Source organism: Schistocerca gregaria, chromosome 4 (assembly GCF_023897955.1).
Source record: "Schistocerca gregaria isolate iqSchGreg1 chromosome 4, iqSchGreg1.2, whole genome shotgun sequence".
Taxonomy (NCBI): domain Eukaryota; kingdom Metazoa; phylum Arthropoda; class Insecta; order Orthoptera; family Acrididae; genus Schistocerca; species Schistocerca gregaria.
The window spans coordinates 461,634,014-461,778,192 of NC_064923.1; the positions used below are offsets into that span (position 1 = coordinate 461,634,014).

General features: G+C 42.4%; 1 protein-coding gene across 1 annotated transcript; it reads right to left on the reverse strand.

The window, feature by feature from the left end:
• Window positions 1–65,346: 65,346 nt before the first annotated feature.
• Window positions 65,347–108,572, reverse strand: LOC126267156 (facilitated trehalose transporter Tret1-like). Its single transcript, XM_049972099.1, has 5 exons — window positions 108,482–108,572; window positions 93,561–93,877; window positions 89,390–89,791; window positions 79,670–79,996; window positions 65,347–66,646 (listed from the first exon to the last, which is right to left on the reverse strand). The coding sequence occupies exons 1-5, from the start codon at window positions 108,525–108,527 to the stop codon at window positions 66,323–66,325; spliced, it is 1,416 nt and encodes a 471-aa protein (XP_049828056.1). The 5' UTR covers window positions 108,528–108,572; the 3' UTR covers window positions 65,347–66,322.
• Between the last annotated feature and the right edge of the window lie 35,607 nt (window positions 108,573–144,179).

A 144,179-nucleotide genomic window follows, 5' to 3' on the forward strand; every position in this document is an offset into this window, starting at 1 on the left:
GTCTCCCAGTGGAGTTTTACAGGGCGTTCACCACGTTGATGCTTCCTCGCTGGACGAAAATGATTCAGGAACTCTTTACTCCATCCTTCCCAATTCCACCTGAATTTGTCACTGGCATTCTTCTACCTGTGCCTAAACCGAAGGGAGGGCCTCATGTCTCTGCATATCGCCCCCTTACACTACTGAATGCAGACTATAAGATCTATGCACGCCTCCTAGCAGCGCGCATGCGCACCGTCTTACCTACGGTCCTTTCACCTGAGCACACTGCACGTGATTGTGGGGCCACCTTACAAACAGCCCTAGGAGAATGCCGTGACCTCATTGCACTGGCGTCGGTTTGTCGCCTTCGTGCAGCACTGGTATCCGTCGATTTCACGAGTGCCTTTGATCGCGTTCAACACCCATTCCTCCTCATGGTGGCGACACGTATGGGGTTCCCATTACTTTTTGTCGATGCCATTCGCCGGTTACTACTTCCCGCCGTCGCAATGGTACAAGTCAATGGGAGGCTTGTAGGACCGATCCCTATACGCCGCTCTGTGCTTCAAGGATGCCCTATGTCTTCTTTACTATATGCCATTGCACTTGAGCCCCTCATCACTGGACTTACCTCTAGACTGCAGGGCCTCACTTTGCGTGACTACACCTTTCACTCTAGGGCTTATGCGGACGATCTCCCCTTTCTCACCTGCTCCTCCACGGAATTCAATGACGCCATCCAATGGCTCCACCAGTATGGAAGTCTTTCTGGTAGCTTTCTTAATGTCCGTAAATCGACTATGATGCACATTGGGCGCGGCCTCCCGGTTATGGTGCCGAACCCACTCCCAGTCAGTACCACCCTTCGTTACTTGGGTATCGAATTTACGAGCTCCACACACCGCACAGTGGCCCTGGCATACCGGCGGCTTTTGCAGTCGATTCGGCACCATGTCCGCGGTCAAGTGCACCGTAACTTAAACCAACTCCAACGTGTGTCCTATGTCAACATGTATGTAGCCCCTAAACTGGTACACGTCGCCCAGATCCTTCCAATGCCGTTACTCCTTGGTCGCCACATCCAATCAGCCTTTGGATATTTCGTGTCAGCAGGGCCACTTTTCAAAGTCCGCTACAGCACTTTAACATTGCCTCCTTCAAAAGGTGGCCTCGGACTCGTCAACGTGCGGGCACGATCTTCTGCATTCTTTGTCCACACTCTGTTGCGGCACTGGCAGAGGACGGTTCCGTCCTTAACACGTAGTCTCTTAGATATCCTCCGACCAGCTTCTCTCGATCCACCGATCAATGTGGCACCTATTTCTCCATTATTGTACCACGTCGCCAATTGTTTCATAGAACTCAGCTACCTTCGGGCCGATCTTCCAGTCGCCCGTCCTCCCCGTACAAAAGATTATTATCGTTTGTTTATGCTGTCCAACCCTTGGTGCTACGGCATCCTGAGATTAACTGGCGCACGGTTTGTGGGTGTGTGCATGCACCCTTTTTACTGTCGTCTGTGTCTGCACTCTGGTATGTTTTAGTTTATGGAAAGTTCCCGACTAACAGTCGACTTTATCGCATAGGACTGGCCACCTCTCCACTCTGCCCTGACTGTCAGCTCGAAGACACCGACGAGCACCGTCTTACGTGGCCCCTGAAACAAAACGTATGGCTCCTCATCCAACGAATCGTGGGCTTTTACCTCCGTGCCCCGCCAACGACGGTAACCCTGGATTTCCTGTTGTTGCACCAGACATTTCACTATCCTCTTGCTAAGCACTATACTCTCATCTGGTTTCGAGGACTGGCTTTAGAATACCTCTTTCAAAATGGTCCGCATACAGTCCTTGACTTCTGGTACAAAGTTGTGACCTCGCATAGCACCCTCACCCGAAAACCATCTTACTGACAAACTTTTGCCTGTTATCTCCGCAGCGTCTTCCTTGACCCCCCCCCCCCCCCTCAAAGCTGGGGTGTACCATGCATACCTGTCACATGATGCTACACCCTTATCCACGTTCCCATGCATCGAAAAAAAAATTTAAAAAAAGCAAGAAGACAGAATATGTTATACTTTGTTGTATTTAATGTTTTTTTCTTTTTAATGTATTTATTTATTTATTTGCTTAACTAACAGTCATTTGTATATGTTTAAATGTAATGGTACCTTGAAGGACTCTTGCATAGTGAATATATATGTACTTTTAGTTTCTTCAATACAAATTATTACAAAAAAAAAGAAACAAAAAAAGGATGTTATATTTTGTTGTATTTAATGTAATTCTAATAATTTGTTTACCTGACACTCATTTGTATATGTTTAACTGGTACCTTGAAGAACTGTTGCTTTGTGTATATGTACATATGTACTATCCATGTGTTCAATAAAAAAAAAGTTGGTAGAGCACTTCCCCGCGAAAGGCAAAGGTCCCGAGTTCGAGTCTCGGTCCGGCAAACAGTTAAAAAAAAAAGTTGTCAGCGCGACAGACTGTCAATTCTAAGGGCCCAGGTTCGATTCCCGGCTGGGTCAGAGATTTTCTCCGCTCAGGGACTGGGTGTTGTGTTGTCCTAATCATCATCAATTCATCCCTATCGACGCGCCAGTCGCCGAAGTGGCGTCAAATCGAAAGACTTGCACCAGGCGAGCGGTCTACCCGACGGGAGGCCCTCGTCACACGACATTATTATTAGTAGACATCGTGAGAGAGCAGAATGGGGCGCTCTGCGGAACTCACGGACTTCGAACGTGTTCAAGTGATTGGGTGTCACTTGTATCATAGTCTGAAAGTGAGATTTTCACACTCCTAAATATCCCTACGTCCACTGATAGTGAAGTGGAAACGTGAAGAGACACGTACAGCACAAAAGCGTACAGGCCGACCTCGTATGTTGACTGACAGAGACGGCTGACAGTTGAAAAGAAAATGGTTCAAATGACTCTAAGCACTATGGGACTTAAAATCTGAGGTCATTAGTCTACTTAAACCTATGTACCCTAAGGAAATAACACATATTCAAGCCCGAGGCAGGATTTGAACCTGCTACCATAGCAACAGCATAGTTCCGGACTGAAGCGCCTAGAACAGCACGCCCACAGTAGCCGGCGCCAACAGTTGAAGAGGGTCGTAATGTGTAGTAGGCAGACATTTATCCAGACCATCACACAGGAATTCCAAATTGCTTTAGAATCCACTGCAAGTACTATGACAGTTAGGCGGGAGGTGAGAAACTTGGATTTCATGCTCAAGCGGTTGCTCATAAGCCACACATCACGCCGGTAAATGCCAAACGACGCCGCGCTTTGAGTAAGAACCCTAAATATGTGGCTATTAAACAGTAGACAAACATTGTGTGGAGTGACGAATAACGGTACACATTGTGGTGATCCGATGAAAGGGTGTGGGTACGGCGAATGCCCGGTGAACGTCATCTGCCAGCGTGTGTAGTGCCAAAAGTAAAATTCTGAGGCGGTAGTGCTATGGTGTGATCGTGTTTTTCATGGAGGGGGCTGTTTTGCTTGGCACTATCACAGCACAGGCCTACATCGATGTTTTACGGGGGATGGCGATTACATCTTTCAACATGATCAAGCACCTGTTCATGATGGACGGCATGTGGCGGAGTGGTTACACGACAGTAACATCCTTGTATTGGACTGGCCTGCACAGAGTCCTGACCTGAATCCAATGGATGTTTTGTAACGCCGACTTCGTGCCAGGCTTCACCGACCGACATCGATATCACTCCTCAGTGCAGCACTCCGTGAAGAATGGGCTGCCATTCTCGAAGAAGTCTTGCAGCACCTGACTGAACGAATACCTACGAGAGTGGAAGCGGTCGTCAAGGCTAAGTGTGGGCCAACATCGTATTGAATTCCAGCATTACCGAATGAGGGCGCGACAAACTTGTAAGTCATTTTCAGCCAGGTATCCGGATACTTTTTATCACACAGTGCAGTTTTCAAAATTTCATCTGGATATTGTCTACAAAATCTGGCGAATATGGTAGAGCCATTTCTTCAGAAAAGACACCAATTTCAGGAAAACAAGTAGGCATATTTATTTCACATTTCGGCGCTAGTTATGATATATTATCTCATTTTCTTTTCTGCGGGGTCTTTGTCAGTTTTCCGCCCAAATTAGCAGCAGTTCTCTGGAAAGCGTTCTTTTTTTTTTTTTTTTTATCTACTCTTATACTGCTTGCTCCGAATGGTCGATAATCAGCCGTAGCGTTGTACAACATTAGGAACTTGGTGTCTTGGTACCTCGTCCACTCCATTTTTGTTTTTCAGGAATAATTGATACAACAAAGGAAAACAAAGCGACAGACGACACAATGCATCATATAAACATACACTAGTGTCTCACAGAGGAGATATGTGACAGCTGGCCTGAAACATTGATGCTTTGTTTCTGTACTGATAATGCTAGAGACAGCTGTTTCTGTGTTTCGAAGCATGTTTCCAAATGGTGTCCACATCAAGTAGCCAGAAACATGTTTTAAAAGAAAGCTTCAAGCTCAGTGTGTACCTAGCTTCATAGCTCAGAATAACGAAGTCCCTCTCTCAGCTGAAGCGTTGTCTCGTGATTCTCGGATGGAAGTAAGTTCCATAGACAGCTACTAGCAAGCAGCGGGATTTTTACCCCTGTCTGATTTTAAGCACCAATAATAATCATTCTTCCTCGAGCCGACCAGTTCAGCCCGTTCTAATAATGCAACAATGTCCTTTCAATATTCAATGACGACAGGCAAAATTTAGCAGAGATTCGTGTGTCAGTGAAAATATCTATGGTCGAAGCAGAAACTGCTACAACTGTTACACCGTTGTAAAAGATCTGGCCGACAACCCGAGAAAATTCTGGTCCTATGTCAAATTACTGAACGAGTCTAAGGATTGCATACATTCACTCGCTGACCAGTCTGGTGGTGCGGCTAAGGACAGCAAAACGAAAGCCGCAGTTTTAAATTCCGAGTTCAAGAAATCGTTCACACTGGTGAATCGTACAAACATACCGTCGTTTGACCACCGAACAGACTCCCTTACGGGCGAATAGTAATAAGCATCGCTGGCGTAGAGAAACAACTGAGAGAGTGAATAATAAAAAATCGGCACATCCGGATGTAATTCCAATTCGGTCTTACAAAGAGTGCTCTGCGGCATTGACCCCTTACTTACCTTGCATATATCGCCAATCTCTCATCCACAGCAAAGTCCCGAGTGACTGGAAAAAAAAGTGCAGGCTTCTCTCGTGTATAAGCAGAGCAAACGAACGGTCCAGTAGAACAGTACCCTTAACATGTTTTGCTGCAGAATTCTAGTACGTAGTTAGTGTTATAATATAATAAATTTCCGGTAAACTGAAAAGCTTATGTCCAGAAATCAGCAAGATTTTAGAAAGCATCCCACGTGTGGAACTCAGCATTCTCGTTCCTCACATGATACGTGCAAACTCTGGATGGTGAGCAGCAGGGAGGCCCCATATTACTAATATTCCGAAAAGCTTTTCACACAACACCCCACTATTGATTGTTAAGTTCGGTAAGAGCGCACGGGATTAGCTCCCAAATATGAGTGACTAGAAGACTGTTTAATCAATGGGAACCCAATATGTTGCCCTCAATGGCGAGTGTTCATCAGAGACTAGGATATCGTGATGCGTGCCCCACGGAACTGTGGTGGAACCGCTATTATTTACTGTAATCGTAAGTGATCTGGCATGCATGGTGGTCATCAATCTGTGATTGTGTGCTGATTATGCTGTGGTGTAAGGAAAGATGTCGAAGATGAATGAGTGTAGAACAATACAGGAGGACTTAGACAAAATTTCTGCTTGGCGTGAGGAATGAAAGGTGGCTCTAAATGTAGAAAAATATAAGTTAATGCGGATGAATAGGAAAAAGAAACCCATAATGTTAGGGAACACCATCACAAGTGTTCTGCTTGACACAGCCACATCGTTTGAATCTCCGAGCTTAACATTGCAAAGCAATATGAAATGGAACAAGAATGTGAGGATTGATGTAGGAAAAGCGAATGGTCGACTTCTGTTTATTGGAAGAAATTTAAGGAAAGTATGGTTCATCGGTATAAGAGATCACATTTAGGACGCTAGTGCGACCTATTCGTGAGTACTGCTCCATTGTTTGCAATCCTCACCAGGTCAGGTTATAGCAAGACATCGAAACGGTTCAGAGGTGGACTCCTATATCTGTTACCAATATGTTCGCAAAATACGCAAGTGTTATGGCGATGCTTCGGGAACTGAAACTGGAATCCCTAGAGGGAAGGCGACTTTCCTCTCGAGGAACAATGTTGAGAAAATATAGAGAACCGGCATCTGAAGTTGACTGCAGAACGATCCTACTGCCGCCGACATATGAAGGGCTTATTTCAATAGTGGTAGAAGTCCATTATCTCCATTTCCCTGTCTATAATGCTTCTTAAATGAATAACCCAAACAAACGGAAACAAAGGTTCATCTCTAGCAAGAAGCCATTTCCTTGAATATTTCTGGTATCTCTACTGCAGATTTTTCAGCGCTCATTTGACTTTAGGACTCTTATCTCAAGATGAACAAAAATGGTCTTTTACCACTAATTAAATAAGCTCTTCATATGTTTCGCGTGATTACCAAGGGAAACTAGGGCTCATACGAAAGCACACAATCAGTCGGTTTACCCTCGCTCTGAGTGAAATGCAAATTACATGGTTAGTAGCGGTACTGAGGGCATTCCGCCACGCATCGTATTGTGTCTTGCGCAGTGTGTTTCTACATGTAGGTGTAAACATATTTAACCAATAACATGACCTCTTGCGTTGGAATTCCGAAAGTAGTACCTCCTGGATACCACTTGTTTTTGTGTTTTGACATGCAGGTCTTGAGGATGTACATACAGAGATTTCTTTTGTCCCACTCTTCATTCTATCCCTAATATCCAATGATAACAGCAGTCTCAAAACTAAAGCTTTGCCAATCACCACAAAGATGAAGATATACAACACTATCACTTGCCCCATGGTACTGTACGGTTCAGAAACCTGGACGCTTACAAAGAATGAAAGAGAAAAACTGAATGTTTTCGAAAGAAAAGTAATGAGACAAATCTGGGGCCTGTGTTGGAGAATGGTGTATCGAGAATTCGAAAGAACAATGAAATTTATCAGTTAATGAAGCAACCCACTATCATCCAGAAATTAAAAAGTAGGAGACTGCAATGGGCTGGACGTGTGGCTAGAATGGAAAACAACAGAATCGCCAAGAAAGCATTTGAAGGAACTCTCCAGGCAAGGTGGAAAGATGACACAGATAGAGAAGGGCAAGGGCACCGCAGCATTAGGAATTTCCACAGGGTGGAGAGAGGCTGCGAGAGATAAAGGCAGTGGAAGCAGATCGTTGATGCAGCACCTGGTCTACAGGGCCTGTGGTCGCTGCGAATAGATAGAGAGAGAGCAGCCTTTACTATTTCTTATTGAACCACAAGGTAGTTAACTTGACGCTAGCCTGATGGCTGCGAGTCCCGCGTTCTTAAACACAAAAGCGCCGGATGGCCTACTATTTCACTCCACTTCAGAGATTACTATGTACCCCTTCGGGTCTAGGTTTCCAGCATGCTGACTTCCTGTTGATGATAGGACGCCACAGAACTGCAGTGAGTACCTCCGCCATCAGTATACTGTTCATGCTAAAAACACGACATAATGGCTTCCCGTCGTTTAGGTGTCAACGTAGTATATGTCTTTGCCAGAGTTTGGCACGCATGTAGTATACTGATCCCACTCTACACCTGTACATTTCATCACCCTAATTGGATTTGTCCTTTGAAAACACCTGCAGCCCTCCTAATAGCCAGCCATACGTTATTTTCCTCAGTTTGAATGGCCTCTGACTAACGTGTTGTTCATAAGTCTCCCATATAAAATTTAAACAGACCTCCAGAAGAAGAATTTAATATCGAAGTATAGTAATTGGGTGTGTCATTCATTGAAATTAACTTTAATCGTAGTTGTACTCCTGGTTCTAGCTTGAGGCTAATTTGCATTGATCGGTCGTATTAATTCATTAGAATCTGATAATGGTACGGGACAGTTTTGCTAAAAATGGTTGTGTAACACTCGTGAATTCGTGTGTATGAGCCAACTAACATTTCGAGGCTACCACAAAATTATGTATCACATGATACTTTTTTATTTGAGATGTTAAATATATTAGAGCTGAATTTCAAGACGATACATTTTTTTGTTTTTATCAAGATGCTAAACTGCTCAGGATCTCCACAAAAGCCGCGTGCCTAAGGATCAACTCTAGCTCTGACATAAAAAATCTCGCCATTCCACAATAGCATGCGCATAGGAAAGCGCCAGAGAAAAATAATTTTAATTTTAGCGACTCTTTGTACCTCGCCAACAATAACGACACGTGTCGGCCTCGTTTTCTGTTCAGACACAGAACTTTTCATCACATCATTTCAGATTCAGTCATACCATTTCCAGATACAGTTAATGAAGAATTCGATAGTTTACTTTTCCTCCTGTGCAGCTAGCATCAACGATATGTGTAGTGTTCAATTACCAGTCAGTGCAGAACTTTTCGTCACATTGCGTCTAGTTCACACATGCGTACATCTCGCTAGTGGTGAAATAAATCGATATTTAACGTTTAGCCGTAGATGCCAGTTCGAATCTTGATAAGGAAACCTTTTTTTATCGCCATTTCAGTTTCATGCAGCTCGCTGTTGGTGGAAAAAATTGGATATCTACCATTTTATAGCGCTTAGTTAGCTACTCAGTTCTAATCGTCGTCCATTAAAAAAATTTAATTCACATTATTTCAAGTGTAAACATGCACATACTTTATTATTTTTAATAAACTCGTTTATAAGCTTTTTGTCATTTAATTAAAGGGGACAACTACCGTTTGACTGGTGTTCAAGGTCCTAGTCTAGTGCAAATTACTTCGCCATGTACTTCCTACTTAAAAATGGCTTTTTGGAAAACAGTTACTGCGATAAATTTGAGTTTACAAGCATTAAAGGCTCTCTCATCTTTAATAACGTATTTCCTAATATTTGCATTATAGTGGGATTAATTTGCATCTGCACTGATTCCTATACGCAGCACTGAGCGAGGTGGCGCAGTAGCTAGCACACTGGACTCGCATTCCGGAGGACGATGGTTCAATCCCTCGTCCGGCCATCCTGATTTAGGTTTTCCGTGATTTACCTAAATCGCTTCAGGCAAATTCCGGGATGGTTCGTTTGAAAGTACACGGCGAACTTCCTTCCTCTTCCTTCCCTAATCCGATGAGACAGATGACCTCGCTGTCTGGTCTCCTCCCCCAAAAATAACAAAAACAACTTATGCAGCAGTGCCATCTAGCGACATTTCGTGGAACTAGACAGTATTGTCAGGCGACGTACTAAAAAGAGTTTAGAGGATCAACAGGAAAGGCACATTATGTGGGCTGCATACAGATCAAGCTGGACACTTTAGAGCATGATAGTATAGTTATTATTTCAGTTTAGGCTGTGTTTCTGAGGCGATTATTTTATTTTGGGGCTTCCGATCATTCGATCATTCTGAATAAATCGACTGGGGTGCGAGGAAGTCACAGACGTGAAGATGAATACTCCAACTGAAAAGACAAAGCGCTACCAAAGAAAAGAAAAACAGTATTGGTGAACTCTCACACGCTAATGACAATGTTGTGATGGCCATCTCAGAAATCTACAAAAGGTTTGACCGAGAGATTTTATCCACAAACACCGATGCGCAGTATCGAGTTATTTGTATTGTCCAAGCAAAACCAACCTCAACCAAATCAATGGCAAGTTTCTACAGAGCGTGAAATACTTTCATTACCTCGACAGCCACCTATCGGCATGTGAAAACGTTGATGGTGAAATTCAGCATCACCTCTACTGTGCGAGTACCTTTAAAATTTCGAGAGTAGCGTAGATAAAATACAGGGAGCGAAAGGTTATTGTGTGTGAGACAGGGTTGTAGCCGATCCCCGAAATTATTCTATCTCTGAATTGAGAAAGCTGTGTAGAAAAACAAGGAGAAATTTGAAAATGGTATTAATGTTTAGGGCCAAAGGCCTTGCCGCAGTGGTAACACCTGATCCCGTGAGATCACCGAATTTAAGTCCTGTCGGGCGCGGCCAGCACTTTGATAGGTGGCCATCCAACCTGCCGAGCGCTGTTGGCAGGTGGGACGCACTCAACGCTTGTGAGGGAAACTGAGCAGCTATTTGAGTGCGAAGTAGCGGCTGCGGTCTCGTAAACTGACATACGGCCAGGAGGGCGGTGTGCTGAACAAATGCCCAGCCATATGCGGGTCAAGTGATGCCTGTGGGACGAAGATGTCATAGCGACAGGTCTGTGCCGTTGGGCCTCCATGGCTTGTTTGGGCGGAGCTTAGTTTTTTATTAATGTTCAGGGAGAAAAAAATTATTGCTATGTCGATGCCATTCAAACTGTGGTAGAAACACCAAGGGATCTGGCTAGTGTCTTGAAAAATTGTTAAAAGGTGAATATTATCTAAATTAAAACAAGGATAATAGAATATGCCAAATTCTATAATTCGAAGCTAATAAAATTAAATTAGGAAATGAGTATTGCTATTTGTACAGTCAAATAAATGACGAAGATTGAGGCAGCCATAAACGGTTCAAACATGAATAGAAGCTTAGTACTGGAAAGGAATCGATATCGTATGAGATACTCTACAGAGGTTATGATAAAGAACTTGCCCCCCTAATAACGTCATTTAATGGAAGGTCACTGCAGTAATGACGAGTGCCTTCCGACTGGAAGAAACTGTAACTCATTTCCGTTTCCAACAACAGTAAAACACTTATATCGCACTTATGTTTAAATCATTGACATCAAATACTGCGCTGTTATTGCAAAAATTAAATATGTTTCCTGGCTTACTTCCTCTCTGTATGGGCTGCTTCCAAAAACGTGAATAGATGAAGGAGTTAAGAAATGAAATTGGATAGTAAAATAGTTAGTGTTATTTTGGTGAGCTAATTATTTTCGTTGGCTTAGATGCTCTCTGATCGGACCATTTCCCAGAAAGGGGCGTTGTGTTGAAGGGGAAGGGGAAAAAAGGGAAGGGAGATGGCTCAAGAATGAGGGAGAGGGGAGGTGTGTGTAGGGTAGGGAAGGGGAGGGGAGTATGGAGGGAAAGGGGAACAGGAGGGAGGCAAATGGCTTAGAAATGAATGAGAGTGGAGGTGTGGGTAGGTGCGGGAAGGGGAGGGAAACTTGGAGGGAAAGGGAAGTAGACGGAAGGGAGATGGCTAAGAAATGAGGAAGAGGTGAGGTGTGGGTAGGATAAAGAAGGGGATTAAGAAGGGGACAGGGAAGGGGTACAGGATGCGGAGTGTGAGTGAAGGAGAATAGAGTTCGTCATATTTTATCCAAAGAGTATTTTGCTCTCCTGGTATTGTAGCTAAAATTGCAGTTGGCACTATATCCTCGAGAATGGACTGTGATCAATTGACATGTTTTACCTGGACGTATAAATCACATTCCTGGTTACACCAAGCCAATGATAGTGTTTGAATACACTGTTATTCAAGGGAATGGGTGATCAAAACGTGAACTGTACCATGCATGCAGGAAGTTACGGTCAGATTACGCTTTGGAAGACATTCGCTTGAGCTCTCAAGGGGTCTGTGGTAGTAATGAAGACATCCTGACAGCTGCGGACTCTGTGTAAATTAAATCAGACCACTTGTCTCCCGTCATGCTCGATGTTTTCCCTGATTCGATGGCAACTTCTACTCGAAGGATAGTTCTCTTTGTCACAAGTCCAGAAACGTGCTTCAGTAACGTCGTCTTCATGAGACACGAAAATTTATTCCCGGCACACAGAAACAGTTGAAAGTATATTATGTCGTACTGGTACACTGCCAAGTAACAAGTGCAGTTTTCTTTATTTGGTGCAATAATGTATAATAGTGGACTCGCGTTGACGTCTTGGCCATCAGAAGTCGCCTAATCGGAATCTGATGGAATGTATCTGGGACGTTATGGTCACAAGCACCGCTCGCACAAACTTCACACGCGTGACTTAGGGAACTTCGTAACCTGTGCTCAGACATCTGGTGTCACATATTCCCACAAACCTACCAAGAACCTTTCGATTCCATGCTATGAAGAGTGGTTGTAGTAATGCATTCCAAAAGGGTGACGAATATGATGTTAAGCAGGCCGTAATGACTCGTCTCATCAGTGAACATGCGTTGTGATATCTCGAACTTACAAACATACTACAGCTGTACAGGTTACATGGTCCTGGTCATACCCATTTCATAAGATTTTGTTTGGATCTTCCGTTCTGCATTCTGTTAAAGGACTCTCAGATGTACGTATTTTCGTGATGTCTATGTGCTATCTCTTCCAATGGCGACACTTAACGAGATTAAAATTTAGGTCTTGGTTGGTTATTCGGAGTTCTCGGTCTCTCTAAGAAACTTAGTTCGTGAATCATAACCAGTCGAATGCATTATAGTCACTGTTGTTGAGAGGTGGAGGACTTCATTGATTTAAATTCCTGCGGTATGATGATCCACAACACAGAGCGTTCGTTGTACGATATTGGCCAAGGTTCCAAACAAATCATAGACCGTCCGCCAGGTCCTAAATCAAATTACAGATAACGAGGAAGACGAATAAAACAACGAAGCCGGAATGAAGTCTTTATAAGACATGAAACCGTTTTGAAAATGTGTTATGCCATACTGGAACGCTGACAAATAGTAAGTGGAGTTTTCTTACATTTGTGAAAAAATCTTATAGTCAACCGAATAAATTGTGACAGTATATTGGTTCTTGCAGTTTCAAGGAGCCTAAGTTATTCGTGCAACTACATATTCTAAATTGAATACAGGTCTTTGTGTGATGGGGTTTCTTATACGATCTTTTTATAATTATTCAAATCTTCTACGATGTACAGCAAAACGTGTAGCCAATGTTAACAGCATGTTATAAAATGTGAGAAACAAGTCAAGGCATTGTAAGTATCTGAAACAGCCGGCAACTTTGCTTCACTGCCTACAACATAACTGTATTCTCTCTCTCTCTTTTCTTTTTCTTTTTTTCTGGATCAAATCGCGGTAAACATTCCATCAATGATCCACTTAGTAAAGGAAAATATGTTCAATTGCGGCGGCTGAGTTGACAGTAAATGTTACCCTGCTTGTGTGTCCCCATCAGTGTGTGCTGACCGCAACGAGGGACACTGAGCAACCGCTACTCGGAGTTCACGCAGTGATAACATTATAGGTGGCGTTGTGCGGTTATCAACAGTGGCGAGCGTTTACACAGCACACAGTAGACGCGCACAGCCGATAGCCCGCCTGTTTGGACAGCACTCGCTGGCTGCCGAGTTTACTGGGGTCGTTGACAGGCGCTTGCCACAAGCCGTCCAAATCCAGCTCTTGTTGTACTTATAGGATGGGGCAGTCTGGGTGAAAATAAAAAGAATCTGTATTGGGGAATTACGAAACACGTTTCACTGGCGCAGTAGGGTGTGGAGTGATAATATCTAAACCAAATTACTCTGCCCTCTGGATCTCCTATAATACTGTCGCCCACGTACGTCCCTCGCAACTGCCAAAGTCCGATAGCTGTCGTGTGGTGTTAAGGGGTTTATGAGAAGTTCACCTAAGGCGCTGAAACGTCCCTCACTGCCAATACAGCTACCATTCTCTATTTATTACTGAGAAGAATTATTTTTTAATTGTAATCTATCAGTACTAGGACAATTAAATGGCCGGCAGAGCAGTTCTAGGCGCTACAGTCTGGAACCGCGCGACCTCTACGGTCGCAGGTTCGAATCCTGCCTCGGGCATGGGTGTGTGTGATATCCTTAGGTTAGATAGGTTTAAGTAGTTCTACGTTCTAGGGGACTGATGACCTCAGAAGTTAAGTCCCATAGTGCTCAAAGCCATCTGAACCATTTTGAACAATTAAATGTCAATGATACGACAAATTAACCACACAAGTTATTAAATGTTTCACAAATATTATTCAATCAAACTGTAGAGTCAAGACGACTTATTCCAAGCTTCTAACAAGACACAAAATAGAATTTGAATGACTTAATACACCATTATGAAATACATTTTCTGTGGTTTCAGTGTTCTCAACGTCAAGTTTATGAGAGTTTTGAAAACGGTTTTAGTTTTATCTCTTTAGTTGTTTGTGTCTGAGATAACTCTCGTGCAATTTCTGTCACATTTTTGAAAATCGTAGTGCAATAAATGTCAACTTTGTTGTGCCCACCATAAAAGTGAACTGTACAGTCTCGTAGCAATATATTCCGCGGAAATTTCGAGCAGCCATCTACCACTGAAGATAGCTCCGTTAGGAGCCATCCTCAGTTTGAGCGACAGGAGAGCAGTTGGTTGTGTATTATGCAGGATGAAGAAATATCCTGCACTTAGTCATCGGCACGCGATTCCCCATCCCAGTTCAAGACAAAACGACATTAAGCAAAACCTTGTCCTGGCAATAGGTTTAATGGAAATGCGCCTAAAATACGTGGCTCTGGCAAAGCTATAATGCATCCAGCACAGCCACGAACAGGTAGCGTGAAATTTTCATCGTCGCATTAGCTCAGTGAGACGAGGCAAAGTTGTGACAAAGAGATATGCACTTTTCCGTTCTCCCCAAACATTTTATTTTCTCAGTTAAAGCATCGAATGGTATCCAATTTACAGTTTCACAATTGGGTGTTTTATGTACTTCTTTCTCCCACGATTGTCTTTATTTCTGCTCTAAGGCATAAAATGAACTATTTAGAACGTGAACGTTCATTTTGTTTCATCCAAGATACAAGTAAAGCCACTAGAAATAGTAGTGGATACAGTAACATCATCTTTATTCAATGACGCACAGAAAACGCAATAGGTAGCTACACTAGGTTGCACTTTGTGCTACGCACAATGATTTTACTATGTACGTTTGACTTTCAGGCTTATCTTCACAGAGCCGGTAGATACAGGTTCGAACGACATTCAGTTTAGAGAAGATGTTCAAGACGAACACCTTGCAATTGCATACACTACGCCACGCGCTGGATCATAAATTGATGGACCATAAGCAAAACACATGTGTCTACCATTGTCGAAACGGCATGTGCGCAAGTTATTAGGTTGTGTGCATTCGTGGGTGGACTACTATAAACTTGTTCCTTTCAGACTCTCCACAAATAAAATTATAATGCATTAAGGCCCCCAACACGGACAACGGTGTGGCCAACGGCCTTTATTTAACAACCGACAGCAGCGGCGTTTGCGTACAGTTGTGAGTACTAACAGACAAGCAACATTGGGCGAAATAGCCGCAGAAATCTATGTGGGACGTACAACGGATGTATCCATGAGGATAATGATGCTAAATTTGGCGTTAATAGGCTATTTCAGCTGACAACCGATGCGAGTGCCTTTGCTTATAGCACGATATCGTCTGTAGCGTCTTTCCTGGGCTCGTTGGAAAATCGTAGGCTGGTCAGATGAGTCCCAACTGTAGTTGGTAAGAGCTTACGGTAGGGATCGAGTGTGGCACAGACCCCACGAAGCCAAAGACCCACGTTGTCAACAAGGCACTGTGCAATTTGGTGGTGCCACCATAATAGCATGGGCTGTGTTTTCAAGGAATGAACTGGGTACTCTCATCCAACTGAACCGATCAGTGATTGGAAACGGCTATGTTCGGCTGGTTCGAGACCATTTGCAGCCATTCATGGACTTCATGTATCAAAACAACGATAGAATTTTTATAGAGAAGAATGTGCCATGTCACCTGACCACAATTGTTCACAATTAGTCTGAAGAACATTTTGGACAATTCGAGCGAATGATTTGGCCACCCTGATCGCCCGACATGAATCCCGTCGAACATTTGTGGGACATGATCGAGAGGTCATTTCGTGCACAAAATCCTGCAGTGGCAACGCTTTCTCCATTATGAACGGTTATAGAGGCAGCATGGTTCAATAATTCTACAGGGGACTTTCAACGAGTTGTTGAGTCCATGCCACTTTGAGTTGCTGCGCTACGCCGGGCAAAAGGAGAACCGACACGATATTAGGGGACATCCACGACTTTAGTCACCCCAGTGTAGCCCCCACCTGTTAGTTTGTTCGCATTTTCAAGGGTCGGAATAAAGGAGCTGATTTTAACCGTAGGGTGGCGTGGTTCCAGGATCCTCTCAGCAGGTCAATGATGCAAATGGTCTAAGCTTTCTCAGTGAGTGTGTTCGGTTTTACCATTTTCTTATATGCGTATTTTAATTTGTTACAGTCGAAGTTGTAGGTTTTGCTTCATATTGTAATCGGTTATGCTTCTTCATCAGCGATGTTTCTTGCATGTTTCAGCCAAGTAATGTTTAGCTTGTACTTATTGTTATTCTTACTTGTGGGGTTGAAATTTTTTATCAGTACTGTGAAAGATTATTTTTAAAATATTTCTGGACGTGGGCAACGCAATGCTTGATACATGTGATACTCTGTAGAGCCACCAGATTTGGTGAACTGCTTATTGCGTGTTTGGTAAAATTTAGAGAATTTATATGTTTTAGAAGTACCAATGACTGTGCTCCCATTACTGTGACCACGGTAGTGATACTTTGCCGGCTTCGAGCCGGCCAACTGTTCTTCCATTATCATTAGAACTCAAATTATGTCTTACAGATGTGTTTCCGTAATCATGTGATTCCGCATTAATTGGTTCCACATCAGTCCTCGTCACACACCGCACCGCATGAACTGTCTAATGCATACAGAGCGTTCGTGCACTGGCTTCGCCGTAGTTAAGTCGTACCGCCTTCCACATTTCCTTTCACCATCATCGGTCGTATGCTCCGTAGCAATTATCGGTTATTTCGTAGCAAGTGTCAGTTATTCCGTATCGATTTTTGGACAGTGTACCGAAGAAAGCAGAAAACAGTTTGCTTAACACCTTCCTAAGAGATAGTGTCCGTTATTTTAAAATTAACTGTGAAGAGCCGACGACGTTCTGCTTACTTTCTAGAGTTCCTAGATAACAGAACGCAGCATGTCATTCTCAATGGAGAGAAGTCTTCCGAAGTAAGAGTGATTTCAGGTGTGCCGCAGGGGAGTGTCGTAGGACCGTTGCTATTCACAATATTCATAAATGACCTTGTGGATGACATCGGAAGTTCACTGAGGCTTTTTGCAGATGATGCTGTGGTATACCGAGAGCTTGTAACAATGGAAAATTGTACTGAAATCCAGGAGGATCTGAAGCGAATTGGCGCATGGTGCAGAGAATGGCAATTCAATCTCAATGTGTACGAGTATAATGTGCTGCTAATACACAGAAAGAAAGATCCCTCATCATTTAACTGCAATATAGCAGGTCAGCAACTGGAAGCAGTTAATTCCATAAATTATCTAGGAGCAAGCATTAGGAGTGATTTAAAATGGAATGATCATATAAAGTTGATCATTGGTAAAGCAGATGCCAGACTCAGATTCATTGGATGAATCCTAAGGAAATGCAATCCGAAAACAAAGGAAGTAGGTTACAGTACGCTTGTTCTCCCACTGCTGGAATACTGCTCAGCAGTGTGGGATTCGAACCAGATAGAGTTGATAGAAGAGATAGAGAAGATCCAACGGGCAGGAGCGCGCTTCGTTACAGGATCATTTAGTAATCGCGAAAGTGTTACGGAGATGATAGATAAACTCTAGTGGAAGACTCTGCTGGAGAGGCGCTCAGTAGCTCGGTACGGGCTTTTGTTGAAGTTTTGAGAACATACCTTCACCGAGGAGGCAAGCAGTATAATGCAACCCTCCTACGTATATCCCGCGAAGAGACCTTTAGGATAAAATCAGAGATTAGAGCCCACACAGAGGCATACGGACAATCCTTCTTTCCACGAGGGAGAACCGATAGAGGTACTCAAGGTACTCTCCGCCACACACCGTCAGGTGGCTTGCGGAGTATGGATTTAGATGAAGATGTATATGTAGAGAAGCAGTTGAGAGTCTCACAGCAAGTAAATCAATAAGAAACAGAACGGATCTCCCATGATACACAGTACTACCTAGGAAACTGTTGGAGAATCAACTAAAATCCGAGCCCATTTTTTTTAAAAGAAAAGAACTGCATGGTTGGTGATGTTCTATAGAACCTCGACATTTTGTGAGGGTTTCCACCGGAGTTTACGCAAAAGAACTTTAAATCTGGAAGAAAATTTATAGGGTTTCTGATTGTATATAAAGTATCTCAGCGGCAAGAGACAATTAATACCATCCCAGGACGATAACAATGCTAATGTTACCAATGACATCATCACCAAAGCGGAGTTACTAAATACGGTTTTCAGAAATAGCTTCGTCAAAGACAATGCAGTGAATATTCCAGAATTAAAATCATGGGCAACTGCCAATATTAGCATCTTGGAAGCAGAGACATAGATGTAGGCACGCTACTTACTGCGCTCAACAAAGGCGAGTGTTCCAGTCCAGACTCTAAAGGTTCGAAATTAAATTCATTGCAGTTTATGTTGATGGAACAGCTCCATTTTTGGCAGTTATATACAACCGTTCGCCCTACGAAATATCCGTACCTAAAGATCGGATTGATGCACAGGCAACAACAATACACAAGAAAGGAAATAGAAGTAATCCCTTAAAGTATTAACTCATTTCACAGACATCGATTTGTAGTAGGAGTTTGGAATGAATACTGTGTTCCAACATAAAAATAACCTCGAAGAAAGCAGTATATTGACACGGATATAGATAACATCGTTCTTGTGAATCACAAGAGGATCTTTGCTCTCACAAAGTAATGAGTGCTATCGACTAGAGCTCAAGCTTATTCCACATTTCTAGATTTACAAAAAGTTTTTGATACCATGTGTCCCAAGGGACTTCTAATCAAATTGGACGACTAAAGAGTATCGTCCCAGTTAGGCGAGTGGATATGTGAGCTCTTACAAAAGGACACAAACCTTAGTAATTAATGGGAAGTCATCTAATGAGAAAGAAATAATAGCTGAGGTTTTTCATAAGTTCTATGACCTCTGCTGTTCTTAATACGTGTAATCGATTAAGGGTGAAAATCTTAGCAACCTTCTTAAATTGTTTGCATACGATGATGTCGTTTTCCGTCTAGTAGAATCTTCAGATAACCAAAGCCAATTGTAAAATGATTTAGGAAAGATATCCACACGGCGCGAGAAGTGCTAATTGATCCTAAACAATAAAAAGTGTGGTTCCCTGACACGAGAAAAAAAAATATCGGTAAAATTTTTACTACACAGAAAAATTACACAAATCTGAAAGTTGTCAATTCGACTAGGGAGTGCAGTTATGAACAACTTAAATTGAGACCATCAACTAGAAAGTGCTGTGGGGGAAGGCGAACCAAAGACTGCGTTTTGTTGGAAGGAGTCTTAGAAGATACAACACATCAGCTACGACCGTCCGTCCAGTTCTGGAGTATTGTTACGTGGTATGGGAACCTTTCAGATAGGACTTAGATCAAAAAAGTTCAGACAACGGCTTTTAATTTTGTATTATAGGAAATCGGAGGAGTGTGTCTCACGTATATGACACACGAGTTGAGGTGGCAATCATTAAAACAATATCGTTTTCTCGTTGTGGTGCGATGTTTACACAAAATTTCGATTGTCAACTCTGTTGTATAAATGTGAAAGTATTTTGTGGACCCTCATCTACGTAGAGAGAATGAACATTTTACTAAAATAAATCATAGGATGCAAGGTAAGATTTTGTGGACCACTTTTCCCACGTGCTTTTGTGAGTCGAGGAATAGTCTGGAACGGTTCTGTGAATCCTCTCCCAAGAACTTCAGAGTAGTCATGTACATGTAGATGAAGTGTAGAAGCAATATAGTTCAGTGTGAAAAGGAACGATGGTCTTTGTTTATATGTATAATGAATTATACGCTGACGTTCATAAAAAAACTGACTAGAGATTGGAGGTTCATATTCATACGACATGTACATTAGTATGTTCTGCAGAAATGATTAGCATTTTAGTCATCTCTGTTCAGTTTGTGTCCTGTTGCATAGTAGGTACAGGCTTCCCCATTGGCTCTGAGAACTTGTTCCATACGCAGTAGCATCGACGTGTATAAAGTGGAATGGTGTCGTATAGCGATCCATGCTACATCCAGCTTGTTCCAAACTTCATCTGTGGTGGTTGGCAGTGGATCACAGCTATGTACTTGTCGTTACAGTATTGTAAGGTAACATATTGAATTAATGTCAATTTCGCACCTTGCATGAGATCACATATGTTGTAACAAGTAGATGAATATGTCACCTGACATACGTCAGCCATAATGATCAGATTTGCTTATCAATATGTACTCTACGCAATGTAAAGGGATGACACTCAATTCGATGACATTAACACACTGATTTGAAATCCTGCATGCCATTGAGAAAAAGGAGATAAAAGATGCCTCAGGAAAGTTTGGGGGCATGCGAGAGCTGTGCCATCACAGTCCGAGTACAATGGAATACTTCTAAAAGGGGTTGGTGACCCGTGGCGAAAGGGCAACGAACGCACCGGGCGATATATTGAAAGAGCAGGTAGCGACGCGGTGCAGCTAGCGACAGAGAATTTCCTTAGAAAACTGCGTTGGGGCTTTACAGTTGGATTCAAAGAGACCAGCGACGCAATTGATCACATGAAATGCCCGTGGTATGCTTGTGATGCATGCATGTGACTTTTAGGCATCAGGAGCGGTCACAAAATTTCCGATTGTCTGAAATAAACTCAGAAGGAGAAAAAGGGGCGATGTTGCGATGCAGCTCAAAGGTAGGCCCTTTGCGAGTGGCAAGGGTAGTTTCCACAACATGGAAGGAACGCTCCCATTGGCCTGAAAAGTCCGTGAAGTGAAGCACGAAAAGACACAGGAGGGGGACAATTTGCTATGAAAGACACAATACCGAAAACTTTGTGAACTCTCCTCTGAACCACTGTCTAGTGTAGAACAGGGCGCATCACGCTCTGCACGACGGCAAAAGAGAAATCTGTGTGAACACTGCGTTTACTTTGGCTCACATTCAGCTAGAAATTGGCTGAAGAGTCGTTGAGCTCCAATAGTGGAGAAACGAAACAGCCATGTAGTTAACTGTTCTTGTGAGAACTGTGGGGGCGTTGAAGCATACACGCTGCTCCGTCTATGCACTTGTATATCGCCATATCTTAGAGACTAGGGATGAGTGCATGTTTTCTCGCCTAACGAGAAACATAGGACAGTTTCAGCTGATAAAGTCTGTAAAGATTTTGTTTAGCTTTTTATAGGATTTTCAGAGGGCGAGAGCAGCCATGCTGTCAAATGATAAATAACACTGGCAGAGGCATAAACTTGTTGGTTCACCAGTATGCGTCCACTGTGAACTCGAACAACCTTGAGTAGTCTTATGCTCGTATTGTTTCAAAAACTAACCATCCTCTATAGACTTAATTGTCATCCTAAATAGTAACGAATTTACTACCGGAATGGAAGATTTGTCGTAATATTGGCCAACTTCACGGTGTATAAGTAAGAAAAATTTTGTAGAGAACCTTGTACATAAATATGATATTGTTGTGTTCAGTGTTATTTTTGCTAAACATGGCGTAATGCACTATCTTGACAACTGTCCTGACATTGTCATGTCACAGTCTATGTAAATTTGTGTTCTTGTTTGACAGTAATTCTGAAATTAAACAATTTGTGTACAGCTAACCACCAATGTGCTCTGTCATGGAATAAGTGTCCACTCCTAGCCTCAATCATTTATTCTAGTGATGCTAACGCACTCACAGGGTGTTCTTGATGATGTCGGACAAACGTGAAAAGGAGTGGAGTGTCGTACCATATCCCACACATTTGCGTTTTTGGACATGTCTAGTGATATGGCGTGCCAGGGTGAATACCTGACATTCTATGACACCAACAAGGCACGTCATATGTGGTCGTGCATTGTCTTGCTGAAAAGTAGCGTCTGCAGTGTATGGCTACGGGTCGCAGGTCGTCATTCACGTAGGTCACACAGGCAACAGTGCCGTAGACACGCTCCAACTGCCATTTGTTGTTGTACCCAATACCACCGCATACCATAAGGCCTTGAGCTGACGCTGTAAGGCTTGTGTGAATGCAGTCACTGTGATGCCGGTCCCCTTGCCTGTGAATAACAAATATGCAGCGGCATTTTCAAAGAGAACAATAATTCATGCGAATACACTATGCGATGCCATTCCTGTTCCTAGTGAGGTCGTTCCATACAGCACTGTCGTTTAGCATGCTTCGCCACATTCGTCGAATGTGGACGAAGCGCACGTAATGCATGCCGTAATAAACGGCGACGGATTGTGACCGCTTACAGTGTATGATGAATTACGCCGTTCCACTGTTGCGCGAGAGCCGAAGAAGGCGCAGACCTGTTCTGCAATGGCCATTCGGATCAGGTGTCGATCTTCTTGCGGGGGTGGTCTGGGTGGTGAGACATGGCCCATCTCGTCTTGTTCTGTGGCTTGCACACATCCGTTGCACCGCCGAAACACTTCTCTCATGCCAATAATGGCCCTCTTTCAAATTCATAGATTTGACGGTACGGTTCGCGCAAACTCCTGTGATGCATCCTTCTCGTCTGCTCAAGTCACACTGATCCATTGTATTCAGTTAATAGCGACAATAAGAGCTGCACGCACACTTTACCGGTAAGTGGTGTTGCGCCGCGAAATCGATGTCGACCTTCAGCCAGAGGGCTGACATGTTTCAAATACTAATCATCTCTGTACAACATACTAATGTATATGTCCTCTGAATATGAACGGCCCATCTCTAGTCGTTAAGAGTGTTCTGTTCTTTTTTCTTCTGAACGTGTCTGTACAAAAATATTCTAATACGCTACAATATTTATAGCTTTGTGGTGTCGCTAACCATTTTTTAGTGAAATTAATAAGAGATGATAAGAAAAGCACCTTGAAGTTTTGCAATACCAGTCAAGGGCTGGTGGCTGCAGTGTGTCGACACGTGGGTCAGAATAACACGTACGCATTGGATTGTGAGCTGGAGTAGCCGCGTTCAGCGGAAAACTGCACGGCACAGGCACAAGAGTAATAGCCGTAGTGGGTGGGTAGACGTCACCATATCAGGGCAATAATCTCATTAAGCGCTACGTGACTGGACGCCAGGTTTTGGTGTAACAAATGCGAGCCTTTGCCTTTAAATAGGTCTGATTTTTTGTGCAGAGCCACTTAGGGGTCCAGCAGCAGCACCATCACAACAGAAAGGACACACCAGATGACAAGAGAACTTGGCATCGCCATCAGCAGTCATGTGTTCTAGACTGCCAGCACTGAGTTGGTAGCAGGACTTGGTGTCACAGCGCCGATGACTGCCGCCCGAGCCAGCCGCCATCCGACTTCTGCCAAAGGGCAGCTTATCGTGACCCGTGCAAGGCAGCCTCCATATTCTGCTGCGGTGAACGGTTGCAGGGTTGAGTGAAAGGGAGAGGCAGTTGCCCAGAGGAACCCCATTGCAGCGCACAATGCAGCATCGCTGACGTCACGGCGGCAGCCTACTGATGCTGCTGGCCGTGCTGTCGGAAGACTTTCTCTGGAGGTCATAAATTACCGTACTTTCTGCGAGAAGTAAGGAAGTGAACGTTAGGAAAAGACCACAGTCAAGATATATAGTATCTTTATGTTTTTAATTACTATTAAGAATAGTGGAATGGTATACCAGTAAAGAACTAACATATTTTCTTGTAGGCGTATATGTAAACATAGAGTGCCCGTACAGGTAAGTGTAGATGGAAATTTACTCGTATTAATACAAAACCAATCAAGCTGTAATTTGAACACTGGAGTAAATAACACCGCATACAGGAAGTAAGATGTGGTATAATGAATAAATTTGCAACTGAAAGGCCCAGTTATTACTCCGTTTTGAAGAAATCAATCAAATCAGTCGTTCATAATTCATAACTCACACGACTGGCCCCTAATTTGCTACTGGATTCGAGTACTATCGCAAGGCTGTATTTCTATTCAGTAAAAGCTAACGGAAGACACAGTAGTCAGAGAATTCTCACTGTCAGAGGTAAGAGACTAGTATGTCGCCGTCTTCAGCTCTTCCGCGAAACACAATAAATCTTCCAATTTCGCCACGCACTCAGTTCCACAGTGAAAAATATATATTTTACTAAAGCAAAGTATATTAGCAAAGGGTTTGTTTTGGCATCATACTGCTTATTCACGGATCATCCCCAATTCTAGTACATTCACAGTTATGTGCAACTGGTTGCCTGTATTATTAAGAAATTCTCAATTTTCTGTAGCTTGTAGTTTTTGAAGAAATGCTTTTCACAATGTTAGTGGAATGAGTGTATTCCTAAATAGCAAATATCTGAAAAGTATGTAAACAGTGATATGTCAAGGGTGCCAGTTATTGAACTATGTGGAAAAAAACGTAAATTACACTCCTGGAAATGGAAAAAAGAACACTTTGACACCGGTGTGTCAGACCCACCATACTTGCTCCGGACACTGCGAGAGGGCTGTACAAGCAATGATCACACGCACGGCACAGCGGACACACCAGGAACCGCGGTGTTGGCCGTCGAATGGCGCTAGCTGCGCAGCATTTGTGCACCGCCGCCGTCAGTGTCAGCCAGTTTGCCGTGGCATACGGAGCTCCATCGCAGTCTTAAACACTGGTAGCATGCCGCGACAGCGTGGACGTGAACCGTATGTGCAGTTGACGGACTTTGAGCGAGGGCGTATAGTGGGCATGCGGGAGGCCGGGTGGACGTACCGCCGAATTGCTCAACACGTGGGGCGTGAGGTCTCCACAGTACATCCATGTTGTCGCCAGTGGTCGGTGGAAGGTGCACGTGCCCGTCGACCTGGGACCGGACCGCAGCGACGCACGGATGCACGCCAAGACCGTAGGATCCTACGCAGTGCCGTAGGGGACCGCACCGCCACTTCCCAGCAAATTAGGGACAGTGTTGCTCCTGGGGTATCGGCGACGACCATTCGCAACCGACTCCATGAAGCTGGGTTACGGTCCCGCACACCGTTAGGCCGTCTTCCGCTCACGCCCCAACATCGTGCAGCCCGCCTCCAGTGGTGTCGCCACAGGCGTGAATGGAGGGACGAATGGAGACGTGTCGTCTTCAGCTATGAGAGTCGCTTCTGTCTTGGTGCCAATGATGGTCGTATGCGTGTTTGGCGCCGTGCAGGTGAGCGCCACAATCAGGACTGCATATGACCGAGGCACACAGGGACAACACCCAGCATAATGGTGTGGGGAGCGATCTCCTACACTGGCCGTACACCTCTGGTGATTGTCGAGGGGACACTGAATAGTGCACGGTACATCCAAACCGTCATCGAACCCATCGTTCTACCATTCCTAGACCGGCAAGGGAACTTACTGTTCCAACAGGACAATGCACGTCCGCATGTATCCCGTGCCACCCAACGTGCTCTAGAAGGTGTAAGTCAACTACCCTGGCCAGCAAGATCTCCGGATCTGTCCCCCATTGAGCATGTTTGGGACTGGATGAAGCGTCGTCTCACGTGGTCTGCACGTCCAGCACGAACGCTGGTCCAACTGAGGCGCCAGGTGGAAATGGCATGGCAAGCCATTCCACAGGACTACATCCAGCATCTCTACGATCGTCTCCATGGGAGAATAGCAGCCTGCATTGCTGCGAAAGGTGGATATACACTGTACTAGTGCCGACATTGTGCATGCTCTGTTGCCTGTGTCTATGTGCCTGTGGTTCTGTCAGTGTGATCATGGGATGTATCTGACCCCAGGAATGTGACAACAAAGTTTCCCCTTCCTGGGACAATGAGTTCACGGTGTTCTTATTTCAATTTCCAGGAGTGTAGTTACAAACTATGCCGTGCACACACTTTATTCAACGTGTAAATGTCACTACAGATATTGGGATTTATGTTATCACATGTTCGATGTCCCTGTCATCATTAGCGATGATTTGGCGCAGAAGAACAGCGAAATTCTGCAGAACCCACTGCAGTTTTGGAACATCGATGCTGTCGATAACCGCTTGAATTGCTGTTTTGAGCTCAGCAATAGTTTTTGGGTTATTGCTGTACACCTTGTCTTTAATATTGCCCCACAAAAAGGAGTCGAGAATGTGGGCCCCAAAGTGCTCCTCGAAGATATCAAAGATTCTCCTGAGAGCACTTGCCCGCGAAAGGCAAAGGTCCCGAGTTCGAGTCTCGGTCGGGCACACAGTATTAATCTGCCAGGAAGTTTCATATCAGCGCACACTCCGCTGCAGATTGAAAATCTCATTCTGGAAAGATTCTCCTGTTTCGATGGTATTGAGCTCCGTCTTATATGAATCACATCTTCTCGAAATCAAGGTCAGTTTGAATAACGGGGATGAAATCATCATCGAAAACCTTCAATATCATTGAGTAGTCACCGTGCCATCAAGGAATATCGCACCGACTGTCCCGCGACTGGACATGGCACACCACACAGTCACTAATTAAGGGTGAAGAGGCTTCTCGACCGCCAAATGAGGATTCTCAGTCCCCCAAATGTACCAATTTCGCTTATTGACGAACCTCTCCAAGTGTAAGTGGGCTTCGTTGCTAAACCAAAAACGCTTGTGCATCCTAATTCCCATAATGCCTCGCACGAATCGTGCTGTTTGAACGTCCTAACGCAAACCGTTCAGAAGTTACGGTGATTTTATTTCATATTGTTCAGTAATTGTCACCCTGTGTGTTAACCTGTTCACACAGTTTAAATAGAAAAACGCTCAGATCTTCCTTACACACACCATGTTTGTTACGCATCTTTGTCAACAACAAACACATTGTGATTCTCCAGCTTCTGCTGGTGTACAACATGATGAAGAAGTTTATGGGTGAACGGCCAGATGTCAGTGTCCAACAGACATAATATTTCACCAAGAGACCTCATTGCCATCATCAGCTGTGTTGAGGAGTTGGCCAATTGGGTGCCGCAACAGCGAGGTGCAGAAGAGATATAAGTGCGGCACATACCCCCAGTCGATTAGTTCATCAGTGCACCTGATAATGGCAACGTTGGGCAACGTTGTCACTTGCTCAGATATTGTGCGCATTGGACACTGACATCTCATAATATACCTACGAACTATTTTGTAGCAGTCACTTTGACACATTACGCTCTGTATTTGCCATTCAGAGTGAAATCTCATGCTCGTTGATACAATTCTGTAAAAACTGAAACAGTTTAAGAAAAGTTTTGTGCCTCCGAAACGCTTTGTGATCCTTTGAAATACAATTTAGTGACCACTTGAGGCGTGGCAGTAGTCTGTGATAATATTGCGCACATTCAAGTTGATAATAGCATGAAACAAACATTCAAGGGTAATAATTATGGAAAGTAATTAGTTCGGAAACGTGTTAATTGGTGCAATATTTTGTTACACTAAGATTGTTGAAAACAGCGTAACGGTCAATGTATACATAGGTGACGTATTTGAGTTTTCATTGAGCGAGCCTATCGGTATGGAGCGCGAATAGGTCCAATAGCGCAATCGGGGCCAGGAGCAGCCATTAGTGGCCAGATATTACCAGTCAGTACGGTGGACATAGCCATTGCTGTCGGGAAATTAGAGGTGCAGACGCAGAGATAATGTATAAGAACCCAAAGCAAAGGTTGAGTCGTGGTGTCCAGGGGCATACACACCTTCACGTTGATTCCTGCGGGCGATTCCGTGTGCGAGCCCGCCCAAGGGAAAAATATTCCACTTTTTTTTTCTAGTGTGACGAATAGTAGAGATTTCGCAGTAGTTATGGAAGTAACGTTTAGAGTTTTTCCGAATCTGAGTAAATCGTAGAGAATGATATAATTATATGCAGAGGTAATGTTTGGTGAACTTGAGTGTATGACGCCACTCGCGTCAAGAATCGGGAGATGTGGGCCGACACGCCGTTGTTAGAAGAGAGCTTGGAGGTTGGACAGACTGGATGTGTCCTGAGAGGCGCTCCGTATGCAAACCTGGCTGCTGACGGTGTCTAAATAAAACATCAAAGGCACTGAATTTTATGAAAGTGTTTGAAGTATATTTGTGAAGGTGAAAAACTGTAGTTGATTAGCGAAGCTTATGTCGTGTAAGCATATCACTCTCGAGTGTGAAGGTAAGTTGGGCGTGGCATACAGGCAAACTCTTAAGTACTCAGGTGTTCTGAAACTATTCTCGCTCATGCTCTTTTAGTCACGACTCGTAATTTTGTGGAATTTGTTGGCATAGAGAACATTTGATAAAAGGTTTTCGGCCTTGCAAACTACCCAGGCGAGTTTCGGTAAGACCAGAGAATCAAGGGTACTAATTACATGTCAAGAACATAGATTACCTGTGTAGTGCCATTTCTGACGTGAGTGAAGTTTCTTGTATGGCCTCCTTGTCGCTGGCATCGACAAACACACGTTCCTAGATTTATTTATGTTTTGAGGACATTGGGCCTCCACACTACAGATAACGTTTACTACAATTATTTTCTCATTAACTGTAGGTGTATTACAATCCACCAACTATGGCTATATTGAAAGCTTAATTAGGCAGAATTCAGAGGTTGGAGAGCAGTGTGCATGTAACTGCACTGGAGGTAGCAGGAAGAGGAGGAGGAGGGTGAGGAGGAGATTAGGGTGTAACGTCCCGTCAACAACGACATCATTAGAGACTGAGTGGAAGCTCGCATTAGGGAAGGATGCAGAAGGATATCGGCCGTGCCCTTCTTCAAAGCAACCATCCTGGCATTTACCTTAAGAGACTTTGGGAAATCACGAAAAACCTGAATCACTATTGGCGATCGCGTATTTAAATCCTCGTCATGCCGAATTGGAAACTAGTGTTGCCCTGAAGTCAGGTCAGGTGAGTTTGATAGATCAAGGAAGTGCGGCTGGCCTTGAATGACACAGTAATGGCACAAAGGTCGACATGGCACGCAAACTGCACGTAAACTGCTTCTTACTATAACAGTGCGTACCTTGTCAGTTAGGTTTCGTCTCTCCAAAGTCTCTCAGAGCCGACCAACATAAAACTTTATCAGACGCGATTGCTGAATTTAGTTTAAGAACTAATCTCACCACAGGAAAATATTCGAAATATTTTACTCTGAACTACTTTAAGTATTTTTAAAACCTCGGTAATAGCTGCAGTTCAAGACGTAACATTATCCATGAACATATAAAATAACTCGCAGGAACTTAAATTATTTCCTAAGAAGGTGGCTCTTTGAAACTACTTGCTGAAATATTCATCGGAAGATTCTCATAAAGCATCAGAATGACTTATGTAACTCTCTTTGCTGGAAGGTATCCTCATCGATTAACAGCCACGAAGTTGGTGTGCTACATGTATTCATCCTCTCCCCATCTCTCCGTCTGTCATAGCTACAGACTTCTGCCGTTTTCATCATATCGTTTGCGAGCACCTATACACACCTCTTGCACACCGTATAATTCTTTTTCTATATTTTACAGATCTGCAGCCTTTATACTCGTATTACGACCTTGTTTTCAGTGCATTGCAAGTCTCATTTGTCTGCTCGAGCAGCGTCGCTTGTGAGAAGTATTTTTCATTTTTAATATCCTGCATAGCAGTGTCGTTACGGTCGCAATGAAAAGACGCTAGACCAAGGACCAAGCCTCTGCAGACCCGTTATTATTCACCCTCGCGTTATTGACTGTGACTCTGGCAGAATTATTAAGCAATGAGCGTTGGAAAAGTTCGGACTCTTTGGATAGCGGACGGCCAGTGAAGCTGTTCCCTTCATTAGAAGAGAATATCGGGTTACAGGGAACGAAAATCGAAATTATGGTTATTTTGTTTATTGCCGCATACTTACTGAGAATGTAACACAAACAAAAATGAGACATTTAGTTTAGTTATGCCCAAGTCAGGGGACGTGGGGAAAGTTCTTCCTATCGACAGAGAGAAACCTAGCATTCACTTATTTTTCGACATCGACTCCTTTTATGTCGCTTTGTTAAACTCCATTCAATTAGGATATTGCGTTAATTGAGTGCACTTCTGGAGGATTTGTTAAACATCCACCTAAAGTTGCCATAACATATTCAATCGACTCAAAACAGCTTTAAAACAGTCTTTTCTCCTATGTCAGAGTACGTGGACGTCTTATTGTGAAACATTTGCTGAAAAAGCAGAATCTTAAAGCAATACGCACTTCAAACAACCACTAGCGTTATCACCTCTAGCGGCCGGTGCATTGTCTTCGAGGAAGACGATTTTATTTTTATTTGGGAATCCAAGAATCACTCATGGATTTTTTCAGCCTTTTGTTCATAACTAACTGCAAAGTTTATTTATTGGTTTACGTTTTTGAAGGTAACATGTGAGTAGAATCAAATTAACAGAAGAAAAAATTTCACTAATAAACCTCAGAGTAAACATATACCCGGTGTTTGAAGATAGTATTTCTACACTTCCTTAAAAGCTAGCAAATGTGGTGACACAAATAAATATTATGGAGTGAGTAGACAACATGACAAATTTGATATATAAAACATTCTCTCGTCAGTTCAGGATAAAATCCTTTCCACGATTTCCACCACTGTCTTCGTCAGGAGCAACTGACTGTCAAAACTGCTGCTGTGGTGGCGAGAGGCTTGTTCGCAAGACAAGTGTGGATTTCTGTGCGTAGAGGAATTTCAGATAACTGGAGGAAATAATTCAAGTAAACAGTTTCCGAAGTTTATAATCAAGGAGAGAGTATGTGGGGTAAAAACTACTTACAATATCACGAGGAATGTTTACAACAACAGTATTTTATATAACAGTCTTAAAATGAAGCTGAATGTGTACAGTCAATAATTCCTTAGCTAATAATCAGAAAATGAAGCACTGAAACACAGTGCTGAAACCAAAGTGCCTGCATGTAAGAGATGAGTGGTACTAAATTTTAAAGTAGATAAACTATATTATAAAACACAGTAAAAAAGACAATAGACTAAATGGGTTTTCTAAAGATAACAGGCGCCTGTAAAAAGAGATATTACTATTAAGCATGGGGAAAACAAAAAAAACAGGTAAGAAACAGGACACTGACGTTAATTTATCGTTTGTATGGAATACAGAGCAATAGCTCTAAAAGCTTTGGAAAAAGAAGTCAGCAACAAGACGGAATCAAAGGGCTGTGAAATGCTTACAAAGAAACATAAGAAGACAATATGAAGAAGAAACAACAGGAAGGAGAAGTTTTATATTTTGAATATGAAAGACTGTAAAATTTCGAAACAGGAAAGTTGACTTCTTAGCGGACTGCAACCACGTAAAAAGAACACTGTGTAATTATGGAAGCATACTACCGAAAAGGTAGAGAAAGCTACGGAGTGCGTGCTGAGTTCTTAGTGGCAACCGATGAGAGGAAAGGTTACGGAATGCGCTATTTGGAATACAAAAGTTTAATGCCTTCTCCAAACTAAATCACAATTTAGAAGAAAATTTTCATTTCTTCTAATAACTGGTTCCGCTACTGAAGAGCTAGTGTGTTAAACTCAGTCCGATACGATTAGTATTCCTGAAAGGACAATCGGAACTACTAACATATATTTTGACAAAATACTAAGGTTCGGCTAAGACGGAAGAATTTCAGCAAAATCATGTCAGTTTTTTGAAGTTCGTGCTACAGATATGGCAGAAGGCATATTATTTAACAATCCTCAGAAGAAAATACATTTATAGCAACAACCTGTTATGGATCGGCCTTAAGAAATCATACGTACTTTTTGAGTGCTCCTGAATGAGGACAACTCTTTTGTAGGGAGCTACTGCAGAGCGACACAGGCACTGTTGGGTTACGACGCCAAGAATTTTTATTCATTTCACTTACCAAAAACAAAATGTATCTTCGATACTGTGGCCAATATTTGTAGTTCAGTATTTAATCCTGAAACGTATTAGACATTTTCATTCTAAGTATTTAGTTCAGTACGAAATCGTGTGTTGAATTGTAAGACTTCGTCAATTTTAACTTTATTGCAAACGACTAGACTTCCAATGCCTTTCAGTTCCGGAAAGAAAATTTGCGCGACACTTTTCGTTATGCAGCAGACATTAGTCATAACGTCATTCAACAATCAGTTCATGAAACTCGAGCAGTGAGTCGAGAGTTACTCTTGGAAGTCACATCGAACAATCCATTCCCGGAGCAGGCCATGGTCGGATCAAGTGACATCACTAAATGCGTGGTCTCTCGCGAGTGGAGGCTCTTAAAGCGTTTCAGGTAGCTAATAAAGAGAAGCCGCTAGAAAACAAAATAGGATAATATAAATCTCCGAACCGTATCAAAATTTATTGGAAACGAATTTATTTCCTGCCCGCAATTAATTCCAAGTGGAAACGATGTTTACCAGTGGGTAATTTATCCTTCATTACGGTCGAGAACTACCAACAACCGCGAAATATTTTCGAGCGCTAATGTACTATGTTCAATTATTCCATTCCATACTGTTCTGAACAGATTAATTAGTCATTGAGGGTCAGCCAAGTGCTTGTTTTTCCCTCCAGGACAATCCTGTGCTTTTTATTCACACATTAGTTCCGACATAATGGTACTTACCTACTTTTTCGTGCCAGGAAACTAAATCATATTCTTTCAGCCCAGTATTACGCCACGTCCAGAGCTTCATTCTTGTTCAGTCACAGATCGTTGAGGTTGCCTCTGTAGGGACAGTTAGGAGAGGCTAAGAGTGTTTCATATCTTGCACAACACCAAAACTGCGCTTGTCTTCAACCACGTTACAATGACTCCACGTCATCATGTTTTAGTTCACCAGGACCATCCCTGCTCTTCTGCAGTTCGTTGTCCTCCAAGTTTTCTAGTTTGTTGTGGAGCCGCCAGGCACTACGTGTTCTGGTGGACAAGCAGGTGGTGGTTCTTCAGTCGCCGTGGTTAAGAATCTTTTACGAGATACCAGTCGCCCAGGGTCACACTCAGTGTCAATGAGAGGGTGTCAATCGTCGATGGTTTGTCTGAGATTCTCTGTGAATTTGTGAGGTGTTTTTCAGGAGCTGGGACTTGCAAAGCTAGCAGCTCTGTAGAGCTCTGGTAGAAGTGTGGGTTTCATACACCCCGTTGTTATTTTACACGTTTCAGTTTCTTTAAGACTTATACCGGCTTTCTTTGCATGGCTGATCTGGCCCATACTGAACAGGCATATTTAGTTATAAAGGAGCATCGTGCTTGTGTGATGGTTTAAGGATAGTATGTTTTGCTCCCTATTTGCTTTTTACGAGTTTTCACAGAATATTATTTCTGGAGGCTACCTTGTGACCGACCTTTTCGCAATGGTGTCTGCATGTTAGAGATCCATCCAACATCACAGACAGATGGGTCTGTTTACCTGTGTGTTCCAATGTGGTATTATTCCAGGAAACACTAGCCTCTGACTTTGCTTGCCGAAATCGAAGGATTCAGTTTAATGGAGTTATTTTGATAATATTCTTTGAGTTCTTTCTTCTCCTTCTGCTCTACGTCCTCCCAAGTCTTCCCTTGACGTGTGATAGCAAGTCATCTGCATGTAGGAAGTGCTTAGTATGATTAGGTGTTGGCTAGCCGTTAGTATCTAGGTTAAAAATGGAAGAGATCAGAACGCTAAACTGGGCCAATCCGTTTCTTCGGTTTATCCATCGGCTCTTTCTTTCATCCAGAACCACGTAAAATTGTTTATTTTGAAACAGGGACACAACGACCTTGACAAAGTGGTAATATCGGAATTCGTCATGAAGTTTATCAAAGAGCGACCTACTGTTTATTGTATCGTATGCAAAGCTCATGTCACCAATGTTCGCCAATCAATCCTTTTACTACTGGAGCCTTTTATCTACATTTTCTATCAGGTACAGAATTTGGCTGGTCTATGATTTGCCACGTCTAAAGTCAGCTTGTTGAGGGATAAGTTTCAGGTGGGTAGAATCTTTCATGCACTTAAAAATGAATCTCTCATACAATCTGTACAGTTAAAAAAGAAGTGATAGAGCCCGGTAGCTCTTTCTTTCACGGGTCTAGTTTCTTTCCAAGAATCAGCTGCGTTTCTTTCCTTGCCGGGTCTAGTACCATATTTTGCCACCCAAGCGAACATTTGTGATCTCCTCCAAGCACATATCATTCATCCCAGCCGCTTTAGCGTCTTTCACGGTACCGAGGCCATGGATGAGTTCTTTCAATGTGAAAGACGGTGAGAGCATATCTTTCCGATTGTAATACCATGTAGAATTTTACTCTTTGCTTATTTTGTCTTGGTCTACCCATTCAAGAGGAATTGATAGGCCACTTGGTTCGCTATTACCTCAGCAGGTTTTCTGGAGCCTACTTGGTCACCGTTGAGCTTTTGGATGAGGTTACAAGCTACTTTGCAGCTGTGTGTCATATCCATCCTCGGAAAGGTCTGACTGCATCTACTGTGCCTCGCTTCACTTCGCATTGCTATTAGTGCCATGCCGCATGTTACAGCTTCTTTAAAAGGTTCTTTCTGATGTAGATCCTCAGATGCAGGAAGGAGTTTCTTGCATTTATATGAGGGATCTGGGATGAAGTGGTGTCTACAGGCTCATGGGGTATGTCTTGCCTCGAAATCCTTCCTAATATTTTCCCAAATACCGGGTAGTTTTCAGATGTAGGGATCAGGTCCACAGTGATTTGTGAAGTTCCTTCTAAAAAGACATCCATTCGGGCTCTCTTCTGCGCAACGGCTTCGTATTGGCCTTAACTGGGACATGCAACTGAATGCCAGGTGATCTGTGGTGGTTTAGAGCAATAGGCTTGTATACAATTTTAATACACCAGTATTGTATCCTAGAGGCAGTGACACAGTCATTAGGGTTCTAGACACATATGCATATTTTACTCGTGAAAGAGCAGAGACGTTATTGTTCATGAAGGCTAGAGAGATGACTTGTGTCTGCCCACTCCTGCAGCAGGTGTCCGTTTCCATTTGTTTCGTTGTAGCCCGAGGTGATGTTAGCGGAACTGAAATCTCCTAGTAAAAATTTAGTATTTTAATTGCTGAATTTTTTTAGCGTCGAGAAAGTGAATTTTTACCCTGAAGGTTTTGTATACGGATGCGACTGTGAAGTTTCCACTTCAGACTGTTAGTTTTTGTGGTTTCGTCGAGAGAGGTGACGATATTGCCTGGTGTAGTGAATGTGTATCTGGCGTATTTGGGTTCTGGTGCTTCCCTAGCTAGTCGAATTCCTTGAATGACGAGTACTTTCCCTTCTCCGGGTCTTTGAGTTGCTTGAATACATAGTATGTCCCATTCATGCATTTAGCAGAATGTAGATAAGATTTATTGCTTGTTCCTTGCAGATCCCTCGATGTTTAGCCTTACAGTCGTCAGCTTAACTTCGGCGAAATGGTCTATTTTCTTGAAGATACAGAGTAAGATAAGACACTGCTGGCTATGAAAGTTGCAACACTAAGGAAGACAGTAAATAACGAATTTTCACTTATTGCGCTCGTAGAGTTCACTCCGACGAATACGTGATTAAATTTATAGGGGATGTGGGGGTATACAGGGCGTGAAATGTAGTCGACGGAACTGCCATCTCTGGCAGCAGTAGTGCCTACATACTGCATAGGTATTGAGTTGAAAAGAGCTCGGATAACAGATACCGGTACGCACGCCACACTGCCTCCTCTCTAGGCTACATCAGTGCAATGGGACTAGCAACACAAAAACAGATATTTTCGGTGAGTGAGAGATCTGGAGAACGTGCTCACCAGGACAACAGTCGAACGTCCCCTACGTGAGAGAACAGTACAGGCAAGATACGGTCTTGCATTATCCTGTTGAAAAATAACAACAGATATAACTCTAAGGTAGAGCACATCCACCTTCCTTTACATGCTATCCAGCTTAGGGTCAATGCGAACCAGAGGTGATCATTAGTAAATATGTACAATAACACACTGTGTCATAGCACCGTGTTCAGAGCCCATATGTCGACGTCGAATGCAATCTGGCAACTTTCAATCTCTTTGGAGCTTCCACAGACGGAAACGACCATTGTTGCGCTGTCCAGCGAAACAAGGTTCCTCTGAACAGACGACGTGTTGCCAGTCCCGTGTCCCGCGTCGTCGCTAGCCGCGCCACTGTTGTCGCGCCACCTTCTGCTGCGGCTTTATGGGAAACAGCCGCAGTGTTGCTGACAGTCGTTGATGCCCCGTTCGTCGTCGCACTATCTGTATTTACAAATGAATTGCTGCAAAAGAGCCTGTTTCCAGGCTGAAGGAAGTGATGTGGCTTTACGCTGCTGCACGGCCAACAAAACAGTATGTCTTTCCTCTTGGGCGCTCGTCACGTGGCGATGCCGCGATCCCGCCTATCTGTCAGGCTTTCCAGTACAAATCGATTCCATATTCGCATGCCAGACGTGGAATGCCAACGAACGTTAGGAGCAATATGGCAGAGTTATAAATAACAGCAGCAGTATGACACGAACCTGTTGCTGTCGGTTCCGCACATTACGCGCAACACAACATGATCTTCTCGCTTTTAAGCAGTAATCATTTCTGGACAAGAAACCCATTACGTAAAATTTCCTTATATACGACATTACAGCTCCATGCATCAACAAATTTACTATACTGTTATATCAAAGTATTTGATCACTACGTAAGAGGAACTTCTACGTAACCATCTACTGGAAAAAGTCGAGACCAAGCAGGTGCAACAAGGAGTACCACAAGGCTCCGTCGTTTGGTCAATCCTCATCAGCCCACGTTAACGACTTGATCTCCAGCATACAATTTTGGCTCAGCCCACAGGTGATACTGTTTTTTTTATTCTCCCTGAAGACTAGATACTGCTATTAGAAGCTTACAGAGCCAACTGCACATCACGGAAGAGTGGCTAACCCACAACAAAGTAAAAGTAAATGCTCACAAAAGAAAAACTGTGCTCTTCACAATACATAGGCCCAACGTGAACGAGTGACTGACACTGCTCAGTGCAGAAATAAACTGTGTATATTAGATAAGAAAGTTCCATCACTCATAAGAGAATCTAAATGATAAAAACATGCTGTATCCGTTATTTAAAAGCAAAGCACCCAGCATTAGGAGCAGCTATGATTATACCTTGCCACTCTACAGCCAGTGATGAGACATGTGTGCTCAACATGGAGTGGGGGCAGGGGGCTCAGTGAGACTACTGGTGAGACAGGAGCTACACCCACTTCCAACCACGATGCTGCCGATGAGTTCTCAGCACTCCACGATGGCCGAGTACATAACAGCTTCGTGCAGAGATCAACGTCCGAGGAATAAATTACAGAACAAACGAGAAAATTATTCGACAAAATAAATACCCTGAGACCAACTTCTTGGCATGTAGACAATGTAAAAATTCTCCAGAAGAGTGACATGGAATTAGGGTCCCACTGTCTATCGTTGTAAGGGTCTGAAGCGACAAACAGAGCCCAAAACCCTCCACAATAAATAAAATCCTTGAAGATCCAGCCCCCAAAGAGGTAGCACATTGATTCCAACATAACACAACACACATATACATGGTGTTACAAAAAGGTACGGCCAAACTTTCAGGAAACATTCCTCACACACAAGGAAACAAAATATGTTATGTGGATATGTGTCCGGAAACGTTTACTTTCCATGTTAGAGCTCATTTTAGTTTCGTCAGTATGTACTGTACTTCCTCGATTCACCACCAGTTGCCCAATTGGAGGAAGGTAATGTTGCCTTCGGTGCTTGTGTTGACATGCGACTCATTGATCTACAGTACTAGCATCAAGCACATCAATACGTAGCATCAACAGGTTAGTGTTCATCACGAACGTGGTTTTGGAGTCAGTGTAATGTTTACAAATGCAGATTTGGCAGATGCCCATTTGATGTATGGATTAGCACGGGTACGTTTGTATCGAGACAGATTTCCAGAACGAAGGTGTCCCGACAGGAAGACGTTCGAAGCAATTGATCGGCGTCTTAGGGAGCACGAAACTTTCCAGCCTATGACTCGCGACTGGGGAAGACCTAGAATGACGAGGACACCTGCAATGGGCGAGGCAATTCTTCGTGCAGTTGACGATAACCCTAATGTCATTGTCCGAGAAGTTGCTGCTGAACAAGGTGACGTTGACCACGTCGCTGTATGGAGAGTGCTACGGGTGAGTCAGTTGTTTCCGTACCATGTACAGCGTGTGCAGGCACTATCAGCAGCTGATTGGCCTCCACGGGTACACTTCTGCGAATGGTTCATCCAACAATGTGTCAATCCTCATTTCAGCGCAAATGTTCTCTTTACGGATGAGGCTTGATTCCAACGTGATCAAATTGTAAATTTTCACAATCAACATGTGTGGGCTGACGAGAATCCACACGCAGTTGTGCAATCACGTCATCAACACAGATTTTCTGTGAACGTTTGGACAGGCATTGTTGATGATGTTTTGATTGGGCCCCATGTTCTTCCACATACGCTCAATGGAGCACGTTATCATGATTTCATACGGTATACTCTACCTGTGCTGCTAGAACACGTGCCTTTATAAGTACGACACAACATGTGGTTCATGCACGATGGAGCTCCTGCACATTTCAGTCGAGGTGTTCGTACGCTTCTCAACAACAGATTCGGTAACCGATGGATTGGTAGAGGCGGACCAGTTCCATGGCCTCCACGCTCTCCTGACCTCAAACCTCTTGACTTTCATTTATGGGGGCATTTGAAAGCTCTTGTCTACGCAACCCCGGTACCAAATGTAGAGACTCTTCGTGCTCGTATTGTGGACGGCTGTGATACAATACGCCATTCTCTAGGGCTGCATCAGCGCATCAGGGATTCTATTCGCGGAGAGTGGATGCATGTATCCTCGCTAACGGAGGACATTTTGAGCATTTCCTGTTACAAAGTGTTTGAAGTCACGCTGGTACGTTCTGTTGCTGTGGGTTTCCATTCCATGATTAATGTGATTTGAAGAGAAGTAATAAAATGAGCTCTAACATGGAAAGTAGGCGTTTCCGGACACATGTCCACATAACATATTTTCTTTCTTTGTGTGCGAGGAATGTTTCCTGGAAGTTTGGACGTACCTTTTTGTAACACCCTGTGTATATAAGTAAGTAGCACTTAGAGGATATATATATATATATATATATATATATATATATATATATATATATATATATATATATATATATATAGAGGGGGAGAGAGAGAGAGAGAGAGAGAGAGAGAGAGAGAGAGAGAGAGAGAGAGGGAGAGAGAAAGAGAGAGAGAGAGAGAGAGAGAGAGAGAGAAATAAAAAATATCCTCTAACTGCTACTTAGTTTGTACAACTGTGCTTAAACGCTGAAACGCTTATCAGTTGTTATCCATGTGATTCATGCGAATTTAACTGTTGTTGTATGCTGTCTTTATGATATTACCATCTTAATGACCAGCAATGTTTTATGTGGTTACTGCTTTGTCTCCCACTGGGAGAACTTGATGAGAAATAAAAAGACTCAGGTACACAAAAACAAGGGGTTTATTACGACCACAGAAGAGAGATTTAATAACAAAGGAAAACTCTTCTCAATAAGAAATTTTAAAACTGCTCAAATACTAACAGGCATACACCTAAAACACGTCAAAAGATGTAAATACCATAGCTCCGAAAAAAATTGTCACCCAGGTACTTTACATCTGATTTGAAATAAAAGCAATAATCAGATATATTTACACAAATCACGAACTGAGATAACCATCTGATGCATCTTCTGATGTGCATAAACTTATGTCATAGTTTGTATTTTCATACCAATGAAACTCCTTGGGATCCTTTCTTTGAACACTTGTGTCCTTGGTTTCCGAAGCATAAATGGTGTAGGCGTGTATCCAACAGAGTGTGAGAGGAGAACTGTGTCAATATTCTTGTAAGTAAGACGTGGTTCATTATCAGCTGTGGTCAGTTGTTGGTTATTTGGATTATATAGAAGAAAGTTTCATTTCGTTCTTATTATGAAGAAAATAGAATGAATCGTTTATGTCAAAAGTCCAGGAACAATTTTTTCTTGTACTCAATAATAAGCAAAAAGGAGAGCTATTATGAACACCAAGTTAACAGGAGAAATCGCCCTCGAGACATCGCTGCCGAAGATATGCATTTGAAACCATTAAGTGAATGTACTTCTCTCCAAGTTACTTCGAAGCACAAAACAGAAGGTAACTGCTCCAAAATTCTCTCATTGAAAACTGTTTGCAATAATGTTATTGTGAGAGCTGGGTGCATTTCAACTTCCTATCGAAGAGCGATAATGCTGTATTTACGTAGTTGCAGTTTTAAATGCTATCATACTCCTCAACAGGAAGCTCCTGGAATCAGTAAAAAACTGTCGTTAATTGTCAGTCATTTTACAATTTATTTTACCACTCTTTTGGAACCACTGAAAACGATCTGTAATCTGAGTATCTCTGAAAGAGGATGAGCCGTGCACGCCTAACATTTATCCCGTTGATTGTTTGTCATCTTCTATAACGGTATTGCCGCCTCGTTTTATTATTCTATTTACTGGCGTCACTAACTTCCTGCCACAGTTGCCGGTGAGCGGCAGCAGCAGCGCGTATTGATAAGTCCACTATCGTACCATCTCTGGAGCGACTGATAGTATTTATGGGTCGTGTTGCGTCTGGTAGTCAGTCCCTAAATCGCTTATCGCAGTTCTTGGGTTGATACCTTCAAAGGAAACCTCAGATTTCTGTCTCCATGCTTTCTTGAAATGGAGCTTGTGCCTCGTCTCTTACGGTTTTCTCGTCAGCGGAGCATTAACAGTAGCTTTCCTCTTTTTACATCATATGATGTATTTCGACCCCTAGGTCTCCACTGCCAGGGCTAACTAGGTTTTTACATGAGTCTTCTGTAAGAAAACGTAAACAAAACGATGAGATGTACAGAACTATAAATTCTGCACTCCCACAACAATAGGAAGAGTAAATTATATAATAGTCAAATTACACCTGATGATCGAAATACACGAGGCAAAATGCATCGTATAAATTAATGAAAAAACGAATATTTGTGAGTGAAGGTACTTCCTATTATACTTCTCGTGTACGGAAGAATTAGCAGTGATCAACGCCATGAGGATGCAGAAGGAAGTCGAAAATACTGCATGAAGAACACATAACGTGTATCCACAAGACATGTGACCTGTAATTGAGAAGTGTTTCTCAAACTGCAACAATTTCCGGATTAGTCCCCCATTCTTATCTCCGGGAGGGAGCTACTAAGAGATAGGTGAATAACTAACGAAAAGAAAACGTTGTACGAGTCGGGGCGTGGAACGTCAGCAGTTTGAACGTGGCAGGGAAGCTTGAAAATCTAAAAAGGGAAAATGACAAGGCTCAATCTACTTATAGTGGTAGTCAGTGAAGTAAAATGGAAAGAAGACAAAGATTGCTGGTCAGACAAGTATAGGGTAATATCAACAGCAGCAGAAAATACTATAAAGGAAGTGAGATACGTTACGAATAGGAAGGTAGGACAGAGAGTGTGTTACTGTGAACAGTTCAGTGATAGGGTTGTTCTTATCAGAATCGACAGCACACCAATACCGACAACAACAGTTCAGGTATACATGCCGACGTCCCTAGCAGAGAATGAAAAGAAAGAGAGAGTATATGAGGATATTGAATTGGTAATTCTGTACGTAAAGGGAGATGAGAATCTAATGGTCATAGTGGATTTGAATGCTGTTATAGGGGAAGGAGTAGAAGAAATACTTACAGGAGAATATGTGTTATAAAAAATGGTTCAAATGGCTCTGAGCACTATGGGACGTTAACAGCTGAGGTCATCAGTCCCCTAGAACTTAGAACTACTAAAACCTAACTAACCTAAGAACATCACACATATCCATGCCCGAGGCAGGATTCGAACCTGTGACCGTAGCGGTCTCGCTGTTCCAGACTGAAACGCCTAGAACCACTCGGGAGAATGTGGGCTTGCTATTACAAACGAGAGAGGAGAAAGACTAATTATGTTCTCGAATAAATATCAGTTAGTAACAACAAATTCTCTTTTCAAGAATCACTAATTGTGTTTTGCAATAAATATCAGTTAATAATAGCGATACTCTGTTTCAGAGTCACGAGATGAGGAGGTATACTTTGAAAAGCCCGGAAGGGAAATATTTCAGTTAGATGACATCATGGTCAGACAGAGTTTCCGAAATCAGATATTGGACTGTAAGACATGGGCAGGAACAGCTGTAGACTCATATCACAGTTTAACATACAGAAGTACTACAGAATGAAGAGATACGCTTGGAGTTCTCTGAGGCTAAAGACACTGCGATAGTGAGTAGCTTAACAGGCAGTACAGTTGAAGAGGAATGGGGATCTTCAAGGGGTGGTTTACTATCTTTGGCCCTAAAAAGCATGTTTTTGAGAATTTTTTCTCGGTGTGTGTTATGGATATCAATGTCAAATTTGCTGAAAATGTTTGTTGATATCTCCTCTACAAACTGGAATTTTTTCGATCAGAAATGTCAAAGAGCAAAGGCGGATGTGCCGTCGGAACGAAAGAAAATTTCGATGTAGAGCACCACGCGTGGTATGTCACAGGTCAACTGGTCGTCTGAAACAAAATTGAGTTGTCGTTGGTGAAGTATGTAAGATTCTTTATGAGTTGTACCTCGCTTAAGATATTTGCACCATAGGAAACAAAATGGCTGACATTTGGAATAAATAAGTTTTTTTCAACGGTTTTTCGACTTCGTCGGCCAAGTAAATAATGTTTAGTTGATGGATCCAAATAAAAGTGGTACAACTCCTAGACTATTTAGTTAGTTTCGTTGGACAGAAAGAATCATGCCAATGGGTTCAGTAGATTTGAAGTTATCATACCGCGCGATAAAACAAAACGAAAAAAGTCTTTTCCAGGAAAACGCGTTTGAAGTTTTGACTACATACAAAAACAACATTTGTAAGTAGGCTGTTTAGGTTTTTTTTATTGGTAACGCCATGTAGCGCTCTGCATAAAGATCACTGGCTGTGCCGTGTGCAGTCTGTGGCTGGTTGGCATTGTTGTAATACTCGCCATTGTAGTGTTGGGCAGCGGCAGCTGGATGCTAACAGCGCGTAGCGTTGTGCAGTTGGAGGTGAGCCGCCAGCAGTGGTAAATGTGAGAAGAGATATGGCGGAGTTTTTAAATTTGTAAGAATGGATGTCATCAACTGCTATATATATTAAGACTATTAAGGTAAATACATTGTTTGTTCTCTATTAAAATCTTTCATTCGCTAACTATGCCTATCAGTAGTTAGTGACTTCCGTAGTTTGAATCTTTTATTTAGCTAGCAGTAGTGGCGCTCGCTGTATTGCAGTAGTTCGAGTAACAAAGATTTTTGGTGAGGTAAGTGATTTGTGAAAGGTATAGGTTAATGTTAGTCAGGGCCATTCTTTCGTAGGGATTTTTAAAAGTCAAACTGCGTTGCGCTAAAAAATATTGTGTGTCAGTTTAAGCACAGTCATGTATAATTTTTCCAAGGGGACGTTTCAAATTATGCTACCTACGTTCAGTCTGCTATTTCGGGTCCATAAATTATTCCGTCCTCTTCCTCATAGAAGGCGTTCTGCTCGATCTGGGCCATCCTGCGCTGCTCCAGAGCCGCTCGTACGGACGGTGACAAGCGGTTTTCGGCATCTTGAATCCGGTGGTCGTAAGAATGCTTGGCGAACTGCATCGAATAGAGTCCCAGGGTTACGTCCATCGTTGTCATGATCTTCAGAACTGCTGAATACCCTTCGTTGAAGCTGCTCTCTGCCAGGAAAGTCACAATCTCCACAGTCTTCGCACCAGAATGCAAATGCTTGGGGGCTAACTTCCAAACACACGTGTTGAAACTTTCATTTGAATTTTGTGTGTATCCTCCCCAGCACCGCTACAATAACTCCTCCTCCGTAAGAAAATAACTGGTGCGTGAAAAAGGCCGGTTCCAGATAGGCGCAATTTTTGTTCAACCGCGAATAACAAATATTTCCGTTCCGTAGAAAAACCGTTTCAGGGGTGAATTCTAAACACTTTTATAGATCTAAAAACGTAATTTAAAAAAATCGATTTTTTGAATATAAAGGTAGTAAACCTCCCCTTAAATATGGCAATCACAAAGTTGCAAAGAAAACTGTAGGTACATGGAAGGCAACTGCGAAGAAACCGAGACTAACTGATGAAATACTTTACCTTATGTGCAGAAGAAATGTTCAGGGAAATTCAGGAACACGGAAACACAAATCAATTAGAAACGAAATAAATAGGAAGTGCAGGAAGGTGAGGCGTAATTGCTGTATCAGAAATGGAATGATTATCGGAGGGACGGATTCAGCATATACATTATGTGATCAAAAGTATCCGGACACCCCCAAAAACATACGTTTTTCATATTAAGCGCATTGTGATGCCACCTACTGCCAGGTACTCCATATCAGCAACCTCAGTAGTCATTAGACATCGTGAGACAGCAGAACGAGGCCCTTTGTGGGGCTCACGGACTTCGAACGTGGTCAGGTGTTTGGGTGTCACTTGTGTCGTACGTCTGTAAGCGAGATTTCCACACTCCTCAACATCCCGAGGTCCGCTGTTTCCGATGTGATAGTGAACTGGAAACGTGAAGGGACACGTACAGCACAAAATCGTACAGGCCGACCTCGTTTATTGACTGACAGAGACCGCCGATAGCTGAAGAGAGTCATAATGTCTAATAAGCAGACATCTATCCAGACTGTGCCGAATTTCGGCACGATTGAGTTCCCGCCCCGAGTGTTAAGGTCGATATTGGCCTCGCCAGAGATACTGGGGCGCCGAGTTGGCGGCGAGTTGCCCTCTGGTGACGAGGAGAGGAGGGTAAGAGGGCACGGAGCGAGAAGGACAGAACGGCGGAGTGTTGGGGTCTGGATGTTCAGAATTCTGCATTCATAATTGTGGCACTCTGTGGTAATGAACTGATGTTGAGACCGAGATGTTTGGGAATTCAATGCTGGTGTAGAACGATAAGCCGTGGGCTCTGCAATAGTATGGACGCAATTTGCGACGAACTGTGACCGATGTAGTTTATGGCTGTTTTGCCAGTACTGATAAACAGGACAGCGTGGATCCAACCCGGACACACTGTACTGTAGCATGTTCGCCTACAATAAGGATGTCATGATATTGGAGAAGAAAGCAGTGGAACATGGTAGGTGTATTAATCTTCAGTGACCTCTGCGGTGTTACTTTACTTAACTGTGTGCAGATTAAGCAGTCACTTTCCAACGGAATTTACGATCGTGTAAAAGTGTGGCCAATGCCGGACGGGCGTTGTTAGTAAGTTATTACATTTCTTATTTCTGAACATAATTTTCTACTATCAGGATTACTCATTGGACAGATTTAACAAATATGCAGGTTGTGAGATTTGGATATGTTTTTATAGCTGCGTGTTAAATGAAAGTGAATATTGAAGTTTGCAAAGTACCGTCATGCTCAAAAGTATCCGAACGACCTGAATTGCGTATCGCCTGATTCGCATGCAACCCGCATAACGCATTGGTCTAGCAGGTCCTCCAATCGCTCCTCAGTACAGTCGTTTGACTATTGAAAACAACAAGTCACCACTAGAAACACTGCTCTGTATCCCAATAACTCAAGATGTAAAGTAATACCACGACACTAAAAATATCTGGGAACACCTTATCACAGATGAGACTCTCCTTAAGGCTTGTAAGCTCTAATTTATTACAATAAATAACATACCTGAAGTGTTACACTCTCATTATTACGTCAGACAGATAATGCACGGAATAAGTTCATCGTATTCATAATATCCTCTTCAAAGTAAGATACCGTATTTATTATTTAACACAAAACGACATTAAAAATTTAAGTTACTCACGAGCAGCTAGTAGAGAAATGTATGATCTTCAAATGACACGACGAACCGTCTCGTTCTGCATATGGATTCAAACCCTGGTCATGAAGACAGAGCAAATTTTTCGTGACTGACGGAAACTAACAATCATTCCTGGCTAGGCATACAGGGAATGATATACCTCGATTTTAGACAGTATCAGTTAGCAAAGTCTACTTTAAATTACATAAGGTAAACATTTTTCACGGACGCAAATTCCTACCCCGCATATATTCTCCCTGTTAACGACCTACGAGAGATCTTAAATATTGCTTCTTCACAAGTAACTTACTTGTAATTCCGTGAGGTAAAGTTTTGTGTTGGACAGGCATTCGAACCCAGAACCTAATCGGGTTGTTATCAAAGCACAATCAACTGTGACATATCGGATTTTCTCGGCAGCAGCTGAAATGACGAGACGAAACATTAATTTTTTTTCTTCGCGGGACTCCAACCCGGCACCTATCGCTGTCATATTCTACAGAAAACGAACGTTAATTATGGGTTTGTTACAGCAGCAGCGACGTGTGAGCGTGTCTGAACTAGAAATAATATGACAAAGTGTTCAGTGCTGACTGGGAATCGAACCCCACATTTATCGTTGTTGACTACACACAAAGAGAGGTCAGCTACCGAATTTTTCTCCACCAGCAGCTCGTAATAACATACTTGAACTTACAGTGATCTCGCAAATAGTTCTGTGTCTCACTGAGAGCCAAACTGTTCAAATGGCTCTGAGCACTATGGGACTTAACTTCTGAGGTCATCAGTCACCTAGAACTTAGAACTACTTAAACCTAACTAACCTAAGGACATCACACACACACATCCATGCCCGAGGCAGGATTCGAAAGTGCGACCGTAGCGGTCGCGCGGTTCCAGACTGTAGCGCCTAGAATCGCTAGGGCACTCCGGCACTGAGAGCCAAAAACGTCAGATATCATTAGTGTTGACAACGCATGAAAACACATAAAAATCGAAATTATTATCCACCAGCAGATAAGTGTTCTACTGCTAGAGCTTGATAATACGTAATGAAAACTTCAGTGCTGGGCGAGGATTCTAATCCATTCACGCGCAATATGTGGAGATGTTGAGGAATCAGCAGTTTTGAACAAACAACAAATTGTAGTCGAGCTTTATTGTCATGAAGGGATCAGGTTCCGCGTTAAGGGCGGTCTCAGTAGTATTCCCGCTTCAGAACAAATTTTATCGACATACAGAATCTCAAATAATAGATGGAATAAATGTCCTCTTACCCTACATTGCATCTGTTTCGCCACTAGAAATAAATAACTAGTATAAGAAAGGTTACTGCTGATAGAGTTTCTACATATCGCCACTCCTGGCTTTATTTTTGTTCAACATAACGTCTACTTGATAGAGATGGAATATCATATTTAATGTGAATTTCAGACCACAGTGCTATTATACCTTCTTCACTTGGCGTACCGAGAGCAGAATAGAATCTGTCTCTCCCTATCAAAAACCATCGGCAGAAGTTGGAATCGAACACAGACCATAAGTACATGAACCTATCATCAGTCCTACAGACCACCAAATCCTCCTCTCTGAGACTCATTTTCCTATCATAACGCCGTTGCGCCACACTGGATGAGAATTCTGACACACAGGGTCCCTGTAGTTGTTTTCAGAATGCTCGGACCATTCATTTACTTGGTTGGACGAATCGCCATGAAGTAGCTGCCACAGCTACACAGTGTATACATTCGACTCTATTTTGTAATCACCGGAATAAAATCACGTAACTGCCACCTATACAGAACTGGCTGCAGTGTAGGATGCATATATTTAAATAGGAAGTGTTCCTTTCCACTTGAGCTACTCTATTGCCATATCTGTTTGTGGAAAACGTCGTGCAGTGCAAAGAAAAGCTGCAACTGTCTGCCTCTCAGAAGACTAGATCCGGCCATATGCATTATCTCACAGCACTGTGAAATGCGGAAAATCTGGAGGAATTGTTTCTACTTACGGAGCTACTGTAGGTGTTTGTCAGCTTGTAGTGTAACGGTAAGTGTCGCTCACCGTAGATGAGATGTTGCGAGTTCGAGTATAGTCCCAGAAACGTTTTTAAAACGCAATTCTGCCGTCTGCTGAAGTTATCAATCCAATAGAACTTCGAACATAATTCAATTCTCTTCTCAACCAAAAATAGTCGCATGGAGAAAAGGGCTAACTTCTGCAACATTTTGTTCTTTTCAGGTTTAATAGACATCCAGGCAGCAGATGCATCTCGAAACTTTTGTATTAAGTATGGGTAGAGCGCATCGTGCCAAAATACGTCAGAAAAGTGTTTTCCATATTAGATGTCGTGTGGTAGTGGCATTTTGTTCTTCTTCAATCCTTGTTTGACAGCTTTATTTCAGAACAAGTTTTCTGCATGCATGTAATCAATAAACTGCATGGGCATTGTCAGACTGTTATAGATAACAACACAGAATTCGTGTGTATCGTTGATGATTAATTTATCTCTCACGTCTGCTGTTATTTTAACAACACTAAAAGAAACCTTACGAAAATTGTGCACTGTAGTGTAAGAAATGAAATAAAACTACCCACGATAAACTTACGAAGAAAGTCGGTTTTAATAAATCTGAGTATCTGTACACAAGCGTTCCTCTATCGGCATGAATTAGTAAATTACTACTCATTTAGATTTCGATTGGATCTGTGTTTAATTGGTATGTTGTGTCATTTTCACGAGGTATGCAAATGTGGCATTTCATAAATATAGTTATGTATTCCTAAAAACAAAAAATTTGCTTGTCAGCAGCGGAAAGAGGCGTTAACTGTTGTGCAGCATTGTAAGTTTTTCACCATTTCACAATGAGCCGAAAATATTTTCTTGCTATTTCCTTTTCGATGTTTGATTTGACCGGTTGTTTCTCTTTCACAGAAGGGATAAAAAAATTACAGCCAGCGAGACTGGAACTGGGAACCATGTCAGACGTTTTTTCATGGGGCACCTCTTTACCACAGAGCTAACGAAAAGGTATGTGTATTAATTTCCTGTTAAGAGGCCAATAGTGGCTAGAACTCGTAAACTGCTATTTAAAGGTTGATATTAGTAGCAATTTCCACGTGAAACGACTTTACTGGGCTGAAAACCGTAAATTTACAACCTTCTTGTACACCTCAACCGATGATAACTCAGACGATTCAATGGCTATGACAGAAAAAATCAAGTGAACTTTGAAGCTTAATTCCGTGCACACCAGGAAGAAACTTTTCGATCAAAGAGTTTCCAAACGTACCTTGTCTCATTGCCAAATCTCAGTTACAGTACCAGCAGGAAGAAGACGAACCGATGTGTTCCTACAGCAGGCTGGGAAGTGGCCGTAGGTGGCGTCTCAAAGACATGTCTGCTAGAGCCTGGAATACGTAATGAGTCTGATTCCAATTGCTGTACGTTTAGGGACTGGAGTGTAGTTACTAATAATACTGAGAACTGAATGCAAACTAAGCATCATAAATCAGTATCGCTCATAGTTCTCTTTATATTTCTTTCGTAAGTGTACTCAAAACAAGGAAACTCATTCATAGACGTTTTGGAGCCTCGCCGATAGTCGAGAACAACAAACATCATAGTTGTCATTATATTTCTTTCGTAAGTGTACTCAAAACAAGGAAACTCATTCATAGACGTTTTGGAGCCTAGCCGATAGTCGAGAACAACAAACAAATAAAAATAAAAATAAAAACAGAATGTGTGGGTGCGTGTGTGTGTGAGAGAGAGTAGAGAAGAGAGAGAGAGAGAGAGAGAGAAAGAGAGAGAGAGAGAGAGAGAGAGTGAGAGTGAGAGAGACAGAGAAAAATAAAAAAGAAAGAGAGAGTGTGTAAAAAATTGTAGAATCATGGTGTGTAAAGAAATATTTCATTAAAATGACACGTTCCACATTATTACGAAATGTCGTCTTCATGATCTATGGAACAAGTATTAATCTAATCAAATCTAATATAATCTAATCTGACTAGCCATGAAGAATCATGAATTACCGAAATTTTGGCCAATATCAGTAACCAAACCTAAACTAGAAAATAGAAGACGAAAGTTTCTGTCATAAACTGATAGAAGACGAAAGTTTTTGTAATAAACTGGTTCTCCTATCAAGACCCTTTCGTCCCTGTTAACTAACTACGAAAGATGTCTGATATACCTCCATTCAGAAGTAACAAAGTGTGCATGCATTTAAAGATGGAGCGCATGATGTGAAGTTCTGCGATGGAGATACGAACCCAACACGTAATCGGATTGTTAACTGCGTAAAATTAAATGTTACATATCGGTTTTCTTACCAACTGCTGGGTGTTTGAATCTCAATTAAGGATACAAATGTTTGAGCCTGAGCGACAATCTAACCGTACACCTACCGTCCTTCGTTATAACGCACTAATATAGCTTAAGTAACAACTGCTTACTCAGCAACAGTAAGATGTGTGCGTGTCTGACCAGAAATAACGACACCCTTTGAGATTGTTGGCAACACATGAACAGACATTAAAAACGATCGTTAATTTTCACAAGCAGGCCGGTGTGCACGTGATAGGGCTTGAAATGAAATTATGAATATTTTTGTACTGGATCAGGATTCGGACCCACACACTTACCTTTGGAGAAGACCTAGAGAAGATTGCAGTCTTGGGAAAAGGAACGAAATGATTGAAGTATACTGTTCCGAGAAATTCAGATCCTCGAAAGAGGAGATATTAATTCGAATCACAGTCCGGCACTAGAAAATGCGTAAATGCATAACTTGTAGTCAATGCTATATAAAAGCATTTCTGTGAAAGAGAATTATTATATATCTAGTGAACAAATTAGATAAAACTGTCAAAATCATCAGCATTGTCAGTTATAGATACCTCTCTCCTGGTCTCTGTATTACAAAATGCCTGTCATATTTGCGGATAGTTCATATATAAAAAGGCATAGCTGTTATGTTGCTTAGGGAGGCACACTCATTTTTTTAGTGCAAGTACACTATTGATAGAGCCACAGTAGCAGTGCATCTTTATTTGAAATAAAATACAAATAAATTTTACAAGTTAGTTATTTTCTCTGTCAGTTTCAGACAATAATGTTGGAAAGATAAACACGTATGAGTATGCAAGCATTTTGTTTCCCACATCAAGTAGCAATGTTGCACCATGCATGTGAAAATTTTTGAGAATACATCCCCAAAAGTGCTCTCATTAATAAGCTTTGAAATAGCATACTAAACAGTGGCATACATGCCATAAACATAGACCTACCAGACAACATGATAATTCACTGTCCATTAATTGCTGAACTGGCACAGACCAAGTTTCTGAATGTCGCCATCTGGAAATGGCTGTACTCTAATGGAACCTCATCACTGATAATTGTAACAGTTTTGGGAAGTCACAGCCACACACTGAGTAATAACCCATTAACATAGAGGTGCTGACAGAGAAGCTACCCTTAAGAAACTCTCACATAGCTGCCACCAGTCATATGATGAAAGCATAACATTCTTACTGATAAATTGAGGATATCCAAACACTATTAGAATACTGAACTCATGACAAGACGACATGCACACAACTGTCCATGCGGCGGGTTCATGGCGGCATACGCTACCGCCAATTCAGTTTTCCTTCCGTAATTAAGTTAGCACAACAAAGGCTCTAGATATACTTCGATGACGTTTTCAGGCGACAGTTTTCACTATTTACGTAGTATAAGAGCCATCATAATAGCCCTGACTGATCTGTGACGTGGACAACTACAACGAGGCGGCACTGCGTACCGCACGCGCCATGTGATGTAAGTAAATGTGGAATAATCTCTGTTCAGTGTTTAAAAGATCAGAAGCTATGTTTTACAAAAACGCTGCGAGTAAACGATTATTTAACAACAGAAGATTAGTCTTATACTTTTCCTATTGTCTTGAAGTTTCGCACAAAAAAAGGGGACGTCAGTCGGCATTGAGTGCCTTCTCCTGGAAGCATCTGACGATGAGGATTATGGTGATTTCTTTGACAGCGATGATGAAGCAGAAATAATCGAGGCTCTAGATTATTCCAGTGAATCTGAACAATCGTCCGAAATTGGGATTGAAGTGAATGAATTACCAAGTGATGTGTACCATTTTTATAGGAACAGGAAACTTTATCGATAAATAATTCGTTGGTGGTGCCTGGCGAAAAAAAAAAAAAAAACGTAAGAATATAATCAAGGTGTAACCTGGTCCGAAACCTAATGCTACAGGAACTAAAACTGAAATTGAAATTTTTCTCAAGTTTTTTGATCTTGAGTTAATTGATTGTGTTGTTGCGAACACCATTAGATATACAAATAACAAGAGATCATCTTTGAGTTATGTAAGGGACAGAGACTGCAGAAATACTTCTGCTTCTGCAATAACGGCTCTATTAGAAGTACTGTTTCTCATTGCTGTACAAAAAGTAGTGTTACGTCTTCTGCACCACTTGTTAGCAGCAGACACAGTGGCTGCGCCAAAGACTGAATTATTTATTTAACTTTCTTTATGATTTCTCACTCGTCGTCGCTGCCCAGCCCTGCGGATCCCTCCGCCAGTCTGCTGCTGTGTAGGTTCTCCGACAATGCGCGCGACGCTGATCGCACTCGGGAGCCTCAGGCTCCGCTGAAGCCAGGATGCTCTGTGGTTGAGATGAACTCGTTGCCACTCGGCGCCACAGTACGGCACGTCCACAGAGCTGCTCCGCTGTGAGTTCAGCTGCCGATGCCTGCTGCACCGGCGGCTGGGAACCCATCAGTCGCCATGTCCGTGAAGTCCCGTCTTGGACGGACCATGCGCCGTGGGGCCGGGATGCAAGGAAGTCCGAGCGTCTTACCCCGGCGGCGCCTGTGACCAAGACCGCGCTGCAGCCGGTCCTGCTGGAAGTTCTCGCTGTTGTTAGTCAGCCATGGTGCGGACCGAACTCGGGCCAACCCCCAGAGCTGAAGTTGACATCTGGCGGCGTACAGATGACTCCTGCGAGCTGGAACAGTCTTCTGGAATCATCACCTACGAAGACTGAACATTCGGACACCGAACACGTCTGTCCTCAGATCCGAACTGCTTTCTAATGGCTTCTGTCTGTTGCTACCTGCGCTCCACTATTTATACCCAGCAGGAGGACTTTTTTACCCTTGGTGGTAGCTTTTTGTTATTAACCCCGCAGTATATTGCAGCGTAACTTAACGTGCTGGCCTCACTTCCCCTTCCTCAGAACTGTCCAGGCTTCGTTCGGCGCTCTGTCTGTGTGCGTCCTTGCATCAGTTCGTTGGTAGACTGCTGCTGTGTGCAAGGCTATCTGTGCCTGCCTACATCGCAACGCCTCGGTCGGTGGCGTGCCTCTGTTTTGCCATTCTCCACTGCGTGAAGCAATGCTTACTACATGTGGCCACAACAGGAGGAAGCACAAACATACTAGGACTGTAGGCATCAAATGGCACAGAAATGGTTATTCTCAGGGCAGCATTTAGCATGAAGCGCTTTTATTCTAGCTTCAGTCACTGAGGTTTGATGATACTTCAATGAGAAAAGAGCGACTTGCAATTGGCAAAGTTGTTGCCATCCACGAAATACACCCTGCATTTTCCAACAACTGCATAAATAACTACAGCCAGTGGAGTTTACAACCATAGCCAATATGCTTCTTCTTTTTCTTGGACGTTGTGGTTTCGTGCAGAACATGCTCAATAAACCTGCCATGTATGGTTTGAAGTGATAGCAACACATTTTACGCTTGTAACTTTGAAGTAAACTGAGGCAGACAGAATCCTGGACCATATCAGCCTGCGGATATTGTGAAGAGATTAGTTGAACCAACCAACGGCAGCTATACGATTGTAATTACGGACAACTACTGCATCAGTTATCCTTTACGACAGTATCTTTTAGAAAATGGGCTAACCCTCACAGGGACACTGAAAAAGAACAAGACGGATATTTCTTCCGAATTTTTGCCAAACATGTCACGAGAATTTGTGTCTTTTCGGATTTCAGGATGACTTCACATTGTTTGGTGCCTAACGAAAAGTAACAAGGTTGTGCTTTTCCCGCCACAAGTGCATGAAACTGGGGAAATAGACACTTCTACAGGAAAGTCTGTTGTAAACCTGGAATGCAATGCAACCAAAGTTAGCCTAGATACTGAAATACTGCCTATTACATTTGTACATACTGCTCCACTCAGAGGACGACAAGAAGATGGCCCTTTGCTTTGTGTTTCCGCTTTCTGGATATTTATGGAATAAATTACCAACTGCTTTTCTTCGCAAATAATACAGATAAAAGTTCAGAGGGAGAACATACTTCTGGCTTTGGCTCTAATGGAAGAAAGAGCTCAACTCTGTACTTTACCAAGGGACATCCAAGGATTTCTGTCACCCTATCGATCAATCTCCGTAAATAATGAAGAGGTCCTTACAAGGTGTGGAAGGTGCCATCTTTGTGGAGGTAAAAAAATAACGAAACTTCTGTGACTTGGAACAGCTCCAAAAGATTCGTTTGCAGACTTCACAGCCACAACATTGTGACTTGTAATGACTGCAGAGCTTCTGCAGAGGAACTAAGTGTGTCATTCTTGATACGTGTAAACGATATTTTTTTCTTAATTGGAGGTCTTGTTCTTTATTATGATTATGCAGTATTCCCGTTCTCTTCACTATACATTTTTGCAAGGCTTCCTTTAATAAAGACCTATAATAGCACTGAAATATGTAGTTATAACGATATTACTTGTAGTTCAAAATCCATTGCGAAAAATTTACCAGAAAACTAAAAAAAATTGTTCGTCAAATGGTATCTGATGTTAGTAAGTGCGCCCGCTCCCGCTGGCGCAATTAACTTCAGTGCGCCAGCCGCAGGGCTATACATTTGCTAAAAAAAAAATTGTTCGTCAAATGGTATCTGATGTTAGTGAGTGCGCACGCTCCCGCTGGCGCAATTAACTTCAGTGCGCCAGCCGCAGGGCTATACATTTGCTACCAACCACATTGAGATTATACTTAACCGCGAATAGAAACACCATGCATTATGCCAGTGTAACTGCATGGATGGTGGTGCAGATGTAGGTGATAGGAATAACTGACAATCCTAGAAGAACAGTTCTGAATATCATCCTGTGATATGTCACTGGTGGATCACTCCTGCTGCTGCTGAGTTGGACGCTCAAAGTTAGATGGAACGAATCAATTATTCACGTAAATTTCTATTGAATTATTCAGGAGAGCTGAGATGGCTGACAGCTAACGTATTTCAGTGATTTGTATTGACTTCAAAGTATGTCGACAAGACGTGAGTCACTTGGCATTCAAGACAAATGTAGAACATAAGTCGTGAAATTCAGTAATGATACACAGCTATATCTAAATCCACGAGAACCACTCCGAAATATGGAATGACCTAAATTGTAATAAAGAATGACAGTTATAAAATAATAACATTTTCTAACATATTGCGCCTAACGAACGGCTCGTCTCCGCAGATCATTACAAGCTTACAACGCGGAATTAATGAAAGATAACCGAACGTACAGGTACCTCACACGTAAGTTGATTGCTACACCTTGCATATTAGCAACCATCTCGAATAAAAAACTGTTCACTGTTGCTGCCATCACCAAGCTACGTCTACCTTACAAGCGCCTCATGGAAAGAAAAGTTTATCGAATGCATTCACAAGTACGGTCCATCTAAACGCTAGTTATGTGGTTGTCTTAAGTACGCGGCAGGGGCAACCAGCTTTCACTGCACAGTGTCAAAGGGACACAAATCAACGAACCTACACTGCACATCAATAGTGTTTACAAAACGTCTTTGCGACATATTAGCGAGTTATTGTTAAGAAAAGCGCTCAGGAAATGAATGCGCCGTTCAACAAGCAGATTTAAAAATTTGTTATTGAAATTTCAATAGGATTCGTTCTTGGAAGAGCTGGGCAACATATTACTTCCTGCAACATAAGTCTCACGATATGACCACAACAGTTAAATCAGAGGTATTAGACTTAAGAAAGGGCTTTATGACAGTAATACTGCCCATTCGCCTTCCCCGAATGGAACAGAGAAGGGGGAAAGAGCTAGCAGTATCAGAAGCAACATCCTCTACTCACCACGAGGTAGCATAACAAATCGAGATTTACAGCTACTTCCTGCCTCAACCTATGGTTGCTTTTCACATTCTTTTCGGCAATGTTTATTCAGATATTCGGCTATTAAGCTTGAGATTCGTGTTGCTCATATAATCAGTGCATCAGTACAGTAGTGCATTTACGAAATTCTGTACCTTTCCAAAATTTTCCATGACGTAATCACGTGCTTGCATGTTTTTAAGTGATCGTGTTGTGCTATGACAACTGGTTATCCTACAGATTTTACTTTAAAATGACCTGGATTCAAAATAAGGTATGTGCCTATGTAAACAGGAACAGACTTTTATTTGCGTATCATTCGTAACTAAGGCCACTTGGACATGATTGTTTTCCATATGTAACCTACTTAAAGATAAACTAAACTTTATTCTTCATGTAGTAGGAATAACCATTATATCAAAAAGGAACAGTGAACTTCTTCAGAAATATCTTGATGCAAAAGCTAAATACAGACAAATTTTGTTGAGCGGTACTTTATGAAACTGTTGAATTTATTTTTCCAACTATAGAAAACAATTTCCGATATTATTTTATTTCTCAGATTTTTGGGGGTCCTTAACATATTTCACGCCATAGTATGATTTTTTGTAAATGAAATGAGCAGACTAGCTGCTATGAGATTAATACTCTTTACGATTTCTGTTTCGGCTTTCATGTCATTTTCAAGTAACCAGCGAACACAACATGAATAGTGTTTGTGTGGGCCTACAGCATAGTACGTACACGTCTTAGTATGGCACTTTGAAAATGAGAGGTACATACCAGCTGCAATAAGAATAACACGCTTTTCGGCATTATTTTCATTCACAAGTAACCTCCGAACACAATGCGAGTAAGACTAATTACATCTGTGGTGTATGTCCATGTGAGTTACTGTATTTTGTAATTTTACATTGTCACATATTTCCAGTTTATTGTGACGTCCATATTGCATATATAGGAAACTGCCACTGTCTAGTTTCCAGCGATTAGGTGACATATAGTCATTATAAACGCATGGAATACGTATCGACACATATTTGACAGTTTGCTTAGCGTAAAGTACTCTTTGACATTTATTTGACAGTTCGTTTACTAAGATGTTGTATGTGTACAAAGTATAATTAGTAAAGCAACCGATAGTGTTATATTTCATTGACTGGATTTTGCTGTGAATCATATCTTTGATTTGCGTATCTTTTGTCGTCAAATTTACAATTACTTTTCGTATTCCAGTATGCCAATCTCAAAATCCAGTTTACAATGGAAATAGAAACAGATAGTTCAATAAACTACTCTAACCAAACAATTAGCAAATCAGTGATCACCATGCATTTGATATTTGCAGAAAACCTGTCCCTACAGAAAACATTATAAATGCCACTTCTTTTCATCATAAATCACAAATATGCACACTTCCAGTCAATGATTAAGAGATTAATAGGTTTGTCACTAGAAAACCAGCAATACAAAAAGAACTGGAAATACTCCATTACATAGCCATATAGTAATAGAATCACATATAACGACATATGAATATATTTAAATAGAGAAACCTCAATTAGTGAGAGAACAATGTTCCTACCTGCAATTTACCTAGGACTGATATCAAACCAAAATCTTAGAAAATCCCAATCTTGCACTAAAGTCACTTGTGACAATTAGAGTATTGTTTACATCGGCCAAACAGGACCACATTTTAGTATCAAATCTAGAGAATACACGAGAAGTAGCGACAGTAAACAAGACAGCTTACATCTAAAAATCAGCACCTCAGGAACGAGGAAATTGAAATTCCTTTGCAAATGCTACACAGAATACTGAAAGGACTTACTATGAACATACTTGAAGAAATGGTGCTATACTGGGTGATTATAATTAAAGTTAAACTTTCAAAACGACAACATCACTGTCAGAATGTCAAATTCCAACGGAATATTATCGAACAACGGGAAAAACACATGACAGAAGCAAAAAATAGCGCGAAAGTTGATCAGTTGGAGGAGCTGTATGTGTCCGTACACGTAAATGAATATACCTGTAGGCGCACGACCGTTAAAGTTGTTACAAACACGCCGGGTACACGGCTTTTCCTCCCCTCGCGACTGCGACGTTCGCCATGACAGTCTCAATGCAGGACGGCGCTCTGCCTGCATTACAAGAGCGATGACTGTGCTCACGTCGCTCTGCAGAAGTTCCGAACATTGAAGGGTTTTAAAAAAGGCGGTGGTCCGACGACTGCTACAGGTCTGTACAAAATGGTACGGAAATTCGAAAAGACGAGTGCAACCTGCTAGAGGGAGGAGACGAAACGATTCGACGTCAGTGGAAGCAGTGGCCACAGCAACGCACGAGGGGGCTAGTGGTGGTGCACATACGTGTAGTGCACGGAGAATGCCCGAACACTGGACATACCCTTGAGCATGGTGCTTAAAATCCTATGAAACATCATTCTTTCCTTTACAATCAAAATTACCCATGTGCACGAGTTTCTTCCTGTTGACCTGCAAGCAAGAGAGACCTTTTCTTTACAACTTTTTGCTTGCATGGAATTGGACAATGATTGGCAGTGGTAGATTTTGTGGACAGACGAAGATCACTTCCACCTGGCAGGACATGTCAATACACAGAATTGTCGGACATGGGCAACGGAAAATCCACACGCAAATCAACCAGTACCACTTCATCCTGAAAATGTATGGTACGGGTTTAAGGCATCATTAGGGCCATAATTTTTGTAAGAAACAGGTGCTTGTGGTCCTGCCACTTGTAACGTCACTGGTAAGTGCCATGAGCGTCCTTTTCACAACCACGTCATTCCAGCTCTCCCACAGGATAGATATGCGGATGGGATAATTTTTTTATGAAACATAGCTCACCTCCGCGCATTGCAAATACAGTTGAGTAGCTGCTGAAGCAACATTTCGGAAATGTTAGGTTAATCAGCCGCCATTTCCCTACCGACTGGCCGTCCTGATCGCCTGATCTTAATCCGTGTGACTTATGTCGGTGGGGCTATCTGAAAGATGTGATCAGTGTTCCGATTGCAAACGTAGTTGCATTGAAGACAAGCATTGCGCAACACATCCTGAAATTGACCCCGTAAGACTTCGATTGGTTGTGAAGCATGCTGTTTCTCGATTTCACCTTGTTACAGGAAACTGTGGGCAGTACACTGAACATGTTTTGATCCAGTCACACGGAAAGTAATAATACGGTTTGATTTTGATTCATACTTTTGTGCGGTTTTTGGCCTCAGGACAATTAAAAACCTATTTTTCCCATCCGATGTGATATGACCTTGCCGTGGTGGATGGGCTTACATAACTAACAGTATCGCACCTGTATGCCATGCACACTGAGAAGTACAGTTTCTTTAACATCAAATGTACACCTTAGGCGTTGTTATATGATTCATTTCTCATTTGCAATAGACCACTATTAAATTATGATGCTTACAGCGCCAACTATTGCTACATTTTGTAACTGTTTATTTTTCTTCTGCTATACGTTTTGCCCCCTCTCCGGTAATATTCCGTTGCAGTTTGACGTCATTGTGACACTGGTGTTATTTCTACAGCGGTTTGAAAGTTTAACTTTAATTATAATCACCCTGTATATACATACCAAAGACTGTCCATATGAAATTCCAAACGAACACACAGACTTTAAAAATAAATATTCCCAGGGAAACTTTTTTGACTTACTGGAACACGAAAAAGTATAGAACAACAACATGTACTCAGACCAAATATATAATTAGCAGCAAAATAAAGTCAATTAAATATAACACCATCAAGTTGTTGTTGTTGTGGTCTTCAGTCCTGAGACTGGTTTGATGCAGCTCACCATGCTATTCTATCCTGTGCAAGCCTCTTAATCTCCCAGTACCTACTGCAGCCTACATCCTTCTGAATCTGCTTAGTGTATTCATCTCTTGGTCTCCCTCTACGATTTTTACCCTCCATGCTGCCCTCCAGTACTAAATTGGTGATCCCTTGACGCCTCAGAACATGTCCTAACAACTGATCCCCTCTTCTAGTCAAGTTGTGCCACAAACTACTCTTCTCCCCAATTCTATTCAATACCTCCTCATTAGTTATGTGATCTACCCATCTAATCTTCAGCATTCTTCTGTAGCACCACATTGCGAAATCTTCTATTCTCTTCTTGTCTAAATTATTTATCGTCCATGTTTCACCTGAATACATGGCTACACTCCATACAACTACTTTCAGAAACGACTTCCTGACACTTAAATCAATACTCGATGTTAACAAATTTCTCTTCTTCAGAAACGCTTACCTTGCCGTTGCCAGTCTACATTTTGTATCCTCTCTACTTCGACCATCATCAGTTATTTTGCTCCCCAAATAGAAAAACTCCTTTACTACTTTAAGTGTCTCATTTCCTAATCTAATTCCCTCAGCATCACCCGACTGAATTCGACTACATTCTATTATCCTCGTTTTGCTTTTGTTGATGTTCATCTTATACCGTCCTTTCAAGACACTGTCCATTCCGTTCAACTGCTCTTCCAAGGCCTTTGCTTTCCCTGACAGAATTACAATGTCATCGGCGAACCTCAATGTTTTTATTTCTTCTCCGTGGATTTTAATACCTACTCTGAACTTTTCTTTTGTTTCCTTTACTGCTTGCTCAATATACAGATTGAATAGCATCAGGGACAGGATACAACCATGTCACACTCCCTTGGCAACCACTGCTTCCCTTTCGTGTCCCTCGACTCTTATAACTGCCATCTGATTTCTGTACATATTGTAAATAGCCTTTCGCTCCCTCTATTTTACCCCTGCCACCTTCAGAATTTGAAAAGAGTATTCCAGTTAACATTGTCAAAAGCTTTCTCTAAGTCTACAAATGCAAGAAATGTAGCTTTGCCTTTCCTTAATCTTTCCTCTAAGTTACGTCGTAGGCTCAGTATTGCCTCACGTGTTCCAGCATTTCTACAGAATCCAAACTGATCTTCCCCGAGATCGGCTTCTACCAGTTTTTCCATTCGTATGTAAAGAATTCGCGTTAGTATTTTGCAGCTATGACATATTAAACTGATAGTTCGCTAATTTTCACATCTGTCAACACCTACTTTCTGTGGGATTGGAATTATTATATTCTTCTTGAAGTCTGATGGAATTTCGACTGTATCATACATCTTGCTCACCAGATGGTAGAGTTTTGTCAGGACTGGTTCTCCCAAGGCTGTCGGTAGTTCTAATGGAATGTTGTCTACTCCCAGGGCCTTGTTTCGTCTTAGGTCTTTCAGTGCTCTGTCAAACTCTTTACGCAGTATCATATCTCCCATTGAATCTTCATCTGCGGCCTCTCCCATTTCCATAATATTATCCTCAAGAACATCGCCCTTGTATAGACCCTCTATATACTCCTTCCATCTTTGTGCTTTCGGCTGGCCGGAGTGGCCGTGCGGTTCTTGGCGCTACAGTCTGGAACCGAGCGACCGGCGACCGGCGACTGATGACGTCAGAAGTTAATTCGTATAGTGCTCAGAGCCATTTGAACCATTTTTCTGCTTTCCCTTCTTTGCCTAGAACTGGGTTTCCATCTGAGCTCTTGATATTCATACAAGTCGTTCTCTTTTCTCCAAAGGTCTCTTTAATTGTCCAGTAGGCAGTATATATCCTACCACTCGTGAGATAAGGCTCTACATCATTACATTTGCCCTCTAGCGATTCCTGCTTAGCCATTTTGCACTACTTGCGATCTCATTTTTGAGACGTTTGTTTTCCTTTTTGCTTGCTTCACTTGCTGCATTTTTGTATTTTCTCCTTTCATCAATTAAATTCAGCATCTCTTCTGTTACCCAAGGATTTCTACTAGCCCTCGTCTTTTTATCTACTTGATCCTCTGCTGCCTTCACTATTTCATTCCTCAAAGTTACCCATTCTTCTTCTACTGTATTTCTTTCACCCATTCCTGTTAATTGTTCCCTTATGCTCTCCCTGAAACTCTGTACAACATATGGTTTAGTCAGTTTATCCAGGTCCCATCTCCTTAACTTCCCACAACATAAAAAATCTTGGTAAAAGAATTGTAAAATAAATGTAAAATCGCGCTTCGTAGTAAACAAACTATCAAATATGCGTCGAAAAGTATTCCGTCCGTTTGTAGTTACTATACGTCACGCAATCCCTACAACCTGGATAATGACAGTTTACTATAGATTGGATATGAACGTTAAATCAAACTGGACTGAAACACCAATCTAATATTACAATGTGTAATTATTTCCTTGGACAATCACCACAATGTAAATAGAGTCACTTATGTTGTATCCGCACATTACTTGAGAATGAAGATTAAATTTATTGCTGCTAGTCTGAGCCATTCACTTTCAAAATGCCATACAAAATAATGCAATTTTAACCCAAATTTTCAGTTGCACAGGAACAGGAAGTTATTGTAATCTCAAATTTCAACAAATAGCCTCTGTAACATTCTGGAAAAATGTAATTTGATATATAAAACGGAATCAGTTTGTCTCACTTAGTTCTCTATGAGACTGCATTGTGTTGGCGGACTATATATAGGCCACTATAAGCAAAAATAAAAGCTATCTATATAGGTGCGAAGAGTGCAGCAGAGACGTTTGTAGGTTTGAGTTCAAACATGAACCAATCTGTTCGAATAGTTTACATCCCCCCTTTCTTCCCTTTTATTGAATTTCGATTCCGCGAAGGAAGTGGGCTGGCAGCAGCTTAGCGCACTGCTCTTCAGCCTACAGAATTTTTAAAACAGAAGAAGAAGATAAGAAACAATAAAAGCAGGTGATAAAACTTTGACTTCAACTGTAAAACGGCAGAAAATTGTGGAAAGTTAAACATAAAACAATGGATTGGCGATGCTAATTAAATACACAGGAAGCACACAGATAAAATGGTAGACAGACAACTAGAATACACAGCGACAGGCTGGTTTTTGTTTGCAAGAGATATAACAATCACTTGCAGCGACAGTATAATTTCCGTTCCCAATACTTCGGAAATGACGCACAGAACTGAACACTCACTGAAAACACAGCACTAAAAAGCCAACACAAAGATGACACACCACAGCCAAGGGCAGATGGGGGTGGGGGGGTGGGTGGTACCTGGAAAGATGAGGGGAAAAAAGGAGGGGAGGAGAGGAGAAACGAAGGGGCGGGGGAAGCGACTGATGGAGTGGAATCATAAGGGGGGAGGGAAAGCAGGGCAGACGGGGTAGGGAATGGGGAAAGGCAGGGAGGGAAATACAAAAGGACCCAGGGGAGAGAAGGGAGGCAGAGAGAGGACAGGTGGGGAAAAAACAGTATGGAAGGGGGGTGGGAGTGGGAGCCCATGGAATGGGCAGAGGATGGGAGGGGGAGGTGAGCATCAGAGTTTATAAGAGGGATAAATGGAGGGAGAGAGGGCATCATCCGGATGGGGAGTCTACAGAAGCGACCTTGGGAAAGGAGATGAAGGTTGTCGACATGGATCCTAGGGAGGACAAAACAGTGAAGGAGTGGCAGAGGGCGGCAGTTGGAGAGGAGCAACCAGGGGATGAGGGGGATCAAGGCAGTGGGAGGTGTAGAGTACACGGATATGTTCAAGGAATAGGAGCAGATGGGGGAAAGGGATCAGGTCATAGAGGATCCGCATGGGGGACAGGACTCGTATGTAGAAGGCGAGGTGGAGTGAATGGTGCTCAAGGATCTGGAGGGAGAGAATTTTTTTTTTTTGGGGGGGGGGGGGGAGGGCGAATATCCAGGTGAGACTGCCATAACGGAGGATGGGACTGATTATGCACTTGGGAATCCCGAGTTCTTTCCAATCTTTTGATTGGCCTGCGATCTAGTTGCTTCTGTGGGTACTATGACCACAACCTTTCTTGGTGTTTTGAATTTACTATGGACGTAACACTAAAAATTATTGAAACACACACTGAAATATTTCTATCACGCTGATCACGTGTAACAACCACAACTAATAAATAAATAAAAAATTGCAATCTTGATATATGCAATTCTCGTGTTTTCGCTTGTTCTGCGACCTAATGGAGTCTGTTGGTACAAACTCCAAGAACAGGCATTCCCTGTAATTTAATTTCGTGATAAAAATTACAGTCGCTTTATTACAGCGTATTGCGTTTGTTCTTCATTTAATTCATGATTAACTGTCTTAATTGTATCACCTGAATAATGCTTTGATTGTTTCATCTGAATGCTGCTGTCTTGTTTTCAAACTGATTAAAATATGGTGAAGATTTTACCTGTTATTCTAATATGGGAACAGGGATGGAATTGCTCTTTTACAACCTACTTGGTAAATGGGAGGACATTTCCGTCTTTCTCTGTTACCTTTACTTGAATGTTTACATATCCATACATACCAGTGCTGTATGAGAACTTGTAAATTTGTTCAAAGACAACAGGAGTTTGTACAGTGGTAGGATTTAATGCTGTTTCACGAAAGTGTCAAATTTATGCAGAGCTTAGTATTGTAGGTAATTCGCGTCATGCGAGTCAAATATCACTTGACTGTTCGAACAAACTCGATTCTATATCGAACGCAGCAGCGTACCGGAAATCGCGCACACGTTAGAATGTATACAAAATCAGATTGTAGGCACACGAAGCTGGTACGCCCAATATATAAAAATCGCCAGGGCCAAGTGTTTGTAATTTAGATATTGTATTTACACACTTGCACATAACGCATGTTTCTTTGTACGACTGTTCATAATTTCAAAGATGGTGTGTGAATACATGGTGATGAAATGTCGATATTTCACTAGAAGCATTCCTACATGATTGAAAATTGGCATAATGTATACCCAGGCAATGCTGGTATGAATGAATTCATATGAACATGACATATATCAAATTTTATTACTGAATGTGCATACTTCCCTTTCCAGCTACAAGTACTATGTCACGAATAAGGAGAGCGAGGAAAGCTCACAGCATTTATTCAAAGCAACTGCAATCTTGGTAATACTGGAAACTGGTCCCATTTCAGTGGCTTTCAGAGCATAGAAGTTGGTTTAAATGAATGATAAAGATCATAACCATGTCGTCAAAATAATAGAGAAATACCGTCTTTTTAATAGTGACTTCCGTTTAGATAGGTCAAATTTTTCACACATTAATAATTTAGTCACTACAATGTAAAAAAGGAAGAGAATCTGTGAGGGTTAGGTAACGCATTAAAAATACCAGAGAAGGCCTCTAAACTACACAAGGAAACTGATTATAAGTACCAGTAAAAAATATAAACATTTATTTTATAACGATGTAAAATATGCAAGTAAGTTGTTCCTCTGTACAGAGTCTGATTTCATTACACTGGGGCTACAGAATACAGGATTCTGCTGTTGCTCTTTTCGGAGGAACCACTTTTAGAGGTATTATGCCGTAGGCCTCTAAAGTACACAAGGAAACTGGCTACAAGTACCAGTAAAAAACATAAACATTTATTTTACAATGATGTAAAAAAAAACAAGTAAGTTGTTCCTATGTAAAGTGTCTTATTTTATTACACTGGGCTACTGAATGCAGATTCTGCTGTAGCTCTTTTCTGAGGAACCACTTTTAGAGGTAGTATCTCGTAGGTCTCCAAAGTACACAAGGAAACTGACTATAAGTACGAGTAAAAAACATGAACATTTGTTATACAACGATGTAAAAAATATAAGTAAGTTGTTCCTATCTAAAGAGTCTTATTTTATTCCACTGGGCTACTGAATACAGGATTCTGCTCTTGCTCTTTTCGGAGGAACTACTTTGAGAGGTATTATGTCGTAGGCCTCTAAAGTATACAAGGAAACTGGCTATAAGTACCAGTAAAAAAACATAAACGTTTATTATACAACGATGTACAAAATAAAAGTAAGTTGTTCCTGTGTAAAGAGTCTGCCCTCATTATTTTGGGGTTACTGAACACAGGATTCTGCTGTTGCTGTTGTCGGAGGGACCACTTTCTGAGTTATTGTGTCGTAGGTTTTTACCACACTCCAGAAGTTACAAACATAGAGGTTGTCCATTTCAAGCGATGTCTGTCATCCTTCCACCGGTTCCTCCACAGGAAGTGTACATCATTAGTCCAACATTCACGATTGAGAGATGCAAGTCCCCATTTAACAATGTAGATGAAACGGTATAGCCCCTGTCGGCATCATACAGCTTGCTGTATCTCTCAGGGTGCTAAAATACCGTCTGTATTCGCCTGAGTGATCAAGTTGGTTGGCTGGACTGGTCGTGCTGTGGAGAAGGTTCGACGCTCTTCTCAGATGATATGTCGGCCAACGAGCGTCCTTTGGTCTCAGGAATGCAGAACCACACGAAGATAACCCCTAGGAAAGAGCACGTCGCGAAAAACCAGAAAGGTATAAAAGCGCCGTAGGCGTCGGTGACCACCTGGAACAGCTTGGTGTCGCTGAAGCCCAACACCGCCACCAAGACGTAGACGGAGGAGGAGGCCAGCACTCGAAGCGAGGGCGGCACCAGCTCGTTGGGCATCACCCATAGCAGAGAGTTCAGGCCCATGCCGAAGGACACCTGAAACAGGAATCACCGTGCATCTTTCGTCAACTTAGTACTACCGAACAGTTCAGTGATCTGATTTCCGCCTACAGAACTAGCCGACCATTCTGCACTCACAAGGTGCGCTATGTTGTTGATTTCAGGTCTGGAGCGCACAAAATTTCTTGCGAATAGTTTTCTGAATAAATGCCTTTAAATGGTGAAGTTACTACTGTTTTAAAATTTGTTATCGTCATTTTTTAAAAATATACGTGCTGATACATCCTGGCTGAGAAGCCTTTTTACGGTTTTGGAAAAAGGTGAATTCATCGTCAATGCTGCAAACTGCCTAGGTCTACGTTCGATGACGTTTCATCTCTAGAAAAGCCTTTTTGTATACTAAAGTGCTAAAGAAACTGGTGTACGCAACCGTATTCAAATACAGAGATATGTAAACAGTCATAATACGGCGCTGGCCTATATAAGACAAGTGTCCGGCGCAGTTGTTAGATCAGTTGCTGCTGCTACAATGGCAAGTTATCAAGTTTTAAGTGATTCTGGACGTGGTGTTGTAGTCAGCGCACGAGCTTCTCCGAGGTAGCAATAAAGTGGGGATTTTCCTGTACGACCATTTCGCGAGTGTGTCGTGAATATCAGGAATCCGATAACACAACAAATCTCCTACATCGCTGCAACCGGAAGAAGATCGTGCAAGAGTGGGACCGGTGTCGACTCAAGAGAACGTTCAACTTGACAGAAGTGCAAGCCTTCCGGAAATTGCTACGGATTTCAATGCTGAGCCATCAACAAGTGTCAGCGTGCGAACCACTGAATGACACATCATCGATATGGCCTTTCGGAGCCGAAGGCCGACTCGTGTACACTTGATGACTGCGCGACACAGAGCTTTACGCCTCGCCTGGGCCCGTCAACTTGGACACTGGACTACTGATGACTGGAAACATGTTGCCTGACTGGACGAGTCTCGTTTGAAATCGTATCGCGCGGATCCACGTTTACAGATATGGAGACCAACCAATGAATCTATGGGCCCTGCATGTCAGCATGGGACTGTTATGCTGGTGGAGGCTCTGTAATGGTGTGGGACGTGTGCAGTTGGAGTGATGTTGGATCCCTAATACTTATAGACAGGTGACACAGACGTAAGCATCCTGTCTGATCACCTGCATCCATCCATGTCCATTGTGCGTTCCGACGGACATAAGCAATTGCAGTAGAAGAATAAGACACCCCACACGTCCAGAATTGCTACAGAGTGGCTCCAGAAACACTCTTCTGAGTTTAACACTTCCACTGGCCACAAAACTCACCAGAAATGAACATTATTGCGTATATCTATGATGCCTTGCAACGTGCTGTTGAGAAGAGATCTCCACTCCCTCGTACTCTTTTGGGTTCATGGGCAGCCCTGCAGGATTCATGGTGTCGGTTCTCTCCAGAACTTTTTCAGACATTGGTTGTTTTCATGCTACGTCGTGTTGCGGCACTTCTGCGTATTCACAAGAGGAGCGGAGGGCAGGAGGGGGGGGGGGGGGACTACACTATATTAGGCAGGTGTATCAGTTTCTTAGGGTCGTCAGTGTAAAATAGACCAGGAGTAAACTGTTCTCAGAAATTGACGTAGACAGATAAATTATATAGACTAAAGGAGCACCTGAAGATGGGCTTCCAAGGCTCCAAATCCGTCGTTTACTGAAATAAAAACTACGATTTGTAACTGAAGGCATCTTTTTTTTAGTGATGCTTCGGCAGACGTTTAAATTGGCCGTTGTGTTACGACTATGGTCGAGTGGTCAAACAGAAGTATTCGTACATGGTTTCTGTAGACCATCGTCGTGCATTTTCTTGTACGTGGTTGGATAATTTGGTGGATTACAAAGACAAAAGAAAGGAAATTGTCTTTAGTTTCTTATAAATGAGTGCATCCTAGAAACAACAATGGAAGGGTTCTTTGTTCGCACTTCAGAGGAATACCTGTCGAAGAAGGGGAGTGATTGTGGGCTCTTGATATGATGAAGACTTTCCGGTTCCTTTACGAGCCAATTTGATACATTAGTATGCTGCGTCGATGAAGGAGAATGAAACAACATTAATATCATATTTGTCACTGAAACAGCTATTTCTTCTCTTGTGTGATTACTGCAAAGTAATATGTTTGGCGTCCAAAACCTCCAAAGAGTACGGAAAATTCTACTTCAATTAAGAATCTCACCCTGTACCGAACCTTCTGTAGAGATGTGAGGGTGAAGCCAAACGGTTATATTTTAATAAGAACTCTCGTTGGCCACCAAACTCCCCTCCATATATGTAAAGGGAAATGTGTTATCCTTTTAGTGCTTGTATTCCATATAACTCAACAGCTTTGAGGTATTCAGAGATAAACACATAGTTGCAGATTTTTGGACTACTAAGCGTCAACGTTCAGTATCAAATAAGTATTTCAAATTTTGTTGGATGTTGTTGACTTTTCAAAACTATAGTGATGTGTAACTAGGGTCCTAAACCTGGAAGTATTGAATATGACATTTATTGGGAAAGTCCTTTTTTCAGTGTTAAATTTAACTGGAAAATTTAAAACTTTCTTTGTAATCTGGCAGAAGACTTTATTAAAACAATAAAAGCTACCTGTATTGCAATATTTTCAAATAATGGACACAATGTACCACAACTCCCCGCCGCTCCGCTGGTATAGGAGAGTTGACGGAATTTTCGAGGGTTTCCAGCAGTGCCTCGAAAACGTCTGAGACGTTGTTAGACCTCGCTGCAGTGCTGAAATGGAATATCAGACGACAGTAATGTTCACCAGTAACAAGAACTCGAAATGTCAATAGCCTCTGGTAGCGCGATTGTGTAGTTTCTACTTTCCTTTGCTACATGTGGCCCAACGTGATGAAGTATTAGTCTACAACCGTGAGTACAGTTAAAGAGAATACGTACTACTTGCCGTCATATCTCTTCCGCTACGCTCGCACATGCATTGCGTCGAAGGTAATAACTATCCCAGTAATTTTGCTGCTTTCCATAATTTTTAGTTAGTCCCAAAATGTAGCGGCTGCGACGACAGTTGCTATTAAGAAACTGGACATATTGACCACTGGAATAGCGTGCACGGTTCTCTCTAGGTGTATATGGACTCCAGAGACAAACACAGGCAGACGGCGACTAGGAGCGAGGCGGACAAGTATGAACGCTCCTTAAAACCGTCATTTAGCTGCCAAATAAAATCAAAGACATGGTGCGTCCTTTGAATTACAGTCATGACCTCAGAGTTAAAGGTGTTTACAGTATTCGACGGGAACTTTTCGGTATGCATGTGGAACTGTCTGTGCTAACAGTTTCTTAGCCCATTACCACACTTCCAGTATAGAAATCTAGAAAAAATTCTCTTGCTGCTGAACACAATTTAACGAATAAAAATAGGACCTTGTGTCAGCAGGTACAGAGTGTAACCAGTGCTTGAAATTACTGGTATCCAAACATTAAGAAACTGTAAAACTTTGAATGTGTGTTATCAAATTTAACTGGAATACGCACATCACAGGTATCAATGTCCTAAAACCTGCAGATGAAACCGAATGACTGCATGAGATTACGTCGCGTATAATACAAGGGGTGTTCAGTAAGTAATGCAACACAATTTTTTTCGGCCATTTTCGGTTACAAAAATGGGGAATTTGTTGTGGGAAATAATAAAGTATTCCTACTTCAAACCCTGTAGTTTCATGAAGTTCCGATAGGTGGCCGCGATATACATAGCCTTGAAAATGGCGTTTGCAACGACGGTGCGTTCCAGGCAAAGAGCTGTCACAGAGTTTATTTTGGCGGAAAACCACAGCATCGCAGATAATCATAGGTCTTGAAGAATGTCCACGGAATCCCGACAGTGAACAAAAGCATGATGAGTCGTTGAGTAGGGCGTCTGTCATCATCGCAACAAGGTCGGACAAACTTGTTCCATCTCCCAGGTGCCGGTCGGTCACACATGGCTGCCACTCCTACAGTGCTGGAACATGCGGACACTCTGATTAGAGGTGATCGACGGATCCCAACCAAACACCTTGCTGCTTAACTGGATGCGTCTTTGATAGTGCAGACGCACTCAAAGGACTGTGCCTGCCGGGTTCTACGCCGCCTACCAGGAGGCCATAAACTGAACGAAAGATGTATTCTGTGGAAACCAGTACGTGGATGTGGCGAGGTTATTGACGCAGTTAGACGTCAACTCCGGCGTCGACCGGTAGTGTGGTACTATGCGGGAATAGAGGCCCTCCAAGTAAGGTGGAACAAGGCAATGAATGGAGATTATGTTGAAAACAAGGTTTTGTAGCCAAATGAGCGGAGAATAATATGACATATTGGAATCTTGGGTAAAACCAACTTGCTTTCAGAAAAAAACATTTCTTTTTGAACGCCTCTCGTACATACTGATGGGAACAAAAGTTCTGCAAGTGGTGAATCATCTCCTAGGCTTCTAGGAGGTATAGAGGGGATCGGTACACAAAGTTTTAGTAAGGATTCCACGTCCGCAAATGTGCCCTTTGTACATAAAATAAGGTTGATTATAGGAGTACTTTGAAATCTCCCAATTCTCTGTTATACTGGGAAAAGGGCGCAGCCGCCAGTTTCTTTTGTAATGATGACCTCACGTACAAATTTCGTCCGATTACAACGACGGCACGTTGGATTCGCACTCGGAGAGAACGTCCGGCCATCCACACTTAGGTTTCCCTCGATGTCCCCAACTCATGCTGGGTAAATGCCGGAGTGGTTTCTTTGAAACGGCTCAATTGATTTCCAACACGAGAGACTGAAACGTTTAGAACGTATGTTCCGTCTCTAACGCCCCGACGTCGTCGGGATTTCAAACTCTAGTCTTCCATCCTTTTTTCGCAACTACGGCTTACAGAAACTGTTGTGTTTGTAACTAGGAAGGTAGACTGTGATGCTCCTTGGACAAGCAGTACTATCGAGTTTGAAGAGGATGTCCTTCGTCACCTAGAAGAGAATCTGCCGACGAGTACTCGAACCATTGTCCACGCCGTAGGTTTCTGTGTGGCGAAGACGTCAAAACTCTTTTCCTCTATTGTATGCACACTATGAAGCAGGTGATCTGAAAGTAACTTGATCGTTAAACTTATTTTACTTCCAAACGGTACATTTTCAGACATGGATCTCTTATTGAAACTCTTATACAAAGCAACGTCTGTATCTCTGAGAAGCCTCTGACAGGAACTGTGAAACACCATTTATACAGGGTGTTTCACAATTCCTGTATACATACTGTCCCAGGAAGAATGGTCAGAATTAATGGATATGGCAGCAAAGACCATTCGAAACAAAAACGTCTAGTAAACAAGGGTTATAAAATGCATACCTTAACAGGTGTCAGCATTTTTTCGTCTTCAGTAGTGTGAAGCAAAGCTCTTCTATTGCAATCACTTCGATTTCTCTATTTTGGCAGGTGGCAGTATGAATTAAAGCAGGAAAAATATCCAATAAATATGGGTTCTACACCGTACATCTGTTAGGACATGAACACCTTCGCTACTGTGAAAGACCGCTCTTCTACTGAACAAGGGGCCATAGCTGTTAAGATAAGCAGTTTAGAGACCATGTTCACTACACTTGTAGCTTCTAATGATCGTTGCTCTCATACCAGTGAATCCTCCTGGGACACACTGTGTATACAGATAGAAAACAAATTCAGGCAATCTGAACCCACATCGCAGTTCCCTGCATTTTCGGTAAAAAATTGTGACCAAGAAGAGGCACTTTCGCAGCACTATAACTGCATGTCCGGTACGTATTTTCATTCAATGCCTTGTACTTATTCTGCCCAGACAGTGCAGTAGGTAGAGTTAAGCGCTAGAATACTCGAGTACGAATGTTAGAGTCGACGTCTAGGTATTATTTTTTATTTTCTAATTTTAGATTGCGTGCTAAGGCATCTCGACTGCTGTGCAACAATGTATCCGTCTTAAACAAAACAAATGCAATGATTTAATACTGACATGGAAATGACAGCACAATCGTTCCTATTATTTCATTTTTAAAAATTCGTTTCTGGTTTAAACGATTACTTTGTTCACTTCCACACACAACACGCCTGCCCGTTCTCCGGTCCGTTGTCAGAATAGCTTCCACTTTCTTGAGTCACTCTGCGAGGTGCGAGTGTACCACAGGAGTATGGTATAAATTTCCTATTTTTGATGATCTGTGTAACAGACAGGGTGAATAACATCGGAAACCAGTGCCATGTGGCCTCATGATTACCCATGTAATACGTACAACCCTGTGCAAACACTTAATTGAATGTGGGTTCCACAGCACAATTGAAATAATATACATTTAAGCACTGTTAAAGTTAGTGCACCTGGCTGTCTTGTTATCAGAAAAGTTTATAACTGACACAATAACATACCCTCAACAGGTCACAGGCGATCCAGTCTGGGTGATATTTTATCATTTAAAGGTTTTAATATGTATCAAGTAAATTTATAAACAGTTGATTCCGTAGAATGGCCCTTTTAAAATCCATACTGTGATTTGCTGTTTCCCTTTATTATTGGTACGGACAGCAGCTGTTAAACTGCGAACAACCCCGACCAACAAACAGACTTACTGCACACAACTCAGCTCGTACTAGTGGAATACGTATTGCACTCCTATCACAAAAAATGTCTACGTACTGGGATCGACAGAGTTTGAGCCCCGCGTTCTCCTCTGCTGATGGATTATCAATCGCATGCTGTAGTGCTGAACTTTGAACAGTTTGTATTGTTCTCAGATGAGGTCTCATTCACCCGTGATGAATTTCCAACAACCGCAACTGCTATTTCAGGAGTGAGGACAATCACCACGCCACCCACATCGGTGACCACCAGCAACGAGTCTGTGTCAGCGTATGGACGAGCACGTCCAAAATCACCTGACAGTACCTTATCAGGTGTAGAACAATGAATTCGGAATTTGGCTGCACTAATTACACGTCTGTTGTTTGAAAGCGATAAACAATATTTTATTCAAAATAAACTCAATTGCTATTTATACATTTGTCCCACCTCTGCGGACGGCTATGAATCCCACACCAGAAACACAGTTCTTCTGAAGCGAACCAATCAGCGTTTCGTACATTTTCATACGAATTGAAGCATTGTTCAGTGAGAGCGTTCTCCAGTGATTCAAATAGATGATAATCGGGCGGAGCCAAGTCTGGAGAATAAAATGCACTAGTATTTTCCAACTGCTCAATCTTTCCCCTGACTCGTTTTGCTGTGTGTGATGGGGCGTTATCATGGAGCAATACGATTTTTGTGTTGCCTTTTTTCATATTCCGATCCTTTTCCACGTAATCCTCAATTTAAATCTATCATTTTCTGTTGGTAGTGATCAGTGTTAAGAGTTTCACTACGTTTTAGCAGCTCACAATATATGACACCCTTCTCATACCACCAAACACAGACCATTGTCTCCTTTGCAAAGCGATTTGGTCTTGGGGTGGATGTCGATGGTTTGCATGTATTCACCCATGATTTACGCCGCTTAGGATTCTCAAAATATATCCATCTTTCATCGTCTGTAACTACTCGATGGAGAAACGACATTTTTTTTTGTATCTGGCGAGCAGCATTTCACAAGTGGTCTTTCGATTTGTTTGCTGTCTTTCATTCAGTTCATGAGGAACCCGTATTCCCACTTTCTGCACCTTTCCTATAGCTTTCAACAGAAGAGAAATGGCTTTCTGCGTCACATTAAATTGTTCCGCGAGCTCCTCCTGAGTCTGAGTATCATCTTCATCGAATAACACCTGCTATTCGTTGTCTTTGAACTTTTTCGATGGTTTCCCTCGCTCATTGTTTCTCACGTCAAAATCAACAATTTTGAATTTCTTAAACCATTCGAAAAACTGTGTTTTCCTAAGAACATGTTCGCCGAAAGTTTCGACAAGCATTCAATGAGATTCTGCAGCAGTATTCTTCAAATGATAACAGAATACCAACGCCATCCTCAAATCGTAGTTCGTAGGCACAAAAAGACATGCTTATGGGTTTGAAAGAGACACCGATGAATGGAACTTGTGTTACTGTGTGTTGACAATCTTCGTCAGCCGTTACAGGAAGCAGATGGAGTTGCAGACGCGGTCTCACGGGCCCTAAGCTGACGGCCAGCACCATCCATAGGGAAATTCCCGTTTCATACTTCTACACTTGCTATTTGCTGTCCCTCGTTTGACTAGTCCACTTTACCTGGTGTTCCGGCGAGATGTGCTGTCCCTCTTCCTAGGGACTGTACCCTTTGTTGTCTGCAAAAGGATGTGGCCTCAACACAACAGTGCACCACTCTCCTTCGATGTTAATATCTGTGAGCAACTGAACAAGAAGTACCTTCATTTTTGGATTGGAATAGGACCTCCTGTTAAAAGGCCAGCGCGATCGTCGTACCTCACACCTTGGACTTTTTATTTTGAGGTTATGTCAAGACGCTAGTGTATGAAACCACTAGAAACGGATTAATACCTGCTTGCTAGGTTCCAGGCGTCTTCTGGTACAATAGACACCAGGGTTTTTTGAGAAAGTTTAGCGGAAATTCATGCTCCATTGCCATGCATGTATTCAGACTAGGAGTCATCACTTTAACAGTAACTATGAGCTACATTGTTGTAAACTTTGTATGGCCATAACACAATAAATATGTGTTTCAAACAAATGGTTCCCTGTCTCAATATAATCGGTCGTGGGCTCACTATCAAGTGTTTCATTTGGACCCACAAAGTTAGAGACACACTGTATACTCTGATGAGTTCGAAAATTCTGACCACCTGCTTAACTGCTTGTTGGTCTGCCTTTGAAGTGCAGCAAAAGTACTGATTCTGCTTGGCATGCATTTGATAAGCCTTGTCAGGTTTCCCGTGGGTCTGTTGCACCAGAAATCTAGGCGCAGGTCACGCAAGGAGGTGGCTTGTAGGCGCGCAGCTGCCGTCCTATAGCTTGCCAGATGTGTTCAATTAGGTTTAATCCAAGCCGAATTTTCTTGCCAAGACATCAACATCCGTCTCCTATCATGCTCCTCGAGCCATTGTAAGAGAATTCTAGTTTTCTGATAAGAAAAGGTATCCTGCTCCAAGGTGCTGCCGCCGTCTGGGAAGTCATCAAGCATGGAGGGACGCAAGTGGGCCGCAATGATGCTCACGTTGTTCAAGTTTATTGTGGTGCCTTCGATGAGTGCCACGGGTCCCACTGAAGAGAATGTGATCGTTTCTGTAGTCTAATACAGCCCCATTAGCCTGCATCTGTGGCACGGTGAATGTTTCGAGCAACTTCCCATATGGAAGACAGAGTATGCAGACACGATCATCGACCTAGTAACAAAATTTCCTGCGACCAGGCGAAACGTTTAGATTGATCCCGTACCCACAGCTATCGTAACTGTCGTTGTCGTTGAATCAACTTGGGAGCATGTAGCAGTCGTCTCCTGCGTTGCCCAATGTTCGACGTACACTTACCGATATGCTATGGAAACTTGTGCCTGCACAAGTATTGTGCTCCTTCGTTAGATCTGGCACCGATTGCCACTTGTCAAGCTCTACGTAGCGGAAGAGCGTCAGACGTATAAGTTCTGTGATTATGATTATGATGTGCACGTGCAACACCATGTACATTACGATTTCAGTCACTTTCCATGGATGTTCACAACAGTAGCACGCGAGCAGCCGACCAGGTTCGTCGTATGCAAGATGCTCGTTCCCTCACACCAGGCCATAATAATCTGCCCTTAACGAAAGTTACTTATTTCGGTGGTTTCCCAGCTTTCCTCCTGTATCGGCCTTAGAATAATTCCCTAACCGTCTCTGCTGCGCTTATATTCTTTCCTCACCCCGTCACTTGCCTGCAACGCCACCAGGTAGTACTCTGCGTCAGTGGACAAAGGTGGCATTACTTTGGCGCAACAGTCCATATCACAGTAAGATACCACGGAGATTTTAGTTTACACGGAAGCTAACCAACGGTCGTTCTTTTCGCTTACTTTTCGTGACTGCATCCGGAAATGGGGTACATGAAGTATCGTTCGCCACACACCATATGAGGCTTGCTATATACAGACGTTGTAATGATACTTTGTAATTCAATGTGCCATGCAGTATTCGGGCTGCCTCGACGACGCACGGGAAGGGTAATTTATCATTTATTTTTGTATTAGTTAATGTTGTATAGCAGTAATAACTTTAATTGGAAGAAAGTGCCTATAACGGTTTGCACATGTTTCTTTCCGTACATGAGTGACGCGACATCTGAGTGGGAGCGATATCAGCTTTTCACAGCACAAAAAGAGTATACTTCGCTGAATAAGATTTTTCTAGGGTCGGCGGCTGTGCAGCGGGAGAACACACTGAATATAAATGTTATATTTATGGTTATAAAACTTTACGAGTAAAAGAAAATGTTGTATATCATAGGAAACAATCTATCTGTATTCAGCTTTGAGCCACGAAAATATTTACTTCCAGTTTTACAATACGTAGCAGATCTTGTAATCAGCGACTTCGTTTGTGAACTACACTGTTTACGGTGTTGAGGTGTTTTTGGGTGTCGATAGCAGCCTGAATATTTGTTACTTTTGAGCAATCCTGAATATTGTAACCAGCTCTAATTAATCGGAGAAAGTCAAGTGCCGTTGAAAGTTCGAAGTTATCACTATCTTTGAATAACAGATATCACGATAAAAGCCAACACCGACTATTAATCTATATTTTTCAGACTGGAAGAAGGCAATAATTGCCCTAATTTCCAAGGTTATACAACCACTTGATAGTGCCAAAGGTTGATGTGAAAACAAGCTCTGTAAATGTTAATACAAAAAAATCTGGAATCTGCTTATGTAAATACAGAGAGTGGTGCTAACAGTAGTGAAGCAGTCGATGGTTACAATGTCAACTGTGCCCAGCCGGCCGGAGTGGCCTTGCGGTTCCAGGCGCTACAGTCTGGAGGGGAGCCACCGCTACGGTCGCAGGTTCGAATCCTACCTCGGGCATGGATGTGTGTGATGTCCTTACGTTAGTTAGGTTTAAGTAGTTCTGAGTTCTAGGCGACTGATGACCTCAGAAGTTAAGTCGCATAGTGTTCAGAGCCATTTGAACCATCAACTGTGTCCATATTATGTGGAATTGCTGAATGGGAAGTTTGAAATTTACGTCTCGTTAACTGCTGAATTATGAGGGTAATTACAATTTTCGGATAAACAGTGAAGTACCATCCGTAGTGACGTAGTTGTTTGACACTGGAGCAGCGAGACTTAGATCTCTCAGTTACTCCTCTCTCGCTGAGCTACTTTACTGCGTGGGCCGCGCATAAGCACTGCAACGTAGAAGTGCAGTCTCCGAGTACACGAAACCTCATACATGAAAACAGGCTCTCTAACCTCACCGTCATTTCTGATTCAGTGACGGCTATTCGAATGATCCATACGTGTTTAGTACAGGTACCAAGCGAGGAAACCCGTATCACAGAGGGTTAGTTCTCAAGTACGAGAGCTATTGGGAAAGTAAGGAGCGATCAGTCGTGACATCGAGATCACAGAGAAAAATCAAAACATAGTTGCAGCAATTAGCTACATCTTCGAGCTACTTCTGTACATAGTCGCCGCTCCGACTTAACTTAGACATCTGTCGTAGCGTTGTTCCAACTTTATAATAGCCTCGTTATAGAAGCCAGTCCCCTGTGCTTTCCGACAATTTTCTAAGCTGGACTGCAGATCGTTGTCTGTGCCAAAATGTTGTATTCATAGTCAGCAGGTAATCTGAGCGGAGATGAAAATCAGAGGGAGCAAAGTCCGGTCTGTATGGTGGCTGATCACTCCCCATCGAAAACGCTGCAGGAGCCTCCTCATTGCTCCTGCAGGATGCGGCCAAGAACCGTCACGAATAAGGAACTGCTTGACAGTTACATTATGTGGCGTCGCATGAAATCAGGCGAAATCTCTGGACGTAAACCTTCACTTGACGGGAGACAGTTTTCTGTGCATCTATATGTGCTCACTGTGCGCTCATAACTAAAAAGAAAGACGTGAAGCTATCACGAAGCACTGACCAAAACTTCTGTGCAGAGCTTCAACGGATTACCACTGTGGTTTCCATCTAACGGTCAATTGTTCCCTACTTTCCGATAGCTCTCGTATCAGTCACCACTTCTAAAAATCAAACATAACGAAATTAATTTCTCGTTTGTTTGCTGGTACATTCCTACAGCCCTGGTACTTAATGAAACCTCCGTCCCACAATATCGTACCCCACCGCTAGAGGAGCAAAGGGAAAACTATGAAGCCCATAGATAAAATGTAGATGTACTAAATCATTCTGTTTTTGTGGTGTCACGTATCAGTATCACCCCACGGACGTCGCGGAATTGGCAACGGAATTGCAAGTTTCCGTCTGACGCCAATAGTGGTCGCGAGGGATCTGGAGGACCCAATGGTACGCGTTCACTGAGCCACGCCTCCAGCTGCTGTGGACTACGAGTACCCCCTGCCACCACTATGTAGGACGACCGGTGGCAGACACATGGCCCACTTGTTCTGGGAGTTCCATGGCTAGGACACCATGGACTCTCTTTTCAGCTGCATTATTTGTAAAGAGTCTTCGTTCGTTTGGAAGAATACAAGTTAAGTAAATTATCAGTTTACTGCTTGCTAATCGTTTCTACAGCTGTCCAGCTTTCTACGCCGGCAGTTGGAACACTACTCTGAAGTCCGTCTGTCCTTACCATTGTGTACGAAATTGTACACAACAGTACTGGTGCCTCAAGCGCCATGGAAGAATACTATGGCGTGGATATTTCAACGAGGACTGCACCTGTGTACGTTTTTCTCGTGCAAGGCAGAAATTTTACCTCCTATTGGATCTTCTCTGGCATGGTAGGTACACTAGTTAAATTTTCCGTTCCTTTCTTTCACACTTCGTTTTTAGTCCAGGGCTCCATCACTACTAATGACCAAGTAAAAACAAAAGCACTCAGTTATGAGGAAAGGCTAACGTTAGTTACTTACAAAATAGACAATGAGACCGGTAAGAGGCAGCCAGAAGACAGCGTCTGTGGTGCCCTCGCTGGCGTAGATGCTGAGGAAGAAGTAGACGCCGAGGGATGTAGTGGCGACGCAGCAGCCACATAAGGAGAACAGCAGCAGTGGCTTCCTACCCAGTCGGTCCACCACGAGGGAGAAGACAATACAGGACAGCACCGTGCTGCTGGAGACGCCGATGGCCGAAAGCTCAGCGTCCAGCGAGCTGTTACTCTCCACCAGGATATGCAGCGTGTTGGCATTGATGGCGTCGACGCCGCTCAGCACCACGCACATCGTGAACACCATTGATAGCTGTTACCATAAAGATGAATGTTATAAAAAGAGATTTTAAGGGACATATCTTGACATCTATAAGTAGAATGAACTTCATTAGGCACAGAAAAATCATGAAAATGAAGATAAATTCAGAAGTCACATACCAGATTAGTTTTCGATGTGTGTGGTAAGTATATTTGCAAGTATTTAACTGTCATCTCTAAGAGACAGAGCTGCGCCTATTAGGGTTAGTCCTTCTTTAGGTGTTTATCCTTCAATATCACACATTTCTCTCCACGATCGACAACATGAGGGTAACTCTAACTCTCGCACCGAGCGAGGTGGCGCAGTGGTTAGCACACTGGACTCGCATTCGGGAGGACGACGGTTCAATCCTATCTCCGGCCATCCTGATTTAGGTTTTCCGTGATTTCCCTAAATCGTTTCAGGCAAATGCCGGGATGGTTCCTTTGTAAGGGCACGGCCGATTTCCTTCCCAATCCTTCCCTAACCCGAGCTTACGCTCCGTCTCTAATGACCTCGTTGTCGACGGAACGTTAAACACTACCCACCACCACCTAACTCTCGTAGCCTACTTTGAAGGAAACATCTAGAAAATGGCAACACTGTCACTCTGGAAATGCTTGCCACGCAATTGCTTCTTGATCGTAGGAAAGAGGAAGAGGTAACTGGGTGTCGGGTGCGAATACAGAGAGAGAGACAAAATTTGATAAATGAAGCAACATGTGTGCCTTGATCTTGAGCTGGGGCGTTGTAAGGCGCGAACACTCGAATAGATTTCCGTGATGTTTCGTCTTGACAGCCTTCTGCAACCTCATTAGGTTATTTCGGTAGTATGCTCCACTGACTGTCCATGTGAGCAGTGATGGTCAGTCCCAAAATACACTCAGCATCTTCCTGGCCGGTGATGTGTATGTCTTTACCCTCTACCGCGCTTTGCTCCTTTATTTATTACTCACTGTAATACATCTCGTTCTCGTCCATGGTGACTACACGGCTAAATAAGTAATCTAGATGACACAGCTACTACGAATCTTCTTATTTGTTAAATGAATGAAATGGTCGTATACCATTCATGGTTGCGAGTCCCTACCTGGGGAAGTTCGGCCAAAGAGCTGCAAGTCTTTTGAGTTGACGCTGCACTGGCCAATTTGCGTACCGATGATGATCAAATGATGAGGACGACACAATACCCGGACCCAAAGTGGAAGAAACCGATCCGGCAGGGAATCGAACCTGGGCCTACTACCTGGCAGTCAGATGTGATGACAATTCAGTTAAGGAGACGACCTCTTGATTCTGTTCTCGACATCGGTTGAGGTGTAATATGTCATGCATATTACGCGGTCGTATTCCCTGCATCACTGGAGTAAGTTGCAACGCTCTGCACCTAAAGGCCTCTGAACTGTAGCTCTAATATAACAGTGTGTAACATACTGTAAGTATGTCGGTGAGAGGAAAACGGCGTTCTGTAGTCGAGTTTCTAACTATAGCAAATATCCTCCAATTGAAGCTCGTAGAAGAATGAAATCGGCACGAGCATTTCGGAAACTGCACGATTTGTCGGGTGGTCGAGGAGCGCTGTGGTGAGTCTTCAACACTCGACCAAACCAAGGTGAAACCACGTCCAGACGTCGTGGGAATGCGCGACCACCCCTCATTAACCCAAGTCGGACGTTGTAGGTTGGGAAGACTGGTAAAACAGGACAGGCGGCGAACTGTGGCGAAATTAACATCAGACTTCAATGCTGCGCAAAGTGCAAGTGTGTCTGAATGCACAGTGCACCGAACACTCCTAACGATTGGCCTTCTCGGCCGACAACCCCTGCATGTGCCAATGCTAACACCACGACATCGGCAACTATTCCCGTTCTTGTAAAATTAGGCCTAGATGTGCGACTGTAGGAGCAACAAGAAAAATACGCTTTTACACTGTATTCACCTTATTTTATATTACACTACTATTCGTTACAAAAATCAAATTAAACATATCATTGATACGAACTAGAAACGTTAAAATTAGCATATAACCTCCTGTTTATGTAATTACGGGAGTAGAATTCAATTTCGCAAGCATACTATTTCCTGAATTGGTAACGTCTGCTTGTGCAACATCGACTAAAAGCCTCTAAGCAAGTCTTCCGACTTTTATACCCTAACGTCATGTAATTTGTGCAGAATGGGTTCCCCGAATATTTTTACCTCATGCGTGAAGGCCTGCGCATGCACATTCTTATCTTGTCTGAAAACTGACGTGTTCAGACAGTGTAGCCCTCTTCCTTCTCTCCCTCATTTCCAGGGAACATGATCAGGAAAGTGTGTGTGTGCTCTCACATTACCTCAACCCTGCGAGAAAAAGGTGACGTTGAGCATTAAATTTTAAAATTAGTGGTAGGAAACTGGATTGAGTGAGGCAACATCTGTGCTAGCCTGAGCGGTATTCCAGCCGCATACGTTTTGGAGGACAGACCTCTTTTTTGCTCGTCACTCGCGACACGTAGCATTATTTCCCATGAGTTCACTGTGGACTTCTGAATAATTTATAAATAGCCAGGACTCTGATTACTTTCTGCCAGCAGTTCCGCAGAACTTATGATTTTATCGCGTAAAGTGGTCTGGAAATCTAATTTTGTACGCTGAGGCTTCACACAAACACAGTTTGCCAGTGAGGGACGTAGAATATTTCTGCTAGTAGCTGACACGTGGTTCAAATGGCTGTGGAATTTAACATCTGAGGTCATCTGTCCCCTACAACTTAGAACTAATTAAACCTAACCAGCCTAAGGACACCATACACATCCATGTCCAAGACAGGATTCGAACCTGCGACCGTAGCAGGTTCCGGACTGAAGCGTGTAGAGCCGCTCGGCCACCGCGGCTGGCAGTAGCTGACACTTAGATTACAGTACCGTGTATTGGTTCACTGTGCAGCAAAGAGGAAACAGCTTTAGACATCAATATTATTGTCTTAAAGTTTTGCTATTTGAAAATCTCGTCACGCTGTGGTCGGCTTACACGGAGTTTGCCGTCAGTCATTCAGTTTACTTGCGTTTACATTTTCATCTGTCACTGAGTGGTCTTTATATGTGCAGAGTTACATTATTGTGTTTTGTTTAGAAGATAAAGCAGATAAATTTAAAGGTTTGTCTACTGTGTTGTACTGGGAGAACACACCAAGATGCAGCGGAAATACTGAAGGAACTGCCCATACTATGTTTGTCCGTCAGTCCTGAACTAATGAGATTATTACCAGACAGAATTGACAGAGTACGTCGAAAAAGCTGAAAGAAGGGCACTTCGTTTTATACACTCCTGGAAATGGAAAAAAGAACACATTGACACCGGTGTGTCAGACCCGCCATAATTGCTCCGGACACTGCGAGAGGGCTGTACAAGCAATGATCACACGCCGTGCACAGCGGACACATCAGGAACCGCGGTGTTGGCCGTCGAATGGCGCTAGCTGCGCAGCATTCATGCACCGCAGCCGTCAGTGTCAGCCAGTTTGCCGTGGCATACGGAGCTCCATCGCAGTCTTTAACACTGGTAGCATGCCGCGACAGCGTGGACGTGAACCGTATGTGCAGTTGACGGACTTTGAGCGAGGGCGTATAGTGGGCATGCGGGAGGCCGGGTGGACGTACCGCCGAATTGCTCAACACGTGGGGCGTGAGGTCTCCACGGCACATCGATGTTGTCGCCAGTGGTCGGCGGAAGGTGCACGTGCCCGTCGACCTGGGACCGGACCGCAGCGACGCACGGATGCACGCCAAGACCGTAGGATCCTACGCAGTGCCGTAGGGGACCGCACCGCCACTTCCCAGCAAATTAGGGACACTGTTGCTCCTGGGGTATCGGCGAGGACCATTCGCAACCGTCTCCATGAAGCTGGGCTACGGTCCCGCACACCGTAAGGCCGTCTTCCGCTCACGCCCCAACATCGTGCAGCCCGCCTCCAGTGGTGTCGCGACAGGCGTGAATGGAGGGACGAATGGAGACGTGTCGTCTTCAGCGATGAGAGTTGCTTCTGCCTTGGTGCCAATGATGGTCGTATGCGTGTTTGGCGCCGTGCAGGTGAGTGCCACAATCAGGACTGCATACGACCGAGGCACACAGGGTCAACACCCGGCATCATGGTGTGGGGAGCGATCTCCTACACTGGCCGTACACCTCTGGTGATCGTCGAGGGGACATTGAATAGTGCACGGTACATCCAAACCGTCATCGAACCCATCGTTCTACCATTCCTAGAGCGGCAAGGGAACTTGCTGTTGCAACAGGACAATGCACATCCGCATGTATCCCGTGCCACCCAACGTGCTCTAGAAGGTGTAAGTCAACTACCCTGGCCAGCAAGATCTCCGGATCTGTCCTCCATTGAGCATGTTTGGGACTGGATGAAGCGTCGTCTCACGCGGTCAGCACGTCCAGCTCGAACGCTGGTCCAACTGAGGCGCCAGGTGGAAATGGCATGGCAAGCCGTTCCACAGGACTACATCTAGCATCTCTACGATCGTCTCCATGGGAGAATAGCAGCCTGCATTGCTGCGAAAGGTGGATATACACTGTACTAGTGCCGACATTGTGCATGCTCTGTTACCTGTGTCTATGTGCCTGTGGTTCTGTCAGTGTGATCATGTGATGTATCTGACCCCAGGAATGTGTCAATAAAGTTTCCCCTTCCTGGGACAATGAATTCACGGTGTTCTTATTTCAATTTCCAGGAGTGTAATATTAGGAAATATTTGAGAGCGTGTTATGAACACACTAAACGAATGGGGTGGTGATTATAAAAACAATGGTATTGTTCGCTATGGCGAGATGTTTGATGACATTTCACTTACCATCTTTCTACGCCAAATATTTCGTTGTCTCCCACCTGCATATGGAGAAATGACTATCGTGATAAAATAAGAGAAATAAGAAAGCGCAAGAAATATTTTTCTTTCGCAAACACACACACCCTTTAAGCCATGATATGGTGCATGGCCGACGGTGAGTCGTATTACCGCCGGTCAATCCTTTTGCCCTTCCTCTCCTAATAGAGCGAGAGAAAAACGACTTTTTATATGCTTCCATTATGATCTTGATTTCTCTAATCCAGTCTTCGTGCCCCTTACGCGGGATATATTTTGATGGCAGTAGGGTTGTTCTACACTACGTCGCTAAAACCGGGGTTCTGAATTTTCTCAATAATCTAACAACATGCCTTTTAATTGTTTCGATGTGTTTCTTTAATACAACCTGATGGAGATCCGAAACAATCGAGCAGTACTCAAGAAAGGGCCACACCAGTGTTCTGTACGCGATTTCCTATAATGACGATTTTCTAAAATTCTACAAATCGACTGAAGTTGACCATTCGCCTCGTCTGCAATCGACCTCATTTCTCTTTGCAGCGTTCAACCTATATATACTCGTATTATCGATGTCACAGTATCAAGCAGCGGGCACTAATACTGTATTCGAACGTTGTAGGATATTTTCTTCTGCTCACATCCATCAGTTTTCATTTTTCACCCTTCAAGAAAGCTGCCATTCATCACTCTACATAGAAGTTCTGGCCAAGACAGCCTATTCTTTCCAACAGTCACTTGTGGACGAAGTTATGCCGTAAACTGCAGCGTCATCAGAAAACAGTCGCAGACTGCAGCACATCTTTTATGTGTACATGAAACAAGAGCAGTCTTATCAAACTTTCCCGGGGGCGCAGCCCAAAATTCTCCCGCGGTAAGAAAATTGGTACCGAATCCTCCCAAGCCCTCAATGGTCTGAAAAACGATGGGGCCGAATCATCCCGTTTGAAGCAGGTAGCAATTCTAAACGTTAAGAATACTCCAAGCAGGCAAAGGAAAGCATATGAAGTTACAGTAGAAGATATAAAAATTTTTCGCGTGTATTTTATGTTTAAAGTTTTATCTTTTATCTGATTCAGATATTTATTTTTAGAAACTGGAATCATTTATAGCTTTGATTTCTTCGTGATTAATTTATTAAAATAATTTCGCAGCACATATTCTATCTCAGTGTTCATTTTATGAATTATGGTTACACTTACAGCTTTCATTATGCCCTCTTCAAAGCCAGAAGTCTGTTGAAAAAATCAGTTGATGGCGAAAAATTCAAACCTATGTCACTACATTTATCAACAACGCTCTGAAATACATACTGATATGACGAAGTTTTCTTGTCGTTCAATAAAGAGACGACAAATGGAATGTAATGGCCATTAACTAACCCAAGTATCGTAAACAGCTGACAAAAAGCTTTGGACAGCACTTGAACGTACCATCAACTTATATAGATTCACACGGCGTTAATGTTTTAATGTTTGCAAAGTCACAAAATATGATCACTTTTCTCTCGGTGTTATTTACTAATAAACACTTTGTCCTGTCTGTGATTTCCACAACCAGCATGTTGATAACATCATGAACATATGCAACATTCGTGGGCAGTTTTGGCAGAGTTTAGCGAATAGATTTACGAAAATTGTAGACATCTCTCGCAGTTATATCTTGCGTATCTTCTCGTTTTAACTTCCGGTAAATTATTTTTCATGGTCTATCACAAGTGTCTTCTGTGGCTTGTCTGTTTCCGTCTTGCCTTTGAATTTTGTTATGAGGCATTTATTCACGGTTGTGCTCTTTTTGACTCTTGCCATTAATGTTGCACGTCCATCGCGCTAGGCCTACAACGATCTGCCGCAAACTGCGAAGTGGCCGCAAGCAGCTGTGGTCATTAGCGCAGACCATGGTCTGTAGCTTTGGGAGGATTTGCTCCTGTTTCGTGCTTACCTACCTGATTTCGGGAGGATTCGGGGCTGCGCTCTTCCTGGGGCCCTCCTGACAAATTTTGTCATGACAAACTGCCTATTCGTTTCTGTCTCTGGTTCTTGGGCCGAAGTTCGTCTGATGATTTTACTGACGTTTCGCCAGCACGAGTGGCTAGCACGGTGAAAGCTTCACCCTCCATTGCCGATGGTGATCTGGAGCCAAGATCGCGGCCACAGTGTACCTGGCTCGTCAACGTCCGAGGGCTTCTCCGCAGTCACTTTCGTTGCGGTTCTCCCATTCCTCTGCGACGGTCGTTCGCTGCAGTACGTGAAGCCAGCATCCGTTTACCTTAGGGCTTTCTTCTTTCTGGTTGAAGCTATTCCAGTGTTTTTGTATTTCTACAGCTTCTCTGAACAAGCGAGTGTGATAGTGCTTCTCTACAGCCAGAATTTCCGTGTCGGCGAATTTTATTACGTGTTCGGTCTCATTTAGAGCGTGCTCTGCCACAGCCGATTTCTCCACCAGCCCAAATATGCAATGTCGCTTACGTTCTTTCATCCTGGTGTTGATTAATCGCGCAGTCATTCCGGCATAAACGTTCTGCATGTGCATGGTATGGGATACATTCTCGACATTGCTAGTTGGTGCCTTTTCTCCTTTGCCGATCTAAGACATTCTTTGATCTTCCTTGTTGGTTTGAAAATCGTCTTTACGCCGTGTTTGCGCAAGATACGGCTGATACTGGCTGTCACTTTTGGAATGTATGACAGAAAGGCCGTACGCGACATTTCTTTTTCTGACCTCTTACTTCGCCGACTATTTGGCTCTGTTACACTTCTAATATAATTTGTGGAGGACCCAATGCTCCTCAAAACAGTTTCCAGGTGTCGCATTTCGTATCTGAGATGCTGTGGCTCACATATTAGTCCTGCTCGCGTCAAGAGCGTATTAACCATGCCTCATTACGGGGGCACGGGTTGTGGTTTGATAGTTTGGGCAGGTATAGGTCCGTGCGTGTCGGTTTTCGGTACACACTACGTCCAACGTTTTCGGCATCCCTTGTGCGCAGCACATCTAGAAATGGTAGTTTTTTTGTCCTTTTCTACTTCAATGGTAAATTTAAACCAACAAGGAAGATCAAAGTGTGTCTTAGATCGGCAAAGGAGAAAAGGGACCCACTTGCAGTGTCGGGAATATACCGCATGCCATGCACATGCGGAAAAGTTTATGTCGGAATGACTGGACGATCAATCAACACCAGGATGAAGGAAAATAAGAAACATTGCAGCTTGGGGCACGTGGAGAAATCGGCCGTGGCAGAGCACGTGCTTAGTGAAACCGACCATGTAATAAAATTCACCAACACGGAAGTTCTGGCTGTAGAGAAGCACTATAACACCCGCTTGTCCAGAGAAGCTGTAGAAATACAAAAACACCGGAATATCTTCAACAAGTAAGCAGAAAGTCTTAACAGTTTTGTAAACTTTGTCTCCGCAGAACAGTTGCCGTCCATCATAACGTAATGCGTGCTGTTACTTACAGGGTCGTTGGTAGGTTTTCTGCAGCCCTAGGCAGAAATGACAAATGACGCCCCTCTTTTTTTATTACCATCGGTCTCCCCAACAATATCACCTACCCCCTCCCTCACTCCACCACCAAAAACATCCTACGGTGGAGAAATGCTCCTCTCGTGTGACACTACTTGTAAACATTATTAAACTAAGGCGACCAGGCGTTCTCATCTTCTGGGAACGGTTCTCAGTTTTCAGGCTTTCTCCTCAATTTCTTTAAGACCTATTGATGACAACAAATGCCATCCGTTTCTTATATTTCATCCTCAGTTTCTGAAGTTTCCTAAAGTAATTGAAATAGAAAGAATGTGCAGAACATTTTAAACTATCACTCAACTGAATGTACCAGTGCAACCGAACGTCGCATTTTTCCCATAACTTAGAAATTATACTATACTGATGGGAGACACTGCGAAGCATACAAATAAGTCATCTGGATAATCGTGGTGTTATTTCGTTTCTGATTTAATTTAAGTATTTTCAGAATGAGAAGCAAACCTCATCTTCTTGATCATCCACTTTTATGCGAAAAAAATATGTCTTTTCTGCATTTTCTGTTGAGACTTTTACAACTTTTAGCTACTGGACTCTGATCATTCCAAGTTCGGATACCGATGAGGCGTGGATGTTGTTTTTTGTCGAAAGGTATTGACACTTTGCCTTCCTTTCGCCGCTCGCAAAATTTTGCCACCCTAGGTGGTCGTCTAGTCTTGCCTAGTTGTAGCGACAACCGTGATTACTTAAAAACTCTTCGAGCTATTTTCACTTATGTGAGACACTCTTCTTTACGCTCTGGCTTTTTGTTAAGAGACAGGAGTGTGGTACGAATTGGTGTTCATTGGTCCCAAGTGCCATTAGGGAACGGTAGAGAAATGTTCTAGTAGTCATTCTGTGTACACTATGCGATAGACCTGAGTGTGAATGGCAGATCTATTGCCTAGATGCTAACACTGATATAATCTAGAAATTCGCCGCGTGTGTTAGGGACGAGAGTCCTTGCAAGCGAACCTCAAAGACACTGAAGTATTTTCCAGCCAGCATCCGCCTCATCAATCACTCACCATGAAGAGCCTCCGCGACGTGGCGTTCCTCCGCAGCTCCCGGAAGGCGTCTGCTGCGCTGACCTCCTTTTGCGTGTTCTCCTCCAGTCCCCTCTGGATGACCTCCAGCTCTGCCTGCACCTCCTCCTCCGAACTCTTCCCGCGCAGCCTCATCAGCGCCTTGGTCGCTTCGTCCTTGCGATGCTTCGCCAACAAGAAGTACGGACTCTCCGGCATCCACCAGAAGACGGCCGCAAACAAGACCGGCCAGACCATCATGATTTCGGTCACCGTGAAGAAAGACAGTTTTGGCCCAACAGCGGTCATCAGCAGGGAACCGAGTCCCGCCATCGTTGTAGCCATTGACACCAAGAATCCTCTGATTCGGTCCTCGGCTATTTCAACCAAGTAAACGGGTCCCAGCTGCGGACAAACACAAAATAGTCCACAAGTCACTTCATTTTCTCAAGGCGCACAGCTCCAGAATCATTCATCATAGAAAACAAGCTAATGTGGTTTCGGAGAATTGCTGACGAAAAGAGAATCGCAACAGCAAGAAGGAGTTTTGCGACATAAACGAAAGTCGGTAGATGTTGCTACATCTGAAACATGATTTCTGCTCAAATTTAAGAGCGGTGACAATAGGGCCACTTTGAGGACACAAATCAGGTTTACTTTAAACGTTCGTCAGCGGTAGTTATCTTTGAGACTGGACGTAGTGAGATGACATTAATCAAGAATACCTCTAAGGCCATTATCAACAGCTCTCTGACTTTGAACTATGTCATGAAATAGGGCTACTAGGAGGCGGGTATTCCTTCTGCGATACTGCAGAAAGGCATGGCAGGAAAGCAGCCACTGTAAATGGTTACTGGCAGCGGTTGTCAAGAGAATGTACGGTCACAAGAAATCCGGACTCCGGCAGGCTACGTGGCACCTAACGGGAGGGAAGACCATAGTGTTGGGCGTATGGTTCTTTAGCTTCGTACTGCATCTACAGCAGTAATACGAGCAGCAGTTGGCTCCACAGTGACACAACGAACTGTTTCAAATCGGTTACTTCAAGGACAGCTCCGAGACAGACGCCCTGTAGTATACATCCCACCGACCACAAAACACCGCCATTTGCGACTTCAGTGGCGTCAAGTGAGAGCACACTGGAGGGCAGGGTGTTTTTAGAAGAAGGATGGTTGTGCCTCAGCTGCTGCGTGCTAGACACACTGGAGTTATGGTCTGGGGTGCGATTTCGTACGACAGCAGGAGAATTCTCGTGATTATACCACGCACCCTGACTGCAAAATTGTACGACAGTCCGGTGATTCAACCTGTTATACTTCCAATCCAGGGGGTATTTTCCAACAGGATAATCCTCACCCAAAATACCGCTGTTGTAACCATACGTGCTCTACAGGGTATTGGCGTGTTCCCTTCACCTTCTTGATCACCAAATCTGTCTACAATCGAGCGCATATTGGATATCACCAGCCAACAATTCCAGTGTCTTCCTCAAACAACCTTAGTTGTTCCTTTATTCACCAAGTGCGATAGGTACGGAACATTAGCCCACATCTGGCATGCTGCACCTGTACAACGCAATGCTACACCCGTTATTACCGCACCATCAGTTCACATCTGCAATGACTTCTCCTGCGTTTACAGTAATGTATGATCTTGGAACTTTAATCTCTTAAATGTTAGCTAGATAAATGTATTTGCGAAATTTCATTACTGTACATTTAATGTTTCTTGGAGTCGTAACTATTTTCGACAGTCTATATTGGAACTTATTAAAACTTATCGTTACTAAGGATCGAAAGAAGATTGGCTTAGTGTTTCCAGTCAGAATTCTTAATAGAAACTCTTTTCATATGTGGGTAGATTTATACCAAATAAAACAGTAAAGAAATGAAGTGGTACATTAAATAGCCCTGAACACTGTTGCAGGAACAATGATGAAGTATGCAAAAAAGAAAAGGAAAAATCCCCAAGATTGCGGAAGTCTTATAGAAACTCGAATTTTAGTACGAACTTCAATGCAAGGTATTTTTAACAGTTCCCACAAAGGAACTCTGTAAGGACATCTGGTAAAAAATCCAAAAAGATTATGGCTGCATGTGAAGTAGATCAGCGGCAAGACACAACAACTTCATTCCGCGATGGCGATGCTATTGTTATCAATGTCAGCGTCACTAAAGTCGCGTTACTAATTATGGTTTTCCGAAATTCCTTCACCAAAAATGGTGAGGTAAAGATTTCAGAGTTTGAGACAAGAACGGCCAGCATGGATAACTTGGAAGTAGATATCCTCGGTGTAATGAAGCATCTTGAATCTCTTAAACCTCTCGTCCAGTCCAGATTGCATACCACGTAGATTTCTTTCAGCGCATGCTGATATCCTAGTTCTTTAGTAACAAATCAGATACAACCGCTTTCTCGATGAAAGATCCCTACCTAAAGTCTGAAAAGATACGCCGATCGCTCCAATATTCAACAAAGGACTTACGAATAATCCAGGGACACCGCGGTATTACAGAAATCGATTTGCAGTAGGGTTTTGCAACATATACTGAACTCACACATTTCGAATTACCTCGAAGAAAACAATTTATTGACAGATGGACAAAACGAATTCAGAAAATATCGTTCTTGGGAACCTCAACTAGCTCTTTATTCTCACGAAGTAATGAGTGCTGTCGACAAGGGGCATTGGCCAAAAGGGTATTCCGAGCCAAGAGATGTCTACTACTACCAAACAAAGGCCTACATTTGAGGAATAAGTTTCTGCAAATGTACGGTTGGAGCACAGCACTGTATGGAAGTGAAACATGGACTGTGGTAAAACCGAAACAGAACAGAACTGAAGCATATGAAATGGGATGCTACAGACGAATGCTGAAAATTAAGTGCACCGATAAGGTAAGGAGTGAGAAGTTCTACGCAGAATCGGAGATGAAAGCAATACGTGAAAAACTCTGTGAAGAAGGGACACTATCATAGGACATCTGTTAAGACATGAGGGAATGATTAACATGGTACTATAGGGAGCTGAAGAGGGCAAAAACTGTAGAGAAAGACAGCGATTGGAATTCATCCAGGAAATAATTGAAGCCGTAGATTGCGAGTGCTACTCTGAGATGAAGAGGTTGGCAAAGGAGAGGAATTCGTTTCGGACCGAATGAAACCTGTTAGAATATTGAGGACTCCAAAAAGAAAAGGTTAAAACCTGTTTGGTCGCGGACCCAGAAGAGGCACTGCTGGCGATGTTGTGCTGTTAGCAAAGGCTCCCACGACTGTGATCTTCTGCCGTAGCCCATTAATGCCAAATTTCGACGCACTGTCCTAACTGGCACGTTTGTCGGACATGGATTTCTGCTGTTATTTCACTTAATGTTGCTTATGTGTTAGCACTGACAACTCTACAGAAAAGCCGATGCTTTCGATCGTTAAGTGAGGGCCGTCGGCCATTGCATTGTCCTTAGTGAGAGGTAATGCCTGAAATGTGGTATTCTTGGTACATGGCACACTGTGGTACATGGCACACTGTGGATCTCGGAGTGATGGATTTCTACAGAAAGTCTCATGCGTCTGACTCCAGCTGTTCCACATTCAAAATCAGTTAATTTCCAGCGTGCAGCCTTAATATCGTGGGAAACCTTTTTACCTGAACCACCTGAGTACAAATGATTGCTTTGCCAGTGCACTGCCATTTTATACTTTGTGTACACGATGCTACCGCCGTCTGTATACGTGAATATTGGTATCCCATTACTTTTGTCACCTCATTATACTATTAGATATGAGCAGGAGAGGTTGACATATGAGATAATGCAAGTCCTTGAGTAGAAGAGAACCTGAGGACATTGGATCGAAGAGGTACAAAAGACATGGAAAGAACGGAAATGCAGGGTGACTTACAAATCTGGTATTAAGGCTTTTTGGGATGCCCAGTAGAGAATTGGCACCAGAGCAAAACCACCATCACCAGAAAAGTGAAGAGGGCTGCAAAGTATGTGAGTGAAGGAATGTTGGACAGGGGTAAAGAGCGGAACAAAAGAAACTGGCCTGTAAGAACGTGGTCCAGAAATGGCCGAACAAGAGGAAATAAGTCGTAAATACGGAATGAAACATTGATGTCGCCACCCCTTGAGAATGTGGCAGCAGGAAAGACACTGGCAGACTGCTGGGCACTCACAGGTAGGATGATGCTCGTGCTGACGCTGCCCACCACGATGGTGGCGAGCAGTTCCCCGAAGGTGGTGGCGAACCGCTGCCACACAGCGACGGTCAGCAGGGGCAGGGCAGCGAACAGCAACGCCCATCGGCGGCCAACAGTCTCCACGAACACGCCGAGCAGCAGAGTGGGCGGCACCGAGGCGAGCAGCCCCACGGACGCCAGCCACGAGCCCTCGTCCTCCGTGATGGGGATGTGCGACGTGTTCTTCTGCAGCTCCGGGATTATCGGCGAACTCCAGCCGAAAAACATGCCGGCGTTGAGGTACGCCAGCGACACTACCAAAAGCATTCACAGATCACATCTCCATGCACTCACTCTCATAATATGGTATTTTAATAGTACACAGCCAACCACTGGATAGTACCATATCTAACCAAATCAGTTCAGGAAGTTGTGTGTAGATTTTTGTCCATTCAGTAGGTGCCATAATTTTCACAGATGATACCATTATCATCAACGAACCCGAGCACTAACAATTCAACCAGTGTACTCCTGGGACCTAATTCTGACTAGGGAGGAATTACGTATGCGGTTCCCCAAGGTTCAATCTTAGGTCCTCTATTGTTCCTCATGTATGTAAAAGATCTTCCGTATAATATACAACAAATACAATTAGTTCCTTCAGCAGATGACGTGACTATTGTAGTCAATCAAATCTTACAGAAACAGAAGGAATAGTGAACATTGTTCAAAGGTTCAAATGACTCTGAGCACTATGGGACTTAACATCTGAGGTCATCAGTCCCCTAGAACTTAGAACTACTACTTAAACCTAAATAACCTAAGGTCATCACATACATCCATGCCCGAGGCACGAATCGAACCTGCAACAGTAGCGGTAGCGCGGTTCCAGACTGAAGCGCCTACAACAACTCGGTCACAACGGCCGGCAAACATAGTCCTTAGAACTATTATTGACTTATTGTCTGTGAATGGTCTCAACCTCAGTTATAAAAGACGCAACATATTCCGTTCCACACATCTGCACTATGTGATGAAAAGTATTCGGACGCCTTGGACCACTGAACAGTGGGAAAACGTTGTGTGAAGTGACAAATCACGATACATAACGTGGCGATCAGATGGCAGGGTATAGGTATGGCGAATGCTCGGTTAACGTCCTCCGCCAGCGTGTGTTGTTCAAAATGGTTCAAATGGCTCTGAGCACTATGGGACTTAACTTCTGAGGTCATCAGTCCCCTAGAACTTAGAACTACTTAAACCTAACTAACATAAGAACATCTCACACAGCCATGCCCAAGGCAGGATTCGAACCTGCGACCGTAGCGGTCACGCGGTTCCAGACTGTAGCGCGTAGAACCGCACGGTCACTTCGGCCGGCAGCGTGTGTAGTGCCAACAGTAAAATTCCGAGGCAGTGGTGTTATGGTGAGATCGTGTTTTCCATGGAGGGAGCTTGGACCCCTTGTTGTTTTGCATGGCACTATCACAGCACAGGCCTACACTGATGTTTTAAGCACCTTCTTGCTTCCCACTGGTTAAGAGCAATTCGAGGATGGTGATTACATCTTTCAACACGATCGAGCACCTGTTTAAAGCGCACGGTGTGTGGCGGAGTGGTTACAAGACAATAACATCCCTGTAATGGTCTGGCCTGCACAGAGTCCTGAGTTGAATCTTATACAACATCTTTGGTATATTTTGGAACACCGACTTCGTGCCAGGCCTCACCGACCGACATCGATACCTCTCCTCAGTACAGCACCCCGTGAACAGTGGGCTGTCATTCCCCAAGAAACATTCCAGCACCTGATTGAACGTATGCCTGCAAGAGTGGAAGCTGTCATCAAGGCTAAGAGTGAGCCAACACCATATTGAATTGCAGCATCTCTAGAGGAGGGCGCCAGGAACTTGTAAGTCATTTTCAAGCAGGTGTCAGAATACTTTTAATCACATAGTGTAAGTGTACTACACCAGTGATAAGTGTAACGCATGGTGTGGAAATAATAAATACACTGGGAACTTCAAATTCTTAAGTGTCCACATTCACGAGAACTTAAACTGAAAAAAATCACATTTTGGAACTCCTAAAACAACTCAATTCAGTCACATTTGCACTAAGAATGATTGCAAATTCTTGGGAAAAAAAAATCAGTATGATGACCTATTTTCCATATTTTCATTCAGTAATGTCATATGGAATAATGCTCTGGGGTAACTCATCTTCACCAAAGAAAGTCTTCATTGTGCAAAATCATACTGTAAGAGTAATATGTGTTGCTCGCCCACGATCATCTTTCAGACGTCTATTTAAAGAGATGACCACTCTGACTACTGCTTCACAGTATATTTATTCCTCCACGAAGTTTGTTCTAAATAATCCACTGCAGTTCAAAAGGAATAATGATATAAGTAAATGAAATACCAGAAGAAAAAATGACATTCACTACTCCACTTAAGGTTTTGTTTTGCACAAAAAGGAGTGCACAATGCAACAACAAAAGTATTGGATCACTGACTCAGTGATTTAACTGTGTAACAGAAAACAAAGTAAAGCCTGATAACAAGCTGAGGAAGTTTCTCCTGGACATCTCCTTCTATTCCATAGAATTCTAATGTGTAAAATACCATGGATAGGAATTACTAATTCACATCTACAAACCTTTTTTTCTTTTTTAAAATATATAAAAAACTTAGAAATGTTGAGAATAGAATCCTATGTAAAATTAAATTGAGAAGTGAATGTAAAATGACTAGTTCTACATCACTACTATCTATCGTGCAAAATGATACACGGAACATGTAACCAACTAAATTACTAAGTAATTAATTAACTTTGTCAAGACCGACAAGTTGGCAGGTGCCACTTTACTCAGAGTAATCGGTAAGTATTTTCAGAGTTGCACAAGACTGTGACGTGAAAACTGCAGTGGATAGGACATCTCTCCACATTTTTAATTCACGATAGAAGTGCTCAGTATGGGTACCGTTAGTGATTTGGCAAACATCAACACTTGTATGCAATTAATTGAAATCGATGAAAAGAACTGTCTGGTAATGTGCCGCAGCAGCCCACTTTGGAAATCTGTTCACTAGTTTGCCTATCTGTAGGTTTGAAATGATTAGTGTTCTGATACACCTGTCCCTAGAACGAATACACCCGCGCACATAGTGAGAATCTAAACTTGGAGAGGTGCTCTGTACACTGATATGTGCCGTTTTCTATAGGTCTTGTTGTTTTCAGGTAGCATTCTCGTGAACCTTCTGCGATACTTATGAGTTACCTTCAACCAGAGACAGAAATTATTTCTTCCTTAATGCAGTGGGGAGCTGAACACAGCTTGTAAGCAGAATACACGAGCTAAAAATATATTTAATTGAAGAAAAAATTTACTCACCAGCATGAACATGTCTGTAAAATGGGGAACGACTCTTGAATGCAATTTGTCTGCATCGTGGACATATTTGGGTGCATGGTTCGGAAACCAGTACATCGAAAGCGGGGAAGGAAGCTAGCCTAGACATCTGGCAGTAATGTAGGCTATCGAAGATCAGCTGAAGAGATGTGGTTATCGAGGAAGTGTTGCTCAAAATTGATGAGGTGAACCACATATCAAAGGTATCCAAATGAGACGAGAGGAACTCGTAAAACTTATTGCAAGAGGCCAAATCATCAGTGGATTAATAACAAAGGGAATTACTAAGAGATAGAATTTCAGGGAAACGTCCAAGTAGGTTGCATGTGCAGCAGACCATACATATTGTGTCATAGCAGAAATCGGGAGAGTAGAAGGGCATGCTGAGGCACCTACCCTTAAATTTATTGCAAATAGAAAGCGCACTTATACTCTAATAGGGAGTAGCATAGTTTATTGGACTCTTGTGGGATTAAGAGAAGAGGTGAAGAACTTGCAAGAGGGCGGGTGCTTTTCATCATTGGTTCGTTTCTTGGCAATAGAGAAGGTTATCAATGTCCAGTGGCAGACACTATAGTCAAGGCGTAGCACATTGGTTTAAATTATGACGGCATGTCATCCAAGAGCAGTTAATTAGTGAATACTTCTTTGATCATATTGCTGAGCGATGGCCTCTCTCGGCATGGCAGTGGAGATACATGACTGACCTAGCAGTTAACGACAAAGTAGGGTGGCGTAAAAAGCACGAGAGAGTCATATAGATGGGAGCCACTAGGCGTTCAGTCACAAGAAACTACATGTGGACTGCGTTGGCACCACAGGAATCGACGCCCAGTCCGTATGGGAGGTGAAATTACCACTCATTCGTGCCTCGATGCTGCAGCCTGGACTACTGTCGATGCAGAGGAAAGATGGAAACCAGCCACTGCCGGTGGTGACACAATTACCACACAAGTGATACTCTAACCGCGGCTGTGTTGTGGCCTACATGATGGAAGATGATGTCCTCTCAAAAAACTGGCAGGCCAAGCCGACAGTAATACCTCCCGTTTTAGACATGCAGATACAGTCACCACCTGCTGCCATCTTCGAAATATGCTTTATACCTGTCACGTGCGTCATCTAGCTCCCCCTACCAAATACAGCCGTCCCTACCCACGGAACTACTGCCTGTGCCTAAACCAGATGCCAGATTTGAATTTGAAGTGGTCCTCTCCGACTGGGGAATCATCTGCTGGCTGACTTCTGCGGATATTAGTGTACCTACGTCGGCCTGACTATGTGTAGAGCCGTCGCTTGCTTTGTGCAGGCATACTCTATGTCGCTGGCTTTTCTTGTGCTGGCATACACTACTGCTGCTCGCTTGCCTTGCGTGGGCACACTCTGTCACTGCAAGCTCCTTTTGCTGTTGCTCTCCTAAGAGGTCCACGTTTCAACGATGTGTGCTCAAGTGTCTCCAATTTGAATACGCAATTTCGCAGCTAACAAAAGACGCTTTATGGAGTCCAGCACAGTGGCATGCCATCTGAGTGTCTGGGAGCAGATGTGGTACTACACTAGAAGGGTGCTGAGGAGGTAACATTGGCTGAGCTTCTGCCTGCTGGATGAGGCAATGGCATATGCTCAGTGTGACAAAAGGCTGCTTGTGGGCTAAGACAGGCGCATGTGTGGGGCTGCTGACAAACACCTAGCAACACCGCGACATATTTTTGTGTGGAATATGTGAGTATATGAAATAGCTGTACCTATGACTTTCCATCATCCTCCTGGATCCATTAACCTGTCCATCATGACAGAAATGGTTTCTGCCAACCACAGTGAGAAGGGACCAACTGTATTAGGGAGGATGACAACACCCACAACGGGCAGGATCGTCATCACTGAATGGTGAGTGGAGTGACTGTTGTCTGTTTCTCTCTCTCTCTACTCTCTCTACTGCTTTGTTTTATTAACAATTGTGATCATGGCTATTTGTGGGTGAAGTTTGTGAGGCCAGATAAATGTTAACACTCTGTCGATTTTATGGGAATACCAGAGGCCTGTGCCAAATGAGGTACATGCCGGGTAACTCGTTGGGCCACAGCGTGCTTTCTATAGAATGAGCCCCAATAATGTGAGACATGTGTCACGGATATGTCCACTACGCTAGGCAGTACAGTGAATCCAGATAGCTGATGATTAAAGGTAACGACTCAAAGCAATTTTTTGGTGTCACAGTAAGCTACATATTTTTTTTTTTTCGTTTTCTTCCTTGTAGTTTTGTTTACTTGATATATGTCACGCAGCGTTTGAGCCGAAAACATTGGGGGTTATCTCGCAAGAAGTCGTGCCGTCCTTGTTAGAGTAAGTAGTTAAACTGAAAGCAGACAATACAGAATTCTTTAAATTTGTGAGAGAAGATGGGGCTCTGCCTAGTTGGACTGTTCCCACATTAGATTCAGCTAACGCTAGTCCGGTTAGTCCCTTTGTGGGTAAAGCAACGGTGCATGTGCTAGCGTTTGTAGATAAATTAAAAGCAGATGTTACAGAATTCTTTAAGCAGTTTAAATCTGTAAGAAAAGATGGGGCTTGTGCTAGCGTTTGAAGATGATCTGTTGGCAGCTGTAAAGCTGGTTTCTGGATATATGAGCTGTTGTTACAGATGAGAAAATTGTTCTTTATAGTTGAGGCAATGACATATGTTAGGTACCATGAGGATTTAAAGAATGCACTGATGTACGAGGAACTCAGAAATTGTCTCATACCATCTTATAAGAAGCAAAGTACCTCCACATTCTTTCGTGAAAAATTCAGTGCCGTGGTGAAGATTGAGTATCTCCTGCATACACAATGGAAGATTAATGTCATTGTATATCAGATAATGAATAATGAGAAAGTGAATACAGTTATCAGAAATCGGAACATGGAGCAACAGCAATATACCTAAAGGGGGAGGGGAGAGTTGGTGCGATATTCCTTGGTGGCGTGGTGACTATCGGACGGTACGTGAAGGTTTTGGAAGATGATTTCATCCCCACTTTTCCAAAGTGACCCTGATTTCGACAATATGTGGTTCATGCAAGAGAGAGCTCGCCTCCATCGATACAGGAGAGTGTTTGGTGTCCGGGAGGAGCACTTTGGGGACTGCATTCTGGCTCTGGGGTACCCAGAGGCCACAGGGACGGACTCGATTAGCAGCTATATTCTCCGGATCTGAACACAAGCCACTCCTTTTTGTGGATGTATGTTAAAGACAAGGTATAAAGCAATAACACCAAAATCATTGCTTAGCTGAAAACAGCCATTCAGGAAGTCATTGACAGCATCGATGTTTTGACACTTCAGAATTTCGCAATTCGTTTGGCCACACCATCGCCAATGATGGCAGGCATATGGAACATGCCGTAACCTAAATCCGAATACCTGTAGTGACTTTTACGTGTTGAATAAACAGTGTGCACGCCATAGTTTGTAGCTAACTTACGTTTATTCGATATAGTTCAACAATTGTCACGCTGTATGTAGATGTAGATGATGGCTGACACACCTCGCACGAAGGCTCCCAGTGATGTGATTTGTTTTCAATGCCTGAAGTCCATCAGATAACAACTTTCAGTCTGAGTGGTACATCATCTGTTCAGAGTAGATTAGATTTCGTCTGACAGATAATATTTACGATAGCGAGTTTGATAATGACCGTTGTGGTGTATCACAATCTAATTTCTCACGCTTGTTTGTCAGCAACAAGTGACCCAACGTATGCATAAATTCTGTTTGTTGGAAACGCTAAAAAATCTATCATTTTTCTATTAACGAGATGAGGCATTGCATTGTACTCTGATGTATGACTTGTATTACCAGTTTGTAGCCTCTTAGTTTACTCACGTAAATAACTGCACATATCATTTGAATGTAAAGCATTACCTTTTATTTTTCGCGAACGAATATAAGAACTTTCGATAAAGAAATTGGAAGGCGTCACACTAGACATAAAATTATTGCAGCAAATATTAATAAATCTAAGCATGTTAGGAAGTTCACATGTACGACTATATTCTCACAACACACAAGTATACAAATTTTATCACTGCCACATAGTGTTCGCTCCTCCCCCCTCCCCTCCTCCCAACCCCCAACACCTCCCCCCCCCCTCACTTTACCTACAGTGTGGAATACCCGGTACGTGTTGGTAGTTAAACTTGATTCTGAGAGCGGCTATGGTTTTGGTCGATGGTCTGGTCGCTTGCGTGTCCACAAGTTGTGAGGCAGCGTCCGTTGGTGTCTTTAAGTACGATCCGGTGACTGTGGGCAGCTTGTGGTGCAACGTGCTGGCGCGGAGCCCGGCACCATTGATGATAAAATCCCCGCCGATTTGACGTTGTCGGTGGGGACGGGAGGTAACGTAGACGGAAGGAAAATAAGAGTAAGCATATGGGGCGAATGTGATACTTGGAAGAGAGCTAGCGGATTAGAACTTTTGCCAGGTAATCAAACGGACAACAAGCTGTAGTTTCAGGTGTAATGGAACAGATTATGAAAACAGAAGTTTATGGAAGAAAATTAGGAACACTGATTGACTGTGGGAGTCACCTGTGCACAGTTGCCAACAACGTATACAACTCATTATTAACAGAGAATGCAGAAACCCCAAGTTAGTTACAAGATTCTAATATCTGTGGGAATCAGAAGAAAATGAACTAAATCCGTATAAAGTGTGTTCAAAATTTAATGGCATTGCAACGTTGGTACCAAGAAAAGCAGAAAAATGGTTGAAGTTGATAGGAAAGCATAAACAGGTATTCAGTTAAAAACCAAGGGTCTTAAAAAGACCGCCTTAAAGGATCAAAATGAAACCGCACAAACCATGTTTTGTGCCTCCATTTAAAATACGTCAAACAAGGGAAGAAGCTGTCGATAATGACCTCTAAAGGATGTTGCCGTTCAGAGTACCTGAACGAATGAGCCAGGAATCAACTTAACAGCCCTCTGACGATCGTCGATAAAAAGAACGGGTAAGTGAACTTGGTTTTAGATGTGAGACAAGCGAATAGGTATTTGAAACTGAAAGAGACCGAGCCCTAAATATGGAAGAGGTACTTCGGAGGTTTAAAGGGGAAAAATCTTTACAAGCTTAGATCTGACGTCAGGCTATCGTCAAGTGTTGCTGTGTCCTGAGTCAAGGCAGCTCACAACCTTTTTATATGAAGGATGTTGTTAGCAATACCGAGAGTTACCTTGAGGGTTGAAAGCATCTCTTTCGGAGTTTTATACGGACATCGTACAGTTACTGTGTTAAGCAGTACTGAAGAAAGTAACTGTGTACGTTAACGATTTGCTAATTGCAGCATAGACTGGAATAAACATTTACAAACGTTAAGGGGAGTATTTTAGATGTGTGCAGCGGCAGGAACGCGACTACATTTTCAGAAAGCAGAATTCAGAAGAAAAGAAATACAATGTTTACGACATATGACCAAATATAACGGGATAAATTCAAAAATGGACAAAACGAAAGAAAATAAGGAATTTACCTTCCAAGGAATAAAACTAATTGAAGAGTTTCCTCTGACAGTGCGGATTTTGTAGACTGTTTCTAGATAACTAGATACTGGACAGCGGTGTACTGCACGAGCTGCTGAAAAATAACAAAGTCTCGTTGTGGTCCGATACGTGTGCCGAAGAATTCCGTAAAATCAAACTTGGGCTATGTAATGCTCAGATATTGGGTCATCCACGTCTGTGCAATGTGTTCTATGTATGATGTGAAACATTGGATTATGGTGTGGGAATCAAATTCTATCAGAAGGACGAAGGAAATGAAGAGGAGGTAATAAAGACCATTGGTTTCGGCAGTAGGATGTTATACAGCCATGTACTCTGTAACGGAGAAAGAGGCGTTAACCATAGTATTCAGATATGAAAAATTTATATACTATCTGGCCAGCCGAAAAGCAAACGTAGTGATTGACCACAAAGCCCAATCATTTGTATGAAAATTAAACTGAGACATGGAGGGTTAACCAGATGGACGTTAGCGTACAAAGAATCAAATTTTGATATGTAATATATCACAGGAAGCGAACAGGTAGTTCTGGATGCACTTTCAAGATTGTCAGTAGGATTGCACGAATAGGTACCTGAGGTGAGCACATAAGAGACTGTGTGCTTAATAAAGGGAGTGTCACACGAAAAAGTTATAAAATCATGGCAACGGGATGTTATAAGAGAGAAAAATTGAGACCAAAAATCGAAGTTAATTAAAGGAAAACGCAATAGCGCTGGGGAAGACGGTATGAAGAAAATCTTCTTGATATATGATTCATTAATATACCACAGATCAAGGGAAGGTAAGGAAGAATGAAGAGTATGCATCCCGGAGGAAAAAACTGACGAACTTGTTAAATACACACACCTAAGCGGCGGACATTTCGCTCTCATTGTCGATCAGTTATAAACAGATTGTTGGTTCCTCACTATGGCCAGATCAGTGAGCACGACTTCACGGACTTGTGATATTTAACTGAAAACAATAACAGTAATGGTCCAGCGCAATGGTTACATGTATGCAGTATTATTTAAAGAAACCTGAGAAATAATTGCCATGGTTTTGCTAGGCACTTTGCCGAAGTCGGTATGGGGGATAACTTATTTGGTAGCAAGTATTAAATTAGTTTCCCGCTGTGTAATGTTATATCCGCTTAGGAAAGCAACGGGACGCAACAAGCCTGAAAGGGCGGTGAAAGATTAGTTTAAAAATGTGTGTGTACCAAAAAAGACAGTGAATGACAGTGAGAGTCAATTTACCAGTAAAACATAGATAAACGCTGTGAAACAACACAATATGAAACCAGTATTTATATCCAGGTACAGAGCATCCTCGAACGCAACAGAAAGAGTTATAAAGGAAACTAGTAGGCTATGTAGGGCCTACTGTCATAACCAAAATAGGAAGCATACGAAGTGGACGAGTATCTTCGAAGATTATGCACCCCACAACTCTACTGAACGTGCTTCTGTGGAAATTTTAATGGAGATGAGGCCAGATAATTTGATAAGAGAAGTACTGAAGAACGTGTCAGGTGAAAACATAGCATGGCAAGAATTACTGGAAAAAATAGAACAGACCCTCCTCAACAAAGCTGAAGGAAATATGAAACAGTATTATAAAATGGTGTATCCGATCATGTATCGAGTTCCGGATCTAGTGTTAACACGAACTAACGTTCAGTCTACGAAATATGGCCATGAAATAACGAAATTTCCTCATTTATGCAAGGGTCCTTATAAAGTGGTCAGCTTCACACATTCTGGCACATTGGAATTGGACGAATATCACAGTGAGGCCTTCCATAGAGGTGAACAAGTAAAGAAACGATATTATGACAACGAAACATATCTGAAACGAAATTGTGATATTTTGAGGAACGATTAATGTAATTTGTACATGTATTACTGAGTGTGTAAAGTATAAGTGGATTAAGTTTGACACGAATAGCCAGTGCCATTAGGATAATAAAATGTATCTGTTAGCACTGTGATAGATTAGTTAAAATTGTGGCCTAGCATATTGTGGACGCATGTTACAGCATGACGCGCTATTTAGCTTGTGACGGCTAGGAAAGAAGTGAATGTAGACGCATCGCATTGCGCTTCTCATTTGTTAGCAGACACTCATCGTCACCAACAGTCAGCGGCGCAGTCCAATTAGTGGCTATACGGAGCAGGAGCATCGCAAACACTATAGCGGCAGCAATGCATTACAACTGAACTGTGAGAGGCAGGAGAGCGGACTATTCGGTGGGACTCAGAGGTGCTTGGAGAGGTCAGAGGCTGCAGTACTGCGAGTCACCTCCAGATATCCATAGTCGCAGACAGCAAGACGGCGTCGGAGCAGCAGCGGCGAGTTCGGAGGTCTTTGGGGTTGTGGCAGAGTTGTCTCCAGGGGGCAGCAGCAGCAGCGTAAGAACCTTCACGTTGGCGAGCAGAGATAGCCCTGGGTACCCAGCGGCCGTGGTTCGGCGAGCGTCAGCAGAGATCGGGGATGGTGAGAGGCAGAGAGGGAAGAGGACACTGGGGTCAATGCCCCGGACAGCAGAGCGAATTGCTGATGGTAGCTGCCTAGCCACTACCATTAGACTTGTGCGTAAGCATGAGGTCGGCGCTACGTCGGCGTAGGTGATATCGTGTGGAGGCGTGTACAAGACTCCTAATAATCAATAAAACCCAAATGCCTGGTAATAATAATCTTGAATTTATTGAAAATAAATAAATAAAATAAAATAAATATAAATGCCATACCAAGCTAAATCAGATTTTTGGCAAATTTAAATTTTTGTACGGCTATATGTTTCTCATTTTCATTAATGAGTTTGACAGTTTCGTTAACTTTTAAATAATATGGAGCAATAACTGTAAAGGGACAGATTTATTTCACAGTTCTGAAAATGTATTTTTAATTCATATAGTTCCGATGTGCATGTAAGCCTTTCGATCGTATTTGTAAATAATAATCACATATATGAGTAATTTTACCGTATTTGCTAGTTGAATTACTATATATATATATATATATATATATATATATATATATATATATATATATATATATATATATATTGGACATCTGAAAGTGATTTAATTTATGTCAAAAGGACTGTATTTTAAAATTTTTTAAACTTTTGTGTTGATCCACAGATTCATATCATGTATAATTGTAAAATGTTCTTCAAAAGTTAGGAGGTGTGGCTCATAGTATGAGTGGTGTTGTCTTGTTAGTGTTTTCAACGTTATTTATCCTTATGTTACCAGTGCAGTGAGTTGTTCAAATTTGGGGGAGGAGAAGTTTTCTTCCACTCCATCACCTCAGGTAGGTTATTCTTCTTTCTTTTTTTTTAATTAATTTTGATTATATTTAAGATGGAGGATGTAAGGTTACAGATATCGTTACTTTTTGAGTATTGGTATCTGTAGCTTACACCTAGCGGCCTGGCGCAGGAGCACTGCCTGCAGGGAAATCCCAATGATCAATAAAAGAGCCTCATTGCCAATCGTTGTGGGCGGCAGTGAGTAATGGAGAGATGTGCCTGGATGTCACACTTGGTTTGAAGATACAAACCCACTCACCATGAAAAGTTCGATAAATCGGTAAAATAAAGTTGTGTTCGTGCACGGGATTGAGAATTCATCAATATTAGGGGCTATTTGTTAGCAAAGATTGCTAGAAGTAATGGTTACCCCACAATAGCAAAAACAAGCCGAAATGAGGGTGACTGTCAGTACATGTGCATGGAAACGTCAGGAGTCTGTCACGTGGTTTGTACGAGAGACAGTAAACCTTTCATTTGAGTTCTGCGAAGCCAGTGTCTCCTTTATAACCTTTTTCATGTCTATTGGGGCTAAATAAGAGGGAAGATTTTTAATAAGAAGATTATTTTAATATTTGTTCCATAGATCACAAATATATATCGTAGCCGGCCGAAGTGGCCGAGCGGTTCTAGGCGCTACAGTCTGGAACCGCGCGACTGCTACGATATGTTTGAATCCTGCCTCGAGCATGGATGTGTGTGATGTCCTTCGGTTAGTTAGGTTTAAGTAGTTCTAAGTTCTAGGGGAATGATGACCTCAGAAGTTAAGTCGCATAGTGCTCAGAGCTATTTGGACCAATTTTGAAAATCTTTGGGTCACATGAACGGAAAGCGGACCACCTGGGGCTAGGTACAACATAACTATGAGCAGATGGTTTGACAGTGAGTGGTTTGAAGATTGGTTTATCCAGTTACCAGAGCTCACATATCAATGTGGAAGCGTTCCGGTTGTGTAAAGAGTAGACCATAAAATTCATTGTAGTGCCAACCTTCTGCAACGCTTTATGTGTACTTTCGACCTTTGAAAGTACAGCGGCGGAAGATCCTTGAGTACTTCAAACAAATGGCCGTGGGTAGCAGGTGCAGCTCTGTGCCCAAAACCAAATTCCTCACCTCTCTCACGAAGTTGTGGGAATCCGAGATCTCAAGAGGAGAGAACTTGACAGTAGCAGAAAATTGGCATCTACCCCTTGAATGCCGCAATTGTCCTGGAATGATTTCCATCATTTACGATGTCCTGCAAAACAAACCTCAATGCAGTCATCGGTGACACATTGATGGATCGACTCGTGCAGAAGAGATATGAGGCAGCTCAGAAGTATCAAACGGTGAGGCGTAAAAGGGGATTGTATACCCTAGTCGAAATTCTGCCAGATGCCTTTTTCATTTTTTGTGATTTGCATTATACATAATTTTGTATCTGTTCACAGTTACTCATTGATTTCTCAAGTTCTTTAATGTGTTCAATCTATTATTTCTTTAGAATTTTTATGTTAGTATTACTTTTACATCATTGTGGTGGAACCAATTCTGGTCCAAATAAAAAGTGGTATTCTAACATTTGGACAGTTCTTTACCTTTATTGGTTTTAGCCTGCAAAACGAGTTGTCTTAATTTTACTCCAACCCGTGGGGTATAATTTGGACAAAATCTGAGGGGGATCACTTGGCAAGGAATGTTTATATAACAAGGTCCATTGTACCAAACTAACCTAAAATTAGCCTTTAATACGCTAAAACTCTTCATAAATCCAGGAAAATACTAAAACCTCTCCCAAAGTAGCCCAAGTTTCCGGTACACTTTCTTCCAGGCAATTATTTCGTAAGTAAAACGCTAGTTTCTCAACAGGTCTGCACACTCTACAAGCACTACACACTCTGTGCATAATCTACAAGCTCACATCGGGACCAAGATGCCGATGTTCGGTGGTTGGTTGAAAGTGAATGTCAGAAACCGTCTATAGCTCCGTTTGTTATTGTAGCCACTCAACTGAATGGAGATTCGTTTAATATACATCGCTTATTAAATAAATTGGGGTCATCATTAAACTCCAGACTGTTCCTAAAACCTGTTACAGAAAAAAATGACACCAAGGAGTGGATTTGTTATCAATCTCTACTTATTATTATATCACACATTTCTGTTGAAACTGTTGGGCCAATGTCTGGCAGCCGAACGGGTTGAAAATGGCTTCCGCCAGTGGCAACCCAACCGAAAAAACGTTAGAAGTTGTGCGAACCGCTACCCTCCTAAGAAAGTCATTGGTAAAGGAGAAACTCTTCCTTCCGAACTACACATCTATGTTAACGATGAAGTGGTCCAATGGAGAAACAATCACAGGTTCCCAGGTGGCAGTTTTGCCTTTCCCACTAACACAGATTTCTCAACATGGTCACGTCACTCCCAAAAATATGACTATATTCATTGTGTTCTATTTTGCTGCGCCTTCCTACATTATATCTATTAATCACTTCTGGGTCTTAATAAAGATCTCCTGGAACTGCTTCGTAGATCGCAGGTAGTTCAGAATCAGCGGCACCGTTACTTCAAGAGTTCTCCTAATGAGATGGAGCCCATCGCTGCGAATACAGGGACTTGTTGTGATAATACACGCACGCACAGTGCCTCATAATGACAAGTGTTTGGTTGTCAATGCTTACCTGCCATCGCTGCTGGCAGCTGGAGTGGTACCCGTGACGGCAGCATGGCGACCACAGAACTCGTGTGACAGCAGGAGTCAGAAATCAGTGCGAATAGGACGATAGGAGCCCATCGCGCGGCTTTTATCTTCGAGCATCTGCGCGTGTTTCACAATTATCTCTTAATGTAACGACATCAAGAGCGGCTTTTCACATCCTTGTGCTATTTGGTACGTCACTTAATTTGGCTCCACTGTCCATATCCCTGACTAATTTTATCGATAGGTAGACGTAACGATCGTGGTGCTTGTGGTTAACCGATTTAACAGAATATTTCGGCTTAGTCGTGCTGTACATGAATGGGCTCATTAACCGAGAGCACAGTATATGGACAACCGGATTCACGAATTTAAGCGTCACACTCGGTACGGTAATGGAATCGTAAACAGCTAATGGGATGCGACCGAACTACAAAACAAACAAATTTCAGTATACATGTAGTAAAAATCACTGCACTTACAGAAACAATCGTTTTAAAGGTCAAAATGGTCGCCAGCTCCATTGTGGAGAAATGGATTGCACCAAAATAAAAACTATTTAACCTATGCACAGTAATCGCAGAACACGTCCAAACCACTCCAAAGCAGTAAAAGTTTAGATTTCAGCTCTGTGGTAACTGAAACGCAGTTCAATGACTCAGAAACACACAGGCGGAATACTTGGTGCATGAGATGATGGAACTAACATAGCAGATAGACGGGACGATCCGCTAACAGATACTACAGATCGGGTAATGCAAAATAACTTTCAATTTGGTCTCATAGCAGGGCGAAGCAATCTAAACACTGACCTGGTATGTTCTCTAAATCTTATGTAATGCTGCATGCACAGTAAATATCAGTAATACTGCATAAACAGGGATGAGAATTTCGACTCTCTTTACAATGCTTCAGATGAAGAGCAGTGCAGGTTTTTTGCATTAAAAAACTTCCCATAACAATATTATAGCTAATATAATACATGCTGTACATAAGTAATAATTTCAATTATTCTGTAAGAAATGTAGTTCCTCCACCATTTAAGTAGTGGCGTTTAGTTCGTACGAATTTTAATAACCTGGTAAATGAAATTAAGTTACATAAATTGCCACTGATTTTACATGACTATACAGCAGTAACTTTATCTGTGTTCCTGAAAGTAATTACATAATTGTATTTGTATAATTTTAAATGCTAGCAGATAAATGTAGCAAAATTAAGCCGTTCTTTCTAAACATTTTCGTTGAAACCGAAATTGGCATCGAAAAAAGTTTTCTTCAAAATGTACTTCGAAGTTTGTTCTCCCAGATTTGATATTAACAGAAAGAGGTCATTACCCTCCGTAAACTGAAAGTTAATTAAGACGAAACATTCAAATTTATTACAAATATCAGTGAAAGTGTTTACAGAAACGATGGCTCAAAGAACACAATTCCTCTGTGTACTCTTCTGCTACTGCAAACGAGATGCCTCTGGATACAGGCAGCTGCTAACCATAGTAGTAGGGAAATGTGGGCCTAAGGATGAAGTAGGTCATCCCTAATTACCTAGACCTGCTTTCACATCCAGCCAATCATCATGTCAACCACACTACCCTCACCACCGCCAACCCCATCGCCACTTCCACATCCATCCAGCTCTCCTAAGACAAACCAAGTCCCTAGCTTCTAATGTCACTAGATTGTGCACAGATTTTAGTCAACAGGTTCAATGTTCCACTGCTACCAGGTATTTCTTAAATGTCATCAGATTTAAGCGAAATTTCTCTAAAATCTCTAACACAAATGCAGAAATTGTAGGAACACCTACATGCAACCCCCACTACCCTCAACAGGTCACACCATGTGTACAACTGCCGCACAAGTCCCACCACCCCCTCCCTCACCACCTGTATGACTGTGGAAGGGATTCTGTGTGTTAAATAATTATTAACCCCTAAGAGAAATCTTGTTCTGTAGGAGACAACATGCAATGATCTGTGTCAAGTCCATCCTATATACAGCCACCATCTTATAGGTTTTGCATTTGTATATACAGTCAACTAATATTTTAATTGAACTATAAATAGAACTCATAATTGTTATTCTCCTGGCAAGTGCATTCTGGAACTTTTCCTGGTAAAGATGTCTGCTCCTCTAGTTGCAGGAGTACTGCTATACACGATCCTACATAGTAATTGAATCAAACTAACTTGAAACGTGTTTATTATAGGAATGCATTCAGACCAGTGTTTCAATCCAGTGGTTGTGCTTGCAAACCAACAATACTGTAAAAGATAGCGAACATAAAAGAGGTAAAAGCTGAGCCAACTGTGTGAAAAGTCAATGAAGTTTTCAGCCATGTTTTTACAAAGTATGCAAACTCTTGTAGTGAAATTATCAGTGTACTTTATTCAATCTGTGAAAGTAATGAAAGAATACCTTTGTAACAACAAAGACTTAAATATTTGATATATGCAAATTATGATGAACAAAGAGGTGTTCACCAAAGAATCAGCTGGCATAAGTGTGTGGAAAGTACAACATGTACGAAAATTTAATGGAAGTTGTGAGTGAGGTAGCTCAAGTAAATTTCAACCAATAGAAGAACATACAACTAGATGTTATGATAGCTATTGTGTATTAACACATCATATTCTGCATGAACCTAACATTCTGGGTACTGTAATGATATTAAGATTTGATTGAAAACAGTTTATATAACTGAATACATGTACAAGGGCTTAGATTAACATAAGCACTTTCTAGTCCTTTTCCCTATAAAATACACTACATAGTAATTTAATCCTGTATGCAGTAGCAGGCCATTATGGAAGAAGCAACATCTTTTCAAAGCAGTTAAAGTGATCAATTGGTCATGTGACACTATTAAAAAAAGTTGAATAGAAATCGGTCTTTTCAACTCAACAATATGTGTGCAAAGATGTAGGTCCTTCAGTTTAAGGAAAAAGGAATGTTATCATGACACTATTAATCTGTTCAGATGGACTCCACTTTATACATGTTTATATATTTTCAAAAACACAATTCAAACCCAAGTAGGCCCATCAACTATAAAAAACAGCAAACACAGGTGTTGATGATGTAACTATAATGAATGTACTAACAACACATCTGTATAACTACTAGATGTAACATACTACATTGAGGGTCGACCTGCGACAACAATCGCACAACTTGCGTACCGGCCGCTAGACGCCGCCACGAGCGCTAAGAGTGCACTGCGATCGCTGACAGGCGTGTTGCGTACGGGCCGCGAGGTGGCGCCACGAGCGCAACCCCCATATAAGTGCCGACGGAATTCGGCCAGCTCTCATTTTGTTGGCATCTCATTTTTGCTATTCTCTTATTTGCTTAATTGCTCTTATTCGTTTATCGCTCATATTATTGAGCTCTCTTTCAGCCATTCTGATTGTTTTATTTACTCCCAATTGAGAATTGCTCATTTTGGCATTTCACTTTTGCATATTTCTCATTTTTCTAATAATATGCTCCTTAGCTTTTTACAGTTGAATTTATTAACATAGTCTCTTGTACTGTCTGTTCATTTCAGACTGTTCATATTTTGATGTTCTTTAAATACTGCAATAATTATCGGAAGCATTTCTTCCCTCAACCTTATGTAAAGTATTCTCGCTATAAGGTTTGTTCTGTGACACAGCTGTAAGGTTTTGAATGTAAATTATATACGAAACTGTGCTTTAAAAGGAATTTATTTTTTCAGTTAGTACTACATCAGCTGACAATTTTGTGATATGAGGGAGAAATTTGAGACGCTAACCGATGGAAATAATCTTAATTGATTCCCTTAAAAAATAAAAATTTGTGTGACGCTGAAAGACTTGACACTGTAGGCACCGAAAATTTGTCAATATAAAATTATACATCACACAGACAAAGTGAAGGGGAGATGGAAGGCAATTTTTATCCCTATTGTGCCAATGCTATTTCACTTTGGAATAGGTACAGTTTTCAAAAGAACTACAAATGATAAAACAATGAATTTTTTGCTGCATATGTATATAACATATATAACTCGACTTACAATTAAAATGAACATAATACCTCTTACGGTTTTGAAGAAAAAAATTGCATTCTTTAACTAGTAAAATTGAACTTTTTTGTACATTAATTGTTATAAAACAGTTTCTCATTATTTGGTGGTTCTCACTTTACTTGTAATAACATATTACCATCTGCAGTACAAACAGACCAAATTTCATGTTTCTAACGCCATTAGTGAATCATATAATGGTACCTGAAAGTAAAAAGAAATGTAGTTTTGAGAAAAATCTATTTAATGTTCAATATTGCAATTCTAGTATAGTTAGTGATGAGAATTCCTTACCACAAATATTTTCCAGCACCATACTAAGCATCATCTGAATCATGTTGATCTTTTCTTCTCTTGGTCCCTCTTCTTTTCTGTCTGGCTTCTTTTGTACATTTTAAATTAGCAATATCTGCTTCTCCAATTCGCTCTTTATCTATTTGCACCAAAAATTTTGCAGTATTTCCACTAGATTTTATGCCCAATATTTCCAAAACATCCAATTTTCTAATTACACCATCACTGAAGTATAAAATAGCATAATAAATACTACATTTGAGGAATGTAAGTGGAACATATACAGTTTTCAGTAACCAGTTCCTAATGACAGACTTCACACATTCATTTAAATTTCTGGTTTTCCCATGAACACATTTCTTCAAGAAGGTATCTTTACAAAGGTCTCTAAATATGGGTTTAATTTAATTCATTACCAATGCAGATAATGAATGTTTGTAGTCATATCTGGCACTTCTCCTGTACTTGCACCAAGTGTCAGGATCATTCGGGCAAAGACTGTGGGTCAGGAAAACCATATCTCATTAAACAGTTGTCGTATTTATGTTTCATGCAGAAGAGACCAGGTATTTCAAATATGCTAAAATCTAATAATCCGTCTCCCTTGAAACTGAATTCAGTCTTCATTTTTAATGACATATACTATGAAAAACAAGATTGTATAAGAAATTGATCTATTTTGGTACACATAGCTCGACCAATGTGTTCTATATTTCTCAGATTAATTACAACTTACTTAAGAGTTGGTGTATGACAATACAAACCTTAGCATGCTAACAGAGACTACCTGCAACTTCCTTAAATCTATACATTTGAAGCAACACAACAACAACAACAACCACAATAATAATCATGAAGTTACTTTACATGATTTTGCATGTAGAATATGATGACTGAGTTACAGAGTGTAAGTATTTCTCACATATGTCTTATACTTTGATAATGTTTAGTAACAATGATCAGGGAATAGTTATTTAACACCAAGACGCTATAACACTTCCATGTAATAGCTTTCCATACCTGAAAGGGAAATTAGTATAAACAGACGAATGTGAAACATAACTGTATAACAGTTTACAACAGATTTCTGACCCAAGCTTTTACAATTTAGTAGATGACATGTATTCGAAATTCTAAAGTTCATCCTAGGAAGGTAATAAAGATGGGTGTGGTTTGTCAAGTGTGAGATGATCCAAGAAACTGTGCAGCTGTCACAATTGACTATGCAAAACAAAATGAATTTGTTAAAATTGAACCTGTTGAATATATGGAGTATCAGGCTAAAGAAAATTTCCCAGCAGGCACAGCTACATATTCATTAATAGTTAAAAATAAGGTAACTAATTATCCATCACTCAATGTGCTAATACAAACAGCTCTATAAAAAGGAATTGAAATCGTTTGAAGGATTTCATGATGAGAATGGGGAATTTATGGCGATAAACATTGGTTTCATAACATTTGGGGCGGCGTGGGGGTGGGGGGTGGGGGAGGGAAAGGAGGTATTGTTAAAATTTTCTGCATTAATCTGTCATCACAAAGAGCATTTTTAGGTGTCAAAGAAGTGAACTATGGTTGACCCGTAAACTCCATGGTTTGCTCTGGAACGAATCTAATATTCACTACCCAGTTATGGTAAGATACTCAACCATACAAACACATAATTATTTGGATGTGAAGGAGTGACTTGTGTTGGAGCCATATATGAACATGCTGCAGTAGAAAATCTAGAAGATAATAAATATCCTGCATTTCATACTTTGAACACTCCATGTGATACACTTATGAATGCATATGAAAAAATGTACTGTTGCTTTTAAACTTGATGACAAATAAATAAATTAGTGATTTTTATTGAAACACAGCAGTTTTAAATCACTCACATCACCACAGTTCATACAAATACTCCTTAGCAAATGTAACAATAAATTATGTGCATGACATGACATGATGCAGCGGTGACCAGTATCGAGCTGTCAGTGGTATGGTGAATAATGCAATGCACAACATGATGGGTAAATACTGGAAATTGCAGTTAGCTAGGAGATGGATGTGAGCATTATATTTCTTTGGAAGAGGCATGCTGGAGCTTTCTAACAGCATGCCGAAACCACTGTTAAGGACATGCTACAACATGCTCAGGTATTGGATCAAAGAGGATACGACTGTACATGGTGGTGGCATACATCTGGTTATCTCCAGATGTAACACACAGTCATTAACGTTTACAAATATGCATAAGTATAGGAAATTATGGTTAGTTGGGAGACAGACATAGGCATTAGATTTCTGCAGTAGTGGCTCGATGCATACAACAAACACTTTTGAGTAATACTGCTATAGATACTGAATGTGCATGCTTCGTCAGTAGTAGAAATGAATACCATCATGGATACCTTGTACAGTTTAGCTCAGTAGGTAGTTAGTGTAACACTGGGCTTGGCATGTAATGCATTGAACCTGCATGAAGATTTGTCATGTAAATTTTTGAGTGAGTTGTTGCAGTCTTTACATTATCATGTAGTCACGACTTCAAGGAACGCCAAATAGTACCAAACATTCAAAACTGGTCAGGTACTATGGGCAATAGGTCGCCCTGCATGAACAGATGGAGTGTATGCATGTTGTGTACATGATATTCATACCGTGCTATGACATGTCATACACTTGTACGATATACGCAATTGCACAGGACTAGTTGCAATTACAGGAAACAGAAGTGTGCAATGATCTTTTCTCAGTGTACAGAAGCTATCGCTCATGTTATAGTACCCCTTTCCTTATCGGAAATAACCATTCAGCATGTGTATGTGTGAACATTTTTAACTGTGGTAATTATGTGTATTGCCCAGCAGTAATCGACTGACAATTGTATACCTACTGAAAATATTTTAGATGCTCTGAACACGTGTGTTACTCCATGAATGATACATATATGCAATGTGGTCGATTCTGAATTGTGGAGAGAAAGAGCCTAAAAATTCAAAGTCTTTATCACGAGATTGCTGGTGAGTCTCGAACACAATTGCATCCTGTACTCCTTTTATTAATCACGAAGCCAGTTTTCAGGAGGCACGGATTCCATAGGAGGTCCGATTAGCGGACAAGCCTGCAGCATGGTCCACACTATTTCACACTTCAACTATGAGAGCTGTCCAGCCCCACTATTTGGGTCTGCATTACACATTGCAGAATCGCTCTGTCCATAAATTAATCTCTGTATACAGGTTCTACTAATGCATCTGGATATTATGTGGGGTTTTATAGACTGGGTTAGAAAATGAATCTAATATTCATAATAAAAGGCAACATAGTAACAGATAGTTTGGGGTATTAGTATAACAGCGATTGTTTACAGTCAGAGTATTTTGCACCCAAGCTAGTATTCAGGTACAGGCACATGTGCGGGGTAAGTGAAAAAACCTTTCTATTCAATAATGTACTCCACGTATCACATACTGACTATGAAGATGAGGCTTCAATGACAATGGTTTTCCTTGGAGTGTAACAAAAGAGCTTGTGAACAAAGAATATATATGATACTACAATAACGGATTTTTAATTTAAATGTATGTAAGTAGCTTCGTATACACTCCCCAGTTACGTCTTCCTGGATTTCGCTGCAATTTTCAAATGCTACAACTTCTCTGTATACTACAGCATCATCCGCGAAAAGCGGCATGGTACTTCCGACACTATCTACTAGGTCATTCCCATATATTGTCAAAAGCAATGGTCCCATAACACTCCACTGTGGCACGCCAGAGGTTACTTTAACGTCTGTAGACGTCTCTCCATTGAGGTCAACATGCTGTGTTCTGTTTGCTAAAAACTTTTAAATCCAGCCACACCGATAATCTAATATTTCATAAGCACTTACTTTGTTTATCAGGCGACAGTGCGGAAATGTGTCCAACGCTTTCCTGAAGTCAAGGAAAATGGCATCTATCTGGGAGCTGTATCTGATATTTTCTGGGTCTCATGAACAAATAAAGCGAGTTGGGTCTCACACGATCGCTGTTTCCGGAATCCATATCGATTCCTACAGAGTAGATTCTGGATTTCCAGAAATGACATGATACGCGAGCAAAAAAACATGTTCTAAAATTCTACAACAGAGCGATGTCAGAGATGTAGGCCTATAGTTTTGCGCATCTGCTCGACGACCTTTCATGAAAACTGGAACTACCTGTGCTCTTTTCCAATCATTTGGAACCTTCGGTTCCTCTAGAGACTTGCGGTAGACGGATGTTAGAAGGGGGCAAGTTCGTTCGCGTACTCTGTGTAGAATCGAATTGGTACCCGTCAGGCCCAGTGGACTTTCCTCTATTGAGTGATTTCAGTTGCTTTTCTATTCCTTTGACACTTATTTCGATGTCACCAATTTCCTCGTTCGTGCGACGATTCAGAGAAGGAAATGCCGTGCAGTCTTCCTCTGTGAAACAGCTTTGGAAAAAGGTGTTCAGTATTTCAGCTTTAAGCGTGTCATCCTCTGTTTCAATGCCATTATCATCCCAGAGTGTCTGGATATTCTGTTTCGATCGACTTACTGATTTAACGTAAGACCAGGACTTCCTAGGATTTTCTGTCAAGTCGGTACATAGAATTTTACTTTCGAATTCACTGAACGCTTCACGTATAGCCCTCCTTACGCTAACGTTGACATCGTTTAGCTTCTGTTTGTCTGAGAGGTTTTGGCTGGGTTTCAATTTGCAGTGAAGCTCTTTTTGCTTTCGCAGTAGTTTCTAACTTTGTTGTTGAACGACGGTGGGTTTTTCCCATCCCGCACAGTTTTAGTCGGCACGCACCTGTCTAAAACGCATTTTTAATCTACAATCTACATCTACATTTATATTCTGCAAGCCACCCAATGGTGTGTGGCGGAGGGCACTTTACGTGCCACTGTCATTACATCCCTTTCCTGTTGCAGTCGCGTATGGTTTGCGAGAAGAACGACTGTCGGAAAGCCTCCGTGCGCGCTGGAATCTCTCTAATTTTACATTCGTGATCTCGGCATCTACATCTACATCTACATACATACTCCGCAATCCACCATACGGTGCGTGGCGGAGGGTAACTCGTGCCACAACTAGCATATCCATCCCCCTGTTCCACTCCCAAACACGAGGGAAAAATGACTGCCTATAAGCCTCTCTACGAGCCCTAGTCTCTCTTATCTTATCTTTGTGGTCTTTCCGGGAAATATAAGTTGGCGCCAGTAAAACTGTACTGCAGTCAGCCTCAAATGCTGGATCTCTAAATTTCGTCAGTAGCGATTCACGGAAAGAGCGTCTCCTTTCCTCTAGAGACTCCCACCCGAGTTCCTGAAGCATTTCCCTAATACTCGCGTGATGATCAAACCTACCAGTAACAAATCTAGCAGCCCGCTTCTGAAATTTCTTCTATGTACTCCCTCAGTTTGACCTGATAGGGATCCCAAACGCTTCAGCAGTACTCCTCGGGAAGTATAAGTAGGGGGAAGAAATAAATTGGATACCTCAGAAATGCACCCTCTAGAAACATGGACAGCAAGCTACACCGCGATGCAGAGCGCCTCTCTTGCAGAGTCTGCCACTTGAGTTTGCAAAACATCTCCGTAACGCTATCACGATTACCAAATAACCCTGTGACGAAACGCGCCGCTCTTCTTTGGATCTTCTCTACCTCCTCTGTCAACCCGACCTGGTACGGATCCCACATTGATGAGCAATACTCAAGTATAGGTTGAACGAGTGTTTTGTAAGCCACCTCCTTTGTTGATGGACTACATTTTCTAAGGACTGTCAAAATGAATCTCAACGTTCCATTCGCCTTACCAACAGTTAATTTTATATGATCATTCCACTTGAAATCGTTCCGCACGCATACTCCCACATATTTTACAGAAGTAACGGCTACCAGTGTTCTTTCCGATTGCCTTGAACTTTTTCCATAAACAGTCAACATTGTCAGTGTCAGAACAGAAATTTTCGTTTTGATCTGTTAGGTAGTCTGAAATCTGCCTTCTATTACTCTTGCTAAACAGATAAACCTTCCTCCCTCTTTTAATATTCCTATTTACCTCCATATTCAGGGATGCTGCAACGACCTTATGATCACTGATTCCCTGTTCTGCGCTTACAGAGTCGAAAAGTTCGGGTCTGTTTGTTATCAGTAGGTCCACGATGTTATCTCCACGAGTCGTTTCTCTGTTTAATTGCTCGAGGTAATTTTCGGATAGTGCTCTCAGTATAATGTCACTCGATGTTCTGTCCATACCACCCAGTCGATATCTGGGAAATTGAAATCTCCGGCTAAGACTATACATGCGAAGGAAATTTAAGTGAAATGTATTCCAGATTTTCTCTCAGTTGTTCTGTCACTAATGCTGCTGAGTCTGGGGGGTCGGTAAAAGTAGCCAATTATTAACCTAGCTCGGTTGTTGAGTATAACCACCACCCATAGTAATTAACAGGAACTATCCACTTCTATTTCACTACAGGATAAACTACTACTAACAGAGACAAACATGCCAACACCGGTTGCATGCAATCTATCCTTTCTAAACACCGTCTGTGCCTTTGTAAAAATTTCGGCTGAATTGATCTCTGGCTTCAGACAGCTTTCTGTACCTATAACGAATTCAGCTTGGGTGCTTTCTATCAGCGCTTGAAGTTCCGGTTCTTTACCAATGCAGCTTCGACAGTTTACAGTTACAATACCGACTGATGCTTGGTCCCCGCATGTCCTGACTTTGCTCCGCACCCTTTGAGGCTGTTGCCCTATCTGTACTTGCCCGAGGCCATCTAACTTAAAAAACCGCCCACTCCACTCCACACAACACCTGCTACCCGTGTAGCAGCCTGCTGTGTGAAGTGGACTTCTGACCTATCCAACGGAACCCGAAACCCCACCGCCCTATAGCGAAAGTCAAGAAATATGCAGCACACCCGGTCGCAGAACCGTCTCTGCCTCTGATTCAGACCCTCCACTTGGCTCTGTACCGAAGATACGCTGTCAGTCCTGTTGACGATGCTGCAGATGGTGAGCTCTTCTTTTCACCCCACTAGAGAGACTGGCAGTCTTCACTAAATCAGATAGCCACCGGAAGCCAGGGAGGATTTCCTCCGTATCCATAGCGACACACATCTTTGGTGCCGACATGAGCAACCACCTGCAGATGGGTGCTTCCTGTACCCTTCATAGCATCCGGAAGGACCCTTTCCACATCTGGAATAACTCCCTCCGGTACGCACACGGAGTCCACTCTGGTTTCCTTCCCCTCCGTTGCAGCCATGTCTGTAAGGGGCTCCATTACGCGCCTGACGTTGGAGCACCCAACTACCAGTAAGCCCATCCTCTGCGACCTCCGGGATCTTGTAGATTGAGGGGCAACCTATGGAACAGGACAAGCAGCCATGTCCGGCCGCATACATAAGTATCCCTTACCATCCAATCAGTTGCTACAGAACTGCTTATGAGTGTGGGATCCGTGCCAGGTCGGGTTGACAGAGGAGATAGAGCAGATCTAAAGAAGAGCGGCGCGCTTTGTCACAAGATTATTTGGAAAGCGTGATAGCTTTATGGAGATGTTTAGCAAACTAAAATGGCAGACTCGGCAAGAGAGGCGCTCTGCATTTGAGTGTAGCTTGCTGTCCGGGGTTGGGTTGTTGGGTTGTTTGGGGAAAGAGGCCAGTCAGCGAGATCATCGGTCTCAGCGAATTAGGGAAGGATGGGAAAGGAAGTCAGCCATGCCCTTTCAAAGGAACCATCCCGGCATTTGCCTTGCTGTGCAGGTTTCGAGGGGGTGCGTTTCTAAATGAGGTATCGAATACATTGCTTCCCCCTACTTATACCTCCTGAAGAGATCACGAATGTAAAATTAGAGAGATTCGAGCTCGCACGGAGGATTTCCGGCAGCCGTTCTTCCCGCGAACCATACGCGACTGCAACAGGAAAGGGAGGTAATGACAGTGGCACGTAAAGTGCCCTCCGCCACACACCGTTCAGTGGATTGCGGAGTATAAATGTAGATGTAGATGTAGATGAAAACTTCCCACACATGTACTGCTTAAATGATAACTCCTCTAGCGTCTGTATGTAAGACGCCTGAGATCTCACTAAAGACATCTTCTCAACATGAAGTCACGTAGGGCAAATGGGTCAGAAGAAATCACTTTAGTTTTTTAGTTTTCTGCTTTTGTTTATAGATGAATGAAATGGGGATTGTATGCTGTATTACAATTGCCTACTTTCAGATAACGTATTATATATACATAATGTTTCACTTTTTACACAAGGATTGACTATTGTATTTTACTTTGTGTTTCCTACAAATAATTGTCGATCATAAGTCTGACAGCAGGCACTGAAAAATATATTAATTCCATTAAAAGGTAGTGACTACAGTTTTGGAGCAGAGACAGCAACACAATGCTAGTGACATGCTTGATACATTATTCAATAAGTACTACACTCATGCTAATTAATGAAGAAGAATGCCGATACATGATGGAACAACATTCTGGTGGGGCGTTTGCGGGTTTAATACACCTCAGGGTATGACCATGGGTGCATTTGACCTGCGGTCGTCGCACGGTCGCGCTGGCAGCAGTCCACATACGCAGAGGTGTGTTGGTGCATATCAGAGTACAGTGCAGCAAGTAAGTGTGCAGATGTTTTCAGACGTGCTATTGGCGACTGTGTGAAAACGGCTGAGAGAACACACATTGATGACGTTATAAGGGTTTGAATACTACGGTGACTGGAGGCTGGTCAAACACAGCAGGCCGTACCACAGGCCCTCCACGTGCCACAAAGTGTGATCGATCTCAAGATTGTGGTGACTGTTCCATAAGACAAGAAACGCGCCCAGGCGCTACAGTTCGGGACGGCCACAGTGTACAACACCACAAGAAGACCGATATCTCACCATCAGTGTCCGCACACTGCAACGGAGTACTGTAGGCAGCCTTCTCGGTACCTTACTGCAGCCACTGGGACATTTGTTTCCAGACACATTCCTCAGACGAAAGAACAGACATGGTTTATTCGCCCAGAGACCTGCAAGGTGCATTCCACTGACCCCTGGTCACAAGAGAGCCGTAAACCCTGGTGACAAGAACACAGTACATGGTCATTGGAACAGTGGTCCCAAGTTATCTTTGTGCCAATTCTTAAGTAGCGCATGCATCTACACTCTTTTCAAACCATCTATGAGAGTGCGTTTATTTTAGTTTCAAAAAGTGTTTTAAAACGATGAGAAACTTGTCTGGCTGAATGTAGGGGTAGTTGTGCGTTGCTATATGGAAGACGCGACGGTATACAGGATGCCATTTCATTCTGTTTCTCTCACAAGACAATGTTTTTAACAACAGCCTGAATGACACCCTTGTGAAAATTGAAATGTAACGCATCATGTGGTTTTTTTTCTGTAGTTGCCCCCTCCAAATCGTGAGTGCCATCATATACTGCGGCCGTCTGTCCAGGCGCCCATTTCTCTAAGATTCGTTTGACCAATGGCGGGATTTCTAAGCCCTTACTGACTGTTGTAGCGGTATCTACATAGCACATATTAGTGATTTGATTCTGATGACCGTTGAAGAGGCTAGTCATCCACAGGATAGATGAAGGTGTCCAGACAGCACCAATTTTTAATTCATTAAAATCATTCATACAAATAGTTGTAGTAAAATCCTGTTCGAATAGTATCAGGATGAAGTACGTAGAGCAGATGTAGAGGCCGAGGTTATCACAATATGGGGGCATTGTACTCAGGGCGAGGTTGCTGCCTCACCCTACGTTTCTAGTTACTGTAGAAACGCGACTTACTGGTTGCTTTCGCTTATTTATAGCTGGTGAAATTGGGAAACCATATCGTTATTGGCGCTGTTGGTATCGGAGAGGGTATCAATATCCCTTCTCCCTGGAACCTAGACATTTAAGAAGAATCGATACCGTTATGGCGAGAAATGGTAAAATGGTGTGTCAGTCGTTGAGCACCAAGGGCACCCTTCTCGTTCAATGGTACTGAAGGTTCTAGAACGTTTCAAAAATGGTTCAAATGGCTCTGAGCACCATGGGACTCACCTGCTATAGTCATCAGTCCCCTAGAACTTAGAACTACTTAAACCTAACTAACCTAAGGACATCACACAAATCCGTGCCCGAGGCAGGATTCGAACCTGCGACCGTAGCAGTCGCACGGTTCCGGACTGCGCACCTAGAACCGCGAGACCACCGCGGCCGACTAGAACGTTTCCTTCACTGTCTAGCAGAAGACCCTTACTGGCCAAAGGTAGCCAGAGGACCCTAAAGGGGACTCTCTCAGTAGATAGAGTCGACCATTCCATAATGCAGCTCGAATCACTGTGCTGGAGAGACGGAGAGACCGTCTAAACCTCCAGCCGTGGATGTACGATGTGCTTAGACATTGTTATGGAGACAAATGCCGGTCTGACACTGGAAAGAATGTGTAGGTGGCGTGATGAGGTAGTCTTCAGCAGGTGTAGTTGCTTCCGAGTCTGGCGTTCATGTGGGATTTCTGTTGAATTTTGTTCGCTACGAGGTCTGTAAGAACCGAAAACTGTGGTACCAATTTGGCCAAGAAAAGTAGTGCCAGACCTTAAAACGTTCCCCAAACTACGTTTAAAGGTGCTCTCTGTACAACTTCTCTTCCACTTTGGTGAATAATCAAATGATATTGGTCTTAGGTGATTAGCAAGGCAAGAAAGAGAAATTATCTTACTGTAGGGAGCGGCGGTAAAATCGGCACGATCAGTAACTATTGGTCCGTTAGTAATGAAGTGATGCGTAACCGTGAGAGAAATATCAATATTTCAACGCTATTATTTTCGTTGTGACGAAGTTCTCTTCAAAGTTTCAGACCTTGTGAAATGAAATTTGAATAAATGCAGGTTCTGATCGTGCAATATGCGTTTAAGGCAGCAGCAATGGATGACGATCAGTAGCATCATCGTATTAGTAACAACCAACTTCATTAGGAGCTCCCCTATATAACGCAGTGAAAACGTTTAAAACACTGGTAGGTCGGGAAATATTAGTAATGTCGAACAAAAGTAATACAGACGTAATTAATCTTAGTTGTACAGGAACATCACCTTCTGCTTTCAGTGCAGACGGTGAAGGCTCCAAGAAGCAAATACGAGAAGAATTAAGCTTGACCTATCAGTTGTTTGGAAACAATGACGATAATATTACCCATAGATTATAGTTTATGGGAGGCTGTGGATTCCTTGCCATAATGTTCTATTACATCTGCTACACCGCTAAACGCAAGGAGAAGATGTTCCGTCAGAAGAAGGACCATCCCTTGATGTTAGCAATATACAGGAAAAGACTCCCAAGTATATTTCAAACTTTTATCGGTCATGTAAGTTCGAGTGAAAACCTGGGAAATAGCCGTGAAAGTAGCACCAATGGTTGCAGCGCACGTCATGCATGCAAATGGACAACGAGAGTAAGAGGTAGTGGTTGTAAGCATCTTGTGATTCAAGACTGTACCCTCAAAGACCAGATGAATGCTGTACCAAGGTTCTCTGGATATGGTCCCAGAAAAGAAACTTTGACGGGGCGGCCAGGTTGGAGGTTCGGATTGTGCGGAGGCAAACCGATTGTCAGTGGTCTGAGTCATTGACTGGTCAGCATACATGATGTATGCCAACCCTTTCACGAGACTAAATCTCCAGTGACAGAGGTCCAAGAGAAATAAGATACGGTTATTGACAGTCAGCGGATGATGTTTGGGTTTGTGGGGCGCTCCTCTGCGCGGTTATCAGCACCCGTACAAATTCCCAACCTTTGCTCAGTCCAATCTCACCACTTTCATGAATGATGATGAAATGATGAGAACAACACAAACACCCAGTCATCTCGAGGCAGGTGAAAATCCCTTACCTCGACGGTATTCGAACCCGGGACCCCATGCTCGGGAAGCGAGAACGCGACCGCGAGACCACGAGCCGTGGGCAAGAGGAAAGGAAAACGTAACACCCGAGCACAGAATCCTATCTTTGGTGGTGTAGGAAGGGGCGGGGTGGTTGCTATAACAGAAGTTATCTTTTCCAAGAGAGTGAGAAAACTTGCTAGCTTCTATTTCACGAGTTATTTCGCCATTTCATTCCTGACACTAACAGAAGTGGGCGGGCAACCAGACAGTTCGTGGGCTTGGCCTGTCCCTTTTATCACAAAATAAGGTACAAAACATTTTATACACACAAAGTACATTTGTGAGTGAATTCAATAATCCTAGTACCGCTCGGCCTCTCCGGTCGGCGAAAGGCACAATTAACGTAGCCTATCAGTTACTAAACCTTTTAAAGGATTTGGTTGCACCGTGTAGGCTTTCGTGCTATTATTATTTTGTGGTAAGGAGAGATTTGAAATTGTAAAATAAAGAAAATCATGAACGGTTCAGGGTTGTCTTCTCTTAGTCGCATGGATAGTTTCTTTTTCCTTGATTCAAAATTCCTGAAAATCTTTGCTGAATCACCTTGCGAAGTTGATGATAAATCTGCTAGATGTTTCTCTGAACCTTGACGTGCGAGACTGAGAAACTTCCTTATTCTTCGGAAACTATTGAAACCCGAGCAGACTCACAAATTTTGTGGCCTGAGTTTTGTGAATTCGGGTTTTTATGTTTTTTATATTAGTGGAATACTGTATTTGAAGAAATCAGCGAAGCTCTAAAGTATCCAGACAGCTTTGGAGTCTGCTTCGGAATGACTACTACTGAGATGAGAGGTTTAAAGCTGTTTTCAAAAGACAAAGGAAATTCTCTTATTGATGAAGCACTTCTATTTCGAAGCACACATGTGACGAAACGGCCATTCGTGTGGAAAAGGTGGAACCACCTAGAAGAACAAAATGATGCCTGGAGAGAAGACTGCACTGCACTCTCGAACCCCGAGACCGCTACGGTCGCAGGTTCGCATCCTGCGTCGGGCATGGATGTGTGTGATGTCCTTAGGTTTGTTAGGTTTAACTAGTTCTAAGTTCTAGGGGACTAATGACCTCAGCAGTTGAGTCCCATAGTGCTCAGAGCCATTTGAACGATATATATATATATATATATATATATATATATATATATATATATATATATATATATATATATATATATATATATTTGATACACGCTACAATACCACGGAAGGTCTTTCAGATTTTTTTGATGTTTTAGAACAGCAGTTATATTAAAATCTTAAAAACGGAACTTCCTACAGTTGTAGGAAGTTAAATGGAAATTTATGTTGAGATTTACAATGATAGGTTCCCTGCAGAAATTCTACTCCTCATAAGATTTCTGTAAGCTGCCAAAGTTGCGAAAGAAGAGACTCTCAACTGGAAATCTGCGAGATTCTTACAGTTCTTGGTTCAACCTCATTTTTGCATTACGATTTTTCTTGATTTTGTGTGTTTCAGTACTGTCATGTTAGTTGAGTTTTTCAGAAACCAAACTGATTAAGAATTGTCTTAGGTTCGCTATGAGTCAAGAATGACTATCGAGGTTGGCAGTTTTGTCAATCGAAAATACTGTAGCTAAAGATATCGATTTTAATGACAGTTTCAAAATCTGCTACATTAAATGTTAGGAAGAAGTGATTCAAAGCTATATATTAAAGCCACCTATCGTTATTAAGATATTTGCTCTGTGCTACTACTAAAAATGTGCTCTGTTTATGTTCCACTCAAAAAAACCATTTCCAAAATAGTTAACATTGTACCTCGCTTACTTAACCACTCTTATCCAAAATTAGTTCTCCCTTCCTGCCACTACCTCACCCCCACAAGAAATTGTCTCAGACGTACTGGGAATCAGTCGATAGTACAATAGAGATCGTGGTCTAGGAGGAAACAGACTAGCTTTTACTGGCCAAAGGCGAGCTTACGATCAGCAGTGTGTCGAGAGAGAGAGAGAGCATCGACATAAGTGTGCTGAACAGTGAATTAGAAACAGGTTTAAAATTGGTATTAGAAAGAATATGGCAGACGTTCTACCGTTATACCGGGAAGTGCATTGTGAGAACCAAACAACGTCACCAGATGTTTATGGACAGTTATGAGGGGAATCACCACTCTCCATAACTGGTGGTTAGTACCTCTTTCTCAGTCTGTGGGTATTTGTTTTGCATTTGCTACAGGCAGGTTGCTGGGCTCCAATGGCTCTTAGCACTATGAGACTTAACATCTGAGGTTATCAGTCCCCTAGACTCAGGTCTACTTAAACCTCACCAACCTAAGGGCATCACGTACCTCCATGCCCGAGCAGGATTCGGACCTGCGACCGCAGCAGGAGCGCGGTTCCAGACTGAAGCACGTAGAACCGCTCGGCCACAGCGGCTGTCTGCAGGTTCCTCGGATTTCTCAGAAAAAATACATGGTATGCGTTTCAGTTTCTGATTCCACGTTTCTCAGACTTGTTCACCATTAGACCACTCATATTTGACACCCATACATCGAAACGCATGTAGTGGAACCGAAAGTGTGTAATGGTCGATATGCAACGGGAATACTAATGTATTTTCCCAATAATATCTCACGTCTGATTAAAGTCGCTCGAGTAATATTTTCCTATGTCGTGGACGTGAATTCGGGTGGGGAATATGCCTTATTTTCTTAAGATGGAACCAAAATATTCGACGTATAGCTAAAGAACTAGACAATTACATAAACTGCATTTTATTCCTGGCTCAGACAATGTAGCGAACAATAGTTCTAGGTTTGTCAATTGTTAATGGAAGTTACAGGATAATGAGCCGTATGAAATCATATTGTACAATGTAAATCACGTAAAACTTGCACCGTAAAAATGGTGCTAGTGATGTGCGGTTTTCACAGAATGGATTGGTAGTCAGGGGTTCGTAGTGTTAGCCAGTCAACAGATTGTAATAATACTGTTGAAGTGTATATTTCATGCAAACATTCATTTTTCAAACAGAACAATGCCTATTGATATTAATAAACTACAAGAAGAATAAATTAGAATGTTAGCGGTGTTTCTTGCAGGATTCTATTGCGAGACGTGTATGAGATACAGTATTTAGAAAACTTCTCCCATCTACGTTTGTACAATACCTGTAGTAGTACGCGCTAAAGAACAACACAAGTGCATACAGTAATTATGTGGATTCTGATCAGTAAAGAGATAACTGAACATCACAGGTTGTGTTCAACATGACCACTGGCAGCAGCAGTACACGCTTCCTGTCTGGTATAGCTAGCTGTACACGTGCTGACACGTCCGAGCAGGTTGAGGCAATACGTCAGTACATATCGTTGGACGTAGTTGGTGTGTCACTATAGACAGCGCTGTTCAGCTCCGTGGAACTGGCCGGTCAAGCTACAGGTCTTCTGGGTCCAATCGAACGGTTTGGAAACAATTCGTAATGACTTGCCGTAGTTCTTCGTACGCCATGGGCTGGGGAGCAATCTTATTGTCACCACAGATTCCCCATACTCTGCAGTGGAACGTTTTATTGCGTTCGTGGAAAGTGGTCTGTTAGGAGGCTACGATGTACGTGCGCGTTCAGTGTTCTGTCGATGAACAATTGGTCTATGAGCTGATGGTTCACCATTCCACACCACGCGATTATACTGCATGGACGTTGAAGTTCCACCTGACGAACTCAACGGGGATTATCAACAGACCAAAAGTGCATGCGTCGGTGGTTTACCTGGCCATGAGTGGTAAATGTGACTTCATGACTAAGCAAGATACATGATACATGATACATTTAGAATTATCCTGCCTTAATGTCCATGTACAGAAGTTAGTACGGTTCTCATTATCGTTTCCATGCTGCTTTTGATGGAGAGAGATGTGATATTAATGGAACCTTCGCCAACCGATAATGCATAGGACACTTACTTGACTCTTGCCACTTTCTCGTGTGATTACGCGGGAGCTAACGTGTGATTCAACAACTGCAAGTACGCGAATGTTCCCCCCGTCTGTCGTCACCTTTTTCTTTCTGTTACGTTGTCTACGCGTTACACTAGCACTTTCACGCAACTGGTTGAAATGGTTGATAAATAATTACCCAGATGGTTGACAACTACTGAGATATCTTCCCGTACATGCCATACAAGAACGAACGGCATTCTTCCTACACACTCCATACACCTTGAGCATTTAGGCTTTCTCTGCATTGCAAATTCCCATCGTCCACTCACATCCTACTGTTTGGAATATCAAACACTAAGTGACTACAAGCCGTAGTGCACTGAAGGAGCAAGCTAGTACGCTAGAATCAAACACAAAAAACCGTACCTAGCAACTATGCAGGTTGAATGGCACACACAAGTGTCAGTGTGGCAACTGTTAAAAATATACGATTCACACTAAAATCCTGCAGCGAACACCACTCACATTCTATTTTAACCTAGTTTTAGTTTGTTCATCTTAATAGTCATCGTTCCATTAAAAAATCTGTAATATTCAACAAAACACACACACTCTAATTGCTATTACCATCTGTTGATTGCCTTACAATACGAACCCCTGTCTACCAATCCGTTCTGTGAAGACCGCTCATCAGTAGCATTTACTATTTCCGTAATATTTGTGGTGCACGTTCTAAGCATTCACCCTGTGTGTTGGTATCTATAGAAATTGGTTGAATGAGTTGCTCTAAGTTGCGTTAACACAACCTGCCGTATATACTGGGCGATTGTAATTAAACCGACGATGGTCTGTGTGCTGCAGTGTGGGCCGTATACACTTCGAGACGCTAGAACATACATGTGTTCATTGATTATTGCGCTTTCGAAGTATGCTGAAAAAAATATTGTTCCCCTCTCTGTCACCAGGTTAAGATATGGCGCTGTGGGTGCATTAAAATTGAAGAAACGACCAAAAACATGATAACAATCGTTCTGCACGTTTATTGGTATATGGTCACAAGCTACAACAACGGTGCCTCCCAATTCGGCTACATGCTGGATTCGTAACAAGGCAGTTGCTCGCAGAATATCCGGTATCTCCGTATAGTGTCCTTCATATCATGAAAAGGGCGGATTCATAGAATTTCGGACAGAGAATTTGCAAAGCCGAAGAGCTCGTAATTGTCTAGAGATGAGGCGGTCGTTACGACTTTTTCTCGAAGCAAATCTTTCACCTGTCAAGCGACATGTGGTGTCTTCCCGTCTTGCGTGGAAACAGTATTGTGGACGCAGTTGCGTTCTTGCAAACTGGAAACACATATTGCACAAGGAAGTCCTTACAACGAGCAGGTGTCATTGTGTGGTGTGCGTACTGTAAGGCCTTCGGTACACCCACCATCAGATTATTTGACTTGTCGCTCTAGCGAAGTAGGCGAGTGTCAGCAATATGTCTCGTGGTCTTATCGTAGCGTGTTTATCTTCTGCCGTTAGGTCAGACGATAGAAATGCCACTTGCACGCTCAGAGTAGCAGATTGATGGTGACCAAGTTCAAACAGAACTTGATTAATTTTCATACACATTTATTAAAATAATAAAAAATATAGACATTACGTAACTTGATTCTGGATACTGTGTACAATTGACAATCTGAAGTTCCTTTGGTCTTGGTCCATTAATCCTATCCTCACATATCTCCGATATTTGACAAAGTCTCTATTCATTTCTCTTCATGGCTATGTACAGGAATATGGTAATATTATTAGGCACAGACTGAAACTTGACTACAGACTAATGCAGTCTAATGCAGACTGGTGCAGACCAATGCTAATCGGAGGTCTGTACACTTGTTATAATGCCTCGCGCGTTCAGGTATCACTGCGCGAATGTGATCCACGAGGAGAAAAGGTTCTGTGTTAGCAGCAATCTCATTGGCTGCGTTACATATTAATATGCGGATCAGCGGAAGCAGAATGTGGTCCGTCTCTAAGACAGCGCCATCTCGTAGTGCAGAGACGGACGAGCGCTGCGCCTGCGCTGTTGTGCTTAGCGGAGCGCGCTCTATTGGGAAAGTTGTGTACGCGCTGACTACGCGGAACTATGTACACAACACATTGCACACCTAACAGGTGTCATTTTCTCGAAGAAAAACGGAACGAGAATGCAGGAGCTTCTGAAATCACACAACACAGTCACATGAGCTGAGTACAGTGCATTTTCTTCGACAACATTTAGGGGAATAGAACCCCATTCACAGGACCACTCAGGATAACATGTATCGCGTCGTTCCAAAGAGCATTCCCCAGCCACGTGTCATTGATTTCCATGCACCCCAAAACCCGAATAGCCAAATCACTGCATTGTAGCCTACCTTGGAGATTTATTTGGTGCACATTATGAGTATTATAGAGATACTAGTGTAAAATGTGCTGCAAAATCTTTTAATCAGTTTACCAGGATAGAGACACTTGCTGGCCAGGGTGGCCGTGCGGTTCTAGGCTCTACAGTCTGGAACCTCGTGACCGCTATGGTCGCAGGTTCGAATCCTGACTCGGACATGGATGTTTGTGATGTCCTTAGGTTAGTTATGTTTAAGTAGTTCTACGTTCTAAGGGACTGATGACCTCAGAAGTTAAGTCCCATAGTGCTCAGAGCCATTTGAACCATTTGAGAGACAGTTACCGTTACACAGCTCGAGTACTGGCTGTAGAATTTGAGGCATGTGCTACAAGGTCGGCTATAGCTATAGCAACTTCAACAGCTAACATGGGAATGGCTCGCCTCCTTCGCCCTGCTACTACACCTAATTCGGCTGATTCTTCAGATTTCTTAATCACTTTCTTTAGCCTGTTTACGGACATGGGGCGTCTTTTTCGGAAATAGTGCCGCACTGTAACGCTACTACTTTTGCCGTTCTGATAAAACAACGTTATGAGCAGTGCATAGTCGTTCTTCTCAGTAGCTACTACTTCTCGTATGCAAATCTTCAACCTTCTTAAAACTCTACACCAACAGTCACTTCACAAAAGAAATTAACTCAAGTCCCTAAGCGACGAACAGCACACTAACGTCAAAACGTAAAACGTTTCACATTCTGACTCCTTAAAACTCAATATTATCAACTGGTGACAGAAACTCGAACTAGTGCTGATTAATGAACATTCTACGATGTTTCAGCGTCCTGCGATGCACATAGCCCACATTGCGGCACTTGGACACTTTCAGTTTAATTATAAGAACTCGATTCAATTGGCATATACAGGCATTGGTTGATCAAACTGGTCTAACGAGTAAGTAGCATTACGACCATAAGTCATCACATGTATAACTGGTATATACCATGTGATCGCAAGTACATGTATAGCTGTTAGCAGATAGTATTACGCCGTTATGGCAGCTTGAACTCTGCTGGGTCACTTTCAATGAAAAGTACAAATATCTACGTAAGAACGGCAGCCCATTCTTCCTCGTCAGCCGAAATCGGAGAAGGTTGTGGTGAAACACAGGAGCGAAGTCTGCGTCCTGGCTCATCCCACTGAGTTCACGTCGGAACTCTGGGCTGGCCAGACCGCTTCGGAAATGTTTTTTCCTTTGTGACTGGTTTGACGCGGCCTGCCATGAATTCGTCTCCTGAGCCAACCTCTTCAGCTGAATCACTTGCAGCCTATATTCCCTTTTAATTTCTGGATGCATGCCAGTCTCTGTTTTCCCCTACAGGTTTTACTCTCTGCAGCTGCTGGTACCATAGAAATTATACCGTGATCGCTTAATAGATGTCCTATCATCATCACAATTTTTCTTGTCAGTGTTTTCCATACATTCCTTTCCTTACCCATTCTCCTAAGATCCTCCTCATTCGTTACCATATCAGCCCATTTAGTGTTCAATACCCTATTGTAGAACCAAACTTCAAATGTTTCAATTCTCTTCTATTCCAGTTTTCCCGCAGTCCATGTTTCACTGCCATAAATTGCTATGATCAAAACGTACATTCTCGTAAATTCATTCCTCAAAATAAGACTTGAGTTTGATATCAGTAGACTTCTCTTGGCCCGGACTGCTATTTTTGCCAGTGCCAGTCTGCTTTTTATGTCCTCCTTACTAAGCAGTCATGGGTAATTTTGCTGCGTAGGTAGCAGAATTGCTTAACATAATCGACTTCAGGATCACCAATTCCGATGTTAAGTTTCTTGCAATCCTCATTTCTCCGGCTTCTCATTACTTTTGTCTTTCTTCGATTTACTCTCAGTCCATACTCTGTACTCATTAAACTGTTTATTCTATTCAGCAGATACTGTAATTCTTCTTCACTTTCACCTTTGGAGGAAATTTTTTTGTCATCAGCCAATCTTGTCATTGAACATCTTTTCACCTTAAATTTTTGTTCTGGTCTTGAACCTTTCTTTTATTTCCGTCACTGCTTCTTTGATGCATAGATTAAACAGCAGGGCGAAAGGCTGCAGCCCTTTCTTACACCAGTTTTAATCGAAGCGTTTCATTTTTAGTCTTCCACGCTTATTATTCTCTTTTAGCTCTTGTACACATTGGATTTCCCTATAGCTTACTCCTATTTTTCTCAGAATTTCGATCATCTTGCTCCATTTGACACTGTCGGACGCTTTTTCCAGGTCGACGAATACAAAACAAATCCTATGGCCGGGTCTTGATTCTTCTTGAGTCTTGCTTCCTTTTGTTTTTTTTAGTCATCAGTCTTCAGACTGGTTTGATGCGGCAAAGAGATCGTCATCTAACAAAGCCACGGTTTTATTTTCCATTCTTCTATACAATATCTTTGTCAGCAACGTGGACGAATGTGCTGTTAAAATGACTGTGCAACAATCCTTCCTCTTGTTGGTTCTTCCAGTTTTCGGAATGTTGTGGATGACGTTTTCTTCTGAATGTCTGATGGTATATCACCAGTTGCATACATTCTACACACCAACGTAAATAGTTGTTTTATTGCCATTTACCCCAATGATTTTAGAAATTCCGATAAAATGTTTTCAATCCCTTGTGCCTTGTCAGATTTTAAGTCTTCCACAGCTCTTCTAAATTCTGATTCTTAAACTGAATCCCCTATCCCTTCTATACAGGGTGTTACAAAAAGGTACGGCCAAACTTTCAGGAAACATTCCTCACACACCAATAAAGAAAAGATGTTATGTGGACATGTGTCCTGATACGCTTAGTTTCCATATTACAGCTCATTTTAATTTCGTCAGTATGTACTGTAATTCCGCGATTCACCGCCAGCTGACCCAATTGGAAGAAGGTAATGTTGACTTCGGTGCTTTTGTTTAGATGCGACTCATTGCTCTACAGTACTAGCATCAAGCACGTCAGTACGTAGCATCAACAGGTTTGTGTTCATCACGAACGTGGTTTTGCCGCCAGTGCAATGTTTACAAATGCGGAGTTTCCAGATGGCCATTTGCTGTATGGATTGGCACGGGGAAATAGCCGTGGCATGGTACGTTTGCACCGAGACAGATATCCAGAACGAAGGTGTCACGACAGGAAGACGATCGAAGCAATTGATCGGTGTCTTAGGGAGCACGGAACATTTCAGCCTATGAATCGCGACTGGAGAAGGCCTAGAACGACGAGGACACCTGCAATGGACGAGGCAATTCTTCGTGCAGTTGACGATAACCATAATGTCAGCGTCAGAGAAGTTGCTGCTGTACAGGGTAACGTTGACCACGTCACTGTATGGAGAGTGCTACGGGAGAACCAGTTGTTTCCGTACCATGTACAGCGTGTGCGGGCGCTATCAGCAGCTGATTGGCCTCCACGGGTACACTTCTGCGAATGGTTCAACCAACAATGTGTCAATCCTCATTTCAGTGCAAATGTTCTGTTTACAGATGAGGCTTCATCCCAACGTCATCAAATTGTAAATTTTCACAATCAACATGTGTGGGAGGACGAGAATCCGCACGCAATTGTGCAATCACGTCATCAACACAGATTTTCTGTGGAAGTTTGGGCAGGCATTGTTGGTGACGTCTTGATTGGGCCCCATGTTCTTTCACCTACGCTCAATGGAGCACGTTATCATGATTTCAATACGGGATACTCTACCGGTGCTGCTAGAACATGTGCCTTTACAAGTACGACACAATTTTTGGTTCATGCACGATGGAGCTCTTGCACATATCAGTCGAAGTGTTCGTACGCTTCTCAACAACAGTTTCGGTGACCGATGGATTGGTAGAAGTGGACCAATTCCATGGCCTCCACGCTCTCCTGCCCTCAACCCTCTTGGCTTTCATTTATGGGGGCATTTGAAAGCTCTTGTTTACGCAACCCCGGTACCAAATGTAGAGACTCTTCGTGCTCGTATTGTGGACAGTTGTGATACAATACGCCATTCTCCAGGGCTGCATCAGCGCATCAAGGATTCCATGCGAAGGAGGGTGGATGCATGTATCCTCGCTAACGGAGGACATTTTGAACATTTCCTGTAACAAAGTGTTTGAAGTCACGCTGGTACGTCCTGTTGCTGTGTGTTTCCATTCCATGATTAATGTGATTTGAAGAGAAGTAATAAAATGAGCTCTAACATGGAAAGTAAGCGTTTCCGGACACATGTCCACATAACGTATTTTCTTTCTTTGTTTGTGAGGAACATTTCCTCAAAGTTTCGCCGTACCTTTTTGTAATACCCTGTATATAGACACGTGTTTCTGCTTCTAATACGTCATCAGACAAGTCTTCCCCTTCACAGAGACCTTAAATGTATCTTTCGACCTATCGGCTCTTTCCTATGCATTTAACCATGGACTCACCATTGCATTCTTAATGTTGCCATCCTTGCTTTCAGTTTCACCGATGACTGTTTTAACTTTTCTGTAAGATGAGTCACTCCTTCCGCCTGTTATTTGTCCACATTTTTCTCGAAGCCATTTCACCTTAGTTTCTCTGCACTTCCTACTTTCTTCATTGTTAAATTACTCGTATTTATGTATTCCTGAATTTCTCTGAACATTTTCGTATTTCCTTCTTTCATCTGTCAAATGAAGAATTTCTTCTTTTACCAATGGCCGGCCGGAGTGGCCAGGCGGTTCTAGGCGCTACAGTCTGGACCGCGCGATCGCTACGTTCGCAAGTTCGAATTCTGCTTCTGGCATGGATATGTGTGATGTCCTTAGGTTAGTTAGGTTGAAGTAGTTCTAAGTTCTAGGGGACTGATGACCTCAGAAGTTACTTCTCATAGTGCTCAGAGCCATCTGAATCATTTTTTTACCCATGGGTTCTATGTCAGTTACCTTCTTTGTATCTATGTTTTTCTTTCCAACTTATATGATTGCCCTTTTTAGAGTTGTTCACTCCTCTTCAACTGAAGTGAGTACTTACCTATCCATTATATCAGTATCTATAGCCTCAAGGACCTTCAACTGTATCTCCTTATTCCTTAGTATCTCCGTGTCCCACTTCTTTGCAGAGTGTCTTTTTTTTTCTTACTCGTCGCTTAAAATTCAGTCCAGTCTTATCAATACTAAATTGTGATGTGAGTCTATGTCCACTCCTGGGTCGTCTTGAAATCCAGTACCTTGTTTCGGAATCCCTGTCTGACCGAGACGTAATCTAATAGAACTCTTGTCGTATCTCCTAGATTTTCCCATTCCCTATTGTGATTCATAAACAGAGTATTCGCTAGTGCTAGATGAAATTTACTGCAGAACTCAATTAGTCTTTCTTCTCTCTCATTCCGGCCTCGCAAACCCACATTCTCCCGTGCCCCTTCCTCTTACTCTTTCCCCTACAACCGCATTCGAATCTTCCAAGACTTTTAGAATTTCTTCTGCCTTCACATACTGAATTTCCCGTTCAATATCCTCATACATTTTCTTAATCTCTTCATTTTCTGCTTGCGATATCGCCATGTATAAGTGAACTATCGTTGTGGGTGTTGGTTATCAGTCTATTCTGATGAGAATAATCATGCTACTGAACTGTTCGCCGGCCGCGGTGACCGAGCGGTTCTGGCGCTGCAGTCCGGAACCGCGGGACTGCTACGGTCGCAGGTTCGAATCCTGCTCGGGCATGGATGTTTGTGATGTCCTTAGGTTAGTTAGGTTTAAGTAGTTCTAAGTTCTATGGGACTTATGACCTAAGATATTGAGTCCCATAGTGCTCAGAGCCATTTGAAGCATTTGAACTGTTCACTACTCTCTGCCCTACCTTCCTATTCGTGACGAATCCTATCCACATTACATCATTTTCTGCTGCTGTTAACATAATACTATACTCATCATACCAGAAACCCTTGTCTTCTTTCCCTTTCACTTCGCTGACTCGCACTACATCTCGATTGAGCCTTAGCATTTCCCCTTCGTGATTTTCTGGCTTCCCTACCACGTTCAAACTTCTGACATTTCAGGACACTACGCGTAGAACGTTATCCGTCTGTTGGTTATTCAACCTTTTTCTCATGGTCAACTCTCCCTTGTTAGTACCCTCCAGGAGATCCGAATGGGGTACTAGTCCGGAATCTTATGCCCATCTAGAGATCATCATGACACTTCTTCAATAACAGGTCACTTGTCCTAAGGAGACACATGATGTGTCTTCAATGCAGCGGTTTCCATTGCCTTCTGCATCCTCAAGCTGTTGACCATTCCTCATTTATCTGCCTTTAGGGTGAACTTCCCACCGCAGAAGAGAGTGCCCTGAGCTCCTGTCCGCTTCTCCACCTTCTTTGACAAGGCTGATGGCTGAATGAGGATTTCTTATGTCGGACGTCTTTGACCGCTATTGTTGAAATTTTTTATTGAAAATTTAAGCAGTGGCGGTGCTCGAACCCGGGACCGAGGACATTTACGTTACTAATGAAGACGCTACTCCTAGATCACGGGTCAGGAAAGTTATTGCCTTGATACCATTGCCTCACATGTCTTTACTATGACAGGGTGCATTTTCATGTTCTGAACTGTTCCCCTAACTTACGCAGTACCCAATGTTACAAATTGTGTGCATATCCTTCCGCATTTCGCGTCTTCTGAAGCCCAAAAAGAGGACCACACTTCAAACATGAAAATCAGTCACATACCGTGACAGAACCTTCTGTTACACTATACAAGATGGCACGCAGCGTTCCGCAGCCATTTGCCAAACCAAACACTTCCATACAGACATAACGACTATTTACAATACAGTGAATTGGTAGCTGCTGGATGTGCGTTTGCAAACACTGCTGAGTCATATAAGTGATGTGCTTGTATACTTTAATTTAAAGTAACTTATGCTAGGAACAACACACACACCCATGCCCGAGGGTGGACTAGAACCTCCTACGGGAGGGACGCGTAATCCGTGACATAGCGCCTCTAATCGCGCGGCTACTCCGCACGGCTGTCAGATTCTTTCGTGGTTATTAGCGTGAAGTTGTAAGGAATACAGTGAAACAGCTAATGAAAATGGTGAGACATACAGCAGAGCATCGTAAATGGCACACAGGACTGCGAGCTCGACATTGAAGATGAATAATCTACATTCTCCTATCCGCAGGACGTCCGAAACGTGAATTGGGTGTATCTTGATGACATCTGTGCAGCACCAAAAAGTATATACATATCCTTCACTGCTGTGTTATTGGTCCACGGTATTTAATGGAAACCTGAGCTTAATCATTATTGTTCCAAAAATGAAATATTTTAGACTGCAGGAATTTGGGGATTGAGACCATACAATAGACCAGTAGCTCTACTAAAAGTATTGTACGTTGTTGACAATACTAATAATCCTGTGAATTATAACAAACGGTTATATAAAGTGCAAACAATCATTGAAAGTAATCTGAGTACCCAGGATTGAATGGGTATGTATTTATTCCAATCTTCTATTAGTCTACCCACTACTTACCCCTCTCGCTGGGTCGCTGTCCAATTCTTCATTCGAACCCTCTCTGTCCATCTACTCCTCCCCAGTCTCTGTCCATGCGTTTCTTACCCCTTCTGTCCATCTTCTCCTCCCCTATCTAATTCCACCTCCTCCTTCTCATCTCTCTGGCCATCTCCTCCTCTTCCTCACTCACTATGTCCATATCCTCCTCTTAATCATGCGGCTGTGTTCATCTCCACCACTTTGCTCTTTCAACCCTTCTTTGTCCATCTATTCTCCCATCTCTTTCTGTCCATCTCCTTCTCTTCCATTTCTCTGTCTATTTTCTCTTCCATCTCCTCGTCCACCTTCTCTCTGTCTATCTCTTCTCCCTCTGCCTTTGTCCATCTCCTCGTCTTTTCTTTCTCTGTCCTCCTTTTCACTCTCGCTGCTCATTTTCCCCACTCTCCGTCCATCTCCTCCTACCCCCTCTCTGTTCCCAACTCCTTCTTCCCTCTCGTTGTATTTCCATAGCCTCCTCCCCATTCTCTCTGCACAATATCACGCTCACTGCAATAGGAGGCTTCTGGTTCTTTCCTCCACTGTATTTCTTTCCATATTATAATTAATATGTATACCAAATTTAGTTGATGTTTTTGAACTGATTAAGGATGACGTTTTCACTCGTTGTTTTCATTTCACATATATTTAACGTGTTTCACAAATATTCGTACTCATATTTCAGCTGTATGTCTAGCGACTTTTGCCCTACAGTTTCGTTTTCAGGCATCTCAGTGTTTTGGCATCTTATCTCCTGAACTGTCTGCTTTACAATAATATAATTTTCAAGATACTTGTTATACCTGAATACAGTTCTTAGTAAACAAGTGATAATTAAAAGTTATGTTTCATGCAGTAGTTTCTTTCCTTTCATCATTTTTTCAGGAGACGTCAGTGAGGAAAAGTTTCATATAATTTTGAAATTACGTGTCAAGTTTTCTGCAAGTCTCTAACAACCAAAGCTGCAGATGTCAGACACGCAGGTCGGTACCAAATCTTGTGCATCGATAGACTTTCAACCAAAACACCGATTTAGTTCGTACTAATTGCTGTCGTCCAACAGAACTGGCGTAAACGTTAATTAAAATTTACACCAGAACAACGGAGAACAGAAAAAAATAACTGTTAACTTCAGTGGTGAAGTTGGTGAGCGTTAGAACGAGTCCTATATTGAAACCTCAATAACGACAATTTGTTTAATCTATTATGAACGGAAGTGTTACATGTAACAACATGTTTATGACATGTAAAAGAACTGTTTGGAGTTTACAGCAATGTTCTCTTGGCAGTCTGCTTTCGCTTCCTTTATTTGAAAGTAGTAAACCCATAGAATACATTTGTAGTTTCCAGAATACACAGTCAGAAGAGAAAAATAATGAAACAATTCTATCACACCTGCGGAAGTAATAATGACAATAATAATAATAATAATAATAATAATAATAATAATGCGCTCAATGAAACTAACAGTAGGATCAATAAAAATAATAATAAGATCAATAGTTTGTAAGTAACGTTAAGAAATCAATGCAAACACGACCACACATAGACACACACACACACACACACACACACACACACACACACACACACACTCAGCCATCCATCCACCCGACCATCCACCCACTCACACACACATACAAACACACGCTGTGTCATTCATTCAGGAACAAAGGCTTCACAGTAATAGTTGCATACGAAGAAGTGTGCGAAGGAAATTAGATATAAAAGTTTGACACGTAAATAAGAAAATAAATAAAAGAAATTTAAAAAATGTAATAATAGGTGTGTTTGACCGTGGAACCTTTGGAACGACGAGCTCACGCTCTAGCAACTGACCCCCACTAACTATGCGAACAAATACTCTTAGATAGGTATTCCTGTGCTTCATAATTATCGTGCTAATTTTAACTACCGTTTACGTGTTTGGAACTGACGACAACACATAGCGCTAACTAAATCGGTGTTATGGTTGATACTGTATCGACACGCAACGTTTGGTAGCGTCCTGAGTGACACTTGGTGATTTGAGTGTAAGTGCTCTCATTCTCAAATAGTGAATGTCTACATTATGGGTATTCACGTGTCATGGGCCATACTGATTTTTCACCCCCACCCCCACCACTGCGAAGGTAGGTTCTTACCCCCACAGCAATGATTTCCAGGTGGTGAGTTGTATGTGTGCCACTATTCGTTGAAACCTGTCCAGTAGTTTTGAGATGTGAAACAGATACATACACACACGCACGTTCGTAATGGGTGTGTATCGATGTCAACTTGAGATAGAGTGATTTGTAGACACCTGAAGAAAACATTTCATTGAAAGAGGACCTGATGCTTTTGAAAGGGAAACTCAGTATTGTTCAGTTTGTCTATATAAAACAAACAAACTTATGATTGTTAAGCTGGAACCAGTGTTAACCACTTGAACGATTTACATTATTACTATTGTATGTCCGCTTGCATAAACAAGTAGTAAAAAAATTTCTGTTGCACTAATGTGACTAAACAGAAGATTGCGGTCTTACAGGTTGGACGGTGAACCTTGACTCCCAGTGCAATATTACGCTTTGAATTACTAGCTCAAGTTCCTCAATTTTACGGTGGAATTAACATTCTCGGCATACAATCACTGTGAACATCACAGTGCCTGGAGTAACTTGTAATCTGCGGAGCAATAGTACTAAAATTACACCTTGGCTAGCTTGTCAGTATATAAAGCATGACCCTGTTAATACCAACAGTTGTAATTCATCTTTCGAATGGCTCGTCAATTTTCACGACGACACCCACAGTTTTAAATTCTTTAGTAGAACAGAACGTGACTGATAACAGTCTACCAAAGGAAATGAAAGGAAAAGAAGGAAGGAAGCTTAGAGTTTAGCGTCCCTTCGACGACGAGGTCATTAGAAACATAACACAAGCGGAGTATAGGGAAGGATCTGAAAGCATATCGTCAGCGTTCTTGTCAGGAAATGATTCTAAAATTTGATCTGAGATATTTAGGAAAACCACAGTAAACTTCAGTCGGTATGCCTGAAAGGGGAAATTTGATCTCTCTTTGTCCCGAATGCAGGTCCAGTGTGTATTGTGACAGAACAACTGCTCTGATTTTGTACAGTAAACTGACAATTCATGGGATACCGCCTGCCTAATACCATCTCGGATTTTCTTTTCCCGGCGTAGTGCAACAATTCGACGTGTCATGGACTCGGGAAGTCTCCAGCAGAAATATTGAGACATTCTGCCTCTGTGGCCGTTCATGATTGCGAAAGTGTTGCCGGTGCAGGATTTTGTCCACGTGCTGACCTCTCGGTTACGTCCCATAAATCGTTGATGGGATTCATGTCGAGCGATCTTGGTGACCAAATCATTCGCTCGAATTGTCCAGAATGTTCTTCAAACCAATAGCTAATAACTGTGGCCCGCTGACACGCAGCATTGTCATCCGTAAAAATTCGATCGTTGTTTGGGAACTTGAGGTCCATGAATGGCTGCAAATAGTCTCCACCTAGCCGTTCATAACCATTTCCAGTCAATTATTGGTTCAGTTGAACAAGAGGACCCAGTCCCTTCCATGTAAACACAGGCGACATCACCATGGAGCAGCCGCCAGCTTAAGGGGGCCACATAGCGCCAATCTAACCCATGTTAATTTAGGCAAGTATTAGACCCTTTTCTGGAAAAACTATTCCGTGCAGGACCTTGATATTTTTACTGTATGTTGCATGATGCTAACATAGTCAACTGTACTAAAATCTACTTTATCCATTTTATAGTTTCTAAGAAATACTTTTTTAAATTTATTAACAAATAATATTAAGTTTTTTCTGCAGAAAATATTTTTTGTGAACTTCCTAAAGGGGAAATATTAATGAATATAGTACCAGAGGTGGCTTTTTATGTTATGCAGAGTCTCTGAAAATTCCATTCATTTATCTATGATAGTTTCTGCTATAATGAGGCATATGTACTGAAAATTTTAGTTTGCGGGAAAATGACTTTAAAGAAAAAACTTGTAAAATTTGTTACTTACATTTAATTAAAACTGTCTTGCTGCATATGATAGCCCCTCTTAGGACTCTAGCAGGTCTTCCAGCTTCATTTTCACCTTCCTGGATGTTTGGCTTCCTTTCTTGGCCATATTAGATGCAGACCTGTCTGCATCGGCTATCCTCATTTTATCGCAGTCTGGCAGCCCAGTGATCATATTTTTACCAGGATTAATTCCCAGCTTTTTCGGTACCGAACACTTTCCAATATTACCACAATTGAATGTAATAACAGCATCATGAACTCCTAGTTCGATTGTGTGCATGCCTACAAATACAGTGTTAGGAAGGCAGTTCCAAATTATGAGTTTGAAACATTCTTTGGGTTCTGTGTCTGCCCGTGCAGACATTTCCATAGAAGGTCAGGATGAGCTAAGTTCTGAAAATTGATTTAATGGCTGTAATGACAGCAGCAAGTAGAGAATGCTGGTGAGAATAAGATTCACCAGTTGCCTGAGCACTATTGTATTTGCACCAAGAATTTTCTCCTGATGGACACAACCCTTGACATGGCTTATAATCAGTAGAGATCTTATGGAAGAATATGGCCCCAACATCTCTCTTCATTGCCTCCAGATTTTTTCTTTATTTCTACTAATTGCCTTCCCTGTAGTATACCTGTAAGTTTTCTATTTCAGTTTTAGTTAACTGACCTTGTCCGGTCAACAATTTTCCATATTCTAATTTTTTTCCTCTCATATCAACAGTTAGATTTTTCAGCCTTGTTCCCAAAAGTTTTTTAACATGTCCTACACAATCTATTTTGCTAATAAGGCCATCTCCAGTGGTTGGGTTACCAGTGGGTGACAGAAAAGTGGGTGTTGAACATTAACACACGTGGTAGGAAAATGCTCTTTAAATGCTCGAAAAAACCTTTTTTCAGCAAAATGCTTTTCAAAATACTTAAATAAAAACTTAACCTATCGAAATATGATGAAAACCGAAAATCGATATTTTTCGACCTGAGCCACGGTGTGGTCCTCTTAAATACTGCCTGTCTGTGTCACACTCTAATCCTAGCATCAGCTTTTCCAATTGACTCATCTGACTGGGCCACAATTTCCCAGTCCTTCATGGCGCAACAGATATGAGCACGAGCCCGGGAGAAGGGCTGGAGATGATGTCGTGCTGTTAACAAAACCATTCGATTTCGTCGTCTGCTGCATAGCCTATTAACTCCGAATTTACCCGCACTGTCCTAAAGGATAGGTTCATCGCTCGTCTCACATTGATTTCTGTGGTCATTTCACGCATTGTTGCTTGCCTGTTAGCACTAATAACTCTACGCAAACGCTGCTGCTCTTCGTCGTTACGTAAAGGTCGTCGCCCACAGCGTTGTTCGTTTTGATAGCTAATGCCTGAAATTTGGTATTCTCGTATTACTATACTCTGCAGTGATTTCCAATGGAATGTCCCATACGTCAAGCTCCACATAAAATTCTGCGTTCAAAGTCTGTTAATTCCCGTCGTGCGCCATCATCACGTCCGAAACCTTTTCACACGACTCACCTGAGTAC

Coding starts and splice junctions, on each gene's coding strand:
- LOC126267156 (XM_049972099.1), bottom strand. CDS start 108,527: ATGCTGCCGTCACGGGTACCACTCCAGCTGCCAGCAGCGATGGCAG. Junction 93,878..108,481: donor GCTGCCAGCAGCGATGGCAG/GTAAGCATTGAC, acceptor TGCTTTTGGTAG/TGTCGCTGGCGTACCTCAAC. Junction 89,792..93,560: donor GCACGAGCATCATCCTACCT/GTGAGTGCCCAG, acceptor GTTTGTCCGCAG/CTGGGACCCGTTTACTTGGT.